We start from the raw sequence: 137,569 nt of genomic DNA, 5'->3' as shown, positions 1-137,569 counted from the left end.
TTTGTTAATTGTTTTTGTTTATTTTTTATATCATTTTAGTTGACTAATTTTCTAATTATTTAATTTAAAATTACTTATGTATTATTTTATAAATGAAGTAGTTTATTTGTATAAATAAAGTTGTGTATGTTTGGAAATATTTTTTTCCTATTATTGTTTTATTTGTATATATAATTTTAGTTGTGTATGTTTACTAATTATATATTTTGAAAGTAGTTGTTTTTTTTTTGTCTATAAATAATTTTTTTTATTTTATTATCAATAAAGTTGTTTATTTGATTATAAATGAAGTTGTTTAATTTTTTTTTAAAATTAAGTTGTGGATGTTTAGTAATGAATTATTTTTATATTAGTTGTATTTTTTTTTATAAATGAAGTTGTTTATTTTTTTTTAAAAAAATTAACTTGTGGATGTTTACTAAGTAATTTAGTTGTGTTTTTTTTAGAAATGAAGTTTCTTATTTTTTTTTAAATTAAGAGTTGGATGTTTACTAATTAATTTTTTTTACATTAGTTTTGTTTTTTTTATAAATGAAGTTTGTTTAATTTTTTTTTAAATTAAGTTGTGGATGTTTAGTAATGAATTATTTTTATATTAGTTGTGTTTTTTTTATAAATAATTGAAGTTGTTTATTTTTTTTAAAAAAAAATTAAGGTGTGGATGTTTACTAAGTAATTTAGTTGTGTTTTTTTTTTAGAAATGAAGTTTCTTATTTTTTTTTTAAATTAAGAGTTGGATGTTTACTAATTAATTTTTTTTACATTAGTTGTGTTTTTTTTTATAAATGAAGTTTGTTTAATTTTTTTTTAAAATTAAGTTGTGGATGTTTAGTAATGAATTATTTTTATATTAGTTGATTTTTTATAAAGAAAATTGTGTATATTTTGACCGAAAAAAAAACGTGTTCGACATGATTTACAGATCATGGCCAGAACACGAGGTTTAGGTCGTGCCATAGGTAGATTTGTAGGCAGAGATAGAGCTGCTGACGAGGATGCTGGCGATGTTCCCGAGAGGCGTAGGCCTACTGCCTCAGCCCGTAGGCTACGCGTTCATCAGATGACTACGGAGGGACGTGATATGGCTGAGGACGTCGCTGACATGACTGATGATGTCCCTGAGCAGCCTACGGAGGCACCTGAGATGCGTGCGGACGCACAGGGTGCTGATAGTGGTGAGGGGTCAGATGGTGATGATGCTGCAGAGGGATTCCCTGGTGGTCCACGTGACCCGTCAGTGCTCACATCATTTGCCGAGCATGTTGCACATGCCGTGTGGAGTGGACAGGTATTTTAATTTGTTAATTATTTGTCATTGTTTATTTATTTGTTTATGATTAATTTTTTTTTAATAATTGTATAATTTGTACTTCAAATCAGGAACGTCCTGATTTGAAGTTAGTGTCACATGGGAGGAAGCTGACATTGATTGGGAGGCCAGTGCCTGAGATTGAAGGCCTGGTGGCTGCCACAGGATTAAGTCCACTGATAGATTGTTCAGTTATTACTGGCGATCCTGGACTTATATCCGCATTTGTGGAGAGGTGGCACAGTGAGACTAGCACCTTCCACCTTCCAGTAGGAGAGTTGACGATCACATTGGATGATGTGTCGTCCATTCTACATTTGCCCATCACTGGCGCCTTGCACAGTTTCCACGCTCTTTCTACGGAGGAGGCCAGATTCTTGCTCACGGAGTTGCTGGAAGTGTCTGCGGAGGAGGCCAGAGCCGAGACAGCGCTCACACATGGAGCATATGTACGATTAGGATGGGTTCGTGACATTTATGAGACCAGATGTCAGGCCCGGCGGTGGATTGTCGCAGCTCGCGCTTATTTGCTGCACCTTGTCGGTTGCACTCTTTTTGCTAATAAGAGTGCAACATACGTGCATGTGGTCCACCTTGACGCTTTCCGGGACCTCGCTCATAGTGGTGGTTACGCTTGGGGGGTTGCCGCGCTGGTTCATATGTACGACCAGTTAGATGAGGCTTGTAGGACCACCACCAGACAGCTTGCGGGGTACTTGACGCTATTTCAGGTAAATTTTGTGTTTATTAATATGTTAGGTTCGATTATGATTTAAACATGTTTTTATGTTATGTTAACCTCAATTATTGTGTAGTGCTGGATCTATGAGCACTTCCCTAGTGTGCATCAGTGCGTGACTGACGACACATACCAGGAGACGTCCCCACGTGCTTCCCGGTGGTTGACGTCGAAGGCGCACATGAAGGGCATCACAGGAGCACCCTACAGGGCACGTTGTGATGGTTTGACCGTCACAGATGTGTCCTGGTTGCCGTACACGGAGCATCGGGGTGTTAGGGCGTTTCAGGAGATTTCATCGTTCCAGGGTCAGCTCAGATGGGGTCCTATGATCGTCGCAGTTCGACCGGAGAGGGTGGTACGCCAGTTCGGTTACATCCAGAGCATCCCTCCGCCGCCTGTTAGTGCACGATTGTCACAGGAGCAGATAGATGACAGGTGGATGGAGTTTGCGGATCACTTACTACCTGCGGGTCAGCCTTGTTTAGTGCCTGGGCAGGTATCTGCGGATTACATTGAGTGGTTTTTCCGCATATCTCACCCTTTCATGACACCGACCCAGGCAGCTGACCAGCAGAGGGATGCACCAGCTGCAGACCCTGAGGACTACATACAGCCGCCCAGCCCCCAGGTTCCAGTGGCATTTGACCCCCCTCCATATGTGGTAAGATTATTTGCGCGTTTAATGTTTTATGAGTTGTTGTTTATTTTGAATTTCATAATAAATGTTTTTACTGACTTTGACAGGATGATTACGAGGGATATGAGGCGATTGCACAGAGGTTGGAGCGTGTGCTCAACCTTAGGATAGTCACTGCAGGCACAGAGTTATATGACATTATGCAGGACTGCCTGACGATCGCGAGAGGGGGACCCAGTGCTGATGGGACGGTCAGGGCTCGTCAGAGACGCCGCACGGACCATTGATCATTGTATTTATATTGTTGTGTTGTAGTTGACATGAATATTTGTAATTATTACAGTTTTTGTTTAATATAGTTGGCGTGTTTTGCACAGTTTATTATTTTATAATATAGTTTGTTATTCCGATTGTTTGTGGTCCTTAAGCGAAGTTTACGGTTGTTTTAAATTTATTTTTAAAAAAAGGGAACCTAGAATCATGAGTTTTGTTTGTAAGAATTACATAAAAAATAAAAGTTTTTAAAATAATTAATAAATCAGGAAATAGTCCCGTTCCCCAGTTCTCATGTTTGGACGTCAAAGAATCCAAAAAAAATAGTCCCGTTCCCCAGTTCCGTCAACTAACACGTCAAAACAAAGCCTCAAAATCGAAAAAAATAGGAAATGAACCCTTTTTCCATGTTCAAGTACCCATGTTTGGGATTTTTTTGCGTGGGTGTGCCTGTGCCCTGAGACAATGGAGGGCGGCCATTTCTCATGTTTGGACGTCAAAGAATCCAAAAAAAATAGTCCCGTTCCCCAGTTCCGTCAACTAACACGTCAAAACAAAGCCTCAAAATCGAAAAAAATAGGAAATGAACCCTTTTTCCATGTTCAAGTACCCATGTTTGGGATTTTTTTGCGTGGGTGTGCCTGTGCCCTGAGACAATGGAGGGCGGCCATTTCTCATGTTTGGACGTCAAAGAATCCAAAAAAAATAGTCCCGTTCCCCAGTTCCGTCAACTAACACGTCAAAACAAAGCCTCAAAATCGAAAAAAATAGGAAATGAACCCTTTTTCCATGTTCAAGTAAATAATTACTGTAATAACCGAATTCATGATTGGCCTAAAGCAAGCAGAGCTAGCATGCACAGTTCCATTATAGGCTACATAACAGCATATTAGACCTAATCATCTTGCTTGTTTACAATGTGATAAACGGATTAATTAAAGGATCCTAAAAAAGATCAAATCTTCCAAATGCACAGAAGCTCCACGATCACAATCTTCAAAACCTATTCATTAAAGAAGCAAGAGAGTTCATTAAAGTTCAAACTTGGAATATTCTTATTCCCCTTGTATTCTTGTAACTCTCGCAAGCATACTCATCGTCACCATTAAAACGCATTCACGCATAGAAGGCGGCGCGCACATTCTCCAAGCAATTAATAGCCACCTTAAGTTACATACACTACTACATAAGTGCTATTTTACGACACGGTATCAGAGACGGTTGTATAAAACCGTTTTTGAAACGTCTATTCAAATACGATTTTTATAAAACCGCCCTGGTTTATGCCGCTTCGGATTTCAACTCTCCAACGCTTCGGATTTCACCACTTTTAATGCTTTGGGTTTCTGAACAACCAATTAAAAAGTGATAAGCGAAACATTTTTTCCCAATTCCAACTAAAAACTTTTTGTCCCTGTATTTATTATTATTTTAAAATAAAAATAATATAAACATAATTTTTTTAAAAAAATAAAGACATTCACCTTCCCTTTCTCTCTCACGACTCCCACCTACCACCACAAGCAAACCCACAACCCTTTCTCACTCACGTAACCTACCCTCTCTCCAACTCTGCATGCTCCAGCGGAGCCCAGGGGCACGCGTCGATTTCAGTGGCCGGAATCGCCGTTGTTGCTTGTTCTGGTTGCAGCCTTTGAATGAAAACCAGAACCGCAGCGTGTGGTAGTCCCCAAAGGTTTCGCTAGCACCTCCGACATCTTGAACTTGTCCTCGTGTTCGTGTCGGAGATTAAGATTTGGAATGGATCATCGAGATCCAGATCTGAACCATCTAAATCCAAATCGCCATCGAGATTTAGATCTAGAATAGTTCTTGCGTTTCAATCTGAAACAATTTTGCGATCTGTTTTCATTTGATTTCTTGAATCTGAGATTGTTTTTTTGTTTTCTTGACCACTAAACCCATTCTAGAATCTGAACCCTTTAAGTTTTTTTTTCTCATTTTTTCATGAAACTTTATGCATTCCACCTGTTTGTTGAAATTCCTGTGCCAATCATTTTCCTAACTAAGTTATTAGTTTTTTTCCTTTCTTTGTTTAAACATTATTTTCATTTCAATTAGGAAGAAAAGGTAATATCAATTTGGTATTATATTTCAATCGGAGCTTGTGGCTTTGGTGAATATGGAACGACGATGAATTGGTATGATGGAAAAGTCGCAGGGGTGTCTGATCTATGGAGGAATGGAGCTGGCTGTGGAACATGTTTAACTGTGTTGTCACGCTCAAACTGTAACACGCATGCATGTCATTATGTGTTGTCAATTATGACAATGATGTATGCTGTACGCGTAAATGATTTTTGTTGGACCAACAATTTCCTTGCTTAACCAAACGAGTAGTTGATAATATTAATTGGTTAGTGACGGGTTACAACGAATTATATCGCATAATGAATACAAATAAATAAACAATGAATGTTTAGTCTTCATTTAGGTCTACATAGTGTGTTTTGAATGACATCAAGCTTGTGTATTCCTGCATTCTACTAATATATGGAATTGCCCATTGCTTTGCCTGAGAATAACAATTGGTTGACCACAACAGCGCTGGGGGCGGCAACGGACAATGGTCTTTCAAATAAACCTGTTGTACATGAACAAACATTATATCATGCGCTGACCGTGCCAAACGAACAAGCGAAGTCATTGCATAATTGTTACACTAACTATATTCAATGTACCTGAACAAAATGATTTCCAAACACGTGACCGACACATATGATGCGGTGGCCAGAAGAGTCAGGTGGTGGTTGACTTCTAAGAGGGAAAAATGTCATGCTTTGTTGTTGGGACAACGATACAAGGATTACGTTATACCGTGAAGCAATCACATATCCCATGTCTGTTATATCCATCCACTTGTCCACACTAACCTGAATGAACCAAACATACACATGTAAGTAATTTAAACATTGTTATTAAAAAAAATTAACCTAAAAACATACCTTTGAAAATCCATCAACAAGTAGGGACAACTTTAATTGTTCAAATCTCTCTGTGCCACCGAAGAGGTTCATGTACTCATGCGACCACCTGCCAAGTTCTTTAAGCAATTCATTACGCACTAACGGCCACGAATCTTCCCCCATACCTAATAAAGCGCCAATGGACCGATATCCACAGTTACCGTCCGCTTTCACATCCACAACGTCACGAATGAAACCTTGAAAGAATGACGCAAATTGATCCAACATCGGGATGATCCTTGTTGGCTGACGCGGTTGAGAACATGATGCACTTCGTTTCACTGGAGAGTTGCTGCTTTGAACAGAATGAAAAGCATCAACATACTCCCAGTAAGACGGATCACGCTTTGTGGATGTTTGACTTCTTTTCATCGGTTTCTTCGGTGCACCTTTAGTGTTCACCTTTGATGGAGGAGGGCACATAGAGTTATGATCAGGGTATGCGATTTCTCGAAGTTTACTCTTCAGATTTACTTTGCCAGCCACATCAAGTTCATCAAACCTTTTAGATATGACCTCTATTTCTTCCTTGATGGTGACTTCCGTCTCACATAACCCTTGGTCTGAAAAGCAAAGTCTCCTCCAAAAAAGATGGACTGACTCCAATGGGATGCTGCTAGTAGTATACCTAGAAAGCTCACATGCACAAGGAAGCCCGTGCGTGCTTCTCATCACACAACCACAAGAAGAGAGATTGTTGCCGAGATAACGTAGACGGTCAATCTCAGAAGCAATCTGATTTAAAGCATCCCTCGAAACCATCCCAAGAAGCCTCTTGTATAAGGTTTTTTTATATACATGGCCAACCACATGCGTACTGGTTTCAAAGGATGCTTTAATTTCGACGTGTTGCAGCGTGATCATGTTGTTCATGGCATCCCAAACACTACATAGGTCTCCAACGCTATTTTGTAGTACTCTTTTGAGAGCCCAATGAGCTGATTCAACCCTACATTTAAAATACACAACAAACATGAAAATATACAACAATTAAATACCATTTAATATTAATCGTTACTAACAAATAAAATCAGTTGTTAATACCTGTTTGTTGTTGTGTTGCCTAGGTGCATGACCTTATTCGTCCATGCTGTAATAAATTTTTCCTTGTGGGGGATAATCCATGTGTCGTTAACATAGTCAACGAACATCGGCCAAGGCGAACAAGCAACTTGAAACTTCTGATATGACTCATGGAACTCGTATTCGGACGGACAATCAACCAAAGTACCCCAGTTATCCATTACATAGTCCCACGCATTTTTTTCCCCGATTAAAGATTTGCACTTCGCCTTCACATTCTTATCGATATGAAACCTGCACAACAAATTAGTAGACTCGGGAAACACAGTTTTCACTGCATTCATCAGTGCTAGGTCTCTGTCAGTGACAATAACAAGAGGGAGGCGATCGTGTCTTAAAAATAGGCCTCGAAATCGTTCCAAAGCCCATACAATATTATTAACACGCTCAGCCTCCAGATATGCAAACCCAGCAGAGAATGTCATCGCCGTTGGTGTCACTCCAACAAAGTCAAGTAGTGGGAGTCTGTACCTGTTTGTTTTGTAGGTACTGTCTATAAAAAACACCAGATGACATGCATTGCATAACTTTACTGCATCTGGGTGACACCAAAACAGATCACGCACCACAACTTCATCCTTCAATCTATGCCAATGAATGTATTGATCACGTTCGAGAAGCTTCATCAGATGCTGCATTTCGGTATCAGCTCCTCTTATTGAAGAACGATATGCACTTCTTGCATTGTAAATTTGCTTTATCGTGGTGTAACTGTCGGCATTGTGTTCCTTCAACGTTAGCAAGATGTTTTTCGGTTTCACCATCGACTTTGTCATATCAGCAATAATTTTCTTTTCTTCCTTAGTCAATCGCCCGGCGTATGGATGTCCAACTAAGGACTTCGCCAATTCATGATTATGAATCCCACAGATCAACTTCACCATCCAACCTTCCCCTCCACGCACTGGTTTCCCACGAAGCCTGAAGGGACAACCACATTTCCTACTCCCGGTGTCTTTTCTAACGAATTCTTTATTTCTACACTTGTACGTATCACTCCTTTCACACCCAATTAACACAAATGAACTTCTTCCTCTGCTACCGGTCTCTGTGTCAGATCTCATAATCACTGCAACAAATCCATTTTCATGGGCAACTGTTCGAGCCCATTGCAAAACATCATCTCGAGTAGCGAATACCTACAACGCAACCCTAACACATTAATTTTCGTACAAACCATCAATTCAACCAATGACTCAAATTATCTATGATTACCTGAGATGTATTAAAAGCATTTGAACAATCGACATGTCGTTCATTCACTCCACATTCTTCTTGATTATCATAATCATAATCCATATCAACTTCTTGTGACATCGCAAAGTCATACCTCCATTGATCTTCGTCCATCTTAAGGACATATGCATCATACACAAGTACATTCAAATTATCATATAACCACATCCAAAAATTTACTACACCTTAAATAACAAACATATTAATAGGACATATGCATCATACACGACTATATTAAAATTATCACTATATTCTAAATTTATAACTACATTATTTACTTAAACTAAACTTATCACTATAATAAACAACTAATAAAACATTTTTGTACCATTATACATTTAAGTTACCTAAATCATTTAATATTATACCATTATACCTAATTAAATCAATAATCCACAACATATATAAACCAGAAATAAAAAAAAATTATAAAACAGAAATATATATACCATTATAAAACAAAAAAAATTATAATCCACAATATATATCATTATACCTAATTAAACCAATAATTCATTATTAACTAACAGAAATATATATAAAACAGAAATTAAAAAAATTATAAAACAGAAATTAATAAATTAGTAATAATTTAACATTCCGGAAGAAGTTCTTCCGGAAGTTACGAAGGCCAATTCCGGAAGAAGTGCTTCCGGAAACTATTTCCGGAAGACCTTCTTCCGGAATTGGGCTTCTTAACTTCCGGAAGAAGGTCTTCCGGAAGTTACGAAGCCCAATTCCGGAAGAAGTGCTTCCGGAAGTAGTTTCCGGAAGAACTTCTTCCGGAATTGGGCTTCGTAACTTCCGGAAGACCTTCTTCTGGAAGTTAAGAAGCCCAATTCCGGAAGAAGGTCTTCCGGAAATAGTTTCCGGAAGCACTTCTTCCGGAATTGGCTTTCGTAACTTCCGGAAGACCTTCATCCGGAAGTGGTCATTCCGGACCTTCCTCCTTCTGTGCCTAAAATTTCTTCCGGATACATTTTTTACTGTTTTTCTTCTCTAAAAGCTAACCGGAAAACGAAATAAACGCGTACCTCCGACAAAATAGGAACAACAGCCACTAATAAAACTTCAAATACGGAACACGGGACCACCAAATCTTCAAATACTTCACTTCACTGGACCACCAACAGACTGCTGAAGGGACCACCACCGAAACAACAGCAAACGGAAGAAGAAACAAAGCAAACGGAAGAAGAAACAAAGCAAACGGAAGAAGAAAGAAAGAAAGCGCAGTAAAACACAGCCTGAAGACGTTAATTTAAAGAAATTTACACAAGGGCAAAATCGTCATTACATACGCATTAAAAAAAAAATAACTTCCGGAAGAAGCTTCTTCCGGAAGACACTGGAATTCTTCCGGAAGAAGCTTCTTCCGGAAACATTCCGGATGACGTTCTTCCGGAAATTGTCTGAGTTTTTCCGGAAGACACAAATTATTCTTCCGGAAGAAGGTTCTTCCGGAAACTTTCCGGAAAAATTATTTCCGGAAACTTTCCGGAAGACCCTTCTTCCGGAAGAATAATTGCTGAAGGGCAGTTTCGCCACTTCACTGTTTGCTGGGTGCCCCAGCAATAATGCTGGGTGCACGTAGCAACTCCCAAACACTTATATGGGAATTTCTTCCTGTAGCCTGTGTTTTCTCGTACACCCAACATTTTTTCATTTTTTTTCAAAATTATCCCTGTTAAATCCGTATGATTTATACTGATTGCGAATCTATATAAATCATATGAATTTAGTTTGAGTAATTTAGGAAAAAACAAAAAAATGTTGGATGTACAAGAAAAATGTTATATGTAGAAAGAAATTCCCCTCTTATACGTATATTGTATAGTTATATTAAATTTGAACTCGAACCCAAACCCGACCGTCTTTGGGACCAAATTTAAAACTGATGAGCTTGTGCCTAGGAATATGGCTTGACTTCTACAATATTATAAGTTTTTTTTATTATTATGTTTTAAGTTCTGTTAGTTTTTTGTGAGATCTCTGGAATTGCAATACCAATTTCTGAGTGACTGAATGCTATATGCCTTTATTTTTCATTTGGAAGTTAGTGCAAGACACAAAATATAGTGTAAGCTTGGACTAGATGAAGAAAAAAGAAAATGAAAAAATATATTTAACTATTTCATTTTTAATTTTTAAAATATTTATTTTAGAAATAAATTTAAAATTTAATAAATATTAAATAAGAAATTAACTGGTAAATAATGCGAAGTTGTTTTAAAACCAATGAATAAGAAAAGAATCAAACATACCATCTTTATAATACATTTTTCTCTTTCCCTGCAGGACTTCCTGCTATCCTTTTCTTATGCCTATTTTAATTGTGGGCATTTTCTTAGGGGGAAAATCCACCTCACCATCAATGATTTTAAAAAGCCAACATAATTAAGTAGTCTGGATTTGCACAGTGCTCCCAATGCCTCTGTAACTCTATTTTTCTTTGATAATGGAATTATATTTGTCAATTCGAATCTGGAAGGTCAGTTGAGCTCACCTTTTCTTTCCTTCAATCTTCCACTGATTTAATTCCGGTGAGGATACGTTTAAGTGTGTAACATCTTTAGTATACACAGATTATTGGTTTGCACAAAGGTTAAATGTGTATTTGGATTTGTAATTCTAAATTTGATTGGATTTCTTGTAAAATCAATAGCAATAAGGAATGCATAAGCATAACAAGTAATAAATTTGTTTGTCCCTCGATATCTTATTTCAAGTTTTATAACATTAGTTGGTGTTGCCGCATGTTTAACTTGGTGGACAAAGTTGATTTTTTGCAATATCTGTAAACTTGTACCGCAAGAAAATCTATGGGGACATAAACCTATATTATAATCATATGTGATCTAGTTAATAGCCCTTTTTCGAGATAAATGACAAAGAACAAATGCTAGGCTAGTTCAAGAGAGTACTCAAACTTTGAGTACATAACATTGCCGGAGAAGAGAACAACCGTTCAATTTTGAAAAGCGTTGCAACATTAGATGTAACATCGTATTTTTCATAGACTAATTTAAAAAGGATTATAGTTATAAATAAATAATATTTTAGAAAAATGATGAGATTTTTATAATTAAATAAATAAGGAGAAATAATTTTATTAATTAAAATAATAATTTGAGAGAAAATAAAAAGGGTATTTTATTTATTCATTTGATAGAAAATAAAATAGAGTTTGTTTTTATAAAATAATAAAAATAAATAAATAGAATAAATAATAGGTTGTGAGTACCTTAGGTATAAATAACAAAATGTTAGGTCAGTTTAGACTAACGATAACTTATCATCCTCTTCCTTTCAATTTCATTTTCTCCTCTCTTCCTCCCAAAATCCTCTCTTTTTTCGCATACCACCAAACTTGTCTAAGAAAAACGATGATCTCAGACTCATTCACCGTTGGATCATCGTGAAATTTGAGCACGAGGTTCGGAACTCATTTTTGAACATTCTCACCGTTGGAAAAAATTTCGAAATCATGTTCGAGCTGAGAGAAATACACTTCGCCTTGTAGCTTTTTCTTTTTTCGTAGAAACCCGAAACTGTCTCGTTAAAACTACAATCCCGGACTCGTTAACTATTGGATTGTCATGATATTTTGATGTGTTGTTCGAGATTCAATTCCGCACACCTTCACCGTTGGGATTTCTAAAAAAATGTCTGTGGAGGGAGAAATACGTATTGTACGAAGACAGTATAAAATGGAGGCTTCAATCTCTTCTCCTTCTCTCTAACGTTTGAGAACTCTATCAGAGCAATTAGAGGAAAAGCTTGAGAAATCATAGAAAATTGCTAGAGATGCTGCTATCACCCGTCGGAATACACACGTGAGCCTGCTTATAGGTAAGAGATGAGTTTATCGCAATTGGGATTAGAATGAACATGTGTAGAGATCCTTAGAGGATTAAATTGGTGTTTATTTTGGGATGTTTATTGAATTATAATTTTCCCTTGACTATTATAAATACAATATTGTATGTTCTATGTACCAATTGATGTTCTGATGAGAATTGATTGATAAACTTGAGCACTCTTGATGTTTTTAGGTTTTGACCTATGATTTTGATATAATTGTGTGAAATTATTTGAAAATCTTTTGTATGAATTGTTATATTGAGGATATGAAATGGTGATTCAAATTGTGAGTATGTGATAAATTAAACATGTGATGAATGGTGAAATATATGTATATTGAGATGCGTGTATTGAGTTGTAAGCTATGAACTGTATAATCACACAATTGTAATATCCTTTAAGGGCAATAAGTGTTGTGATGAAATCCACTGTGGGAACCCGACGAGTTAAAATGATTTTGAAAATAATTGATTAGTGATATGTATTGCATACTTCATAGGTAAAGTGTATATGATTCGGGGGATGTGATAACGTGTTAAATTGAGATTATATCATTGTGATTGAGATCGAATGTATGTGATAAATTGAGTATGTATGTGATTGAGATATATATGTGCATTGAGATGTTGTGTGTATTGAGTTGTGAACTATGAATTATACAATTGAACGACTATAAGTCCCTTTAAGGGCGACGAGTTAATGTTAAGTCCCTTTAAGGACGACGAGTTAATGCTAAGTCCTTTTAAGGACGACGAGTTAATGCTAAGACCCTTTAAGGGCGACGAGATAAACTATTTTGAGAACAATTGAAGAGTCGTGTGTTTTGTACAGTTCATAGATAGAGTCTGTGTGCTAAAATGTTTTCTGGGTTGGACTTGAATCAGGAGGGAAAGACCCTGACAGACTCTTCGGGGTGTAGGCCTTGGGGGTCACCCGGTTTGAGTACTCCTTTAAGCCTGTGCCGATCCCACATGGTTGGAGCATTCTCGCAAAACAGTGTGACTCTGACTAGTCTCCCTATGATTTTACTAAGTGAGAGTGACCTGACTTACTAGTGTGTGGTTTATCTTGTCATGTACTCTTAGGCGCCCGACGTGATTTTTCACTGACATGGTACCACATTGCATATAGGATTGAGTCTTAGTGTATTTGTTGCATAACGCTTGTGTATTGATCGATATGAATTGATTGACTTGGTGATATTGTGTTTTGATCCTTGAGTACGTGAATGTTGTGAAAATGAATGAGATATGTTGTGTTGTGATGTGATGTTGGACGACAAAATGATGAAATGACGTTAGCTATGTTTAAGTAAGTTTTATTTTGTTTATATGATATTTATACCTACATGTTATCTTGTTTCTCTCTATTAGTTAAGAATGTGATAACTCACTCCCTGTGTGTTATTTGTGTTTGGATCTTGTGATGATCTTGAACTTTGTGTTTATGGGAGCAGATGACTAGGTGGATTACTTTAAGGTATTTTGTGCTGAAGGACGTCGGGACACAATACTATGATAGGATGTGACATTGAGACATAAGTTTCTATATTAATTGCATGATGTTAGTCTATTTTATTTTACCTCACTGATTTAACAAAACATTTTATTAATTTTGACGGCCTTGTTTTGAGCTGAATATATTTTTAATAAATTTTATTTAGTAATAATGAAGTGAATGTGAATATTTTATCTATGTGTATTTGTTTATCATATATATATATATATATATATATATATATATATCGGGGCAGAGGATGTCACATTAGACACTAATAATCAACTGGAACAACAAAACACAATCCTTGTGGGTGTTAGACTATGGTGTGAGTTACTTATCCTATTGTTTTCTTTTGGGAGTGTTATGATGACCACCACTAAGAACTTGTGCTTATGGGGACATATCTGGTCCAGGGGTATATCATGATTCGGAATGGCCCTTAAATAGCATTTACCGAGTGTGCAGACACCGTGCTTCTAGTGTATCGTTTTTAGTTTATGTTCATGAGCTCAAATAATGATAAAGTGGAAAACGTATAAATAGAAAAAACTTTTTCCATCTACAATTAATGTGGTCTCCATTAAGATTTCATTTCAGTTTAATTTGTCAAAAGCTAGCTAATTCGGGCGTTTATTTGTTGCCACATACATTACATCACAATTCACAATCACTAAATGAAAAAAAGAAGAAGATGATTTCTCCATCATTCCAGGAATATGTTCAAGCCATTTGATGAGTGGCTATGAAGATAAATTGTAGAAATATTATTGGTGTTTTGGACAGAGACATGATTTCAAGAGGCTCATGAGTGGTGCTCAAAATGAACCAAGTTGAGTTGAACATTATTTGATTCAACTCAATTCGAATTTGTTGAATTTGTAACTTGATTTAAGTTTGGTATGAAATTTTATTTTTAAGTTGAACTTATTTTGATTTAAATTTGTGAACAACTCGATTTGATATAAAAAAGTATGATTACTTAAAAAAAACTCAAACAATCATGTACTGATAATATTTGTTTCACAAAGATGGACATGATATTTTTAAACTGGAATGTATAGCAGCATTTTTTGCCATTAAATATATAATTCTCCTTTGATGTGATGAAAGCTTTGACAGATGATGTTAGACAGGAAAATGATACTGGAGTTGAACTAAAAAAAGGCTGGGTGTGGGGGAGAGTCACACAGCAAAAGTAAAGGAATTATTGTACAGACACAATAAACAGTAAAGATTCTGAGTACATAGTCTACGTAACCAAATTTGATATTATTTAATTGTAAGTTATTATTTATAATAAATTTATTAATTTTTATAATATTTATCTTAAAATCGTATTAATAGTCATTTTTTATTTTAGCCTGTCAATATTAATTTATTAACCATTAATTTTTTTATTGATGGAGATTCAAATTTAAGATTTTTTTTCTTTTAATTATTAAATCAATCTTACAACTTCTGTAACTATTATTTAACTATTATGTTATTTCCATTGATTGACGATATAAAATATTTTACACTTTATCAGTAATTAGTCTCAAAGATTAATGTGTCTTATCACTATATAAATGCCAAATTATTATAAGATAAAACTCAGAATCTTTAAATGTTTTATTTGTTAATTCTTAATTAAAGTGGGACTTTCACCTTGATAATACTGTAGAATTATATCAAAACAAACTCATATTGATAGAAAAACCACACTAAAATCACGTGGAATTCTTCCATGCCACTTATTATCCCACCTTCTGGCTCAAAGCTAAGTTCGTGGTTATTAATAATCTCTTCCTCTCACTTCTGACTTCTCTTTCGTCTACGTCTCTATCCATCTATCTCTAATGTGACAGTAAAACAGGAAACGAGAGAATACAACTGAACTTGTAATCACAAAAGATTTTACCATTATTTTCAAAGTAGACTTCTATGTACAATATGTTTCCGCACTCACTAGACATTTCCCATTTGTTATGTCCCTACCGTACACATAATACAGCATTTAATTAGAAGAAGAAAGTACGTACGTACTGTGGCATTTTGATGATTTGATTTTGCTTTGCTATCAATTTTTTGGTTTGGTTGGCGAGGAGGAACCTCACAAGAGGAAACGTTCACCTTCCACCTTCCGAGAGAACACTTTGTAAAATACTAGGTAGATAAAATTCAACACCAAGAACCTAAATTTGAGCCCGTGGTTTTTTGTCACGCTTATAGATTTGATATCTTACCCTGAATTTTTCTTTCATAGACAATTAAATTCCCTTCACCAGATGTACTACTGCATGCGTGCTAATGCCCCTCTTCTTTCATTCCTACAGTTTGCAGTGCATTTGCCTCTATCTCGTTAAACCCAAAATCATGAATACCAAAGTCTTGACAGTCCAATAACCAAGCGCAATTTTCCTCCCAAGATGGTAACAAACTCATGTTATTGTTAGTGTTCTCTAGGTTAGGTGTTGTGTCCCATAATGCTTCCACAAGAGGAGTTTCATCCAGCCACATGCTGTTTAACAGAGAGTCATCACTGCAAATGCTTTCTAGCAAAAGTGAATCATCCCCAGAAGAATTTTCAGCTTGTGATGAACTTGAATTCTCCTCCGAGTTGAGAAGAACCCCATTAGTTTCCTTTACCTGATCATCAAGGTTATTTCCAGGTTGTGGCAAATGCTCTGCAGGGGAGGATGAACTATCCTGAGAAGATGCTGCAGCTTGTTTATTGAGAGGTTCGTGAGTAACTGGATCGATACCCATCTTAAGGAGTTTTTTCTTGATATGGGTGTTCCAGTGATTTTTAATCTCATTGTCCGTTCTTCCAGGTAACCTGGCAGCAATCTTGGACCACCTGAGACACCAACCAACCATATATATCAAAGACCATTATACACATAAGTTGATGTGGATGTCTTTCTTGGTCACAAAGACATGTACCAATCATATCAAACATGTAATAGCTTTAGGTAATACTAACATCTTCAACTGAATTATCATTCTTTATCTTGTAACTAACGATATTTTTTAGGCTTAAATAGATACATACTCAAATTTTATGTTTGATTTCTGATAAAAAAAAATTTTGAATTGATTGTCTGATAGTTGAAAACTTTTATTCTAGACTCCTATCGTCAGTCAAATGATGAGGTGTCTGTTTATTTCAAAAACCGTCAATGTTTATTTCAACATCAAATTAAAATTTTTGAAAGGTTAAAAAATTCACGTAAAAAATAAATAAAACTATTTTGAAAGAGATGGGAGAATACAAAAATTTTAAGAATAAACGATGAATCGAAATTTAAATCAAGAAATTAGGTCAGCATTTACCTTTCGTTTGAGCCCTTGCACGCAAGAGACAAGGGAGTTAAGATGGTTGATGACATCGTCGGGGGACAGGTCAGTGGAGGCGGGGAAGGTTCAGAGACTCCGTCAGTTGGGGAGGGTTCGATGACAGAGGCTACGTGGGGTTGGTTGTGGCGGCGATTGAGGTTCCGACGGCTTCGGTGACATCGAAGATGACAGCGAACATCGCCTTCTCGACGGCGCGGTGGTTGACATGGAGGGTTTTCTTGTAGTGCTCAAAAGGGACCCTGGGTCGCCAACGGCGACCACAACCTCCCTTTGCACCTTCCTTTCCTGCCTTGACCTTCAAGGCCCTGGCCCTCAAACACCCCCCCCCCCCCCTCTCGCCGTTTTCATTCCCAACTCCTCTTTCAGATTGGATTTTCCTTCGAGGAGTAAGGGTGGGGGTTGCATCATTGGCGTAGCATCAACGATTTCCAAATCTCGAAGGTCTCCACAAACCTCCCCCTCCAGTGTTTTCGCCCACGTTGGTGTTTCGATTGGGGTTTGTTAAGGTGAAGTGCGGGATTGTGACTTTGGAGGAGTGAAATAATGATTTGGGTGAAGGAAGGTGGCACACCAGTGTGTCAGTCTATTGATTAATTTTGGGAGATCTGTTCATTATAATTTAATAATACTAATTTTTAAATTATTTTTTTTTATGAGTTTTTAATTAATCCACTACAAAAGCATTCACTCTAAAGACATTCAAGAAAGATGATGAAACAAGAAAGGAATAGACCAAAGAGTTTATGAGAATAACTATGGGGATGTTTGCATGATAGGAGAAAGAAAAAGAAGAGGATGAAAAAGAGAAAAGGAAAAAAGAAAAATAAGAGAAAGAAAGAGATTTATTTTAAATTTAATTTTAAAATAAATACGATAATTTTTTAGTTGTGACAAATCACATTATTTTATATTTAACGAATATATTATCATTTAACTAAGGACAAAAATTTAAAACAAAATTTTTCAAATATCAAAAAATCGATTCAAATAAAAAACTTATAAAAAATCAAATACAAAATTTTGGTGTATATAAGGATAAAAAACATAAGCGTATTTTTTATTACTCTTCAACAAATATCAGTTCCCAATGATGTGGAGTAACATTTGAGCTTGAATGTAATTAGGCAGGTCAATGGAGTTCTGCCCTTTCAAATATATACATACCATTTGGTATGCATGTATGAAAAATTCACATACGCAAAGTAAATAGTGGATGAGAATTTGAGAACAGATAGGATACTCCTCCTATCTTGAAATTTATAAATATATGTTAATATATCTACTAGTAAACCAGACAAGTATTCAATTGCTTCAGCCTCAAGTAACCTTTGTTTCAAACATGGTTTTAAATGCGTTACCTTCTTCAACATTATTAATGTTTTAGACTTGAAGTCACATTATCTAAGGGCTAAGCTCCTTCCAATATAATTTTGGAAAGACCAAACTAACGAGCAGGGATCATTAATTGTTGAACATAGGATTAGGACGAACAAACCCACGGTAATTATTGTGTGAATACATGGTCTACAGCAGGCACGGACACTTACAAGTCCAAGATGTACTAAAATAATAAATAACAAAAAAAATCAGTTTTTCATACTTATAAAAACTGTGTTCATGAAAGAATTGTTCACAAAAAGAAGGCAATGCATGTAGCTAAGCTTGCGAAGAACAAAAAACCTGTTGCCAAGACGGGCATGGAGATCAATAACAAGTTGCTCCTCTGCCTCTGTGAGGAGCCCTCTCTTCAAGTCTGGGCGAAGATAATTCGTCCAACGAAGGCGACAACTCTTGCCACAGCGCCTGAGGCCAGCAAGCTTTGGCACGGCACGCCAACAGCACTGGCCATTGGTGAGAATGAATTTGATGAGCTTCTTGTCTTCCTCAGCAGTCCATGGACCTTTCTTCACCCCAAGTTTGTCACAGCAGGGTTGCCTTCCCATAGCACTAACACAAAACTGCAAAAGTCTTACCAACACTAGCTTGTAATGAGTAATGACCCAAAAAACCCCACACCCCACCCACCTTTATATAAAGCCCTCTCCTTTTCTTGCCTAAATTATTAATTACATATATATGCAATAAAATCATGCATCAAGAGAATTTTTTTAAAAAAGGGGGTATCAGGAGGCAGGGATAAACAGAAGAAGGTTGGGGGCTCCACCATGGGTTGTGAAAGGTACGTGGGAACTAATATGGGTTTTTCTGGTGTTTTTAGCTACACAAAATGTGTGACGCTGAAAGATGGGTGACCCAAAGGCAGAACTATATGTAAGCACCCCAAAGAAGTATAAAAATTTTATGTGCAAAATAATTATACTTTTTAAAATTTTCCATTACGAAATGTGCAAAATGCACTGCCCTGATTTCACTCTTACTCCACCATTTCGTCATCACCACGTTTACGTGACCACTTGGCTTTTCAGGTTATGGTACGGTGAGGGCGATTGCTATAAGTCCTGAAACTCTATTTCTTTGATGTGCTCCAAGAAAACTGATCCAACGCTGCAAAATCATCACATCAAATAGAGACAACTAGGTGTCCTTGATTCAAAAGAGCTCATAGACATTCCTGATATACAAGATTGGACAACGATCTCTAGAGATTCCAAAGCCATAACTTTGTAATTTTCTCCCTCTTTTCCACCTTGCAAGTTATAACTCCCACCTCGCTTGTGTCCATGAAACTGGCTGTCATTAATGCAAGTTGTGGAAATTTTACTGAGACAAACGTATGTGCGAAACCAATTGTGGAAAGAGTCCAATTTAGCCACGACTTTAGCACGTTTGGACTTTGGAAGGATGACTAAAGGTGCTCGAGAATAAATGGTTACGATTATTTTCACTAGTCATAACTACGAAGAGGATATTCTTGCAGATATGTTAAAAGGGGTTGATATTGACGCCCTAATGAGAAAGCATTGACGTATTTAGGTAATGTTCAGTTGCAGCATATGCTAGTTGAAGCAAAATGCAAAAGATAAGGAACCTGGTAAAATCTTAAATGGAATAATGCTGTATCAATACTTATTTTCTTTCAAGATTTCAAAGTTTGGGTCAAGTACTTGCATGTGCTCATATATTTGTTGTTTTGTTATTTTACAGGAATTAACCTTGTTTTAGTTGGATAAAACTATTATGAACCATAAAATTTTCTTTCAGAGTATTTATCATTAGATACCAAAAACTTGAATATGAAACTACTAATTAAGCTAAAATCACCTCATATTAATTAAACCACGTGTTCGTCGAACATAATACATATATAGCGGGTGCTTAAAGCATATTTGGGAATAAACAATCAAATGTGCATAGAGCCACGGACAACAGAGGAAGGAAAATGTGTTTCCAAAACTGAACCATGGAAGAGCAAAGCATTAGCAGATATGGTCAAGAAAAACATTCTCACTCAACCCTGGCACACTAGTGAACACTAGAGCACAAGGTTCCATATTATTTCATGAATAAAGAATTGATTCTTAAATGCTCAAATTAGTATTATGTAAAAGCCAAAGAACTATTAACATAATTAATGTATATAAGACGGTTAATTAATCATTATTAAATGTGGATTAGATTTTATTATATACTCAACATGTGTATTATTTTCACAAGCTAGATATGATCATTAGCTGGATATGTGTATAAAGCTCGATCACAATCTTGGTTTGATATCTTTGACACGGACTGGGCATGAACTTGTTGATTCTAATTAACGCGAATAAACAGGCCGTTGTGTTTCGTCTACCTACGCCTAATTATTTCTAGACCGTTCCATTATCAGATCAGCTTTGTCGCAGATTGGTTGATTGATTAAGCATTCGAATACGTTTCCTTTTTTTTATTTTTATTTTATGCAAGGGCAGGTCTAGAGTGTTTTCTAACCTTTACTTAACCATTAAAGAAAAGGAATCGCAAACAAGTAATTGGCATAATTATACATCGCGAACCATGCACACCAAGGAAAAAAGGTGATCAATAACTGACACCACGATAAATCCTAGCTAGTCAAGAGATATTTTTACATACACTTGGTATATCACTTCAAACCTGAGATATATATCAATGTTGTTAAAAGAGTTTAATTTCTAGTATAAATTTTTAGACTCTCAACCAATTAAAAATTGTGGTAAGTATAATTTTCAAGCTAATTATTATATATTAAAGTTAATAATCTTACTATATATATATATATATGATAATTTTTAACTGAATAATAATATAAAACCTTTTACAACATCAGTATATGCATTATTTATTCTTGTTAAAAATATTTGACTCAGATTTACGCCAGTTTGGGTACACTAAATGCAGACAAGAAATTCTTCCAAATAAAAAACATTTCCTTTTCTCGTGTGTTTATCAGAGTGCATGTATCCTTCCCGGGATGAAGATGTCAGAAGAATTCTTCCAAATAAGACTTTCTTTCGTAGGAGTAATCTTTTTCATGACAGAAATATTCACATTATAATGAGATTAACTCTTTGTCAATGCTCATATTATTTTGACTGATTATCGAAATAATGTTTTAAAATAATATTATAATCTTCGAAAACTAAAGATTTAGAGTATCAAGATAAAAAATAATTATTAACAGCAGAGATTAAAGATAAAAATGATCAATAACAAAGATTCAAGATCAAAATCATCAATGATAAAGATTTTGAAGAAGTTTACTGCAGTTATGAGAAATTAAATATCTTTGTCGATAAATATCAGACTTGTACTATGTAAGGATTGAAACTTATAAACATATGTCCATGATCACGGATCGACATGTTATTACAATTTTTCCAATCATTTCAATTTCAGCATTTTGATCGGTAGAGTAACTTTATCATTTTCTTTTATATTTGTTACACTTTTTTTTAAATCTTGATTTCCTTTCAATCTCAATTTCTTTTCAAAATTTGTTAATCTTTTAATTTTCTTTTATTTGCGTACTTTACTTACTTTCTTTCTCTACTTAATTTATTCTCATGATCAATCTTCAATATTAATAAAAAAAATGACACAATAACTCATGATAAAAGACCTATGAAAGATTAAAAAAAAACCCACCAAAGATAATACTTATTTCATTCCTCAAATATTTATGTGACTATATTTGTTGACAAAACATTTTCAAACTTTAACCGTTAACACTTTTATAACAATTTTTTTATATAGTAAATTCTAACTCAACGTTATTTAATAGAAATATTAAACACGAACAATTTGAATAAATCTCACAGGATAATGTATGCATTTCCTTATGATAAATCTGATAGTGATCGAGAGACTTTAAATATAACATTTATTAGATCACCCACACGGCACTTGTTGGGAGCAGTTACCAACCAAAAATTTCGGTCTCTTGACTTGCTTTAGTATTTGTGGGCATGGGTGGACCCTTCTTCCCCGTCTAAGCTTCACAATCACACTTTATTGCTTATATATGCAACATCATAAAGAAAGGGAAAAAAATGCATTCTTATGGGTTCAACTAATAGTGACGAAACCGTCAATGAAATTTGTGACTAAAATACTGTTGCAATAGTTTAAAGTCAAATTTGCCAACCCTTTTGGGGTTTGAGCAACAATGATTTTTTTATTTTGAACATAAATAATTAATTTATTAAAATTAAGATTGAATCATTTAAATAATATTTAGAATTTTATTTTTTATAACATAGAAATAATTTTTTATCAGACTTATTTTAAGTTAATTAAGATGATTTTTTTTATGAAGTGAAAAATGATTTTTCTCTTTAATTCTTTTTTTAACCCAATCAAACTTATTGTACTGCCTAATGTAATCATTGCACTTCATTGTACTACGATTTAATTATTTTTAAAAGAAACTAAATTTAGAGGAACTCGATCTTAGCCTATCCAAATTCGTATCCAATTTAGAGCGCTACGTGTCCAAAATCGTATTGACTTGCAAGGCACTACACGATACACCTGAGATATCAACAACCTGCTTCGTGATCTGTAGGAGCCATACACGTATAATTTTCGCATATTGAAGCAGACAAATAGAATAATGAAACTTCAATATCACTGTTGTACAACGTTACGAGGTTAAGGTATGTATTTCACACTTCATTGCGTATGTGTTGCCCTCATGATCCTCCAGCAAACCTTGTTAAGCTGATCAAATCAAGAAAAGAAAAAAAAAAAGTTCCTTACTTTAATCAATTAAATTATCGAGAAAATTAAGATAACATAAGTTACACGGATTATCACTGAGTACTCATTATGGAAGTTAGGTACAAAGACGTAGAGTGGTATGTATAAGCTAATTCATTGCTTGCAAGTTGGATCTGTCCGCACCCATTACTGTAGAGGTTGTGAGTTCATTATCAGATCGATTTTCCATCTTGACGGTTGCCCTGACATCCTCACGCCACTTCAACTTCGATTTTGTTCCTGCCTTTTGAATTTCCTTTCGAACACTACTAGTCTAAAATAGCTTTTCTGTTGCACGATCTATACATACTTTTATGATTCATAAAAGTCTCTTTAAAAACGCATGACAAATCTCGATATTTCTTGACAACAGTGTAGATGAAAGATACCTACAATATTCAGCTGCTTAAATTAGTATATGGGTTGCAGCAGGTGTGAAATAAAGAGAAGGGTAGAGTACTGTTCTCGTATTTGGAGGGTTGCCAGGGGAGTTCTTGCAAAATAAGAAAGTTATAGCTTTAAGTGGAAAAGTATTTGTTGAAAGAATAAAAGATAGGGTAAAATAACATTTTGGTCCTTTGTATTTTTTTAATTTTGATATTTTATGTTTTAAAAATTTTATTTTTAATCTTTTGAGTTTTTGAATGGATTCATTTTAATATTTCCTTTAGTTAACATCAACACTTTTAGTATTTTAAATTTTAAAATAATCAATTTTAACAATGTGGCAGTTAAAAATTATTACCAAGGGTAAATTAATTATTATGATTAATTTAAAGATCGTGACGGCTTTTAATTAGTTGTGATAGTTTTTTTTGTTAAATTTATTTTTTAATTATATACCGTCACAAAAACCAAACCGCTCCTTTTGCTAGTGAATCCAACAAAGCATTGACCTTTATAACACAATCGGCCAAAATTCAAGTAAGAAATAACAACAGCTTATTTTTTTCCAACTCAAATTTCATTTCCAGTTTATTCCTCAAGGTGTACGACCCAGCCCAATCCAACTCAACGACTGCAGGAGTACAAGAAGGAGAGAAGGAGCACAAGAAGGAAAAACGTTGTCAATTAAAAACTGACAAAAGAATTATTTTGTTAACATTCCTAAATATAAAAGACCAAATTAAGTATTTTTAAAACATAAAAGATTAAAATAAAATAAAAATTAATGAGTCAAAATAATATTTTAACCTAAAAGATTGGTACAACCGATGTTGAAGTTTCAACGCCGTCAGAAATAAACCATTAAACATCACTTTTACTAGAATTTCCTTCTTTTGTTTTTGTTGTAAAGGAGGGCTTAAAGGCCCAATAAGTATTTCCTTAAAGTCTAGCAAACCAATTGAATTATAAAGTTTTGAACACTTTCCAAAAAGAATAGTTCATGAATGTAGGAGAATCAATTAGCAAGCAATTACCAGTGTCAGCAGCTTTTTGTGTTATTTGGAAATCTACAAAAATTCCTATAAACAAGGAGCATTCCAAGAATTAATAGTGCTCGGTAGTGGCTCACAACCTACTAAGCACATTGTATGGTCATTAATTCTCGCGTATCATTCGGGTAATGAGAGAATAATGATTAATGTTACCATCTTATCAAAGAATTCTCATATTAGTATTATATTAGGGCTTACTATATCTGAAAGTAATTAATACATCAATTAGTGAGTAATGCATTCGTCACCAAGAGAAACGCTACACAATAACAATAGTAGTATTTGCTAATTGCTAATCACATGGACTGATTGTCATGACTCATGGAAAACTGATGTGACTAACTAAAAGTTATCAAACCACTAGTTGTTTAGTGCTAGTGCGTTGGTGCAACCTTGTCAGTACTGTGTCCTGTGCACGCTTGACATTTTTTTTTCTTTCATTTCGATTAGATTTCTGACAGCGTAATTGGTAGTCAGACTCAAAATTTCAACGGCCTAATTGGTGGTCAGACGACAAGTGCAATTCCAACACAAAGCATTTCAGACCACAAGGAATTTTGTAGCTCAAGTATGGCTAAACTATATCTATATGGGTGTTGGGAGGAAAATTTAAGGACAAGCTAAGAACTATGATCGAGTTCAATGTAAACTGATAAATCTTACATGATGTTACGAATCCACACTGTTAACATGATCCACTTATAATGTTAATTATTTTTTATCAATATGTATTACTTATAAATTTGTTAATGACAAATTATTTTAATTTAATTAGTGATCTCGATTTCATGTAATTGTGTTAAATTCTTTAAGAAAAAGTTTTTTCCATCTATAAGGATAAGACTTATTTATACTTGGCAACACTTTATTTCCATGTCTGTTTCAAGGTTTACAACTAAAACTTATTCTTGGGATTTTTTTATTATTATTCCCGAGGTGTGAGTATATTTTATTCCCATGAAAACAACTCAAATCTTACTAAATGAGTCGTGGGTAGTTTTGGATAGCGACCAGTACTGGGAGTGAAGGGAAAAAAATGTTTGCTGTTTGAATCATTTTTGTCTATGCAATCCTAAGAGTAAGTTTTCAATGCCTATACAACATAGGTATGATAAGTTTTTAAGATTATCATTCCAATAAATCTTATTCCAAAATAATAATAAAATTATTCTTCAAAACAAAAGCTTAGATTAATTTGCATTAGCTTACACATTACTGAACTGGAGCGGCAAAACCCTCTCCACCAGAAGCGATGAAATCCCTATATTAAATTATTAATATCGTAGACTTGGAGAATAGGGTGACATTACATTGCAAAGGCTTGAGTTTGAGTTTTGAGTTTGATGGCTAACCTAGACACACTAACATGAGAAGACACCATGAGATGACACCGCTTCAAACTGATTGTTCGTGTGAAAATTACTTTCTACGCAATGTTTCCAAGTCTTGTGTAATGTTATGTTATATGTTCACAAACCCAACAGTTTCCCATTAGGATACTGTCCTGTGCCAATCCTATGCAGCTTCTTGAGAAGCCTTATTTCCCTTCTAAAATCTTCTAAATTATGCTTATATTTCACAATTATCTTTAATGGCAATTAAAAGCCTACTTGTTTAAGAGTTTAGAGAAAGATAAAAAAAAATGTTCCATAAATAAGAATTTAATGATGATGCATTAATAATATAAAATAAATTCAATCAGAAATGATCGTTTATATAATTTTTAAAAACACACACACAATATTGCCCTATATCCCGTATAGTGTTGTATAATTGAATATGACTTTGGTTAAGATATGAAAATAATCGAATAAGGGTGTTTAAGATTAGCCCAAAACAAATATTGATATGACATCATGGACACTTCTAATAAGATTTTATTTGTGATCAAAATATTCGATAAACTTAATAAAGAGAATCCATTGGCGTACATCAAGTAAAAATCAAACCTTATGTGGAAGCAATGTTTTTCAAGATTATTTTGATGATGCCAAATACTCAAGTCAAGAATCAAAAGTTAAGCAAGTTTCAAGAATCAAAGAATCGTCCAATCAAAGCAAGTTTCAAGAATCAAATAGTCGTTCAATTAAGAATCAAGATTCAAGTAAAGAATCAAGAGAAGACTCAATTAAGATAAGTATTAAAAGAGTTTTTCAAAATATTGAATAACATAATTTTATTTAAGAGAATTTTTCAAAAAAAAAATCTTTTACCAAAAGTTTTACTCTCTCGTAATCGATTACTAGAAGGCAGTAATCGATTACTAGTAGCCAACATTCTTTTCAAACTGATTTACAAAGCAGTAATCGATTATCATGGACACGTAATCGATTACCAATGTTTTAAAGCGTTAGATTTCAAATTTCAAGAGTCACAACTTGTGATAAAACAGTTTCAAACTTGTGTAATCGATTACACAATATATGTAATCGATTACCAGTGTTTTTAAACGTTTTGATTTTCAAATTTAAACATGAAGAGTCACATCTGTTGATGTATAATCGATTACAGTATGATGGCAATCGATTACCAGTGACTTATTTTAAAAATTAAATTACCAAACGTCACAATTCTTAAAGTGACTTATTTTTGAAGATTTTTTCAAAAGTCACAACTTTCAAACTGACTAGTTTTCAAAAGAGTCACAATTTTTAAAGTGACTAATTTTGAAGAAATTGCCAAGAGTCACAAGCTTTAACTTGAGTCCTCAAATGACTATGGCACGAATTCTAGAGAGAGACTGATTCCTTTCATTCTAAAAGATTTCTTTCTTTCATTCAAAGCATTCTTCTAAGAGTTTTTGTTCAATACTTTTTTATTCAAGAAAAATTCATTGACAAAAAACTTGTGCTATTCTTCTTCTTTATTCCTTCTTCCTCTTGCCAAAAGATTCAAAAGACTAATCGTCTGAGAATTATTTTGATTCTTCCTTCTCCCTCTTGCCAAAAGATTCAAAAGACCAACCGCCTAAGAATTCTGTGTCTTAACACATTGGAGGGTACATCCTTTGTGGTATAAGTAAAGCGTACATCTACTTGGGTTAATACTGAAAACAAGAGAGAATACATCTCTTGTGGATCAGTTCAAGTGGAGGGTACATCCACTTGCTTGTAAAAGATTTTATAAGGCTATTGAAAATCTCAAGAACCGATGATTGTTTGAAAACTGGATATAAACACAGATTGTTGTCGAACCAGTATAAATTTTGTTTGAGAATTGGATATAGACCACTCGATCCAACATCTTACATATTCTTCACTTGTGTGATGTTTTGTTAAACTTTTGCAAAAAAAAAAAATTGATGTGCATACGCACACACGCTATTTTTTTAATTAGTGGCGATGGATTTTAAATATTTTAAACATTAATGCAATTATAATTTGTTTATAAAATAACTCAAATTTTTTACAAGTTTTACCTTTATTTCAATAATGATTTTATGAAGAAAATTATAGTTTATTTTAAAAATAATAATACTTAAATACATAAAATAAGATTTTATTAAATAAGTATTTTTTTTATCATTATACTATTAATCCAAAATATTTATAAACTTTATCATTTAGCAGTAAACCCAATTAGTCATCTTTAATAATTTTTTCATTGCCTAATTAAACCAAAAACATATATTTGAGACTGCATTATTCATAATCATTATCTTATTGTTACTTGAGCTAGTGCATTATTCATTAGCATTATCAACTGCTTGTACTTGATGGTTGACAGCTTCATGTCAAGTCGCAGCTTCACGTTAGGCCTTGGGGAAAGAAGTGGCACGTGTTGATGGCTAATTGAAATTAATCCAAACCATTAGATCAAAGTAAAAGAGGGTACGAAATTGATACTCTTAAATCTTGATCCTAAAATAATTAGATAACTTCCCCTTCAAAGTTATAATATATTTCATCATCTAATCTTACATCTATAATTTTCGGACTTAGATTCTCTATAACACAACAGCCCTTACAACAACATATTAGTCTTTCATAATTAAATATATAAATATATTTTTATACTCCTATTTTCAATAACCATTAGATTTAAATCCAATGGTCAAAATCACTGCTGCAACAATCCGCACATAATTTTCAGTGTAGCAGCTGTCCACCAATATTGAATATTGAAGGGGAACATCATCTATCTAATCTTTTATTTACTATTTTCTATTAAAAAAAGTATGAATAAAACCGAAAATTTATTGGATCGCATAAGATCTGATGAAATTTTAAATCAACCGATTGGATCAAACAAATTTTCTCTCCTTAACTGATGTAATCTAATCTACGAACACCTTTATCTATAATTATGGTGCTAGTAATTAAGTGCGTTCAAACCACTGCCAGTCATAAACCAGACTTCTACAGGAATCACTGGACAAAGCTAAGAAACTATTATTTCATTTTTCCTGAAATGCAAAAAATATCAACTTTAAACATTCAAATTCACTCGGGAAAATAACATTACATTGTTCACAAATAAACATGGCTACCAGCACGAGCTATAATAGGGCACCTAAGAAACAGGACTAACAAATGGTAAAAAGTTAAATAATTTCGTTAAAATTAAAAATGCAATAAACATTAAATACCCGATGCCAGAGGGCTGGAATGTTGAAGTCTCATATAACTTATAAGCATCTAAAAGTATTCACTTGGGACCACCTCCAAGTTTGGTCATCATTTTCGCAATTACAGGACCTACCTTTGGATTTGATTGGTGCTTGGCAAAATTAGCAGGGTTCTTCATAACTGCACAAAAAACAAAAATTAAAAAAAGGAGAAATTGGAATTAATGACCGGCAAATCAAATATTTTCTCCGCAACAATGAACTCTAAAATATGGGACAAAAGTAAAAACAAAAATGGGTATACATAACATATTTAGTGTAACTGGGTCATCATCAACTTCCTATCGAACTTGACGTTTCCTAATAGATCTTTTCAAATGGTCATTTATTCCTGAGCAGGTTATGGATATGGAAAAGTTCATTCTTTCGCATTTTATAAGCTATACTTCAAAACTGTCCCACTGCCCATTCAATTCCTCACAACCAGTAGCCAGGTCAATCAATTTCATTTAGTCTTATGCCCAAACAGGATAGGAACTACTAAATGTGTGAGACAGAGAGAGACCGAGCAGGGGATTTATATATTTCTCAGTCTTGTCATCTACAAGCGCATGGCATTGCAGTTTTAATTAAGTCAGAAGTTTATAAAATTTCAAGCTTTGACAACGTCAAATAGATTCTCAAATAGAGAAAAGTCCAAATTAACTAAAATACAAAAAGAATGGAACCAAACATTAGAACTGATAATTACCATCTTGAAGAGCAGCCATAACCTCCGGATCACTAAATGCCGCCATCAGTTCAGGGTCCTGAGAAATGTTATCAAGCAACATTTGATATCAAGACAAGAATAAGCATTGTGTGCATGTTCATTAGGAAGAGAGGAATTTTTTGTAATGATTTTTTCTCAAAAGCACACAAAAACATCCAAAGTCCAGATTTACTTACACTCAAGATTTTGCTAAAATCAATGTTTCCAGGCACCCCTCCAGGCATGCCACCAGCTCCTGGGAAGCCTCCCCCAGGCATACCCCCGGCCCCTGGGAAGCCTCCCGGCATACCCCCGGCCCCTGGGAAGCCCCCAGGCATGCCCCCGGCCCCTGGGAAGCCCCCAGGCATGCCACCAGGAAACCCACCAGGCATACCTCCAGGATTTCTACTGGAAGATGATTGCTCTTGCTTCTTGGCCTTCTCATAGGCAGCCTAAAAAAGTACACACAAATTAGCAACTAAATTACATGGGTATGACATTTTATGGCATGCTCTGTTTTAGCATATCTATATCATAATTGTGAACCTGAGCTTCAGCACGGCGCCGCTGCCTCTCACGCTCCTTTTTTTTATCCTCTCTTTCTTTGTGCAGCCTTTCATACTTCCGACGGTGTTCCTCAATCTTGTGAGCATTTGGTTCCACCTAGGCAATCCAATATTTACAATGAGACACCAAATGATATTTCAAGGTATATATTCTTATATGTTAACAGGTAAATCAATACATTTCAAGGAATCCATATCACTTATGAGGATAACATCACATACTGTAAAAAAACAACAGATTGCACTGGTTGTATGGACCACTACTAGTGGCTTAACTACGGTTTATCTGTGGAAGATAAATGAAATAAAGGGACAAGAAAGCAAACCTTTTTAAGTACAGCATTTATTTCCTCATCATAGTCTAACTTTGAAGCCACATGAAGATCCTTTGCAGCTTCTTCCCATTGACCAAGCATTGCTCGTGCTACGCCACGTGACTTGTATCCTTTAGCAGAATCAGGATTAATCTGGAAAAGGCAATACAAAATAAAAATCATTGCATACAGGAAGAAGGAAATGTTATTGAAACCAGTGTTGTTAAATGGTGGCACTATGGCAGGTTTTTTTGTCAACCGCCAAAGGCAATTCATGAAGGGAGGCCTGCTATGGCAGAGCACCATAGGCTGCAATGGCATGTTTATATGGCAGAATTTTAGCCTTCCACCATTGATAACACTGATTGAAACCCATAATCCCTCAATCCAGTTGTCATATGCACAAGCAGGGGCAGAACAAACAAAAAAGGCAGGACTGCTACACAATACAACTTTAGAAGGGGCCGATTTGACATTTATAGGAGTGACTGCTTAAAGAGTTATGTAACACAGGAAACATTAGGTTTTCAGACCCCCCTCCCCCCCAACCCCCACCCAAAAAAAACTAAGGCCCCAATTTAAAAAAATGCTTAGATACTATATATTTCCAAAATCATGCATTTCATAGGGGAAAACACTCCCCCAAAATGAGTTTTACTCAAGTGAGAAAGTGTGCATTTACCAATAATTTGATTGAAATGCATCAAGATCTTAACCCATTAAGTATTTTTGAATGGATATTGACTTACTTGCTCACATTTGAGACAAGTTTACTCTAGTGTCTTGTTCTTTCAGAGAATAATGCAACAAAAGCATTAAACACATACACTTTATTCACAGATCTATTTTAAGACAAGAAAGGATGTAATTCAGTTTGTCAGCCTATGCAACAGAGGGGAGAGAATATAACCTCCAAAGCAGCATTAGCATCACGGATCGCAGCATTGGGTTTCTTCATTTTGATGTAAACACTGGCTGTAAATGATTTATAAAATATTAATAATTAATCCTTATCTTGGTGATAAAAACAATGTAGAAAGAGAACAATTAAATCAAGTCATACCTCTAGTTCCATACATTATGGCAGAGGTAGGATTGAGTAAAATAGCTTCTGTTAAGTTCTCAATCGCCTCCTCCAACTTACCTGCATTACATAGTCAAATGATGTCCAATTACTGTTACGGTTTTAAACAATATCACCAGAAAGAATAGCATAAACCCTTGATAGATGTTTGAAATTGGAGTATTTTGGCTGAGTTTAGTGGGAGAGTTTGCAACTTAGGTTGTTCAAAAGTTGTAGCATATTTTGTTAATGGACAAAATTTATCCATTCTAAAGATCATGGACAGAGGTGAGTTAGACCAAACCACATAAAATTGTCTTATTATTTTTGTGTTTTCATTTCCTCCTCCTTGCATGTTTAGTGTGGATCCTCATCCACAAGTGGTATCAGAACCTGTGTTTGATTGAGGGAAGATAGTCATATGAGCATGAAGGAACAGAGGGTAATATCATCCAACGACACAATCAACACCTGCTTGTTATCTAGGGTGCCACATTCTAAGCTAGGGAAGAGTGTTTCCCCACACTACGGATGATTCTATGAAATTTGAAATGCTGCTCTTTGATTGGAAGAATAATTGCACAATGTGACAGTGCACAATACATGTTCTTTGAGTATTCGTGCATATAACCTGTTATAGAATTACCTAAACACTTTGAGAAGAGGTAGTATTTATTAGCTGGTAAGAAGTCACATAAACTTAAACTGAGGATATAAAGCATCAAACTCCATATGTTTAGCATTGATTTCAAAATGACAAATGACAAATAACAAAAGAAAGAATGCATCTAGCATTAGGGATGGTTCCAGACAACACAAATAATGTCAGTTACATCCTATGAACCAGACAGATATACAAGCTTCCTTGTACCAAATATATTATATACAAGAAAAAACTAAAAAACAATTATCCTTGAATCCAACAGGGTTCCTTCCTGCCTGCCTTACCATTTACAAGAGTTCACAACCCAAGCCATCCAAGAAAACCAAGGCACAACATTATCACCGTGCCAATCCAAAAATTGTAATATATCTTACTGCCGAGATTTTTTTTCCCATGCGTTCTACGGATCATTGACACAGATACATAAGACCACTCCTCTTATTGTTTTCATACTTCCTTTTTACTTGTGCATTGGTTGTGGATCAATCCACATCCCAGCAATTACCATGTAAAAACAAATAAATAAATCAAATAAATGCATCAGCATTATTCACTTTAGAATGAAATATTACCTTCAGAAATAGCATCCATGGCTTTAATTTTGGCCATCTGCGAAGCGTCGCGATTCTCTTCAGTGACCTCGACAGAGGGGTCTCCCATCTGAAACGTGACAGTCATTTGCCTTAATTAGAAGCCCAAATGCAACATAAACCAACTAAATTTTTATTATTTTCTTACAAACAGTAAAATAAAATAAAAACCTTCTGTGGAGGATCATCATCAGACTGACAGGTTTCACCCTCGAGCTCAACATCGGATTCAATTATTTCATCATCTTCTTCTTCTTCTTCTACCTTCTCTTGCTCCTCCGTAACATCTTCTATGTCCTCATCGCTCTCCACGCCCGTCTTCCGTACATAACACAAAACAACATAAATATATATTACGTAAAGATTCACACAACAACGCGCGAGTAGTGACAAGCAAGTATTTATAGAACATTATTAGGGTACCGATTCGGAATAAGCAGATTCAGGGAGTTTCGCCCCGAGACTGAAAAGAAGAATCAAAGAAAGTAAGTTACTAATAAGAAATGTGTGGTCTTGGAACGCAAATACGAGTGCTGATTGAATTTATTTAACCTTTCGAGATAGTCGCGGAAGAAGGAGAGTGAAGGATCGGAGAGGAGGGAAGGGTTGGACTTGCACTGTTCGATGAAATGCTTCAATTGATTGAGTTTGGATGCATCCATGTTTGTGTTTGTTCGGTGTGGCAGCGCGGCGCAGTGATGTTTTCTTCGGTGGTTTTTATGTTACACGACAGGGTCTAGACTTTTCGTGACGGATTGGGCTTCTAGTAGCTTCGGTTGGATATGTGTTTGGGGGATACTAATAATACTCTAGTTATTAATGCCCACCGTAGCTCAACTCTCCTTTTCGTATCCTAGGATTGTATTGGATTTGGCAAGATTCAACTGGATAGATTTTCTTTAAAAAAAAAAGTGAATAATATCTCAGCAAATTACACTATTTTTCTTATTTGATTTTAAAATTATTTATTTTTTTTAACAAAAAATATGTTCATCTCGTTTTAACCATCATAACGGAGTGGATACAACTAGGAATGCAATCAAAATCATAAGCACTAGCTTAAAATCTAGATATCCTTGCTAAAGAATGGACAACTGATTTGGTTGTAACGTACAAACGGAAACAATTATGAAAGATCTGTGTTTGGATAAAAAAATTTAAAATTTTAAAAAATTTTAAATTTTAAGAATTTTAAATTCTGAAAATTTTAAATGTTTTAATTTAAATTTCTTCATTTTTAAAATTTTGTGTTTAGATAAAAAATTAAATTTCTTCATTTTTAAAATTTTGTGTTTGGATAAAAAAATTGAATTTCTTCATTTTTGTGTTAAAAAAAAAAACTGTAACAACAGTTAGAAGTTAAAATAAAATGGTGTATTGATTATTGATTTCTAATAATTGAAAATAAAAAATAAAAGGTTATTTTCTTTTGAGGGATGAAATTAGATGTTTATGCTAAATGAATATATTTGCAGGTGGTCGAAAATTGTTGGAGGAATCCTAGCAAAGTAAAAAATTGAAGAAAAAAAAATGTTGGAGAATTAGAGAAAGTGACATACTTGTTGTTGAGAAGATTCTTGACAGCCACGACGGAAGCATCGTGCAGAACTCCTCTGTACACAACGGTGTAGCCTCTTTCCCTAATAACATTCCCTTCCGCAAACCCGCGCGTGGCGAGTTCCACTTCCCAAATGGTGTACCAGAGGCGGCCCCACCCTATATCGAGATCCTCCACCGACACTAGTTCGCTGTTTCGATGGTGCTGGACCCCACCAATTTCAACCTTGACCTCCGCCTCCTCCATCTTCTTCGGATCCGAGGCCTTGACCATGGTGATCTCCTTGGACACCAGAGGGATGCTCCCTGAGCTATGTTTCGCTGCCAGGTTCCGCTTCTTGCGGAAGTAGAGGAAGAAGATCAAAAGCAAAATGGTGAGAGAAGCTGTTTCACAAAAGAATTTCAAATTCTTTCCTAAAATGAAAGAATTTGAAATGCTAATGTTTAAGTTAATTAAAATTTCTCATCAAAATACTTAAATTTCAATTTCTTTTCAAATTTTTATCCAAACATCTTATTTAATTGAAAAGTAATTAAAATTCTTTAAAAATTGAATTACCCTATTAAATTTCTCCATCCAAACATACTCTAAAGGAAATCATCACATGTTTTTTGGAATTGCACCAAAATGGTCAATGAAAAACGTCTTGATGCCATGCAATTCATCATCACTTGCGTGCGGTCTGTTTCAAAAACTACATGATGTAACCTCAATTTTAATATTGAAAATGAAAGAAAACAATAATAATATTATTCAATAAGTCACTCATTTGTTACAAATGTTATATAAAATATGATTATATTTGCAAGACATTTAAATTAACTTTTAATTTTTTATATTAGTTAAAAAGTTTTTTATTGTTCAATAGATAATTTTTTTAGTTGTTTCTAATAATTTTTTAAAATATTAATTGAAGTACGTCTTTTAAAATACTAATTTTTAGTTATTTAAATTTTCTTTCATTTTATCTTTAATATATTTATCGAATTTTTTAATTATCTTTTTTAAATAAATCATTATTTTAATATTGTTCATTTTTCTATTATTTTATATTTTTTAATTAGTTAAATATTTAATTTTATCCGATACTTATAATTTAATAAGTTTTTTAATTATTAAGTGCAGTTAACTTTTCAATTTTTGGCTCATTTTGCCAAATATAACCTATATATATGTGTAGACATAAAAAACATAAAATAGGAAATAGAATTATGTAGTCAATGATGATATATTTGTTTTGATCCCATGAATCAATGTTGTGCATTTAATAAGGTTTTCTTCGAAAGATTTATAATCATTACATGATTCTTTGCTTGATTTGTTGTTGTAGTTAAGACATGATTCTTGTCACACACACCCCTGGCATTGATAGAGAACGAACGCCAAGTTTGGAACAAATAGTGGAAAAAGAGTCCTTTGGCAAAGTAGTTGGCAGGTAGCGAAGTCAGAGAGAATCGACGGTAACTTTTTCTCTGATGAAGTGATAGTGTTTGGTACGGGCATGGAAGACAAGGTTGTGAGACATGTGAATGGCCCTTTGATTGTCACAAAAAATTATTGGGCGACATTCAAGTTGGATGCCAAGGTCATGTAGTAAATATTGAAGCCATGTAAGTTATGAACCGGTGGTTGTTAAGGCTCAATATTCAGCTTCAACAGTTGAATGAGATACAGTAGGTTGTTTCTTTGAGGCCCGTGATATACAATGTGGTTGAAAAAAGATGCGAAAACCAGTGGTGCTTCTCCTAGTTGTAGGGCAACCTGCACAATCTGCATCACAAAAAGCATCAAGGTTAAGAGAACTTTGATTTAAATAACGAAGACCATGTGTTAATGTTCCTTTTATGTAACGCAAAATGCATGTAACAGCTAGGAAGTCTTTCGGGTTGGATTTTGAAAATGTTGACACACAAGGTTGACGGCATGAGTGAGATCGGGTCGGGTGAAGGTGAGATATGGGAAAGATCCACATAAATGACGATATTCAGTAGGGTCAACGGGCTTGTCATCATCCGGAAGTTGGATAGGCTTTGGAGAAATGGGAGTGTTGATTTTAAGGCATCAAGCATATGTGAGTGTACTTTGTTTGGGAAAGGGTGATACCACCAGAAAAGTGTTTGACTTCAATGCCAAGGAAATAATGGAGTTGTCCTAAATCTTTCAGAGAAAAATTCTTGTTAAGTTGTCCAGTAAGATGAGAAATGAAGGAAGAAGTATTGTGAGTGAGGATGATGTAATCTACATAGACAAGTAAAAGAGAAAAGTTAATGCCATTATACTACAAATAAAACAAAGAGAAATAAGGCAAGTAGGCACCTTTTCAAAGCATGCACGTGGAGCTTGTTTAAGCCCATAGAGAGATTTATGAAGTTGGCACACATGATTAGGGAGTTGTGGATGAGCAAAACCTATAGGTTTTATAAGCAATTCTGTAGATTTTAGGTTCTTCAAAAGGGCATCATGGGATGTAGATAGGTTAGCGAGAGAAGGGCAAACATATATAGTCTTTTATTGGGTATGATGGAGGTCATGTCTCTCGAGTATGTCGTGTTGGTGGTGGGACGGGTTGGGAAATAACGTCATTAGGTGATGAAGGGATATATTGTTTAGGTTTGGATTGGGTATGGATGTAGAGGTTGGGGAAGAGGGGACTGAAGTAGGTGTGCGTTTCATCCATAGGGTCTTCAGCAATAGAGACAACCTTCATTCTGTTAGATAACCATTCATCAAATTAATTTAGGAAATGTAGTGATAGAAGAGTCATAAGAGGATGTAATCATTGGAATCTTTTGTAAATAAGGAAAATGATTTTCACTAAAAATAACATGTCGTGAAATATATATGCACGCCAAGTGTGTGGATCTAAACATTGATATCCTTTGTGAAGAGGACTATATCCTATAAAAACACAAGGAGTGGTTTTTCTAGAAAATTTATGTACTGCAGGATTTAAATAGGGAAAAAATTGACAACCAAAAATTCGTATACCAGAATATTTAGGATTCTTATCGAAAAGTTTAAAGTATGGAGTTTCCTTACCCGTAGAGGAGAGCGGGAATCGATTTATAAGGTAAATAGCAGTTAAAAAGCATCAACCTGAAATTTTAAAGGAACATTAGCATGAAAAGTAAAGTGAATCATGTTTCAACACTATGTTGATGTTTGCGCCCCGCAAGACCATTTTGTTCTGGTGTGTGACGACACAATATTTGATTAGACACCGCAATGAGCAAGGTGATTGGAGAATTCATTTGAAGTGAATTCACCACCACCATCAAATTGAAACACCTTAATTTTCCTGTCAAAAAATTCTCAACAAGAGCTTCAAACTGAAGAAAGCATGTATAGAAATCAGATTTATTTTTTAAGGGATATAACTGTGTAACGATTAAAGTCGTAAAAAAATGACATAATATTTACAGTTTTGAGAAGAGAGAGTAGGAGTTGGCCCCCATAAATTGCTACGGATTTTTTCTAAAGGAAATCTTCAAAGGGCATAGCATTTAAAGGAGAAATGAAAAAAATAATAATAATATTATTCAATCAAGTCACTCAGTTGTTACAAAGGTTACATAGAGTATATGTATACACATATACCAACAGTCAAAAGCATAAAATAGGAAATAGAATTATGTAGTTAATGATAATATATTTGGTTTGATCCCATGAATCAATGTTGCATTTAATAAGATTTTCTTCTAAAGGTTTATAATCATTCCATTCCATGATTCTTTGCTTGATTTGTTATGGCAGTTAAGGCATGATTCTTGTCAATCAATACCCAATTGATAGCAATGAAGATAGCTAATACAACAACACCATAGATACCAATTTCCTTAAATATTGATGATTAATGTTGCACTTGAAGAAACCAGATTGCGGCTTTGTCCATCTGAGAACATGCTGACTTGAATTATCATGTACAATGGAGTAATTTGTGGTCTGAAATGACCTTTCTGAACGTTCTCCCATATCTTTTCATTCCAACGTCGCCATAAACATCAAAATAAAGTAATAGCTTCATTTTTTTTAGGAACATTCAACTGCCATATTGAGTTCTAATCATGACTCATGAAAATCAACATCATCAACCATATTTTCCATGATGTGGTAATTATTAGCCTTATCTCTCATTTCAGTTAAAGTAGTTATAATTATTTTAGTTGCCTTAGTTATCATAGTTGTCATTTAGTTTGTTATAAACTAACTTTTGTATATAATCTGTATTCATGATTGAATTAAGTAATGAGAAACATTCTTTTTATCTTTTTCTTTGAGCTTCTTTTTTTTCTATCTTAGAATATGTTGTATCATGAGTTTTACATGGTATCAGAGCTCTTCAATTGAAGAGTTCTGCTACACACTCTCTTTGTTCTTCCCCGATACAAGCATTGTTTCAATTCTCCCATGGCTTCACCCAATCCTTCAGCACTAGAGGATTCACTCAATCCTCATAGTCCATATTATGTGCATCTGAGTGAGAATTCATCAATCTCGCTTGTTTCTCCTCTTCTTGATCCCACAAATTATAACTCATGGTGAAGATCAATGTCTACTGCACTCAGTGCAAAAATTAAGCTGGAGTTTATCGATGGTTTTTTGTTGCAACTAGTGTCTAATCATGTTCGTCATACTGCATGGAAATGTTCCAACAATATGGTGGTTTCGTGGTTGATACATTTGGTATCACCTTCAATCAGACAGAGTATACTGGATAATGTCGTTGATATTTGGAGAGATCTGAAATCAAGATATTCACAAGGTGATTTGTTGAAAGTCTCATAATTACAACAGGAAGTTGCTTCCGTCAAATAAGGTGATGTCTCTGTTACATAATACTATACGAAATTAAGAGTAATATGGAATGAATTAGAATCATATAGACCAAATCCAATATGTAGTTGTGGTAAAAAATGTCCATGTGATGCTCTTGTAATTGTGAAACAAAGGAAGGTACAAGATCAAGTTATATAGTTTTTAAGAGGATTGAATGATCAATACAATAATGCCAAGTCCAATATACTTATGATGGATCCTCTTCCCTCAATTAATAAGGTTTTCTCATATGCTACTCAACAAGAAAGACAACTCAATGGGACTATTAATATGAATAATCTCAGCTTGATTAATGCTACTAGTGTTTCTCATTCTAGAAATCCGTGTTGCTATTGTGGGAAGAATGGACACACTGTTGAAGATTATTGAAAAAATATTGGCTATCCAAATAATTTTTCATCGAATAGAGGAAGAGGAGGCTGAACTTTTCATGGTAATGGTAGAGGCTCAAATGCTTACAGAAGCAGCAAAGTGTGCAATTATTGTGGTTTCACTGACCACACTGAGACAGAGTGCTTCAAGAAACATGGATATCCACCAAGACATCGTTTACATAAGGCGCCTGGTGCTAATATCAATAACACAGCTACAGAAACAACGAATAATGAGAATTCAACAATAAAAACTACATTTCAGGAAGGACAAAATTCAGAAATGAAATTGACATCACAACAATATCAAGCTGTAATGAGTTTGCTGCAACAGACATCTACTACTGGATCTTCTTCTTCTACACAGACAACCCATATCAATCAACTTGGTATAGTTCCTAAAATTGATTTTGTTAGGAAGTGTTTTACCTATAGTTTGCCCCATAAACAATGATTCTGATCTCAATACTTGGCTCCTTGACTCGAGGGCTACTGATCACATTGCATCTTCCCTTGATTTATATAGTAAGTGTAAACAAATTTCTCTCATCATTGTTAGCCTCCCTAATGGAGAACAATTGATTGCTAGATACTCTGGGATTGTGCACATTTCAGAATTTCTTGTTCTGACTGATGTGTTGTATTTATCTAATTTCAATTTCAATTTGATCTCCATTTCCAAATTGACTAATTCCATGCACTATCAGCTTGTATTCTTGGCTAATAAATGTTCGATATAGGAAATCTCCACCAAGAAGATGATTGGTACAGTTGATGTTGAAACTGGTATGTATAAACTCAAGTCAACCTCTAGCCATCACAACAATACATTCCTTGTTATACTCAATCCCTCTAATTATGTCGATCAATTCTTGTAGTAAAATACTCATTGATATATGGCACTGCAGATTAGGACACTTATCCAATGAAAGGATGTTAGCCATGAAACAATATTATCCCATTTAAATTTTGTTAGAGATTATTTGTGATGCTTGTCACAAAGCTAAACAAAAGAAATTGATTTTTCCCGTCATCAGTTCTCATTCTTTTTCTCCCTTTGCTTTAATACATGTTGATATTTGGGGTCCCTGTTCAACCACTTCTATACATGGTCATAAATATTTTCTTACTATTGTTGATGATCATACTAGATTTGTTTGGGTTTTGCCAATGTCTTCTAAAGCTGAAACTCAATCTCTTTTACAAGGTTTTGTTAAATTCGTTGAAAGGAAATTTGATACAAACGTTAAAGCTATTTGCTCGGATAATGTTGCCAAATTTATCATGAGTCATTTCTTTCAAGCCATTGGTATTATTCATCAAACAACCTGTGTTGAAACTCCCCAAAAAATGGGATTGTCGAAAGAAAACATCAACATTTACTTAACGTAACTCCAGCCCTTTTGTTTCAATGTAACCTTCCAAACATTTTTTTGTCCTATGCTTTACTTCATGCTGCTACTTTGATAAACATCATTCCTACACATTTTCTGAAAAATGAGTCTCCATATCAAAAACTTTATTCTACATTATATAATGTTGATTTACTTCGACTTTTTGGCTGTTTATGTTACACTATCACTCTCAGTGCTAATAGAAAAAAGCTGGATCTTAGAGCCTTACCTTCTATGTTTCGGGGATTTAAATCCCACAAGAAAGGTTACATTGTGTATAATCTCCATACATGAACCATTGAAGTGTCTCAAAATGTCATTTTTTATGAGAACTGCTTTCCCTTCTCAACTCTCAACATTACTGACCCAACCACCCTTGCTCACCCTTCCATCACTACCCATAATCCACAAGCCTTTTCTTCTCCTATAGATTCCCCTTCTCCTACACCTTTACCTCCTCAACCTGAACCTATATTTGTTGACCAACCATATACTGAAACCACCTTCTTTGAACATTCCCTTCGTAGGTCTGATAGAGTTCGAACCAGACCCATCAAATACAATGACTATCAAACCAATTTCACTAATAATCCAGGCACCAAACATCCTATTTCCTCCGTGATTTCCTATAATAAGCTCTCTTCCCATTATCACAGCTTTATTCTTAATGTCTCCACTAATTTTGAGCCTAAGTCTTATACTGAAGCTTGTAAACATGATTCATGGGTTCGAGCTATGCATGATGAAATTTTTGCTTTAGAAAGGAATCATACATGGGTGCTTACTGATTTACCTCAGAATAAAAATGTGATTGGTTGCAAATGGGTGTACAAGATCAAACATAATGTGAATGGCTCTATTGAACGGTATAAGGCTCGCTTGGTTACTAAGGGCTATACCCAAATTGAAGGCTAGGACTATTTAGATACTTTTTCTCTAGTAGCCAAAATTACTAAAGTTCGGCTTTTGTTGGCACTCGCTGCTTTGAATAAGTGGTTTATCAGACAGCTTAATGTCAATAATGCAAACTTCATTGTGATCTTAATGAAGAGGTGTATATGGTTCTACCTCCAGGTATGAAATCTATTAAACCTAGTCAAGTTTGTAAGTTACAAAGATCTCTCTATGGGTTGAAACAGGCCACTCGTCAATGGTATGCTCGATTATCTACTTTTCTTGTGGGTCATGGCTTTAAACAGTCTACTGCTGACTATTCTCTCTTCACTTTGAAAAGAAAAAATTCATTCACTGCATTATTGGTCTACGTTGATGATATTGTTCTGAGTGGGAATGATCTCTCTGTTATTTCTCATATTACAAAATTATTGGATGACAAGTTTAAGATCAAAGACTTTGGTAATTTGAGGTATTTTTCTTGGATTTGAAGTTGCTTTGAAGTTGCTCATGGAACCTCTGGTATTAACATTTGTCAAAGAAAGTATGCTTTGGATCTTCTCACTGATACTGATATGTTAAATTCCAAGCTTGTTTCTACTCCTTTTGATTACTGCACCAGGCTGCATCAATCCTCTGGATCATTGCTTTCTGATTCACAGATTTCTTCATATAGATGCTTAATTGGCAGGTTAATATACCTTACAAATACCAGACCTAATATCACCTTTGTCGTTCAACACTTGAGTCAGTTCATTGCTTTTCCCACTATTGCTCATTACATGACTCTTTATCGTATTCTTCGATACATTAAAGCTACTCCTGGTTTGGTTATTTTCTTTCCTTCAACCAGTTAGCTTCAGCTCAAAGTCTTTAGCAATTCTGATTGAGCTGGATGTATTGATACTAGGAAATCCATTACTGGTTTTTCTATTTATCTTAGTTCATCACTTATATCATGAAAATCTAAGAAGCAAGCCACAGTCTCGAGAAGTTCTTCTGAAGCTGAATATCGTGCCCTTGCTACTGTAACTTATGAAATTCAATGGCTTACATATTTGCTTCATGACTTTGGTATTATTCATAAGCCTGCTTTGGTGTTATGTGACAATAAATCGACTCTCCACATTGCAGCTAATCCTATCTTCTATGAAAGAACTAAGCATATTGAGGTTGATTGTCACTTAGTTCGTGATAAGCTGCTTTCGGGTCTGATCAAGCTCTTGCCTTTTGCTTCAACACAACAACTTACTGATGTTTACACAAAAGCTTTAACTCCTAGTGCTTTTCATTTTATCTGTTCCAAGCAAGGTATGAATGATATTCATTCCCCAGCTTGAGGGGGGATATTAGCCTTCTCTCTCATTTCAGTTAGAGTAGTTATAATTGTTTTAGTTGTCTTAGATGTCATAGTTGTCAGTTAATTTGTTATAAACTAACTCTTGTATATAATTTGTATTCATGATTGAATTAAGTAATGAGAAACATTCATTTCGTCTTCTTCTTCGAGCTTCTTTTCTCTCTATCTTAGAATATGTTGTGTCATGAGTTTTACAATACTAGGTTGATTTCACAATGAAGTTGTCATCCTTGATAAAAGCTTCAAAATGACCTTATCCTCAGTATTTTGCAAACATAGGGGCATAAATATTATACGTTGGGCATCAATGTCATAAAAAATCTCATGAATAAAAACAAAATTTCATTTACCATTTGAGGGATCAATCAAACCTTAGCCATTAAATTTTCCAACCTCAAAATTAAAATAGTTTGTATATAGGGGGAAGAATCAGGTGTCCTAAGCCATGGATCTTTCCATACACTGATCAATTTACGATCACCCAATCTCCATATGATGTCCTCTTTAACCTCACCCGTGGAGAGAAGATGTTATGCCAAATGAGAACATAGAAAATCATCCTTTGGAAGATATTTAGGTGAAACAATAACATCATGATTAGAAATAAATTTTTAATCTTGTTTTCCTAGTATGGCTAAAAACATAAATATGTTAGAAGCCCATACCTCTATATTCTTTCCTCATAGCCAATCGATCTCAATTGAGGCAGTTTATCCCCTTGCCTGAGATTTTTATAAATCCATACCAAAAAGAGTTCAACATTCTTTGAATTTCCTCTTGAAGAGTTTATGGAAGCATAAAAGTGTTCATGCAATAAGAAGGAATTACTTGAGCAACTAACTTAATAAAGACTTTTCTTTCAAGTTTTGAGAGATGTCTTCTAGACCAGTGTTGTATCTTCCTCCAAATTTTATCCATCGGATAATTAAAAATGGTTTTCTTCTTTCGACCTAACATAGAGGTCATACCAAGATACTTCTCAGTTTCAAGACATTCAATGACTCCCAAACATTACAAATTAATATGTTGTCTTTGATAGGTTGAGTGGTATTCCTGTTGAAGAAAATCTAGATTTCTAAAAATTGACAGAAAGGCTAGAAGAACCCTCAAGTACATTAGGGATATCATGCAAATATATATGTGTATAGATAAAAAAATTTACTATAAAAGTGAGATTTTTTTAAGTAGGAAACTTTGTATACTTTGGTTGAAAATACTTTTTGTACTTGCATTTGAGGTCCATTTGAGAAACTTTAGTGAGTTTTTTGGTTCCAATAGAAAGTTGATTGAGTTGTTTAAACTTTAAAGTAAGAAATATGATGTAATATTATAAAAAAGTGTAAAATATTATTATTAAAAATCTAGTAGAGAAACTTTAGTGGATTTTTGCATTGGAGATATTCTAATACAAAGATATCAGTTTGGATCCCCCACCCCTATACCACACCAAAAGCTCCCAATCTACATGTATTTATAATGATGAAATATAGGGACGGATTTACATAAGACTGGGGGCCTCCCCTACATTTTTTGGTTTTTTCTATTATATATTACATATACATGAACTTATCTATATAGCCTAGATTGGTTTTTGAAATCCTACCGTGCAGTTTGGATTTTTGAAATGAGTAATGATATACAAATATTTTATTATTTTAAATATCTTTCTAATATCTCTTATTTTCTTCGTCTCTTTCTTCCTATTACATTTTACCTATATTTTTTCTGTCTCTAGATGTCAAATAACACATTGAATATTCATGTAACATTTTTGTTTCGAAATCCTATATATGCTCTGTGCATAAACAAGGTCTTTATAATCTTAAAATTCTGGTAGTTAAATTTTAAGTATTATTTATTTATTTTATATTTTTTTTAGACAAAATATTCTATCACCATTTTATATATAGCTTTTGGAGAAACATTAAGGTCACACTCTCTAACCTATTCTTTTGAATATATTTTTTTCTTGGGTTAAAATTTATTTGAAATTATAAAATTTAATGGGTCTCATATAGTATTTAATGATCATCTCTTCTGACTCTATAGTTTTCAACACATTTTAACTAATAAGAGAGTGTATGAAGAAATGTGTTAACAATTATGTTATTAGCACTTCCCATAGTTTTTTGTTGTGCATATATTTATATTTTTTCTTGTTTTAATAAAATACTATTTAAGTAATATAAATTTTTAGTGGTCTTTTCCTATTATAACCCCTTCTTGTTATTTTAAAAACTATAAATGATTGCATTTGTTCACATGATTTTATTAGTTTTCCCTTTAATTTGAATTGATTATAATTTATTTGAAAATTAATGTTTATTTATTAATATTTGTAAATGGGATAAACTCAAAAAAAATATTTAAGAGATTGATAGCTTGAATTATGGAATACATCACCAAATATTTTATTCTTATTACTATTTTTTATATTCTTTATGTCTTTCCTAAATAATATTTAGAATATTTAATGTAGCTACCTATGCAAGACTTGAATTCATTGATTAATATAAAATTGAATATTTCATTGATATATTTATTGAATAAATTTTAGAATATTTTATTGACATATTTAATGAATAAAATTGAATATTGCCCCGCTACACTCTCCAATTACATGCAAATCAAATTGAGAGGATCCAGCGGTTGAAAAAAATTGTGGCATTTTTTTTTCATATTTTGTGGCATTTTAAAATTCAAATTAAAATTGATAGGTTCGTATATTTAAATCTACGATCGAATTAAAAAGTAAAAGATTTTAATTTTATGAAAATAAAAAAAATTATTCACAATTTTGTGTGGACTAAATCTTAATATTTTAATATTTATAAGAATGAAAAATATTTTTTAACCTAAATTGAATGCCCACATATATATGAACATGCACACGCGCATACAGTCATACACATTACCCAGAACATTTAATTTTAAGGAGTGGCAATAATAAATATTAACCATACACATATATATTACTGAGAACAGTTAGTTTACGAAAAATAGCAATAATAAATATGAACCATTAATTTTATTTAAATTAGTTAATATTAAAAGATAATTTTATATAACTATTCTAAATAATTATGCCATCAATAATTAAATTTTAATCTTCATCATCTTTTATATATATGATTAGTCTAGATTATTCTTACATTTTTAAAATGAAATTGTTTTTATGATACATGCCCCCTCACACATACATAGAAAGTGATTAAACAACCCACAACTACTACTAAACAACATTAAGATTTAAGATCACATAGAGGAACAAAACAAAAAAATAATTATAGGGGACAGAAAACTATCATGATAAGTAAAAAATTTGATGTTCATGGTAAGTGAAATTAAGATTAACTAATTTCTAATAATTGCTAAAAATTTAGCAGAATGAAAATAAAATATCATATATTCAATAAAAAGTAAATATAATTATTTTGAGGCAGAGAAAACACATACAAACAAACCATAAAAACAATATTGAAAATTAATCTAATAAGTTAAGATAAAGTAATGATAATAGAAGTTCAAAAAGACAACTATTTGAAAATAAGAAAACATAATCTTTACGAATAAGGAGTAAAAAGATAAATAATCTAATACTATCAGGATCAACATCATGTAACTTTTACAACAATTATATCATTTTTAAAACTTAATATAAAATATGAATTTTATTAATTCATCAGTTGAATTATATCTACATATAACTAAAATTGTCTATATAAAATTTTATCAAAATTGAACAACAGCAAAAAAAATAATCAAATGATTTATATTTCAATATATTTTGAAATGTTTATATTACGTTGATTTTAATCTATATGAATAAGATAAATCAGATAACAAATTATATTGGATGGATTAATATAAAATTCTGTATATGTGAACTATATAATAGAAATTTTTTAATCCAAAGGTGAATCTTAAGAAAACATTATTAAGTTGAAACTTATAAAATAATATAATAGTTGTAAAAAATATACCGGTATAATTTAATCTCTCATATAATATTATTCTATTATATATATATATATGGAAAAGTATAAGAGTAAATACATAAAATAAATACTTTTTTTAGACCGAGGAAAATTAGGAGTTAAGACCAAATATCGGGGGGAGAGGGCAAAAGTTTTTCTAGAACAAGCTGCTAAGCAATTTTCAACTTTTTATGGGGGTCAGTTGCCCCTTGGAGGAACATGTAGTTTCGTCTTAAATCACAGAACTTTTTCTGAAGCTAGCACATAACAAACAACTTGAGGAAATTGAGGCCATTTCATGACTTAAAACCTTACATTTTTCACAATTATCGTTTTAATGTGCTTAGAAAAATTAATAAGATATTAACGGTTGTGTTAGTCCTCTAGGAAGACAAAACAACAGTTAGAGAATAATATAGCATGAAATATATCAGATATGGGAAATTAGTGAATAGATATAGAAAATGTGTATCTATTATTGAGAAACGGTAGAATGACAAGAATTTTTTTTTCACTTGGGTTTGCTCTTTACTGCTGAACTCCAAGACCCAGTTCAACTGATAAAATTCTTCCAATTATTCCGGGTGCACCATATCTTCCTTTATAAATTATACTAATATAGTATATCTTTTAGACCCTCTCTCTTCATTAAGCGGGGCTTTAACATCATTTCAACTCCATTACGCAAGTTCTATGTAAGAGATAAATTTTCATACATAATCTGTACAAAATATCTATTATTAAATTAATTAAAAATTATGCTAAGAAAAAATATTCATGGATATCTAATGTGTCATTAAACATACGGTGAGTAAGAGATAAAAAAGAGAAGAATATAAATATTATAGGTATTATAATATAATATAAAAAAAGAATAGAGATACATAAAAGTTATAGGTGCTAATTACTAAATATTTAAAATGTATCATTATTCTTATCTGAAATGTAACTTTTAAAGTATCCATCATGACGATGTAGAATCGAAGGAGTGTAAAATAATCTTTTACTACTATTTAATTGTTTCTGCACTTTTTAAATTTCTTTCTATGTGAACTGTGAAGAGTTGTTAGATTTTGGAAATTTTAATAGTCATCATTCCTGATGTAGAGCTTCTGCGAGCTATGAAGAAATATAAAGAAAAAAAAATCAAACAAATTAACCAAGAGGCACGGGCATATATATATTTGTTATATTCGTAGAGGCACAAGCATATATAAGCAATAAGAAATTATTCCCTTGTCTGTCTTCTAGGTTTGGAAGGGTTGCTTCTAAATAATCATTTCACCAATAAATTTACATGCACAAAATAATTTTAAAATAGAGAAATATTTACTCACGTACTCCTTATTATGAATAAATTTATGCAAGTCCTATTGAATACAGACTACGGAGTAAGCCTATTTTATCCATGTGAACTACACAATAAAAAGTGAACAACAAGAGTACAAGACCATCAATGATGAACTGAGTTTTGAACAAAAAAAATCTTGAAAGACTATTTAAGAAAAAAAGAAACAGCTATTTCCCACAAGGTAGAGCTATGTCGCTCATGCCCGTTTACAAATTACAGAATATAAATGGTTGTACTTGCACAGCTCCAATTAAATTAAAGGTCAACGACGTAAAAATAAATGGAATCACAGTTCACGACTTATATAACCAATTAACCATATAAAAAAAAGAACCAATTATATTCCATCAGTAACATTATTAACTAAAAAAAATAATGACTTCTAACATGCATATGCGGCGTTGATACATTTATTTCCTTATTATATATATATATTGATATTGTGATTATGTTCAAAGCACACCGAACTAAAGAAGCTTTGCTTCCATTTCCGTCGAGCAGAAAGCTTCTGCTGAACATGGATGCTTTCCTTTTCATTGTTTTCACTTTCGTGTTGAGCTTCCAAACTCATTTTGCTCAAGGAAGTGAACTACCTCGTACCACAAGCAGTTCAAAAACATATATTATCCATGTGAAGGGGCCACAGGATAAGTCACTAGATCAAACAGAAGATTTGGAGAGCTGGTACCATTCATTCATGCCACCTACTATTATGAGCTCTGAGGAACAGCCTCGAATGATTTATTCATACCTCAATGTGATGAGTGGTTTTGCTGCAAGACTCACTGAAGAAGAGTTGATAGCTGTGGAAAAAAAGGATGGCTTCATTTCTGCTCGTCCCGAAAGGATACTGCATCGCCAAACCACAAATACCCCACAATTTTTGGGGCTGCAGAAACAAACGGGATTGTGGAAAGAATCAAACTTTGGAAAGGGGATAATAATTGGGGTGTTGGATACTGGAATCACGCCTGGTCATCCTTCATTTAGCGATGCAGGAATGTCCCCGCCACCACCGAAATGGAAAGGGAGATGCGAAATTAATGTGACAGCTTGCAACAACAAACTAATTGGAGTAAGGACTTTCAACCACGTCGCGAAGTTGATTAAAGGAGCAGAGGCAGCCATTGACGATTTTGGACATGGGACTCACACAGCAAGCACAGCTGCTGGTGCTTTTGTTGATCATGCAGAAGTACTAGGAAATGCTGAAGGCACAGCATCAGGGATTGCCCCTTATGCTCACCTGGCAATTTACAGGGTATGCTCTAAAGTCTGTCGAGAGAGTGATATATTGGCTGCATTGGATGCAGCTGTGGAGGATGGAGTAGATGTATTATCAATATCCCTCGGCTCGAAAAGGGCAAAGCCTTTTTTCGATCATGGCATTGCTATAGGCACATTTGCAGCAATGCAGAAGGGAATTTTTGTAAGTTGTGCTGCAGGAAACGATGGCCCTCTCCCTGGTTCCGTAATTAACGGAGCGCCTTGGATCCTCACAGTTGGAGCAAGCAATATCAACAGAAGCATTGCAGCAACAGCAAAGCTAGGAAACGGGCAAGAATTTGATGGTGAATCTATTTTCCAGCCTTCTGATTTTTCTCCAACATTGCTACCCTTGGCATATGCTGGAATGAATGGCAAACAAGAAGATGCATTTTGTGGTAATGGATCCTTGAACGATATTGATTTCAGAGGCAAGGTTGTTTTGTGTGAGAAAGGAGGAGGCATAGAAAAAATTGCCAAAGGAAAGGAAGTAAAGAGAGCTGGTGGTGCAGCCATGATTCTCATGAACGATGAAAAGAGTGGCTTTAGTCTCAATATTGATGTACATGTTCTTCCCACAACACATGTAAGCTATGATGCTGGACTTAAGATTAAAGCCTATATATACTCCACCGCAACACCTACAGCTACCATTTTATTCAAGGGAACTATAATTGGAAACTCCTTAGCTCCTGTTGTTACATCCTTCTCTGGAAGAGGTCCCAGCTTGCCAAGTCCTGGTATTTTGAAACCAGACATCATAGGACCAGGCTTGAACATCCTAGCTGCCTGGCCATTCCCCCTGAATAACAATACTGCTTCAAAATCCACTTTCAACATTATGTCTGGCACATCAATGTCATGCCCACATCTTAGTGGCGTAGCTGCTTTGCTCAAAAGCTCTCATCCTCACTGGTCACCAGCTGCCATAAAATCTGCCATAATGACTTCTGCAGACATAATCAGTCATGAACGGAAACACATTGTTGGTGAAACACTTCAACCTGCAGATGTCTTTGCCACAGGTTCAGGTTACGTGAATCCATCAAGAGCAAATGATCCTGGGTTAGTTTATGATATCAAGCCTGATGATTATATACCTTATCTGTGTGGTTTAGGCTATAAGGATACAGAAGTTGAGATCATTGCAGGTAGAACAATTAAGTGCTCTGAGACTTCAAGCATTCGCGAAGGAGAGCTCAATTATCCCTCATTTTCTGTTGTGCTTGATTCCCCGCAGACATTCACAAGGACTGTGACAAATGTGGGTGAGGCTAACTCATCTTATGTTGTCACGGTTAGTGCACCAGATGGGGTTGATGTGAAGGTCCAACCAAATAAACTTTACTTTTCAGAAGCAAACCAGAAAGAGACATATTCAGTGACATTCAGCCGTATAGAGTTGGATGATGAAACTGTGAAATATGTTCAAGGATTTTTACAATGGGTCTCTGCCAAACACACTGTAAGGAGCCCTATCTCGATCAGCTTTGTATAAGACAACAACGTTGTTAGTAATAACAAGGACAATCAGCACACCTAGCAGCACATAGGCCATTTCAGCAACCTCACGTAGGTCATAACAGAATTAGTTTATGTTATGCAATAGTCCAATTCTGTTAGGCTAATATTCTCACTAGCAGACAAACAATTATATGCATAAATAAGCACTAAGTGAATGGAAATGACAGAGAAGAATTATGAGATACTTGTTAGTGTAGTTTACCATAGCTAGCTTAGTTCGTATTCGTAACAAACGTCTTGCCAGCTACAACTGGTATTAAGTGGCATGTCAATCATACCACAACATTTTGTTTTCTATTTTCATTCCATCAATGCATAAGGAAAATTTAAACTAGATCTCCAAAAGATTTTGAAATCTTCCTTTCAAGTCCGGTCATGAATGTGAGAAATGAAATAGAAAAATAAAATCTCTTTATAGGTCAAATTTGTCAGCCAACCAAACAATGAATATCTTGTTCAGAATATGCGATCAAACAACTGTGAACACGGAAAGAATGATGCGACATTAAAAAAGAAAAAATTACAAGGATGTTAAATAACCATGCTTAATAGGAAATGTGGATAGGTGTCAGATATTTCATCAAACTAAAACTTTCCAAGTGGCCAAATATACAATACTTACGAACTAATTGATCAATTGTGTGAATCATCAGTTTTAAAGATGATTATACTCTCATGTTAAGTACTTACTAGTTACTACTCAGACATAGTTTATATATATATATATATATATATATATATATATATATATATATATATATAGGAGTTTCCTATCAGATTCTGAATTTGTATTAAGGATTTCTGAGTTAAAAGGCAGTACAAGAAAAGATGAAGGGCGTAGCCCTCCCCAACCAAATCAGAATAACTACTCTAGACTCCAATTACCAAGATATTCTCTACATGACCCTACATTAATATACTATTCCCTCACATATAACAGAATCAATTATACTTTCTCTGTCCATAACTAACTCTCCTCCCCTTCCCCATTTCCCGCCTGTGTAACTCTAAGATGGCCTGGATCTTTGACCTTAAGAGGCCTGCTATCAATTTTCGAGCACACAGATTGATCAACCCCAAAAGCAGTTTATCAAAATGGCCACTATACCAAAGATTATAAAGATACTAGAAAAAATGATTTATATTTTGTACTATACTCATAAAATGCTTTTAAAAGAACAACCAAAATAAAAAGATATATTCATAATCAACAATCAAAACTGTTGGTAGTTAATTAGATGATAGTTGATAGTTGATAGTTTTAGGGAATTGTTTTAGAAAGAAGGCTATGTCATTGATTTCTTGGATTGATCAATTACAACATACCAATTGCTTATTTATAGGCTCAAGTCACCAACCTTTCAATGGTGGTGAATGTTTCTACATTACTTTAGGTCTTTCTGAAGTTTTCATGATAGATTAGTATCATGATAGTTCTAGATTCTTCTATCTTATACATACACTTATAGTTCTAAATTGTTCTATCATATTCATACACATTATAATTCTAGATTGTTCTACCATATTCATATACACTATAGTTCTAGATTGTTCTACCATATTCTATAGTTCTAGGATATTCTACTATTTTCATACATATTATATTTAAGAATATTCTAGAAATTTGTAGCAATTTCAACACTCCTCCTTGATGCAAATTTCTGTGACTCCGAGCATAGCTCGTAATTCTTCAAATCTTGGTCTTGGCAAAGCCTTCGTGAATATGTCTGCAATTTGATCTTCTGTTCTGCAGTAGTCGAGTTTGATCTCTTTAGTTGCTTCAGCTTCTCTGATAAAGTGATACTTGATTGTTATGTATTTTGTTCTGCTGTGATGAACTGGATTCTTCGCCATTGCAATTGCTGATTTGTTGTCGCAGTTGATTTTAGTAGGCTCATCTTGTTTTTCTCCATGTCTTCAAGTATCCTACAAAGCCATATAGCTTGACTCGTTGCTTCAGTAGCTGCCACGTACTCTGCTTCTGCTGTTGATTGTGCTACTGTAGCTTGCTTCTTCGATGCCCAAGAGAACATTCCTGATCCTAGTGAGAAAGCATAGCCAGAGGTACTCTTCATGTCATCTGTTGAACATGCCCAATCACTGTCGGTGTAGCCAAGTAATTCTGAGTTGGTTTCGGTAGTATACCATATACCGAACTCTTTTGTTCCTTGTAGATACCTCAAAATTCTTTTTCCTGCTCCAAAGTGTATTTGACTTGGGCTTTGCATGAATCTTGATAGAAGACTTGTAGCATACATTATGTCAGGCCGTGTAGCTGTCAAATATAGGAGGCTTCCAATTAGACTTCGGTATTTGGATGCATCAGCTTCTAGTGCTCCATCATTCTTCTGTAGTTTCTCATTTGTTATGAGTGGAGTAGCAACAGGTTTGCAACCATACATCTTGAATTTCTTAAGTAAGCCTTCTGTGTATTTCTTTTGCGAGATGAATATCCCTTCATTTCTCTGACTTACCTCTATGCCGAGGAAGTAACTCATCAAACCAAGGTCGGTCATCTCAAAGTTCTTCATCATGTCTTCTTTAAACTCCATCTTCATCTTAGTATTGTTTCTCGTGTAGATAAGATCATCTACATATAGAGAGAGTAAGAGAGTGTACTGACCTTGAGACTTGATGTAAAGTGTAGGCTCACTCTTGCTCCTCCTGAATCCTCGATCCATGAAATACTGATCGATTCTGCTATACCATGCTCGAGGTGCTTGCTTCAAACCATAAAGTGCTTTTCTTAGTTTTAACACTTTGTTTTCTTTGCCTTCAGACACGAATCCTTGTGGCTGCTCCACATAGATCTCTTCTTCAAGTACGCCGTTAAGGAAGGCGGATTTGACATCTAGTTGATTGATACTCCATCTTTTTTGTGACGCAAGAGCTATTAGAGCTCTTATGGTATCAAGATGAGCTACTGGTGCAAATGTCTCATTGTAGTCAATTTCGGGTTGCTATGAGTAACTCTTAGTTACTAGCCTCGCCTTGTGTTTCTGTATGGTGCCATCAGGGTTGAGCTTTGTCTTATAGACCCACTTAACCCCAATGATATCTTTTCCATGGGGACGATTTACTAACTCCCATGTGTTGTTTTTCTCGATCATCTGTATCTCTTCTTCCATTGCCTTGACCCATACTTCCTGCTTTGACGCTTCTTCAAAGCTTCCAGGTTCAAGTATGGCCAAGTTACAGGTTTCATATATGTCCACCAAAGATCTTACTCATCTTGGAGTAGACTCTGATGATGATAGTTCTTGATCTTGTTGTTGTGGTGAAGGTGAAGATGGTTCACCTGGGTCTTCTTCCTCAGCTTCTTCTTGAGGTAGTTGAGCGGGTATAAGAGCGTACTCATCAACTTCAACATCTCGACTGATGACGAGTTTCTTAGTTTGCAAGTTATAGACACGGTAGCCCTTAGAGATATTGCTATACCCAAGGAAGATACCTTGTATAGTCTTGTCTTCAAGCTTGTGCCTCTTCACGTCTGAAATATGAATGTAGCATATAGATCTAAAGACCCTTAGGTGCTTTGCTGATGGCTTCTTCCCGTTCCAAGCTTCAATTGGAGTCTTGTCTTTTACAGCTTAGTTGGACATTTGTTGAGTATGTAAACAGCAGTGTAGACTGCTTCAGCCCAAAATGTGTTAGGCAGTCCCTTCTCCTTGAGCATCGATCTAGCCATCTCCATAACTATGCGATTCTTTCTCTCGGATACTCCATTTTGTTGAGGAGAATATGCGACTGTAAGTTGTCGCTCAATGCCTTCATCCTCATAAAATCTTTCAAACTCGCGAGAGGTGTACTCTTTGCCGCGATCACTTCTTATTCCACTTTGATTTTCAGCAAGGGCCTTGAACTTTTTGAATACTCCAAAGACTTCTGATTTTTCTTTTAGAAAATATACCCATGTTATTCTAGAGAAGTCATCAATGAAGAGTATGAAGTACCTGTTGTTCCCATGTGATGGCGTCCTCATTGGTCCACAAACGTCCGTATGTATCAGCTCCAATAGATCTTTCGCTCTCCATGCTCCGCTTGTTGAGAAAGGAAATCGGTGTTGCTTACCAAGGAGACATCCTTCACACACTTCATTGTTCTCCTTTATGCTTGGAAGATCTCTCATCATGTTCTTCTCATGTAACAACTTCAAGGAATGTGTGTTGAAGTGGCCAAATCTTCGATGCCATAGCCATGAATCATCAACTTGTACCTTCATGGCAATGTTTGTTGCATATTTTAAATTTAGAGGGAAGCTTCTATTGCTCTTATTCATCTTTACTTGGTCTATCTCAGACCTTTTATTTTTGTTGTCTAAGATTTTGCATACACCTCCTTCAAAGTGAAGTGTTTAGCCTCTCTCCATCATTTGGCCAATGCTTAGAAGATTTTCTTTTAGGCTGGGAACTAGTAAGACATCATGGATGAGTAGCGTACCTTTATCTGTCTCCACCATGACAGTGCCTTTGCCTTTTGATTCAACCACACTTCCATTTCCCAGTCGAACTTTGACTTTGACAGACTCATCAATACTTTTGAAAATAGTCTCATCCTTGGCCATGTGATTGCTACATCCACTATCCAAGTACTAGCTTCCTCCCTTTTCTTTTATTGAGTCTTGAGTGGCGTAGAACATACATTGTTCTTGATCATGCTCCTCTGCGATATTGGCTTGATGCCTATTTTTGTTGCGACAATTTTGCTCTACATGCCCGAACTTCTTGCAATGGTTGCATTGTGGCATATTACGGAACCAACAATTTTTCTCTGCATGGCCTTGCCTTTTGCATATATTGCATGGAGGATTTTTATCTATTTTGTTCTTAAGGAAATTCCTAGAACCTTCTCTTCTTCTGGAAGTTTCTCCATAATTTTTCTTTCCTCTATTTTCTTTGTTTTGGGGCTGAAATTTAAACGTTGACTAGAAGACATTTTCAATTGTATCTTCTTTATGCCTATACAGTCTTTGCTCATATGCTTCAAGAGAGCCCACAAGTTCTGTCTCTGATAGAGTGGACAGATCTTTGGTTTCCTCAATCGTTGTCACAATTGGGTCAAACTTTTGGGGCATAGTAATTAGAATTTTCTCAACAATTTTCTTGCCAAGAATATCTTCCCCAAAAGCTCTCATTTGATTAACTATTTCATTAACTTTAGAATAGTAATCTTTAATTGTCTCAGACTCCTTCATCTTCAATAGTTCAAAATCTCTTCTTAGAGATTGAAGTTTAACGGCACGTACCTTAACACTCCCTTGAAACTCCTCCTGCAATGTGTTCCACGCTTCTTTGGCAGTCTTAGCTCCCATAATTCTTGGAAAAATTGGATCAGTCACCGCTTGTTGCAAGGTGAACAATGCCTTTGAATTTTTCTGTTTATTTTTCTTCAACTCTTTTTCTTGAGATGCATTAAGAGTTGAAGTATCCGCGGGAATGGTGAAGCCTTCTTCTATTATGTCCCATAAATCTTGAGATGAAAAATATGTTTCCATTTTAACACGCTAGAAATCATAATTTTCACCATGGAAGATAGGGACATAAATAGTTGACGATTGAGTAGTATTATCCATAGCTTAGAAAAAAATATTATTGGAGTGGGTTAATAGTACAAAGGAAATTTTTGAAGTAGTTGGGAGGATTTTGGAATGGTAGGTAGGTAATGTAACTACGCCCAATGTATGACCGAACGTAGCTCTGATACCACTGTTGGTAGTTAATTAGATGATAGTTGATAGTTGATAGTTGATAGTTTTAGGGAATTGTTTTAGAAAGAAGGCTATGTCATTGATTTCTTGGATTGATCAATTACAACATACCAATTGCCTATTTATAGGCTCAAGTCACCAACCTTTCAATGGTGGTGAATGTTTCTACATTACTTTAGGTTTTTCTAGAGTTTTCATGATAGATTAGTATCATGATAGTTCTAGATTCTTCTATCTTATACATACACTTATAGTTCTAGATTGTTCTACCATATTCATACACACTATAGTTTTAGATTGTTCTATCATATTCATACATATTATATTTAAGAATATTCTAGAAATTTGTAGCAATTTCAACAAAAACAAAATACTCAAATACACGTTCACCATTAATTTAAACTACGATTAACAATAAAAAAATCAAAATCAAAATCAATTTGTCTTACCTTGCCATTCTGCAGTCTTGATCATTCAATTTTAGTTTACAAACAAGATACCTTGAAGGCAGCCTCACCAATCCCAAATCCTTGTCCTTCACCAATTCTCACTGCTAACATTAGCCTTAAGCAAGAGGGCAACAAAGGTTTATAGATGGGGATAGAAGTTGGTATTGTTATAGCTGCAAGTTTCCTTATTTTACGGTTGATTTTGTATTTTAATGTGGAAGAAGGCTAAGGAGGAAAAAAAATTCGAAAATCCACTTTTTGATCTGAGCATGGATGAAGAATTCTAAAAGGACATTAATTGGACCGGAGAACGAATGTTTTGCTCTTGAGTAAATTACACTTGCACTCATTGTGTTTTTGTTAAATTGTACCCGATACTCCTTTTTTTGTTACATTACTTTATATTTTCTTCTATTAATGTTGTTAACTAACATCAATTGAAATATATGAGCACACAAAATTGTCCTAACATTTTGTTAAATAGTCAATGACAAATTAATAATTGATCCTGTGGATGGACCTTTCTTAAGGCAATAAAAAAATTTCCTTTAATATTTGACTCTTACTTCATTATTGCTAACACTTGAAGAAGATGAAGTTCTTGATTCAGACATTATATCAAACACCTAGTTATAAAAAATAAATATTTCAAAGAAACGAGTTATAAACACAAACACAAAAGCAAAACACTAAAATTTGAAATAAAAGACCATATTCAATGAATAGGCATTGTTGGGAACACATCTAGCAAAAACGTAGCAATCAAACGACCCAACACGCATCAAAATAATTGAACTAAGAAGAAGAAGAAGAAGGATGTTAACACATGCATACCAACAAAAAGTTGAATTCACGTCCAATTAGAAAAAAAAAAAAAGGAAAGAGTGCTAAAATATTTTCAGGTTAAAAATGATGTGTCTTGTATGGAGTTAAGAGGAATAAGATGACATTATTTTAGATATAAATTTTCATTAAAAATCATGTGACCAATATGTGTCTATTTTTTGTTAAATTATTAAACGGTGTTAAGGAGGGAGGAGTCTGAGTGTAATGAGAACTAAACAATTAAGGGGTTTTTTGTAGGGTGCAAAAAATGAAGATTATCGGATGCAATTTGAAACAAATGTGGTGAGTGTGAATGTAATTTACTTTTTTACTACTTTAGCGATTGGGCATTTGCTCTAGGGCGCCTTCCTTCTCAAACTATTGGGTGTAAAGTGTTTTTTTAATTAAAAATAAATAATATATATATTATAGAATTAAGATTTTTACATTATTATCAATTAATTAAAAATTGTTTTAGATATGACTTTAAGATAATTAATATAAAATTTTATAAGTTGATCGTATAATTTGTTAGTTTTTTAAATTAAAAAAGATCAAATTAGTTTTAAAATTAGGAAAAAATAAGAAAATTTCTAGACTAATAACTGTGATAAATCACTTTTTGAGTGATATTTTGTATAATCTTTTATACCATTTTGCATGCATTTTATTGAGAAAAGTAAAACTCATGTTTGAACACTAATTTTATATTACAGAAGCACAACCACTCAATTGAGTGAAAAAGTTAAAAAATATACAAATTTATGAAGATTCGAAGACTCTACACTTGATCATGATTGTGATACATTAACCAAGGCTATGATAATTATCACAACCATAATAAAGTGGTAACAACCCTCCAAAACAACGTCAAGATCCGACAATAGTTGTGGTCAACTCATGAGGAGCATGGTCAACCAAAACGAATCAATTCAGAAGGGTCGTAGTCAACTCATGTGGATTATGGTAAACAAAGAGGGTCATAATCAATCCATAATGACCCAAGGCTTGAGTGTCACTATTGACCACGATTGTAGTGTGCCTTTTCATGCAACTATCTTTTGGAATAAGCTACATATAGAGGTCTCTATCTCTGTAAAAATTCATTTTAGATTTTTATTCTTATCCTTTTACAAATTAGAGGGGATCTTGAGGGCTTTTGAAAGCTGAAGAACATGAACAACATTGCTAGGACAAATCGTGGTAATCTTTCCTACCTGTTAGTATGTTTATGTTTACTTTTTATAGGATTTGCTAATTTTGCTCTCCTAGTCCCCCTAGTTTGGAGGTTATGACATAATTACCCATTTGTACTCATTTCCTTATTCTTAATGGAATTCCTCATTGTTTTATGATAATTAATTTTCTTCCTTATTTTAATGTTTATTGGAACCGGGCATTCTAATACTCAATTGATTGCATAGTAGTGACCATCTACATGTAATTGGTAGATATAAGTAGAGATTGCATGATCAAATTGTTTGGGTAATCTCCGATAGATTAGTTAATCTTTAATTAATCATTCCTAGAATTGATTTTTTCATTTGACTTAAATTGATAGATCCATGATCATTACGATATTGATTTAAGGCGAAGATGCCTTGACCTTAATCATAGGCTTTAGTTGATTTTGGGAATCGGTACTTAACTAGGGAAGAAATTTCATTAGGATTAGGATTGGGGGAAAATTAGTACTAGTAAGTCATAACCATCGTCATTCTTATCATCACTTAAACCTCTCTTTATATTCATTTAGTTGCTTTCTTAAAAAGACCAAAACCATAAAAATATTTAAATTCTTTTTTTAATTACCTATATTGTTTTTTTAATAAACTTAACTATTTGAGAATACAACTGGTCTTTTAGGTTCTGTTGTCCATGGCTCATATTTTATGGATTGGACAAATTTATGGCCCACACAAAATGATAGAGTAGAGCGTAAAGGCTACCTGTTGTTGGGTTACAAAGTGGGTTGGGGGTGCGAGTAAAGCTCGCGGTATGTGTAATATTATATGTTGTGATGTAACCCTATTGTTTATGAATAAGAAATAGAAACAATCGCTCTACTCTTGAGGATGTAGGCATACTTGTCGAACCTCGTTAAATCTCTTGTGTTTGCATATGTGTGTGTGATTTCTCTCATATCTTTTAGAATGTCGGTTGTTATTGTTTATGAATATTATATGTTGTGATGTAACCATATTGTTTATGAATAAGAAATAGAAACAATCACTCTACTCTCGAGGATGCACGCATATCTATCGAACCTCGTTAAATCTCTTGTGTTTGCATATGTATGTGTGATTTCTCTCATACCCTTTAGAATATCGATTGTTATTGCTAACAACTGGTATCAGATGACGCTTAACTTTGGGGCCAAATTCAGAGTGGGGAAGTTTGATGGAATTAAGAATTTTGAATTGTAGCAAAGGCGAGTTAAGGATTTGTTGGAACAACAAGGTCTTCTGAAGGCACTGCGCAAATCACAACCTAATAATACAAAGACTTTGGGTTGTAAGGAATTGCAAGAAAGGGTTGTGGCAATCATACGCTTGTGTTTGGCAAATGAGGTTCTCTATCATGTGATGGAGTTGAAGTCTCCAGGGGAGGTATGAAAGAAATTGGAGAGTCAATACATGTTGAAATTGTGGCAAACAAACTATATCTAAAGCAAAAATTGTATGGGCTAAAGATGCATGAGGGTTCAAATCTCCAACAACACGTGAATGCCTTTAATCAGATGATCAATGATCTGGAAAGGCATGATGTAAAGGTGGAGGACGAGGATAAGGCATATATTCTGATATTTTCTTTGCCTTATTCTTATGAACATTTGGTGGCAACCTTAACGTACACGAAAGACTCAATCAGTCTGGAGGTGATATAGGTTGCACTTATGTCTCACTCTCAACGGAGATAGAATGCAGTGTGGATTTTGCAAGGCGATGGTCTATATGTGAAGAGGAAATGAGAATGTTAAAGGACACAAGGCAAGGGTTCTAGTGGTAGACAGAGGGAAAAGGTCAAGTCTAGAGAACACAAAAAACAATGGAGTGCTACAAATGCAACTTGAAGGGGCATTTCAAGAGGGATTAGCCAGAGTTGAAGAAATCTAGTGAAGGGACATCTCGCTCAGCATATGTGGCAAAGACTAATGATTCATACTACTACATTGAAGGAGATGTCTATTACAATGGGGGAGATGTTCTTTTTGGTTCATCCAGTTAGTTGACAAATGCATAAATTCTTGATTCTGGATGTTCTTATTATAATGGGGGAGATGTTCTCTTTGGTTCACGCTTTGTCGTTACCCATATAGACAATTTTGGTAATGTTTATATGGGTAACGACAAAGCATGTATTGTTGTGGAATAGGACATGTACAAATTGATATGGATGATGATGGAGTGAAAATGTTATGTGACGTTTGACATATCCTTGAATTAAGGAAGAATTTGATCTCGCTTGGTACCTTACAGGCCAATGTTTTCAGTTACAAAACTAATGGAGATCGAGATACTCTCGGAGTGTGTAAGGGGGTGTAGATTGTGATGAAAGCACAACGGACTGTAGGAAACATTTACAGATTGTTGGGGAGCACAGTTATAGGCCGAGTTGCATTTGTTGAGTCTGATAATGATGTTACTAAATTTTGGCACTTGCGTTTAGGTCATCTTAGTGATCATGGGATGACAAATCTTCATAAGCGAGGACTTTTGAAAGGAGTTCAGAGTTGCAAGTTAGACTTGTGTGAGAACTATGTGCTTGGGAAACATATCTGAGTACAATTTAAAGCTGTAAAACATACCACCAAGGGCATTATAGATTATGTGCATACTAATGTGTGGGGTCCTACTAGAGATTCTTCCTTGGGTGGTTCTCACTATTTTGAGACATTCATTGATATTTTTCTCGCAAGGTTTGGGTGTACTTCATAAAATAGAAATATGAAGTCTTTGAAAAGTTCAAATTGTGGAAGGCTTAGGTGGAGAACCAGACAAACAGAAAGATCAGGACATCAGGTACTTGAGGTCTGATAATTATACGGAATGCACAGACTCATGGTTCTAGAAATTTTGTGAGGAACATGGCATTAAGAGACATTTCTTAGTGTAGAAAACACCACAACATAATGGTGATGTAGAGAGAATGAATAGGTCCCTTATTGAAAGGGCCCAAAGTCTAAGGTTGCAGGCTGACTGTATGCTTGGTCTGTGATGCTAGTTGGCAAGTGCATCGAGTCACGCAAGTAATATAAAACAGTAAGAACCGAGTATTGTATCCACAGGAAATTTGTTTCACTCAGAAAATGTATATTCAATGAGCAAACATTTTGTGTAAATCAAAAGCAAAGTAAATATCAAGTTGGGTTTTTGTGTGGAAATCTAGTTAACTATAAACTAAATATCTATGGTTTAAGAAGTAAAAACAGTCAAGTAAAAAGCGTTGTGTTGTTCTACTGAATCTACCTTGATGTTGCTATATATTTTTCTCTATTTAATGTTATCTTAGTGTTTTTATGTTGAGAAATTACCCAAACCAAGATCCCTCGAGTGAATGGGCCTAACTCTCTTTAAACCTCGTCCTTGATCCCTCAACAAACTCAGCCTAAAAGAGTTGCATTAAGTCTACTAGATCACTGCACTCCGTTCCTAGACATGCAGTTTTCTAGCTTGCTCTATCAAGTTCTAAGGCTTTAAAGCACTTTTCAATGCTAAAAATCCTAACTATACATACAAATGGGTGATCAAGTCACAAGCATGTAAAAATAAGCATGGATAGAAGCAATGAACACATAAAAACAACATTAAATAGATAGTGAAAGAATATTACATCAAAGGTTCAGCAGAAATCCCCAACCAAGAGATTTAGCCTTCCATTATACGTAATGAGCTTTCAATACAAAGGATAGATTTTGAGGGAAGAAAATGGCTAAGAATGGTTGAGGATGTCTCCTTCAACCTCTACAACCCTAATCTCACTCCTCTAACCTAGACTCTCTTGGTGGCTTCGTTTATGTCACTCTAGCTTCTCCCTTGGCTCTATTTTTCGACTCCTCTCTCTAGTTTTCACTAACTTCAGTGTTTTAAAGACTCATTGACGTTTCAGATTCTGAAGACTTGCTTAGCGAGATTGGCTTGCTAAGTGAGAGTAAGTGAATTTTGGCTTAGCGAGCTGGGCGCGAGAAAAGATAAACAACTCGCTGGGTGAGCACATCTATGACTGGTCCTTTTATAGGGTTTCCGACATGCTAAGCGAGCTGTGTGCCTCGCTTAGCGGATGCCACTCGCTAAGTACATATGTCTCGCTTGGCGAGACACCTACTGCTTGAACCTTCTCTTCTTTTAGCCTGAAATTGAAGTGGTTTCAACATTAATTCACAAAATGAGAGTATCTACTATATAAAATCAAACTAAACATGAAAATATGTACAATTCCTACAAAAAGAACCATAAATTAGGGGAAAGAGACTAATTTCATGTAACTATTTAATACAAAAGTTAGCCATAAATAACGATTAACACTGACCTTTCTAAAGGCCTTTGAGCACAAGCGATGAATATGGCATGCTACCTACTCGATTGATCACCACGAGCATCATTGGATGAGAAAGTTGCAAAGGAAGTTTGGGCAAGTAACCCAGTTGATTTTAATAATTTGAGAATATTTGGATGTCATGCTTTATGCATATAACTAGTGATGAGAGATCTAAACTTGATCCAAAGTCAAAAAAGTGTTTTTCATAGGTTATTCCAAAGGTGTGAAGGGATTCAAGTTTTGAGATTCAGTTTCAAAGAAAATGGTGATCAGTAGGGATACAATATTTGATTAGCAGTCCATGTTGCTAGAGATAGTTGATACAACTATGCCAGTGTTTGATGGAGCTTCCCCTATCTCCATGGAGGTTTAGGTGGACCTGCAACACCTGTCGGTGATTCTTGAGAGGGTAGAACTATGCAATCCAAGACCTGAGGTGACACTGACACTTGAGCATAGACCTGTGAGTCTAAGTGGACCGAATTAGGAGTACAATCTTGTCAAAAATAGAGATCGTCGCATCATTAAACACTATGTCCATTATGGGTTTGAAGAGTTGGCTTCTTTTGCACTTCTAACTAGTGTTGGAAATCCTTCTACCTTTCAAGAGGCTATGAACAACCGGGAGAAAGATAGATGGATGGGTGTTATGGTGGAGGAGATGGAGTCTTTACAGAAGAATCAAATATAGGAGCTAGTTGAGCTTCCTATGGGCAAGAAAGTCATAGGGTGCAAATGGGTGTACTAGAAGAAACCTTCAATATCAGAAAAAGAATGAGAAAAATTTAAGGCTCGCCTAGTAATAAAGGGATATGCACAACAAAAGTGGATTGATTAGGATGAGATTTTCTTCCAAGTCATAAGACACATTTCTATCAAGACGCTGTTAACTTACACTTATTTATTTTAAAAAATTAGTAAACCTTAGTTATACTTTGAGTGTATTTTTAAAAAATGAATAGTTATAGCTTACAAACTTACTCTTTCTAAAAAAAATAGGTGAATATAAATTAGTAAACTTACACACATTTATTAATATACACTCACTTATTTTTCAAGAGTAAATTAGAAAGGTACACTTTAAGTGTATTTTAAGATAAACATATACTCCTGCTAAAAAAAATATGTATAAATTAAAAAATCCATATATATATATATATATATATATATATATATATAATATAACAAAAATATAAATATACATTACTTTTTCATTTTCAGTGACTAATTTTTAATCTTAATATTTCACGTATATCGTTAGGAGTTATTATTTTTTGACTTTCTTAAAATGAGATTGTTATTATTATGTCCCATCACTCATCAATGCTGATTAAAACAACCCAAAACTACTAAAAACAACATTTAACGAGAGAAATTTATGCCATTGCAGTTGCATGACTTAAAACCTTACATTTAAGCACAACTCCCAGTTTTAGTGTGCGTAAAAAAAGTTAATGAGATAGTAAGGGCTGTGTTAGTGCTCTAAGAAGACAAAACAACACAGAGAATATGCCTGAAAACATATTAACGAGAGAAAGGAAACAAGAGAATAAATAGAGAAATGTGCATTATTGTTAAGAAACGGTAGAATTATAAGGAGAATGCTTTTCCACGCGGGTTTTCTCTTCACTGTTGCGTTCCAAGACTCGGTTCAACTGATAGTTCTCCCAATTAATCCTCTTTACAATATGTCTTCCTTTTTAACTGCCCCTTTAATCCTCTATTCTAGATCCTCTCTTCATTAATTAAGCTGGGGTTTAACAGGCTATCGTACAAGTGACTCTTTATTTTTCTATCAATTTGAATGTGAAGCCGTAATTGATGTTTGCACTTCTCTCTTCTATAACTCAACAGAGGAGGTTTATATATGGTAATGAAGATAATAATAACAACAGTGACCTCTTTGGTATTAAGAGCTGAATACGCTAATTGACAAGCCACATATAATATTATTAGCATAATCATACATATGGTGCAAGTTTAATGACCCTTATGTTTAAAATTAAATATTTGCTATATACTCAAAGATAATATGGTGAAGATAATATGTTGCCGGTCGAGGCCTAGCCTTGTTTTGATCTGTCTTCTCACAAAAAAACAACAATCTTACTGTACATGACAATGCATAATTGAACAGTAGTGTATAAAAATCTTTATATATTATCACTTCATTCTAACTAAACTATTTCCACATTTTTTTAAATTTCTTTCTACTTGAAGGGTTGTTAGATTTTGGAAACTGTAATCGCCACTATTCCTGCTGCAGAGCTCTAGAAAGATCAGAAAAATCAAATAAATTATTAATGTTCTTGTTGTAGAACTTCGGTGTGGAATGTTTAACTAGTATATCGCATAGGCCAGTGAAATGAGTTTTGAACAAAAAGAAACCCTTGAAAGGTTATTTAATTTAGAAGGAGGGAAAACAGCTATTTAACATAATGTAGAGCTATGCCGCTCATGCCCGCCTTACACATTACTAATGGTTGCACTTGCACAATACCAATTAATAGTCAACGATGCAGAATAAATAGAATCACAGTACACGGCATATATAACCATGCCGGCCAAGCTCATTACATGCCATCAGTAACACGTTACTCACTAAATGTTATCAGGTCCTCACATGCATATGCCGGCCTTGTACAATCTGTTGAGACTGTACAACATCTAGCTTCCTTATATATATTGATATTGTTGGTGTTTTTAAAGCACAACAAACCAAAGAATCTTTGCCTTTCATTCTTCTTCACCCTCCAGCAGAAAGCTTCTGCTGAACATGGATTCTTTCTTTTTCATTGCTTTCACTTTTGTGTTGAGCTTCCACATTCATTTTGCTCATGGAAATGAACTGAATTCTGCCACAAGCAGTTCAAAAACATATATTATCCATGTGACGGGGCCACAGGGTAAGACACTTGCTCAATCCGAAGATTTAGAGAGCTGGTATCGTTCATTCATGCCACCTACTATTATGAGCTCTGAGGAACAGCCACGAATGATTTATTCATACCGGAATGTGATGAGTGGTTTTGCTGCAAGACTCACTGAAGAAGAGCTGAGATCAGTGCAAAAGAAGAATGGCTTTATTTCTGCGCATCCCGAAAGGATGCTGCATCGTCAAACCACACATACCCCACAATTTTTGGGGTTGCAGCAAGACATGGGATTTTGGAAGGAATCAAACTTCGGAAAGGGAGTAATTGTTGGGGTGGTGGACTCTGGAATCGAGCCTGATCATCCTTCATTCAGTGATGCAGGAATGCCACCACCACCACTCAAATGGAAAGGGAGATGCGAACTTAATGCAACATTTTGTAACAACAAACTAATTGGAGCAAGATCTTTCAACCTGGCTGCGACGGCAATGAAAGGAGCAGATTCACCAATTGATGAGGATGGACATGGGACGCACACATCAAGCACAGCTGCCGGTGCTTTTGTTGATCATGCAGAAGTACTAGGAAATGCCAAAGGAACAGCAGCTGGGATTGCCCCTTACGCTCACCTGGCAATGTACAGAGTATGCTTTGGAGAAGACTGCGCTGAGAGTGATATATTGGCGGCATTGGATGCAGCTGTGGAGGATGGCGTGGATGTAATATCAATATCCCTCGGCCTAAGTGAGCCACCTCCATTTTTCAATGATAGCATTGCAATAGGTGCATTTGCAGCAATGCAGAAGGGAATCTTTGTAAGTTGTGCAGCAGGAAACTCTGGCCCTTTCCATGGCTCCTTAGTTAACGGAGCCCCTTGGGTCCTCACAGTTGGAGCAAGCAATATTGACAGAAGCATTGCAGCAACAGCGAAGCTGGGAAATGGGCAAGAATTTGATGGGGAATCTGTTTTCCAGCCTTCTGATTTTTCTCCAACATTGCTACCCTTGGCATATGCTGGAAAGAATGGCAAACAAGAAGCTGCATTTTGTGCTAATGGGTCCTTGAATGATTGTGATTTCAGAGGCAAGGTTGTTTTGTGTGAGAGAGGAGGAGGTATAGGAAGAATTGCCAAAGGAGAGGAAGTAAAAAGAGTAGGTGGTGCAGCCATGATTCTCATGAATGATGAAAGCAATGGCTTCAGTGTCTTAGCTGATGTGCATGTTCTACCTGCAACACATTTAAGCTACGATTCTGGACTGAAGATTAAAGCCTATATAAATTCCACTGCAATACCTACAGCCACCATTTTATTCAAGGGAACTATAATTGGAAACTCCTTAGCTCCTGCTGTTACATCCTTCTCTTCAAGAGGTCCCAACTTGCCAAGTCCTGGTATTTTGAAACCAGACATCATAGGACCAGGCGTGAACATCCTAGCTGCCTGGCCATTCCCCCTGAATAACGATACTGATTCAAAATCCACTTTCAACATTATGTCTGGCACATCAATGTCATGCCCACATCTTAGTGGCGTAGCTGCTTTGCTCAAAAGCTCTCATCCTCACTGGTCACCAGCTGCCATAAAATCTGCCATAATGACTTCTGCAGACATAATCAATTTTGAACACAAACTCATTGTTGATGAAACACTTTACCCTGCAGATGTCTTTGCCACAGGTTCTGGTCATGTGAATCCATCAAGAGCAAATGATCCCGGATTAGTTTATGATATTCAACCTGATGATTATATACCTTATCTGTGTGGTCTAGGCTATGGTGATACTGAAGTTGGGATCATTGCACACAAAACAATTACGTGCTCTGAGACTTCAAGCATTCCCGAAGGAGAGCTCAACTATCCCTCATTTTCTGTTGTGCTTGGTTCCCCACAGACATTCACAAGGACTGTGACAAATGTGGGTGAGGCCAACTCATCTTATGTTGTCATGGTTATGGCACCAGAAGGGGTTGAAGTGAAGGTCCGACCAAATAACCTTACCTTTTCAGAAGCAAACCAGAAAGAGACATATTCAGTGTCCTTCAGCCGCATAGAGTCTGGTAATGAAACTGCCGAATATGCTCAAGGATTTTTACAATGGGTCTCTGCCAAACACACTGTAAGGAGCCCTATCTTGGTCGACTTTGTATAAGACAATAATGTTACACCAAGCAATACTACAATGGGACCAGTGTTATGGTCAGAGGCACAATAGGCGTTAAGTGGCAAATCTCAACTGTACCACAGCATTTTCTATTCCATTTTCATTCCACCTATGCAATATGGAAAATTTGAATTAGATCTCCAAAAGAGTTTGAATGTTCATTTTAAGTTCAGTCATGAATGTGAAAAATGAAATAGAAAAATAAATTCTCTTTATAGATAAAAAAAAAGTGTCAGCCAACCAAAGAATGAAACATTATTTTGTTAAGAATATGAATGAAATATTAGTTAACTTATGAACAGATGATACAACATTAATAAATTAAAAAAATACTAGGGAGTTAAATAACCATGCTTAATAGAAAATGCAATTATGGGCCAGATATTTCTTTCAACTGAAACTTTCCAAGTAGCAGCCAATTATACAAGACTAACTAGCTAATTGACAAATTTATGTAGATCATCAATTATAAAGATGTTTACACTCATTTGAAGTACTTAGACATAGTTTTCAAGCATAGATTGATCAACCCCAAACTTTAGCAAAACGGCCCCTATTCAAAGATTATAGATACAAGATAAATTATTTATATTTTATGCTATAAACATAAATGCTTTAAAAAAGAATACCCAAAATTAAAATATATTCATAATTGACAATCAAAAGTCATAGTCTAATATTCACCATTAATTTAGGCTATGATTAACAACTATGAAAACTGATCATTGGGACACTGCATATTATATATATATATATAAATCAACATTTCAAAAATTTAAATTGATTATTAAGATTTATATATTCACCTTCTAAAACAAAGTTGTTAAAATTTATAATTTTCATATGATAATGAAGCTTACAAAAAGAATACAAAGCGGACTCATTTCACAATGCAATATTTACAAAAAAAAAATCCCACAATAAGAATCAGTGTCTGATAAGTGTCCAGCCAGGAGTAGGTGTTGGCTCATTCTCTTGGCCCGTGTCCAAGCCATGTTGGAGAGGTGTCTGACCCCAAAAAATGATTTTGTAGTTGCAACACCATGGAGGGCTTCCTAACATGAGTTCAAGGAGTATTCGACAAGAGTCATGTCCGAGTAGTGTCCAACACACCAAAATAGGAATGAAGTTTAAAAATAAAGGAAGATGTTGAAATTTATAGACAAAACTGAGCTGCAACAATAAAGTGTGAAGAATACACTACCCAACATTAAAAAAACAAAGATATTTGAGACATGTCGTGGTTAAGTTGCAGCAGACCAGCAGTTCACAGAGGCTCTGTCCATCACTCCTCTGCCTTGTGAACTGGAAATCAGGCTCATTTTCATGCAATGTATCATCAATCTCAGCAACTGAAGCTGTTTCCCCTTGTCTCTGAATTGGCATTACATCAGATGTGGACAGCATAGCCCCATCTTCCCTTTTGGGTTTGCCAGTTTGTCCAAGACAGATTGCACTGCTTCCATGATTTCACTTTTCATGTCATCACCCCCATCGGATTATTTGCCATAAACTATCAGATATCTGGCTCATTACTTTATCACTGGTCACAAAACAAACAAATCAAAATAAAACTGCCACAATAAGTACACATAGAGACACGACACACCTTAAAAACGCAATTTAGAATTACATAATAGCTAAAGGAGGGGGTAACTCACCCAACTTCTTCATGTATAGCATCAGAAAGTTGTCTAGGTTTCATATTTTCTGCTCCGGCACGATTGAGTGCCACTGACTGCTTCACAAATGAGGCAATATGTTGTCCTAACTCTTCCTGTGATAAATTATTGAATTCAGTATTAGTGACACGCAACCTTATGTTAGTTATGAAATTAAGAAAAACTCAAGGTCGGGCCACTAAACGAAGCTCTAAAAATTCGCCACATTGTTACAGTGTTACTGACAATTACAAATCACAATCAACATGAATAATTTAATATGGTGTTGAAAGTAATGGACAGCCATGAAAAGTGTGATTAACTAATTTTTTCTATCAATTCATTTGATATAAAAACCTAAAATTAAAAGAATGGGAATTAAGAAACGGGGAATCAGGAGGAAATACACGAGGAATAATTGAATATATTTTGATAAAGATTATTACATTATCAATTGAATAATCGGAATTTGAATATTCGTTAATAAATTTTAATAATAAAAAATATATTATATATTATATTTTATAATTATTAGTATTAAAAAAAATGGCTCATATCATTTCACGAAGAATGATGCCATCAATACAAGGTAAAAAATAATAAATTTCAGGACTATTTGTGGTTAGCCTAGCTTGAGCAACCAGATCATTAGCTTGTCTCCTAACAAACTTGACATGAAAAGTTTGGATTATTGGATAGAATATATCTACAGCCTCTTGTGATCATGGAGTCCTCCTCGGAACGTGAATGTTGTCAGTTGCAGTCAGATTCAAATATAACATGCGACATGTCTAATTTCTCTCCCCTTCTAAAACTGGAATGATGATGGGGCCTGAATCATCTCTTCAAATGATGATGGCATCAGCTTTAAGACCATCCCAAAGGTTTTCATTCTGACCTTTCATGATCAAGAGGATTGTCTCTGAAGCTGTCAAATTTAAAAGCTAGTTCAAATTATTTTGATTATTGTGGTTGGTCCTAGATTTGGCATGTGTCTTAAAAACTCAACGATATGGAGGATGACTTGTTTTTTCTATTTTTTTCCATCATAAATTTAATATTCATCAAAATATTTTTATAAGAAATGTTCGTATTAGGAGCAAAAGTGTTGTAACAAGAATGAATTATGATTATAAGATGTTGGTAAAAAGAAAACCTAAAGTTTGAATGCAAGTGCAGGTAAAGTGTGTTGCATAATAAATTGTGTAACAAAGCAGTTAAAGTGTGTAGCATAACACAAGAAAGTTAAAATTCGTAGCAAATTAAAACATTATTGATTATCGATATTAGTAATGATTCTATGATTACCTTAATTAAAACATATACGTGTTCATCATAATAAATTCAATTATTCTAAAAAAGAATATATATTTATTTTAATTACCTTAATTTCTACATTTATATATTTTTAATAAATAAAAAAATTAAATAAAAATTTCAAAGATATTTTGATGAAAAAATAATTAATATGGCATTGCCACATATTTTTTATAAAATAAAATAATGAAAATAAATATAAAGCATGACCGTAAATTTTATTATTATTTATAAATTATTATTTTGATCATTATAATACATATTTACGGTAAATTATTATAAAATAATGATAAAATCATAAATTTAATATATTAGTTACCATATTATATAAAATCAAAATAAATTTAAAACTTAATTATTTAACTGATTAATATAACCAAAATATATACTTATGGGAATCACATTAATCGTCATAATTAAATATAATAATATATCTTTATGAATTAAAAAACAGAAAAATTAAGGTATTAAAGTAAGAAAAAAATGAATATGATGATGTCAGGTGATAAAATCTTTTTTTATTATATATAGTAACTGAATAGTACTTGTGCGATCTACAGGTAAATATGAAAGGAGATTTTTTAGATTTTATAAAAAATTATATTAACAATTTTATTAATTTCCTAAATTTTTGTAAATCAATTCAAATGTTTAACATATGTCACTTATTTATTAATAAGAAACAATAGAAGATAAATGAATCTGAATACTCTTACAACTATAAATTTAATTTTGGTAATATTGAAAAAAAAAATTGTATAAACAAATGGACTACATAAAAAAATCCAAATTATTTTTTTTATCAAAATAACCCAGGTTATTCCATTAATATCATTTTTATGAAAATATACAATTTTACATCCAGTATAAAAAAATATTGAAAACAAAATTAAGTAAATGAATGAAAGAAATGTAAATCTCATAACACATACTTAAATGATTAAAAATCAACATAATATTATATTCACGTTAATTTTTGTTAAATTTGATCATACATCACATTCATTATTTGATAAAAACTATTTCTAAGAAAAATAATTTTAACAATTTTTATATAGTGAAAGTTAGTAAATATGAATTTAATTATTTAATTTCAAATATTCTTAATTTCAATTAAACATTTATAACATCTTTTAGAAATTTATAACAATTTTTAAATAATTAAAGTCACTTAATTTGAAATTACTAATCTACACACAACTATTCTTAGTTTTAAAAATGTATTTATAGTATTTTTAAAATTTTAGGAAAGCATTTATAATGATTTTAAGATAATTGAAATTATTAATTTAAATTCTAACTACTCTCAATTTCAAGGAACCTGTCATAGCATTTTATAAAGTTTCGAATTTTAAAAAAATATTTTTATAATCATGATAAATAATTAAAGTAAGTAAATATTAAATTATTAATTTAACCTGTAATATTTTTAATTTAAAGAAGATATTAATAAAAAATTAAATAATGAAAATTATGAAATTTATGAAATTCAATTTAATTGTTTAATCTTAATAATTTTAGTTTCAAGAGGGAATTTTTAAGAATTTAAATTTTAGAAAAGCATTTACAAAGTTTCAAATAAGCATTTATATAATATAATAATAATAAATTAAATAATTAAATGTAATTTAAAATTTTCTGCTTGGTTTCTTTAATTATCATAAATGCACATTTAATTTTTGTTACTATTTTTATTTACATAAATGATTATATCAATATAATTGGCATGAATCAAAAATATTCTCCTTCCTTTTTATCATAATTTTAAACTTAAAAAAAAGTGGATCATCCTTTTACCAGAGCGTAACACACGTGTACTAACAAGTACAATTAATATTTGTGTTTTATATAATATATTGATTGAATAATTGATGCTACTTTATCCAAATCTTATTTTTATGTGTGATGGTTTGTGAAGCTTTTCAATGATCTGAAAGCATTGTATAAAGATTGAAAAAATAAGGTTTAATTCTTTTGAGTTTTTATTTTTTTACCAAATTTTTAATTAGGCTTCTAAGTTTTTATTCTTTTCATTTAGTCAAAGAACTTTTTTTTTAATTAAGTATTTTTGTCTAATTGTCATTATAGAAAATTAACCACGAGTTATAGTGGACTGGTGCGTTTTTAGAGTGTGTTGTAAATACAACAAAGTTAATTGTGATAGATTCCATAGTGTTTACATCACCTTCAAATCTTTCAACAACAATTTGGTATGAGTTGGGTCTTTTTTCTTTTTTTTTATCAAAGGGAGCCCAAGGCATTACGTATTACCCATAGTTGGGAGAAAATCCCAACAAAATTTTGTCATAGAAGTGGCATGCATCCCACAGGAGGGGAACCAAAAATCATACTAGGTTGAACAAGATTATGAGCCCGATGGGCCATCCAGTCAACAACCATGTTTGCCTAGCGATGCATATGTGAAATCTTCACAGTCCAGTCCCTAAACATAGTCTCAATCCCCTGCAAAACATTACAATTAAACAAATTGACATCTTCCAAATAGTCGTTTTCAATCTAGACACAAAGATGCCTCAAACTCCAAGCATGCTCCAAAGCTGCCAAGATCGCCCAAACCTTAGAGGACAACACCAAGCAACCCCTAAGCTTCTTGAAAAAGTCGGACAACTAGGCTCTTGAAGAGTCTCAAAGAACCCCTCCACAACCCGTTGAAAGACCACCATTAAGCATAAACACGTCTACATTATATACTTCACCTACCCACTAGGTGGAGGTCTCCACTTGAGGAGAGAAGTAGGGGTGGGTAAGCGGACTGATGCACCCCACATAAGGTCCATCTGCATAAATCCGCATTGACAGCGAACTGGACCAGTTTGCTCCACTTTTTACATGAACCAAATAAATAAACTTAGTTTTGTTAGAAATCGCAACAGGGTCCCACTCCTTCTCATTAAAAACACAATTATTTTGAGCTTGCCAAATCGACTAAATAGTAACCTCCGAATAGGGTTTTCCAGTGAGGAGGACCCCTTTCAAGGTTCTTTGCAATCCATTGATGCAGTGACCCCAAAAAGAAACCCTAAAGCATACTAGGAAACTCGAGTAGAAGATCTTGCCTCACATGCCTAGACTGCCCACAGTCCCTTAAGAGATGCAAATCCATTTCAGGCTCCTCAAAACAGATAGGACAAGTATCATAATCTAAAATCCCACAAAGACATCTCTTAACATTTGTTTTAAGGTCGTTATGCATAATGAGTCACAACAAGAACTTAACTCAACGAGGACCTCTCCACTTTCAAATGCACTTCCACCATGCTGAGTTTAAACTAGATCATGTCTCAAACACTGTCCCAGACAGCACCTAGAAAGCAGATTTAATAGAGAACTGCCTGTTAGGGCTAGGGCCCCAGGAAGGAGAATCTTTCCCATCGTCAGGCCCCTCTTGGATTTCATATCAAACCCACTGTGGAAGATACTGCATAAAGCGTATTGGGCTGAGTTAAGATCTCCCAAGCCACAATATGCCAACCCATACTAGTCTCATGATCAATCCAAATGAAATGCCTCTGCAGCCTCTCCACTTCAATGCAAATATACTTAGGAATCAAAATAGATTGCATATAGGAATCACCTAAATAACAAACTGAGCTAAGGTCACCCTCCTAGCAAAGGCCAAGGAGTTTGCCTTCCAGGAAACAAGTCTATAGGATTTGTCTAGGATATAAAAGTACTTATCCTTAATTTTCCTTGAATGCAGAAGGGTCACCCTAAGTATTTTTCCATGTCACTCGTAGTGCAAAAACAGACCAAATTGAAACTATTGCTCAAAAATAAAATCAAGATTCTGAGTTAAGTTCCAAAATGAGTAAATAAAACATAACTTTATCTTTAAAAAAAATTGATGATATATATATACTCTTCAAAATTAGTTAGTATTGATACCACATTTTTTGTGGGCCATCCTTGAAAACCGTGGCGAGCTTAAAGCCAACGCAACACAATAAGGGGCCCACGGAAGATTTTTAGGGGACACGTCATGAGAGACATGTAAGAAACGAACGTAGTAAGCGATATGATGAGGTTGTCAATTAGTGAAACAACGAATGAAGAGAAGGAAGGAGAATAAGCCGTTGCAATTCCCTCCACACGTTCCAGTTACCTTATCTACCACCTCAGCCTTTTCTCTTCACTCTTCCTTTCCCTCCAAACAAACAAAAGCAACCATTACCACCACCACCTTGAACTTTCCCAGTTACACTACCACCACTTTGATTCCAAATAACCACCATCACCATGTTCACGGCTAGTAAACTAGCCTTCACATTAACACCACCTCGTCCATGCACTGCACCCTTGACACCAATCTCTTCAGCTTCTGGTGTTCACCTCATTCAGTTCAATGGCAGGCACTTATGCCTCCGCCAAAGGCTGTTTCTACTTTCTCCTATGGCCACTGCAGATCAACAAGGTCTTAACAATAACATCATATCTCTAAAAGAATCATCTTCGTTGGCCAACTTCTAACAAAAGCTCCTCTCTTTGTCAACTTGTTTTTTTTTTCTTTTTTCTTTTTCCTTTCAGGGAAAGTTGAAGAATTTGAAGATGATTCAAATACTGTTGATAGTAAAATTCTCCCATATTGTAGCATAGACAAAAAAGAGAAGAAATCAATTGGTGAACTTGAGCAGGAATTCCTCCAAGCACTGCAAGTATGCCACCCCCCCCCCCCCCCCCCCACCAGAAGTTTTAAATTTTTTCTGATGTCTTAATAGACTTATATATGTTACGTGTGATCAACTGATGATCATGCAGAAAACAGAAATTAACTTTTTGTGTATGTGAATTTTAATTTTTTTGAGGTTTTGTTTTTTCTATTCAACAGGCATTCTATTATGAGGGAAAGGCTATCATGTCAAATGAAGAGTTTGATAATCTCAAGGAAGAACTCATGTGGGAAGGAAGCAGCGTTGTCATGCTAAGTATGAGGCAACTTCACTCTCAGTAGCTGCAGCTGTTGTTGTCATTGAATTTGTGTTAACGCGGGTGTATTTATCTTTTTTAAGTCTTTGTTGGTTGATTGTACAGGTTCTGATGAGCAAAAATTCCTGGAAGCTTCGATGGCTTATGTGTCTGGAAAACCAATTATGAGTGACAAAGAGTTTGATGAGTTGAAACTGAGGCTAAAGGTTTGCTATTTTCTTTTCATCAATGAAAATTTGAAAGTCGTTTTGTAGCAGATGGTGCATCTTTGAACATGTGTAAATAGATCATCATCTCACTAATAATTGAAGGGAAAAAAAGAGGTAAAGATATATCTTCTAGACTAAATCAATGGTTAAAAACTTTGAGTAGATACTATAACACTATTCTGTTTTTGTTTGCACCAAGAATACCCCCAACGGATAATCGGAGACTAATTCATTTCAAGGCATAAAGATCACTGAAATACATTTTGCCTCTTCCAACAAAGTCTTCTCATACACATGACTAGAAATTGAATCCTTGGTAACATGCTTAAGGAATCTAACTATCTATCAATTGTGTTGGACCTGGGTTGCCTTAACACGTGTTTACCTAAAAGGACAACTGGTACTACAGTTCATGAATTTTTTTACCACATGGGTTTCATTTTGGAAAGCTTACATATGAAATGAAATAACACTCCTAGTTGTTGTATTGATCACTGAAATTGGAATTGCTTTAGTAGCTGAATATCTCCCTCCTTCTGGTATTATTTACTGATCTCGTAACTGTTTTCCAGATAGAAGGGAGTGAAATTGTAGCTGAGGGTCCAAGGTGCAGCCTTCGTAGTAGAAAGGTGAGTGTTAATTTTCAATCTATTCTTTGATTTCAGTTTTACTTGTCAGTTGTAGACTTACAGTTTTATGTGTAGTTGTTCTTTGATTAAATCATTCTTGCAATTATTATTTAGAGGAAGGAGTAGGTAATTTTTCTTGTTTCATTATAAAGAGATTTGTTTTTGAATTAAATCTGATCAATCCCTTGAAGAACTGATCAATCAAATATAAGATCTGTTGTATCACGAAGTACTGACAAGAGATATAGGATGATCTTTACTTGTCAAATCAAATGCTTCTTAGTCATTAGAATTCAGCTTAAGGATTTTATCAAATCATTTGGGATTCATGAATACTTGGATCTGCTCTTTTTAATCTATATTCTTTACTAATTACAGTCAATTTATAGGTTTACAGTGACCTATCTGTTGATTATTTAAAGATGTTGCTGCTGAACGTCCCGGCTACTGTGATTGCATTAGGATTGTAAGTAGTTCTCCTTTCTCTCCTTTCCCTAAATTTTTATTGAGTCAATAGGTTCATATTCTGTCTGCTCCCACATATTTTATAATTTTCATATCAGTATCCACTTTTACTTTTTATTATTTGTCTTTCTTATAAAAGTTTTTTCATCCTAAACGATAGATTGAAGTTACTGTTTGCATATGATTTGTCTTGACTTTTTTGCCTTTAATTTTAATTCTTTTCCTGCTCATTCATTAGGTTCTTCTTCCTTGATGATCTGACTGGATTTGAGATCACATATCTACTAGAGGTATGTTCCCCTCATTTTATCATGCATCTAGCATAGCAAACTGATCGTTTGGATGCAGTTTGATTCCTGAATGTCATAGCATCTGATAGTAATTTTACATTTTTATGGTCCTTTCCTTTCATTATGTTCCATTCCCTTAATTTCAGGATGCTGTTTAAGTGTATATTATTTGATTGTTTATATCTTCAAGTTAGAAAAAAGATGGTTTAAAATGTAGAGTGAACTTTAGAGTGCAAAGTGGAAAACAGATCACCTTGTAACAATTCATAGATTTGTAAAATCTTATTCGATTTTCTCATCAGTGGTTGCCATCTTGCACTTCACTGGCTAAAGTCTAAGCTGGTGGTACACTTTAGAGGATCCAAACTCTCTGTAGTCAAACAAAAAAGAGATTAACTAAGATCTGAAGAGGTACAATGTAATGTGTTGGCTTGATATTGTAACTAAGATTACCAACTGACCATATTCCTCTTTATAAGTACCTTGCCTGGCCACCAACCCTGAAAAACTCGGCATAACTAGTTTGAAATTTGGATCGTCAATGAAACAAGCTTCTTCTATGAGAAATCAGAGATGAGGGGTAACTGAAAACCAAAGCTAACATGATGAGATTGATTCTTCACATCACATAGAAATGAAATAGTTTCTTAAACATTAAAGAATATTATTACAATTAATGCAATTATAACAGATGTTATGAATTGTTGAGTGCAGCTGCCGGAGCCTTTTAGTTTCATTTTCACTTGGTTTGCTGCTGTTCCCCTCATTGTGTGGATAGCTCTGTCACTAACAAATGCCATTGTAAAAGACTTTGTGATTTTAAAGGTATAAATTTTACTAGCAGAGTCTCTTGCAGGTTATACTTAGCTGCTACATATTACTGACATAATTAATTTCTAAAGGGTCCTTGTCCGAACTGCGGTACTGAAAATACCTCTTTCTTTGGGACTATACTCTCAATTTCAAATGGTGGTTCCACCAACACTGTCAAATGCTCCAAGTAAGTTTAAAAATACTGCTTAATAATTAACCATTGTCGCTTCACATGATTCACATTCTCATCACCAAATTGATATTTAATTTATGATATGACATTAATTTAACAATCAAATGCAACTTTTTGACTCAGCTGTGGAACTGCAATGGAATATGATTCAACTACAAGATTGATTACGTTACCGGAAGGAAGTAACGCCTGAGTTGAGGTACATTCCTACGTATACCACCCTTGAACCTCTCTTCTAACTCTATCATTGTGCATATTTTCTGCATATGTAGCACAATAATGTTTAATTTTGTTTTGTATCTAGTTATAAATCCTAGAAGTGAGTTTTTTTTTAAGAGATTTGTTGCTTTGAAGAAATGCAATTGAATGGTGACCTTTCTTTTCATTTTTATATTTACATTTTCCTCTATAATTCAACCTATTCTTCACTGTACATGTCTAGGTAAAGCTTGTCATAGGGATGAGTCTAGACTTCTACTATGTCCATATTCCTCATTAATTTTCATTCCTCCATTACTCACTAGTCACTATATATACCTGACAAGCCTTCATGTGTTTATATGTTTGTGCACTAACTGATTTTGAAAGTTTCTTCATCCCTTGAGAAATTCTAAACTGGATTGACTCTGCAACGTTTAGCATTAAATCTGTTCTATCTCTAATGGGTGCCAAGTGCCGAACTTTATTATAATTAGTGATCCATTATGATGACTTTAACTGTGCAAGGCAATCTATAATGACACCCAGATCATTTACATATTAAATTTGTGTCTACATACAGGTATGCCTGAAAATCATATTTATTGTTCCAGCAATGGGAGATCATTAATAGCAGTTCTTGTGAGAGTGACAAATTTATCATTTAGCAAATTGTGATGTTCTTCCACAAATGATCTTGAAGTCATATGTAATCACTATCACACACAATTGGTGTCATCTCAATTTATGTGTCACCATCCTACTTGTAAGTATATGGGCTTTGTATACTTGTAAGTAATATGGACTTTGTATAGCATACACTGGATTGCCTCTACTTGAAGAGTTGAGTTATGAGGGTGCTTAACACCATCGATGAGTCTAACCTAGAATAACGTGTTTTTATTGCACACTTTTGCAAAATTTTCTTTCTATTGCCTAGGCCAGATCCTATGAACACCAACAACAATAAGGAAAATTGAGAATATTTAAATAATTAAAGCTAACTGACAATAGTATTTCATGCATTCAATTTTGGTCCTTTGAGCTTTACAGAAAATGAATAGACACGCGATCAATGTTTTGAAAATTAGTTCGGACCTACTAATTGAAATAATAACAATTGTTCAAGATCACTTAATAATTTCTCCTAGAGTTGATGAAAAATTCAGAACGACCTGTATGCATGGTCCAATTGAATAATAATAAAAAATAAAACTTTTCTATTTAAAATTCACACACTTTTCTATTACTTCTTAGAGGAGAAAAATAATAAAAGAATAAAGAAATATGTTTACTAAAAGTAGCACTTTACTTCCAAATGAGTGGAATGAGAATTAGTTGAATGTTAATTAAATAGAAGCTTCAAATACTTTTTAGTTATACCAAAAATTAAATACGTCTACAAGATAGCCGAAAGATCAAGAAATTTGCGTCTAGAAATAGCATTACAAGTTGCAATTATAAGAATTTTAAAAAGAAAAATAATTCTTAGAAATCTTTGTCGCTCCACTTCAATCTATGAATCTAAGTTGATATTTTGATTATCAACCAAAAGTGAAATTTATAGAATTATGATTGTCGAGAAAATTTATAAAATGTGTTTGAGTAATTGCTACTCAAATTTCTTAAGAATAACGTATTTATCATTAATTTTTTTTAAAAAAACTTAATTATTTTACACTCAATTAACATGGGAAAGATTTATTCCACATGCGAAAGTAGAAAAAAATATTTTTACTTATTCATTAATTAGTATTCTTAAACATATTTTATTTTTGAAAATATTTTTTATTTTTTCTAAGAAATATGATAAACATGGATATCTCATATATACGTAATACGTGAATGTTTAAACATTTATTCATGTTTGTTTTTGGGAACCAGCTGTTACTCATGTTACCCTACAAGTGTAAAATGTGTTGCATTTTCTAATGACAGTAATTGTAATCATATATATTATATGTCCATGATAAATTAATCTTCTTTTATATTGTAAATTTGCTACATTGAACGATAAAACTACCAATTTGTACTAGAGGCCATCATATTTCCGAGCCTAGCTAGATTAGGTGAATTTGATTGTGCTCTAATAATTTCAAACTATTTCTATTTACTCCATCATTTTTTATAATATTTTTTATGCAACTCGAGAGAACTTTGATTCCAATCAAACTTTACGAATATTGCAAAATTACGTTAACTTAATTTGTATGAGAGATTTTTTTTTATCATATAGGGATGGAAGACAAGTACTAGAAGATGTACAATAACTCACTTATTTTACTCAACCAATTGAATTAGATTCCTTTAATATCATATATGTGTTTAAAGAATCAAATGATTGAACACAAGTGATTAATAAAATGTTCTCAAAATTGGATCGGTCATCGAATAGGTGAAAATACTTGTTTAAGGATCAATAGTTCAATCCAGATCAAACTAATTATAATAAAATAATTTTTTAATTTTTTAATATAATATTCTAGTAAGATTGAATAAAAAATAATATAATATGTGTAAATTGATAATAATAAAAAGTAAACTTAACTTTAAAATGTCATAAATCATAATATTTCTTCTTCTTTTTTAAATCAAAACGGCTTTATTTTGAAAGGTTTTAAAAAAAATAATTTTAAGCGAAACCAATGAAATCGGTTAATCCACCGGGTTTTATCGATTTTTGACCGGTTTAGCAGTTTTGAACCGGTTTAAGGGCGCACTGATTTTTAGGGAGTGTTGGACTAGACACCTTATCGGTTCTCGATCAAAGTGGCTAGTCAGGTTCGGGTTTCAAAACCATAGGTTAATGTACTGAAATTAAGATTGAATCGTTCGAATAATATCCAAGTTTAATCCTTAGCAGAAATAATTGGTCGAACTTTATTTATCTTTCTACCGAACTTTGGATTAATCATAATCCCTTTCTTATGATGAATGGAAAGGTTAAAAACCAATGTGTTTAAAGTTAATCTTTCTTTATTTTCGTTGTAAAATTATGTCAACTTAATTAGTATTATAGATGTGTCAGACGCGTAAAAAAAACTACTACATATTTAATAAAAGAAGACGGAGGAACCAAAATAAACAATAGTTAAAAGAATTAATTTGTGCAATTAGAATCTAAAGTTCAAAATTACATAATTATGATAGATTAACCTGGAATGCAATTAAGCCTTAATTGTTTTAATACATGAACAATTGAGTACTACGTGGAGGTTGAAGACTTAAAACGTTCCTACTAACATCGGATGTACTTATTGGTTAACCACCACTTGAGGTTGATGTCCTACTGTATGACTGCTTATCAGACGGAGTTATTGTATAACCAGACCTTAATCGTTAAGGTACCGTTGCATTGCTGCTGAAATCACATGGAGTAATTGTATAACCATCATCCAACGCCAAAACACTTATTTATTGCGGCCATAGCCTGAGTGTGGACTTGTTGGATAGGCTACAACAGTTACTTCGCATATGAACTTAGCAACTAACGACCCTTAAGCTGAAGGGATTATTATTATGAAAATGAATAATTTTTGTAATTTCTGCTTGTGGTGGATGAAATGAAGGACATGCAAGACCTAGCTCGGAAACATGTCCGCACGTTTTCATATAATGATGTAATATTCCTGGATCAATTCCTACATCATTGGCATGCAATATTATTTGAAGTCATTAAAAAAAGAAAGAACAAATGAGTAATAATGTTTGACTTAAGAGATTAAGAGATGTTATCTGCGTGGGGATCACGAAGACAAATTTCTTTCAATGAGCGACGTGCTATTGGAATTGGTCCATTGGACGTTATATATATAAGGATACGTGTGTAGGCACCCCTTAGCATAAATTCTTCGGTAGAGAAAACAACGCAATCCAAAAATTAAACAATGGCTGCGACTCTTCAACATTGTAGCTTCTTGTTGATTACATTTACATGGATAATGTTCATAATCATCGGAAAGCCAGCAATAGTAGTGGGCACATTTCAACCTAGTCAATGGACACTATCCCATGCCACATTTTATGGTGATGAGTCTGCTTCTGCCACTATGGGTATGTTATCACAATTAATATTCCTTAATAATAAATCATTCAACAGTTAGTGTAAGTAAATGCCTATATCAATAATCAAAGTTATGTCACTAATTAGCACTAACCATCTTGCATAAACCAATGTCGCTTTGTATTAACATGTCTTTGTACTTAATTAATTGAAGGAGGAGCATGTGGGTACGGAAATTTGTTCATAAACGGTTACGGTAAAGACACAGCAGCTTTGAGCTCGACATTGTTCAACAACGGTTATGCATGTGGAACATGTTATCAGATACAGTGTGTTCAATCGAGTGCATGCTATTCCAATGTGCTTTACACTACAGTGACTGCCACGAATCTTGCCCTCCTAATTGGGCTGAGGCCTCTGATGACGGAGGCTGGTGCAACCCACCTCGTACTCATTTTGAGGCTGATGCTAGGTGCACCAGCATTATTGCTGGTGCATCCAGCACTTAAAGAGAAAAGACTAAAATATCTCTGATTCATAAGTCTTTTACGGATCAAATGCTTAATATCAACATACGAATCAACTTAATTTATATTAATCTTACGGATCAACTCGATCCATACAATTTACGGATCACTCTCACGCACACCTAGCACAAATGTGAAGAAAGTGTACTAGCAATAATGTTGGATGCACCTAGCATCAGTCTCATCTTCACATGTCCAAGCCCGCTTTCATGAAAATTGCTCAGTGGCAAGCTGGAATCATTCCTGTTATGTACCGCAGGTAGGTAATTTAAGAAAGTTTATTTTCTCAGTAAACTACTATTTTAGTCCTTAAAATTGTGGGAGACTAATAGTTTTTTAAATTAAAAAAAATTTCATTTTTTTAATTGAAATCTGTTTGCTTATTAGTCCTTGTCATTAATTCAGTTAAAGACTAAAATATAATAAATTTATATAATTTACGGATTATAATGATAATAAGTTGTATACATCAACAACTCTATATATACTAGCAATAGTAATCGAAATTTAAATAGAGCAAACAACGAACACAGGTTTAGCAAGCGTCACGTCTTGAGAACAGAGTGACTATTTTTATTATATTGATAAACAAATAGGGTTATATCAATATATTTAAAATAAAGTTATGATACAGATTTACAGTATCATATTTGTACCGTATCTGTTCGTCCATAAAATATAAGCAATGCACAACCAGAACTAAAATAAAAATAATTTCAATTTTAGAAATTTATAGACATTTTTCTAATTTTAAAGACTATTAATAGTAATTTACTCTTATGTTCCTTAATGAAAAAGAACAGAATAACATAACATGCAAATTCTTTCTAGCTCTTTTTTTAATCATTGTGCTACTTTAAGAATTTGATCAATCATTGTCTAGAAAGTTGAATATTGGAAACTTTACACTACAAAAAGTGGTGTGCAAATAGTAAATATCATTATATCAAATCCCCTTTATTCTTGATTATCATATTAGTGTTAAACAATGTTTGAGAGTACCTTGGGTTAGGAGTGGGGGGCTACGATTCTCTTTCCAAGGAAATGGGTATTGGTTATTGGTGTACGTAATGAATGTGGGAGGTGGAGGAGACATTGCTAACATGTGGGTGAAGGGGAGTGGAACAGAATGGATTAGCATGAGTCACAATTGGGGGGCTTCTTACCAGGCATTTGCAACATTGGGTGGCCAAGTACTTTCCTTTTAAGGTTACTTCCTACGCAACCAAAGAGACTATTATAGCATGGAATGTTGCTCCTACCCACTGGGGCGTAGGAATAACTTATTCATCCAATGTCAACTTCAATTAAAGTACTACATCACCTCATGACTCATGTTCCTTTTCATTTACTTATTTAATTCCATTGTATTTTTATTTGTTGTGAGGAATGTTCCATAAATGAAGCAAATGATGATCATTGTCAAGAGACTTCCTACTTTTGTTAGTTTAACAAATTATGCTGAAATGTACACCCAATTGGCACTTGGCACAATCGGTTGTCATTCAACCTTTCCATTGGTTAAATATAGATTCTATTTAGAATCATACAAAATTGAAAGTAATTTAACTTATTCATAAACATATATGCTGTATGGCTGTACTAAACAAGCAACACTCCATATATTTTGTTTAGTTTTCACGTCTTACTTGTTGACTGGTACTTTCTTTTTCTGATCTTACATAAAAGATTTTTTTATTTCTTTTGAGCAAACGTCATTTGATATTAATTACTTTTGGTATTCAACTCGCAATAATTTACGGCCAAATTAAACAATGGGCAAAACTTAAGAGTTTAGAATGATACTATTTAATTAAAATTAAAGTTTCACCTTAATAATTTGACCTTATGGTTAATATGTGAGTTAATTACCAAAGTTATGGTATTACTGTGTTAGTTATGATTGCAAATTTGCATTGCTGATGGTGGTGCAACAATTATTATTTGTGTTGGTGGTGAAGGAAAGGTTTGGTCAATGCTGGTCATGACTAGTGACGGACTTATATGTAAGTGAGGGTGTGTACTTGTATCCCTTTATTTTTTAAAATTCATTAAATTTATAAATAAAATTTTATATTTTTATATTTTATTTTATTTATATAAATGAACCCATTGATTTTATTTTTTATAATTTGCGCTCATTAACTTAGGATCTTGAATCTGACCATGACATTTGCTATACCACCATGACACTCTGTATAGTGGAGTTATATATGACTAAGTAAGAAGTACGTCATAACTTTGTGTGTAAAATTAGTTTTATTTATTTATTTATCTATTTATTATTTATTTATTTTAAAAACACCACGTGAACATTTTGGACATTCTAATTAACCTATTATGATAAGTTATGTTAAGTTCCAAACTAGAAGTAATTATTGAAGACCAAAGTAAGTTTAAGGAATTAATTTGACACGGAATCAAAAGTTAAGTAACCAAATTATACATAATTAAGAAGTTAGAAGACTAAAATAAATATAAATTAAAGTTAAAAGACAAAAATGTTAATTTTGTGGATTAATTATTGTTTTCTATTGTCGGCGTCAATTAATATTGTTAACTTGTTCATATATAATAATCAAGAAAAACTTTTATATCCACTGAGCGACAAGAGGCATTCCATGCCTCTTTGTATCTTTTAAAATAATAAAAATAAAATAAATGAGAAAAATAATGGAAATTAAGTAATAGCACAAGTGGTTTGTGAAATACAATTAAAGGGTGTAGGTGGTTTGGAGAGTGTGCTTATTAGAGGTTATATAACAGTTATTGAGTAGTTTTGAGAGTACACCAAAACCTCATATCTTTTCTTTTCTTTTATAGAAAAAACCTCATATCCTCTTTATATATAATTATAAATTTTTCAAATTTAAGAGATATATTTACTTAAAGCAATCAACACTTCATAACGTGCATCAAATTAAAAAGAAATCCTTCAAAAAAAAATCCATAATAGTGACATTGAAATTTAAACTTATAATTTTATATAATCTATCTTAATCCCTCGTCACTCACCCGACATCACTAAGTCAATGATAATGAGTTATTATGTTTATTTTGTCTTAAGCATTTGTTTTATAAGGAGAAAAGGATTTTAATTAATTTAGAGTTTGATCCAAAGATAAATAAAATCTGATAAAAAATTATTTTTGTCAAGATCAAATTCGGATACTATATAAATAATTAAACTTTAACTTGAACACATTAATCACTTATATCTAATCACTAGATTTATTATGTTTATATTAAAACCTAATTGGTTATTGTTTTTTATGTATATACAAACACAGTCTTCCATTTGTAATTTTTTCTTCTATTTTTAGATAAATTTAATTTAAATTATCATAAGCTTAAATTTTATAACATTAAAAAATATATTTTTATAATTATTTTCTCAAAAATCTATTTTTTTATAATAATGTGATGATACTTTATTAAATGTTTGGGTGAAATTTTTTATACTGATGAAATTTAAATGCAGACAAAATGCAGTCTACTAATTTTCTTCTTGTGAAAGATAATATAATAGTTGCTAATGAATGATAGAGGCAGAATAAATTTATTCTGTTTTTCATTTTTTTTAAAAGGGAAAAAAATCAGATTTGTAAAAAAAAAAAAAATTCTTACTACCATGCATGCTAATTGAAAGATCCAATCTGACCTTGAAAAAAACAAAAAAAAAAAAGATCTAAATCTGATTTATTTTCTAGTATGTAAATACAAAATAGAGACACTATCTGTTTTAAATCTTGGAAGGTACATAGGCTGGACATTGTTGTTTTCTTACCAGACACTAGGCAGCTTGGGCAGGACTTCAGCAATGGCTCCAAACCGTCATGCCATTTTATTGTTCAATATTTTATATTTCTTATCTCAATACCACACATACTTTGCTGCCTACTACGAAAAAATAGCAAGACTGTTTTCCATTTATAAAAATGATGCAGTAGTTGTCATATTATAAGGGTAATGGAATATATTTATTCAGAAGAATTAATACCATAGCTTAACAGCCTTAACCGTCACTCTTTTCCATTTTTTTTATTATAATTTGAATGCTTTCTTATAAACATAAAAAATAAAAATACTAGATTAGATTGGATTATTAAAACTTTCATTAATTCCTCCGGCTTAAAACAAGAAAAGAAAGATTGCTTACTAAATGTGCCATATATGATATATCAATCTGTTTTTTTTTTTCCACATTCCTCATTATTGCACATTTCACGTCATATATGTATCTATCAAAATTCTTATTTTGCTATACTACGATTTAAATAGCAAGACATATTTCAATAAATTTAGACCAAACTAATAAATCCCATGTGAGAGAAGTAATGCGTGCACAAATTTTAATATTCTTTAAGTTTTGCGTATACTGGATTACTTGTGAACATATTAATGACAATAGTTTTGACATAAACCGTGCTATGATGGTTGGGTATGAACTATATTTTTTTTAAAAAAATATATCACTTTCATAACATTTATTTATTTTTTAAGAAAATAATATCCTCTCATTTATTAATCTATGGAGGTCCCCCCTCCCATGTATATAGCCATCAACATGTTATATGATTTTTTTTTTCTTATCAATATTCATTTGACACTTTTTTTAATTCTCTCTTTTCCATACTTTTTTTGTTCTCTCCCTCGATTAAAAATGATTTTTTACCATATTGAACATAGTTTCTTTGTCTTATTAAGGATTTTTTTAATACTATAAATTAAACAACTTAACCAAATATAATTGTTATATCAGAACTAGAATTAGAGATAACCATGAATGTAATTTGTAAACTCAATCAATTCAACCTGCTCTCTCTCATGCTCTCTTTTAATTTCAATTCCTTATTAATATTATTTAAAAACACACACACATATATATATATATATATGCATATTATGAAATTTTATTATGTTCTTTTAAAATTATTTAAAAATTTAAATATAATTAGTTTTTAATAACTTGATAATCAACCCAATTCAATCAAACTAAAATTTGATTAAATTAGTCTGAATGTAATTATTATTATTTTGACACTCAATCAGTCAATCTAGTCAAATTTTCATCTGTTTAAATTTAATTTTAAATCAAATTTCACTCACGTCAACCTGACCCATGATCATTCATTTTTTTTAGGTTACCCATGATCATTCATAATAAAAACTCATTATTGCATTTAAGTTGTGCATTTCTACGTAAAGGTTTTATGTCGATGCACACGCGAAATAACCAACTTACAAATCAAAAAAGGGTGAAGTGGATAATTAAAATTTAAGGATCTATTTAATTAAAATTAAAAAGTAAATACGTAGTTATTAAAAAAAATTAATTGTGTGATATATATTTTTTTCTTCAAGTTTTTAATTGTTTTTTCAAGAGTACTTTTCTATAAATAAATAAAAAATACTCAAAGTAGCCTGCTCTGAAACTCTGTTAGTAAGAAGGTCTTGCTCTTTATTTATCGCATGATATTTCTTCCACCAAAAAAAAAAAATGTTATTAACCGGAGGTAAATTTGCATGATGCGTGCAGTGAGCTCCTTCCAGTTCATGTAAATAACGTTGTTTAACCACTACGAAGATCGGGAAGAATTACAGTAAATAATAATATTTTTTTCAATTTTATATCATTACTGAATTATGTGTTAGTATTTATTGCTATCATTTTTTTTTGCAATATGGGTATAAAGTATAAACACAAGCAATATACATACATATTTATTTATTAAATAAAATAACTAACAGCTAATACAAAACGCCTAAATACTCATATTGAAATCAACGTCATGAAATATAAAAATATGAAAACCAAAGGAAGAGCTGTTGGCTATATATGATTAAATATATAAGAAACTTTCTAATTCTTTTGAAATTTACTAGTTAGTATTTAAATATAAATATTTTTATATTTATGTTTTAGTCAACAAAAGTGAAAAGAAAAGGAAACTAAAAGAAGCCTATTTAAATGACATCTTAATATCTCATCCAAGGTGATCCTTACACACAAGCAATCTGAAATTAAACTAAAACCAAAATTATTATTATTATTATTAAAAAAAAAGAGATATTCCCATGCTAAAAGCAATAAGGCATAATCTTAATCTTACACAAAAGTATGCACTCAGAGTAAATTTTACAATTATTAAGAATCTAAGATTTTTATTTAAGATAAATCGAAGAGTGGCCCCGGTAAATTAATACAATTTTTTTATAATAACAAGAAAACAAATTTCTTATATGAAAAACAAGAAAGCAAAATGATACTGCCATGACACGTTTGGTACAAATTTTCAAAAAAAATATTTCCAAAATATTATGATTTTCAGAAATCATTTTTAATTTACATTTTCACAAAAATATTTTCTTTGAGGGGGTGAGAATCATATTTTTTAAGTTTATTTTTTTTACTAATAAAAATATCATGTTATTTTTATTAAATTATTTAACTTAATAAATAACTAAAGTTACTGAAAAAATATCATTGATTCTTTAATTTTAAAAAAAACTTATTTAACGTAACAATTATTTTTTTAAATTGAGTGAGTGTGATATTCTTTCCTTGCATTGCATGTAAAAAGCGCATATATAAGAAGAGTCGAAGAGAGTTATTCGGTCAGCTGGTGGAGCCAGAGTGAGCACGATAAGCAAGGCTTCCATCGCCATTTATATATATTAAAACTTCAAATAAAGTAAAACAAACAGAAAAAACAGCTGCAACTTTTTTACAGGGTTTTTTTCCCGGGAAAATAATAACAGCCTCTGCCGCAGTTCGTTCGTTCTTTCTCAGATCTCACCACCGGAACCGCCATGGAGGACTCGTCCGGCCACCTGAATATTCCTCCGGCCGCCGCGGCGGCGACTCTCCGGCACGTTGACCGCATGATCAACTCCAACCACTACACCTCGCCTTCCAGAACAATCTACTCCGACCGCTTCATTCCCAGCAGATCTGCCTCGAAATTCGCGCTCTTCGACATCGCCTGGCCTCCCGGGGGCGGCGACGACAGCTCCAGCGCCTACACCACGCTCCTCCGCACCGCGCTCTTCGGCCCCGACATCGAGCCGCCGCACTCGCCGGCGATGACTCTCCCCAGCCGGAATATCTTCCGTTACAAAACCGAGACGCGCCAGTCCATGCACTCGCACTCGCCGTTCTTGTGCGACGATTCGGTCCCCGGCGTTGTCCACGGCCCGGTCAAGGCTCCGAGGAAGGTTCCGAGGTCGCCTTTTAAGGTAAATTTAACTTAATTTGGTTAAATTTTTCTTATTTTTTTCAGTTTATGGAGATTGTGATGTGAGAGTGTGTTGCGTGGTAGGTTCTGGATGCGCCTGCGCTGCAAGATGATTTTTACCTGAATCTTGTGGATTGGTCTTCGCATAATGTGTTGGCTGTTGGTCTGGGAAACTGTGTTTATCTCTGGAATGCTTGTAGCAGCAAGGTGAGTTTTTTCGTTTTTTATTATTTGATTTGAGGAATGTAATGCATAGGATTAATTTGGAACTTTAATTCCTCTGTGGTAGTGATGTGAGTTAGCTGGTGTCGTGTTTATGCGAATTGAGAGATTCGTCTTTTGTAATTTGTTCTGTCTTGATGTGATTGTGCAGGTTACTAAATTATGTGACTTGGGGATTGATGACCTCGTTTGTTCGGTTGGCTGGGCTCAGCGTGGTACACACCTTGCTGTTGGAACTAGCAATGGTAAAGTTCAGGTAAGAGTTTACGGATTCATATGATGGGCATGTTTTTAAATTGTGGTTGCGGTTTCTGTTTTCTTGTGATCCTGGTACTGCAAAAAATGCGGCTGTAATTGTGGATGTGATGTTGTCATGTAGACCCTACAAGCCTTGACGTGTTATGGCCGCAATTGTGGTTGTGAATCGTTTTTTAAAAGCTTTAGTCATGGCAATTGATTTGTGTAGGAATGCAATCACGTTTGATCACCTTCAGCCTAGTGATGCTCTTTAACCATTCAGCGTCGTCGATGTGGGGGATCAATAGCTGTTGTTGATGCTGAAGCCCTAATGCATTTTGTAAGCTCTAAGCTTGTTTTCGCAAAGACGATGAAAGAAACATGGCAAAAAGAAGTGAGCATTGGGGTAAAGTGTCAAGACGACGATGCGGTCCTTCGTTTTGGTTGGAGAGAAAAAATAATAGAAAGTAACTAATAAGAACTTGCTAGAGTAGAGGGGAAACAATTGAAGATAGCTTTCGAGGGTAGTCAATTAGTTGCTAGACTTCCAGTAGGTGACCTGAGCCTTTCTAGAGGACAGAGTGCGTGTGTGGACTATTAGCTTTAAAGTGACAAGTATCAAATTGTGTGCCACACTGCCACTAACAGTTTATCTGTCTAGATTATACAGAATTGAATGCAAATGATTTTATTAGTCATTACTGAAGGCAATATCATGGAAAATATTCTGATGATTTTTTCATTAATAACATGGTTCATCTTTGAAAAATAATTGGAATATAGATATGTTTGTTTGGGATTAGTTAGAATAAAAAATAAGGATTTTCTGTACTGCTTTTCCATATTATCAATTATTTTATTTCATTTTTATTGATGATGCCTAAAATTGGAAGGTTAGAAAATTTCAGTGATATCTTTTTGTTCCCCTTCCTTTCAATCACTTTGCTAAAAAGCTTTCTTGGGGAACAAATCACTCCCTTTGCTTTCTTTTTATGAAGCAGAGACACTTAAATACCTTATAAATGTTTTAGCTCATAGGCATATTTGGGTATATTTAATACATTTAATGATGTTTTCATGTTTGGATATGCAATTATGTTTATTGATATAATTTTTTAATATGTTTATGCCGTTCCTAAATCTTGTATTGTAGACCTTGTCGTGTTGTGTTGTGTCGTATTCTGTACTGTCTTGTTTCATTGTCAACGTGGGTTGTTCTTGTGTCGGTGAATCATTTAAGGTGTGTTTGAATACACATTGAACGGCCATTCAACATAAAAGCTTCAAATTTTTATGACTTAAATATCAATTTGGTCCTTTTATTTATTTGGAATGTTCAATTAGGTCCCTTTATTTTTTAAAGGACCCGATTGAAATTTTCAAAAATAGAAGGACCTAATTGAAATTCTAAATAAATGAAGGAACCAAATTGATAATTAAGCCAATTTTTACAGTCACATTTGGTGCTTGGGAGTATGTGAAATCCTGTTCAATGGAGGCCAAAACATTTATACAAACACACACTTACTAAATGGGTTAATTTAGTTTTTGGTTCTATCATATATTGATATAGCTCACAGACATCTCATGTATTAGACTTTTAATATAGAAACTTAGTTTGCTTGCTTGATTGAATCTTAAAACACCAGTTCTGTAGTCCATAATCCTTTACCCTCAAGGGTGAGTAAATGGCAAGAATTTGTTCTTGATTGAGCTAAATTTGGGCGGGGTAGATATTGGTTGCTCAGTTTCCTTTTAAGTTAGATATCTAGTGCATCACTTCTACCTTAAACATTTTCCTTGAGATCAGCTTTCCTTAGAAAAATTGGTGTCAAGTTGATCTCTGCTTAACTGTTTCACATGATCAAGATATGCCTTTTTTCTCCATTGCATCCCTGAAACTTGCTAGTTCAGTTACCTAGCCACCAATTATGTTCTGTTACTAAGCCACCAATTAACCTATGCGTGGGTCTGATTATTATACATGTAGATTTGGGATGCATCTCGATGCAAGAAGATAAGATCTATGGAGGGTCATCGGTTACGGGTTGGGACCTTGGCTTGGAGTTCATCTCTTTTGTCTTCTGGCGGCAGGGATAAGAATATTTATCAAAGAGATATCCGTGCACAAGAAGATTTTGTCAGTAAATTGTCAGGGCACAAATCAGAGGTCAGGCTTGTTTTTATTTCCTTCAGTTTCGTCTTGTCTAACCAAACTACTATTCAAGGTATTCAGCAAGATTTTGATTTTCCTTTTTGGTTTTTCAAAGGTTTGTGGACTGAAGTGGTCTTATGATAACCGTGAGTTGGCATCTGGAGGAAATGACAACAGAGTATGCAAGTGCTAACTTAATCATTCTTCTGAACTATCCAACTGCACTATAATTCTTTAGTTTTCCTGCATAAGTACTAATAATTTATTTCTTGTGTTTGCAGTTGTTTGTTTGGAATCAACACTCAACTCAGCCTGTCCTGAAGTACTGTGAGCATACAGCAGCTGTTAAAGCTATTGCATGGTCTCCTCATCTTCACGGACTTCTTGCATCTGGGGGAGGAACTGCAGACCGATGCATACGTTTCTGGAATACAACCACAAACTCACATTTAAGCTGCATGGACACGGGAAGTCAGGTAAAAATACTTGTGCAACCTGTTTATACTTCATATCAAATTCACTACATTTTAATAATTGCTCTAATACAAGAGTGGTTATTTGTTGGTACTACAAAGATTAGTTGCTAAAATATGTGTTCCTTCTGTTGAAGGGTAATTTTGATAACTCATTTAAATTGCTGAACCAAAATCTACAAAATGGAAAATGAAAAGAATAAAATTAGCACTTGAAAAATGATTCAAAATACACTGTTGAAAAAAGATATAGATGTTCAAGAAAGGATTAGAAAAGGGCATGGTACAGCAACATTGGACCTCAAGATGGACATTACTCTCTGTTATTGCAATGAGTATGGTTAATGTTGAACGATAAGACTTGATGTCTTAAAGCCCAAAAACACAGAATTATCTCAAATACATCATAGTAGCTGAATAATTAGCTACGACAGATCCACAACAAATAGCAAATAGGTTATGGTAACTGACAAGTTATAACATTCACTATTTGCAATAAACCATCTCTCTTAAAAGCTTAGGCTACAAGTTGAAGGTGTATGAATTAATAGTTCTTTAGTCTTTTACTATTCTAAAGTTGTAAAAATTACCTAAATAATGCTAGATTAAATGTCATTTTAGTTGATCATTCATAGCTGTGTAAGTTTGATACTTTAAGTTTCTTGCAATTTATAAGTTGTTTTAAGAACTTGTGGCATTTGCCCCTTCACATACTGAGAGAATGACTAAAGAGCCTTTCTGCTCTGCCTTTTCTCTTTCTTAACACAAAATGATGTTCAACCTTCATATACGGCAGGTTTGCAATCTTGTCTGGTCCAAAAATGTCAATGAACTAGTAAGCACGCATGGCTATTCCCAGAACCAGATAATTGTTTGGAGATACCCCTCCATGTCAAAGGTACACTATATCTACTGTGATAAGCCGAATCTCTTTTATTTTTACTTAATTTTAACATGTCTTACCATCATTTTTGGTCCTTCGATTCAGTTGGCCACTCTTACGGGTCATACCTACAGAGTTCTTTATCTTGCCATTTCTCCGGATGGACAGGTATTTCAGTTCTTTTACCTATTCATCTTTATATATTACTGTGTCTATGTCTATGTTTAAGAAAATGATTTCTTTCCGTTTTATCATATGTACTATGTTTCTGGTTGTGATGAGTTATACTGTTTCAGACTATTGTAACTGGAGCTGGTGATGAAACACTTAGGTTCTGGAACGTATTCCCTTCCCCTAAATCACAGGTAAATTATTCAATGAAAGATGGATAAAAAATTTGTGCTGTGGACAGCCCTGCTGCTTATTTACATTTGTGAATATATTATGTTTCATCGTACTTGGAACTGTGTCCCTCTTCCTATGAATATGACTGGAGATACATTAAATTCACTTTAAATAGTTTTATAACTGAGCAGCACCTTTGGTTTCTTGTCCTTTTTTTTTCTTCCTTTGAGAAAGATTTTTAAATCTCAAGTTGTTTTGCTTTTATGAAAATGACTTGTGTGTCATTCCTTGTTTTTATTTATGGATTTTATGTTAGTGCCATGAAAGAGGCTGAGTATACAAGAGAAATATTATTTTTGTGCATGAAAAATGCTTGGCATATCCTATACACATGGGATTAAAAAATGATCTAACCAATAATATACCTACTAATTGCCACAAATTTGAATAACAATTATCATGCCAATCCTTTTTAATTCATCAGTTATATATTTTGGTTAAATACTTAAATATATAGATGGTTAATCAACTAGTTACCCCTACCAACCTCAGTAAAGTGATTTTTAGTGATTAAATCAGTTTGATGGTTAATCTCATCTAATGATGGGAATGGATCCTTTAATGTTAAATTTTTGCATGAGTGTTTGTAAAAAATTGTGTCTATCTCTCTCTTCTTAAATTTACACAAATTTTAATATGACCTCACATTTAATTTCTATGAAGAGAGAGACAATTTCCACATGATATGATCAAGTGAAAATTTAACATGAGAGAATCCGCTCCCTTTATCTTATTGTTTACTGTATGTGTTAATGATTGACAAACTGAACGTGACCATTGATGCAGAATACTGATAGTGAAATCGGAGCATCATCTTTTGGAAGAACAATTATTAGGTGATTGCTCCTGGCATTTTGATTCAATCAATGTGGCATATTTCAAAGTTTGGGTTGCTGTGCAGAAAGAGCAGAAAGAAATATCAGAGTAGAGAGCACCATGGTGAAAAAACTTATCATGTGAAAAAATAACATAACAATGGCATGCTTTACCGATTAGAGAGCATTGCAGGGAGCTAAGAAAGTTACATGATGGCTGCCAAAGACGTAGACATTCATGCGATTCGTGTGGAGTCTCATTTCTTATTTACAACAAGGTCATTTTATTTTATTGTCCGTCGGAGATTTATACATGTTAATGGAGTTGTAGCTCTCCTTCGATTCTTTTCTTTTTTACAATAGTTCTCTCCGATGTTATATATTCAAGATGAGTATACAGAGAACATCCTTAGCAAGCTTGTATCATCTGTTGTATATAATTATTAATTTTTTAGGAGTTTTGATACTTTCCTCCATTTATTAACCCTGTCGCTTTTACTTCTGATTGTGGGGAAGGAGAAGATAAGGGAAGGAAAAACATTGGTTTTAAAAAATATATATATTGCCAAGGATGAGGAGATTTACCCACACTAGAGGGTTTGCGTTCTGAAAAGAAGATGAAAATGTCAAAATTGATTGTCAAGTAATCTTTATTTATTTTTATTTTTTTAAAAAAAGGCAGATGAAAAGATTTTATTAGAACACATCACTATCCTTCTCAAAAAGTGTTTAAAAGATACTACAAAATAGTTCATAAGGACAGTAGCGATTTTACTAATATAATTGACAATTCTAATATAACCACTACAAAACCCAAAAAAGTCCATCCTTCAAACATATTGCTGAAATATGCGGTACGTAACCACCAGAGACACAACTGAATCCAGCAGCAGTTCACATATATCACCCCACCTTACTCCTCTCAAGTAATAGGCTTCTTGTTCTTGAATGGAGGAACAATGGTCTTGAATGGATAGAGAACCTTGGAGTTGGAACTTTAAAGCACTAAAAAATGCAGGAAAAATGGGGAGATGGGCTGTGGATTTCCAGATCAATTAGGGGAGTGTTTTGGAGGCATAAAGTGAAAATGAGGGAGAATAGAAGTGTAAACAATTTAACACTTAGTTTAGGCTTCCTTCCTTTCCTCTTTTTGGATTCTAGTAAGAGGTTTAGGAACACATTATTTTTAACCACTTTTTTTTATTGGTTAAAGTTTATTTAAAATTATAAAATCATCAGAGAAATTAAATAAAATATGAAATATATAAAATTTTATGACTTTTAATAAATTTTAATCAATAAAAAAAAGTATATTTCAAAAAATATATTCTTAGTATTTCTCTTCTCATCAATAGCATGGTCCAGTTCAATAATTTGGAAATTTTCGTTTCTCATGATGTATGTAAGAGATTGTAAGAAGGGAAAACATTATCGTTTTGGTGAAAGTTTTCAAAATGAATATTGAAGTTTCTTATGGTTCAATGACATGAAAGGACTAATTAGTCATGAAACATGGATGGGAATCAGTCTTGTGTATTTTTTCTCATTCGAAAAAGTTTGTCATAAAGCACACATTTGACACTTGATGAAATAATATTATTTTCATCTGCAATATCAAAAAAATAATATAAAATTTTACAAAATCTTAATTATAATTAATAATGATTAATCATAATAATTTATATAAAATATTTGGCTGTATACTCATAGAAAATAGTAGAAGCTTTTACCGTCTATTTTACATCATTGACTAGTTTTCATTGAATTAATTGTGTTGAAACTTTAATAGAAATTCATAAAAAATCATTTAATTAAATTTTATAGTTTTCACTTGTAATTTTCATAAATCAAGTTAAACAAATATTATTGGAAATCATGTGGTGTTGCATTCTTCGATTTAGTAAAACTCAAGTGCTACTAAATGACAAGCTAGCATAGAAAATAATAATGGAAGAAATTATGGATTTTAGGATTCATAATTTACTACGAGTGTAGATTTATATAGCTTTTTCTTTACATGTTTTGATGTATTAAATTGATAAAGTATTAGTATATTATAGTATTAGGATTTTGTATATTAAGTATATTTACTTTTATGAATGACTAATTAGACCTGTTCACCTGCTAGTCCGGTACATGGTAGATTAGGCTCTAGTTTAGTGGGCATAGGTCAGACAGCCCAATTTGTCACCTTTAGTCACAACCCAGACTCTCGTTAAGCCATTAGAATGATCTTAGTGATGAAAAAAGATTAAACATAGATATACACTTCTCATAAAGAGAGTTTGATCATATTCAGTGTGGAACATAGATGAAATAGGGCTTGAATTAATTTGATGTGCTATCTTAGCAGCCTAGCTTAGGTGAATTGTTTTGAGTATACTTGAGCTGTATATATCAAAACGACGTGATATTAATACCAAAATTTCACAACAAAATTATCTACAATTTTCATGAAGAAATTAAAAACTAGTTTAGCCTGTCAATGCCTGACAAACAAAAAATTATGCTTAGTAGAGATAACGTCTAAAAGATTGAGACCCAACACCAATAAGACTCGCACTTAGAACCAACACATCCTTATTTTCAAAATGGGTTGCAAAAGTGGTGCCTACTACCTTCTTGCAGTCCAAATGATCCAAAGTTGGTTTCTATTCATGTTCTTGTAGCTAGATCGTGCCTTTAGGAAAGAAGACCTAATCTAAGAGCATTCAAGTGTAAAACGTAATATATCTCTCTAGGTCAAACTTTGGGATTTATATATGAATGTATCACAACTGATCGATTCAATATTTTCACAAGAGTATATTGTAGGTAACCTTATCTTTTGCTTCGAAATCCTTGAACACGTATTGCAAGCGGTTAAGGTTGCTTACACAATCCCATAATCTTAAGTGTGTAAACATGAAGAGATTAAATTCAAGAGAATGGTTGTTCATCATACGATTAAGGGGGTTGAAGGAGTACATAGACTCGAGTGTGTAAGCACGAAGAGACTAAATTCAAGGAAATGGTCGTTCATCATAGAACTGAGTGGGAGCAAAGGAATACACAATCTCGCAGTCTCAAGTGTGTAAGTATGCATAGACTAAGTTCAAGAAAATGATTGTCCATCATACGATCGAGAGAACTGAAGGGATACACCATCTCATAGTCTCGAATGCGTAAGAATAAAGGAACTAAATTCAAGAAAATGATTGTCCGTCATACGACCAAAGGGATTAAAGGGGTACGATTCAGAAAAAAAAAAAAAGGTTATTAAGTTATTCTATTTTGATTTTTCCTATGACTATAGAAGTAAAATAGATGTTGAAGATTTATCATCTACCTTTGAAGTTTGAAGAATTGACAAGGACCATTCTTGAATATTCATGGATATCTCTTCATCTTTCATGGTTTTTCTTTTTATCATTATGATTTTCTAAATTTCTTAGGATTAGGTTAGGATGAACCTTAACTTGAATCTTCTATAAAAATCCCATTTCTTTTTATGTGATTTTAGTTGTTGAATTTTTTCTTAATATTTTTCCTGACTAATCTTCTAGAATTTTTTGTAATTTAAATTTGCAATTGGAAAATTGAGTTTTTAATTGTTCCAATTCAACAACCATATAATTCTTGCAGCTAATAATAAGGTTAGATTGTTTGCATTTCGTAATTTCCTAAACCTACAACTTATCATCAAAGTTTCGGTAAAGAATCCTAAAGTATATAATTTATAAAGTGATATTATGCTCACTTCTACCAAACTAATGAACATAATTAAGGCTTACTAGATTAAGATAATAATCCATGCATCGGTCACAGTCTAAATTAAGTCATGATCACATTGTTGTAGTGCTAACAAAAACACAGGCAAATATCATAATATGTATTTACATTGAATTCAATTTCATTTTTTTTTCTAACGCTGAATACTTACACACGACGACAGTCCAATTTAATTGCCAAAAGTTCTCCCTGCATACTAAATGAGAAAAATAATTCAGCTCCAATCATTTTAGGTTTGCGACATAAGAAGCTCTTGACTAACTCTTAAGAGACCACGTGATTGAGCTCATGCATGAGCGCACGTTCACATGGGACCCATTTGAGTATGCGCATACATCTTTCAGTGGGCCCAAACATTCTACCTTGTTGAATTTTGAATTATTTGCGTGAAAGTAAACCCAAACCAATGCTTCATGCAACTCTGGGTAGTCCTTAAACAAGTTTTTATCACCGTGAATGAAGGCATTCAATACCTATATATATATATATATATATATATATATGCAATGAAATATAGTTACAGTCATTAAATTGGATAGTGAGAGAGATTATTCAAATTCATGATAAGAAAAGTTGCTTACTATCTAACAGAAAATGGCCATTTTCTGTTAGAAATTTTCCCATTAATTTTCCTCCAATGTGCCACCACTTCATCCCTTTGTAATTTGTTGTACCACCCTTGCAACTGTACGTGTTTTACAAAAAGAATTTGTTTGTTAAATATATTTTATTAACTGCGTATTTATTTTAATTTATCGTGTAAAGAATTGTTTTTTATCAAGAAATGTAAAAATATCATTCTTTTATTTTAAAGTAATAGACCAAATGAGTAAAATTAGTGCTCTATTTATAAAAAAAAACTATTGAATAACTTTGTATTTTTATATAATAAATATTTTTAATAAAAATTCTATTTTCACTTTTTTCATTGTGCATTACAAACATTAGAAAAATCCTTTATAAAATCAATCTTTTAATACCACGTTGGAGTATCCATTGCACTCTATTTTAAATGTTAAAGTGAATTTCCTATTTTTTGTTTACAGACAAATGTGAATAATTAAAATGTTATGTTAACCAAAGATTCTAATTATCACTTTCTCATCATTCTAATTCTGACCCTTTTCAAGTATCAAATCATCTTATGACCGGGTAAGAATAAATTAACTTGCTCACTATTCCAATATTTGGTAGGGGAGGAAAGAAAATCCGAAAAAAAAAACTTTTGAAATTTAATTGAAGAAAAAGTAAAAGAATTTTTTTCAAAATTTTTTTTTTCTGGAATTCAATTTTTTTTATTTTTTTAAACAAAATGATATTATTATTTGCATTTTTTTTCTTCCACTTTCACTCCTTTCATCTCATTTTAAATTTTAATTTTTATACTAGAAAATTGTATATTTTAATTTCTATCTTTAACACTAATTGTGATGTGATGTGACCAATCACATTGCAAAATCACAACAAAACCTTGCTGACGATAATGGCTGTAAAAAAAATCCACACCTTCATTTTGTGATGGTTTTTTGTGATGGTTTTAACCCGCTAAAAATTATGACAATTTGACATAGCAAGATTAACGACAATTTTTCAGTCATGTGACTATTAATGTTAATAATATGAACAAAACTTAACTTTTGAACACGTAATTCACATTAGATTTTATTATTATATATTTATTTTCTATTTTATTTCCTTATTACATCAGTTATCATATATGTATTAAATATCTGTCATTTGCTCATTTTCCATCCACATGTTAGCGTTGTGCCAGCCTGTGGTAGTAACCATTTGCACAAGCTATGTCAGTACGCACGAGCCACAGTCCCACCCAGTGACCCAGGCACGCACGCACCCATCATTTTTGGCATACACAATCCCAACCTCATATTTTCAAATTCATGACACATTATTATTATTATTATTATTTAAAAATAATCCTTAAAACATTAATTGAGAAATTAAAAAAATTATTATCAAAATCATAAAAGAATATAAAAATCATGAACACAAATTTTCACCTTTAAATAAAAATATTTTTACTTTAAATTTTTAACCAATATATATTCTTATTGGTATTTATCATATTTTAAAGTTAAAAAGTAAAGTAGCCCACGCCATACTCGTATCAGAATTTGTTTGGAACTGTGGTTATCATTCTTATTTTTATCATTAATTTAGCATGCGACGAGTAATGAACGGTGAACATTATTACTATTGTTGCATCATTAATTTATATTATTATTTAATAAAAGGAACAAAAAAAATAGAAAAACTAAGATAAAAAAATCTTTAAAAGACTAAAACATTAAAAAAAAACCTTATTTTATAGGGATTTAAGCCTTTATTTTATATAACTAAAATTCATAAAAATAAATATTTTTAAATAAAATAATGCATTATAGTTAAAATTTATTTTGATTTAAAAATAAAAGGTGATAAATTTAACATAATAGAAAATAAATAATATTAAATACACGTATAAAATAAAAATGAAAGTAGTTTGATATAATTGAAAGAAAAAAAAATCATTGATTAGTTGCAAACTACACATGTGATTTTTAATAGCTTATTTTTTTCGTTTAATATTTAATAAAAGTGTTCTAAATTTTTTTAACATCATTTAAAAAATGTCATCAAATATAATTAAATGTTACTGATATGTTTTATCACATTTGATTAAATGTTGTGCTTCATGTGGCTAGAAGTTTGAACTTGGAAAATTTATTAATAACATTTATTTATATTTGGTGAAATTCTTTTTTAAATGCTGTAAAAGGTTTTAATAATATTTTTATTAAATGATAGGAAAAAAAATATGATTAAAAATCGCACGTGCGACAGACTCTTTTTCAAAATCTGAAAAACAATGCAATCCAAAATCAGAATAAATTGGACTTGATCTTATTAAGTTGAATATAAAATCAAACTGATTAAGTATTAAGGAACGATTAGAGTGATTTAAATCAAATATATTTCTTCTTCTTTAAACTTGATGAAATTTGATCCACCACCTTTCAACTATCCAAGTGTTATCTCTTTCTAACGATCATAAGTCATAACATCATTCACCAACTCAAAACAAAGCATTGAAGAAATACCTGAGTTTTGTTTATGGTCTGCGAGATGGAGAGGGTGATTTTAGAGGTAATGTCACAATGGGTTAGCGTGTAAGTTCTTGGAAGATATGAGGGGTGTTTCTTTTGGTCCACTCCTAAGAATAAAACCTTCAGCTTCGACGCATCAAATATCACTACTAGAAAAATTGGATTTTAAGTCGGTTCTTATGCCCATGTCACGACGGTTTTCAACCGTCGTTAATGCCAACGTCGTAAAATGTGTAAGCTATTTTACGACGGTTATGGGACCGTCGTTGTAAGGTTTCAATACTACGACGGTTATATATAACCGTCTTAGAATGCGCCAAATATTACAACGTTTCTTCGATAACCGTCTTAAAGTGCACAGATAATTTTGGGTTATAAAGACGGTTGTGATGACCGTCTTAGTAGGTGCCCATCGTCTACATTTTTAAGACGGTTTTGATGACCGTCTTTGTTGTTATGCCCATTTACGACGGTCTTTGTGACCGTCTTAGATGGTATGTCAAGACTGCATACGAAGACGTTTTAGGGGAAACGTCTTTGTATGTTATGTCAATTTACGACGGTTATGGAAACCGACTTTGTAGTTCTACATTATGTTGTAATTTTACGACGTTTTCGGGAACCGTCTTTGTATGTATAATTTTTTTTTATTTCGTTTTATTGATGCATTTTTTTTACATTGATCTCTGGTACCTATAAATTATATCAGACCATGCAAATTAAATAATAGCATCAAATGAAATCTGAACAATAGCATCAAATGACATAATTGTAGCCAACAATTGTAGTCATGCAAATTGAATACCTTTTTTTGAATTAATGATCCTCTAATGTATCCAACATACAAATGTACTTGTACATAATACAAATCAAATTTAGCAACTGCTTTTCCTAAAAGATAAAAAGTAAGTTGCCCATTTCTGTCGAACTGATGTGATGGCCTCCACGTCTAACGATGAGCCATCAGAGAACCACTACAAAATTAACATTAGATAAAATTATTAGTAACTTAACAAATATTAACCAAAGTTACAATTGTAACTCCATGCATTATGTTTACCTTGTGCCAGTCATCCTTCAAACCGGCAGTCACGATGCACCACATCCAGTGCATGACATAATATCCGCACTCAAACCCTCCGCTTTGCACATTAGTCTACATATAACATTTTTAATGGTTACTTAACATTCAACACTTAAAGATGTGCAAACGGTTCATTACAAACAAGTATTGATTACCTTGGGTTCAACCCACCGAGGTGCACCTTGATTAGACATGCCTTCAAAAGAACTGGTTATTGTCTTCATTGCACTAGTTAAAGAAAATAGCATATATATGACAACCATTTTTGCTGTATATGTAACAACAATTACCAACTAAATGATGCCATGATTTGTATATTTGAATAGAACCTGTTAATTGCGCCTTTGATGCTAATATCAGGCTTCTTCCTCAGAGAACAAAACCAAACGACCGTGTTTTCCCTTGGGTGGAGAACAAATAGTTGCCAATGTGCCCTGAATTGGACAATTATAATAACAAAATTGTACAACAAAAAAAAAAATTAAATTCAAAGAACAACTGAACTTACTGATTCAAGTAAGCTCCTAAATACAACTGCCTTTGTGATTCCTTGACCCATGTTTCAATGTATTGTTGGCATTGTTGCCGTCTTTCCTTAGCATTTTGTATAGATTGAGGCTCCAACAAACCATATAGTGACTGATCAGCTTTGCTTCTACCGCACTCATTCATAAATCTATTTCGAAGACAAATCATGATTATTTTAAATGTTTGAATGTAAAAATATTGGTTATCAGGTAATCAAACATAAAGGTTGTAGGAAAATGACTTACATGGTCCACAATTGTAGTATCGCTATGTTTAAACACTTGTCACCTGATATTATTTCCGCTAGATCTGCATGTGTGATGTAAAATTTTGCCCCAATCTCAGGAAGTCCAAATTGGTTCGCCTCCCACGGCACTTCCACTGGATTCTGGTACACATAAAACAATATCTTCATCAACTCTCCCAATGGATCGGATTCACCTGCAAGCTTTGCATCACTACTATGTTCAACTGGCTTCCGCACATTAAGGTCAGAATCCTAAGTGGTACAAAAAAATAAGTATTAAATTTAATCAACAACTTAACAAATATTACAAGTGTGTATTCAAATGACAATTTGGCAGGGGGATTATTATATTACTTACATAAGATAAAGGTTTCACTAGATGTCTGGGCCATCCAATGAATGAGTTCATGGCGTCCCTGACATACTGAATCTCTGAAGTGGGTAACGGGACAATGGCTTCACCATCGTATACAGTGTCAACACACACCCTTACTACATCATCTCCATAAGCAACAGTTTGTATCATGCCACCTACTCCAAAGACCTTTCCCCCTGCCACCAGCTGTGTACTGTCACCACAAACAATGTAGAAGCCCATACTACATGTATCAAATGTAGACCGCTCGTTACCAACAACATTATTAGCAGCTTCAGCACAACTTTCTTTCGTGCTAACACGTGCAACAAATACGTCAGGGTTAGACGGTCTTGGGGGAGCTGACTGTTGCGTATGAATTTGGGATAATTCACTCTTGATCGCATCCAACTCCATTTTCATCTTGTCCATACGATCTTTGTTCTCGTCTTCTACCTCTTTCTTCACCTCTTGCTTTATAGTTTGTATGATTTCAACCAATCTTTCGGCGGTGATCGCAGGCGAAGAACTGTGGGACCCACAGGAAGCATGTCCAAAGTAGCTGGTTATGGTCACACCATGTCCACCGACACGAACACGTCCAGGATGCTCTGGACGACCAATGGCAGTGTTTAGGATGTCTTGACGACCATGTGGGACAAAAGCTCCCTGTTTAGCTTGTCCTTGTAATTCATCCTATGACATTGACAACAAATTCACTTGTGGTTATGGTTACAAATTACAATTTATAATTGTGGCATATATTAGACTTACAATTTTGTCTGCGATTTCTTGAGCTGCTGCAGATGTCATTTGTCCAAATTTGTTTGTCCTAGCCTTTTTCCACTTCTCATGTCTCGCAATAGGGGATGGAGGGTCGACGACCATATCTGCATTTTGACTATTGTCACCTTCATTCAGTCTTGACTTGGTTTTCTCGGCCATTAATTTTTTTTCAAGCACATCGTAGCCTCCACGAGAGAGTACATGGGGAGATTCATTGAATTTTTGAATTTCCTGTGCTTTTTTGCGTATTCCCTGTCAGCATTTTCAAATACAACTCAAACATGTTTGACATTAACAACTAAATTACGTAACTAAAATGTTATGTAAAAAGATTGAAATTTAAACCTTCCAAGTAGGGGTCTGTCGAGTCTTTGCAAATTCTTCCCATGTATTTCGATCAATACCATACTTAGCAGATGGATCCTTGTTTTGTTCATCGTCATTCTCAGCATATACATATCTGGTCGTCAGGGAGGACTTAAATTGCCTCCATCTGGTCCCAACGGTGGACATAACCTTCTTCTTCGCAGTTAAACCTTCAGGTATGTCAAATTTGGCCTAAAATAATAAATAGACAAAGTTAAATTTGTAAGAAATAAACTTATAAGCAATAAACTGAGAAAAGATATACACAATAATTTAAATCCTATGCATAATTTACATTTACATTTATAAACAACAGGAAATTAAAAGAAAACTAATTATATTTAATCCCTATACACACAGCCAGCAAATTTACACTTTAACATGCATAAAACCAAATGTGTTTACAATATACTTACATCAAGGCTTTTATAGTGTGTGTGGGTGGTGGTTTAAGTCAAGCTTCCCCGTTTTTTGATTTCATAATTATGGCTTAAATTATCATCCTGAAGGGTAATTCATTTTATTTTTGTATGTGGGATCTATTACACTTCATTTTATGCTTCCAGCAATACTGTTTTACTGCGCCCTTGCCCGCTTTCCATTTCATGGTGACTGGATGCTTGACTGGCAAGGATAACTTAAGAAGAAAATTTGCACAGTCATTCTTTCTTGCTCCACAAGACAATGGCTATTTTGTTCTGAATGATGTTTTTAGGTATGTAGAAGACCATGAACCATCAGAACTGCCTCCAGTTACTGGAGATGGTGATGCAGCTGCTGTTACAGTAACACCAGAAACAGGCAAGATTATAATTCAAAATTTTTTTATCTTCTCTTTCAAAATTTATTCAGGAGTTGGATTCATGTTGTTCTCCTTCTTTACAGAACCCAGTCATTTTGCTAATTCTTCTGCACCAGACCCCACAAATTCTCATGTGAACAAAGGTCAAACTGTTGCTGAGAATGCTTATGAGCCATCTAATCATCATGAGAGACACATACCTATTGAGAATGTCGACAATGTAGAACCACATTTTCAGTCAAATGGTAATGATGATTCTCAGGCCACAGAATTGGCTTCTTCAGCTCAAGAGAAGAAGTCTTATGCATCTATTGTGAGTATTGCTAGAAACCTTTCACTTACAAGCACTGTTGTTATTAAGTTTTCGAAGCTTATTAGATTTGTTGTAGGTGAAAGTCCAAAAAGAGGGTTTAGTTGCAACTAAAGTGTATGTGCAAACTAATACACTAAAGTCAGGGCCTAACAAAACTGAGAACAAGGTAGTTGAGTCAGTAGAATCTACTGAAGTGTCTGAAGCAGCTTTGGATAGTGTTAACAACCCTGAAAGTAGTGATGCTCATGAGGAAGGTACATGTTCTTTGTTTCAATTTTCACATATGTCATGCTTTGGTATTGTGTTTCAAAGTCAGGAGAAAATGAATTTTAAAGCAATATATCATTTTATTTTTGTAAGTCATTAAGTTGGCTGCTTGTAACTCAGCCAAATATTTTTCTTAAACATATTTGTGCTTCTAATAAACAAATTCTTCTAACAGTTGAGGGGCACTCCATTTACATTCGAAATTTGCCTTTAAATGTGACGGCTGCTCAGTTGGAACTGGAGTTTAAGAAATTTGGGCCCATCAAGCCAGGAGGCATCCAAGTCAGAAATAATAAGGTGATTATCAGGTCAACAATGCATTCAAATTACCCTTTTGCTTTTTATTCAGTCCTAATGAAGTTTTGTTTAAAGAATGAGACACATACCACACCAAAAACCAGAGCAACTACTAATAACAACCATTTATGGGTCAAAGAGGCAATTTATATGGTCACCATAAGAACCTAAATGAAAAAAAAAATAATAAGTATGTCCAATGTTACAAGTGAGATTGAGACAGAATAAACCTAAGTTAAGAGGCAAGATTCCCATAATTTATGTCTAACAGATCAAACAAAAACGACTGTCCATGTAATTATGCCATAAAAAAACAGTACAAACATGTTCTAAAATCTAGACAACCAGAACTCCTATTCTGACATCTAAATCAATAAGTACAACCTCTCATACTTCTATCTGCATATCAATCCAATTCATGTTTACTCATCCCATTGAGCAGAACAATCTAATTCATAAAACATCTTCACAAATATTTTCAGTTGCTAGTATCCAAGGATTTAAATTACAGTTGCAATCACAGTCATGGTTACTGAAATTTCAGGCAAATGTGGCTAATACAGCCACAAAACCTTCCAGAACTACAAACCACAGTTATGGATCCCAAATTCAAAGCCATTGTAGTTTCATAAACAGCATGCAGATTCTGGGACACATATAGTTACCAGTTTAGCGTACTTACCAAAATGTCATCCCATACAAGAAATTTTAGAGTTTCTGGGACATCCTTCCAAGTTGTATGAACGATAGGGATTTTCTCCCGTGCCACTACCCCCAAGTAACTATGAAATTTTTCTTTATGAGGACCAGATCCTCTACCAGTAGAAGGGTTGACGTGGACAGTTGGTCGTGGTTGATCTAAGCTTTTGGCAGTCAACCTTCGCATCCTGGTAGTTTGTCTAGTCTTCTTTTTTGTGGTTTCCGTAGGAGAATCTGCTGGTGGAGGGGACCTCGGGGGTGTTGCCATGCCTGCATAGAAATACGGAAATAAATTAAGCCAACTAAATTACCACAACATAAATGCATCAAATGGTAATGAAATACAAATAATAAGAAATTTAAAATGACAATGGATAAGGTAAACAAAATGGTGTTATATACCACATTCAAGTAGATGTATTTTCCCATAAACCTTCGTCATGATCGATACGATTCGCATATACATCATCCTCCTCATTTTCATCATTTACGGGAGGCATTTCTGTGGAGAAGGTCGGCATGTCATTAACATCAAGGGTTGAAGCATCAATATCGGGAGATATACCAATTGTTTTCCCCTGAAGAACAACTGACCATCTTGAGTCGTTGGGATCTTCAACATAGAACACCTGTCTTGCTTGTGCTGCCAGGATGAATGGCTCGTCCTTATAACCAATCCTTTGAAGGTCAACCAAAGTAAACCCCATTTTGTCTTGTCGGACACCTGCATTTCCATTAACCACTCTTCCTTTTTACTGTTAGAATCTAAGTAAAAGAAAAACCTCATTATTTGGTCTCTCTCTCTCTCTCTTTGTCAAAGTCTTAAACAAGAGATTACTGCCTTTGACAAAGCATGTCTTGCTTTAACATCACTTTGGATTATAGTATATTATGCCTTGTATTAATAGTGTGCTTCAAATTAAAAGTTTAAGCCTCTATGGTTTTATTAGTTCAGAAATGAAATCCCTTTTAATATGAATTCTCAGGAAAGGAGAAAGGTGCTATTGTACTGGAAATGAAGGACAGAGGACATTGCTCAGAGAAGAAAATTGATTGGAACAGAAGGCTTCAGAAGCAGCTTATATTAGATGATCTCCGCGTTCGTTCAATGCAAAACAGGATTCGAAGAGTAGCCTCCACCCATAATGTAGAAGCTTCACAAACCCAAATTCCATTATCTTCTGGTATAAACTTGCAAACCTTAAACTACATAGTGACAATGGGATTGGGTAGCAAGAATATGACTGTGATAATTGACACTAGAAGCGACTTGACATGGGTCCAATGTGAGCCTTGCATGTCATGTTATAATCAACAAGGACCAATATTCAAACCTTCTACCTCCTCTTCCTATCAATCAGTTTCATGCAATTCATCAACCTGCCAATCTCTTCAATTTGCCACAGGAAACACAGGAGCCTGTGGAAGTAGTAATCCATCAACTTGTAACTATGTGGTTAACTATGGTGATGGATCTTACACTAATGGTGACCTAGGTGTTGAAGCACTTAGTTTTGGAGGTGTTTCAGTGAGTGATTTTGTATTTGGTTGTGGTAGGAACAACAAAGGTCTATTTGGAGGAGTCTCTGGCCTTATGGGGTTGGGAAGAAGTTACCTCTCATTGGTATCTCAAACTAATGCCACATTTGGAGGAGTTTTCTCATACTGCTTACCAACAACAGAAGCTGGTTCTTCTGGGTCATTAGTTATGGGTAATGAGTTTTCTCAGATTTCTCAGAAGAAAAAAAATTCATATGGCTCTAGATATTTTTGAACTTTCAAGACATGCAATGGAATGAACTGTCCGTGTCATATCTATCAGAAGATAAATGCATTATGCATCAAAATTGGGTTCTGCTTAACTTAGAAGCATATGCTCTTTTGTCAATATGCAATGGAATTAGTGGTCTGTGGACAATTGAAGATAATTTTATATAGGGCAACAAATTTTTGTGACATCAAAGTATGCAATATACTAAGTAAAAAAATACACACCTTAGGAATAAGAAACAGCATATAAAATCTCCTGCATATTTCCTATGTTGTCTGGAATAGGACCCTTGAAGCTACAACCAACAAGAATTCTGTTGACAAACGAGAAAACATCTGGTTTGTTAGGATTTTTTTATCAAAACTAATTCAGATTTGAGTTAGTAGCAATCTATTCTGCATTACAAGGTTGCCAGCTTCTTCAATTCCCCAATGGATTCTGGAAGTGGTCCAGTCAAGTCCTTGTTGTAAGATAGATCCCTATAAGAGAAAAATCGGTAGTTACTTAAAGCAGAAAAAGAAAAATCAAGAATTAAAAAAGAGATCAAATCATAAAAACTGCTTTCTCTCTGAGCTTAGTTTAGACAGATAATTAATGGAATTAATATTATTGGTTCAAGTACATTGTCCACACGAAGTGTTTGTCATCAGATGTTTGTGCTATGTCACAGGAGTTTCTGCCAAACATCCCTTTCTGCATTGTCAGATTTCTAAGCAGTGGTGAGTGGAAGTAGGTTCTTTGGGTTCGTAGCAAGTATTAGACATTTTTCTGTGCCTTATGTTTGGGTACTGGTAGAAAGAAGGTTAGATGTTATGGAGTAATGCTCCTTTTGCATGCAAAAGATGCATTTGGATAGAATGAAATGCAACATATGCTGATTTTATTACATGGATTCTGAGGATTCCTGATCCTTGTTTTCTGTATCCCTATTTTTTAAAAATAAATTCTTGATAAATAATAAAATACGTAAAAACCATGGAAATAATATACAAGTCTTAAGCCATTTCCCAAGTGTTAGTTTAACACTAATACTTTCTGGATGCATCATGCAAATCCCAGTGGCAAATTGTCCTCGCTTGAGGTATATGACACACACTCATGGCTTGATCATTGCCTTCTGGTCACAGTTAATAGGATGGAAACTGAGCAGTGTTTGACATCCTCCAGGTGTGACTTAAATTTGATATGGTACAAGCACATACTCAAAATAAAATACTTACAAAGTCTCTAATTCAGATAGTGATCCAATATCTCCAGAAAGCTGACCAGCCAAACCGGTGCTTGATAATGTTCTGAAATACTAGCAATCAAGTTAATATCTCAAAAACAAATTCTGGAGAATGAAACAACAACCGAGCGTATCAGGTAAGAGACGCTACATTGATGTAATGTGTGAATTCTTGCACTTGATTCCAACCCAATCATCACAAGGATCTGAACCCACCCAATTAGGAGGGGTGTTCTCCCAGGTATTTATAAGAGACAAAAATGTGGTCACTGCCAAAGAATACAATTCAGTCACTGAGATCTTATGCAGAGTTGTATAACTTTTGATTGCTCTGAAGATGAGCAGAAGAAATAATTAATACTGACAAACTTTTTCTAAAACATGCAAGACACAAATTTGGTTTATCTTAACTTACTAAAGCAGGTCCAGTGCTTCTGGTTTTGAACTTACTAAAGCTTAGTTCTACGAACTATAAACATTTAATAAATGAGCATTATAACAAACATGGCATTCACATGTAAAGAAAAGGATCAAACACATAGGATATAGCTAGAAAACTAAACTCACAATCTCCATCAGCTGTTTCTCCTTCTGCAACCATGGACAACTGAAGATAGTTTCAAATAGGGCAACAAACTTTGTAGCATCAAAATATGCTATACACTAAGTAGAAAAATACAACTTAGGAATAAGGAACAACATATAAAAGCTCTGGAACTGGTTGATTTATGAAAGTGATTTGATAACATCTATACCCGTACTCCTTCCCAAGTAAATAATAAAAGTATTATTGCTAGTACTTATGAAAAGTTTAACAAAGGAACTGGGTAGTTGTCATTATAGAGGATCCAAATTTCTCTCTCAACATCAAAAAATTAATGAGAATGGCAATGACACACTAGAATAACCAAGAGAGGAGCGTCAAATATTGATAGTCCTTTACAATAATTTATCAAGCATGAAATTAAACAGAAAATCCAACAGGAGAATTCCTTGTGCTTAAAAATTATCTAAACAAGAAAATTTCTAAAGTACTGGTCCTATTGAGGGTCCACAAATGACTTGAAATTTCGAAACTAACAAACTAGGGAGGGCATTGTGACTAATTGGACACCCATCTATATTCTATGGCCATAAGGGAAAAATTCAGAGCATTCATGCATATCACTGAGAAGTAATCACTTAACTTAACTGTTTGTTTCAATTTTCCACCAATAAACCCGTGTTATCACTTATCAGTATAAAAGCCGAGGACGTGTGAATTTATTAAGAACAAATTACGGTTCTAAAGAGGGGGAATATGCGGAGGTTAAAGCCAAACATGCATTGCTAGAACTGAGGCCAATGCTTGTCATTTCAAAACCCAGAAAGAAACCAGATCCAAATGATGCTCCTACGTTAATCAAAATAAAAAAATGCAGAGCAGAGAAATTGTATGAGCCAGGAAGAGATAAAGCAAGCACTATTCAGAAATGCAGGTTATGGTGAGGCTTCTGTGCAAAATGTTCCCTAATTTCTGAGAAAGAAGAACATTTAGGGGCAAGTGGTAAGGAGAAAGAACAACTCACCAATGACGACGACGTTGGGGTGATACTCCGGCGAAAGGCGGCGACGGAGCTGAGGCTACGGTTCCACGGCGGCGGCGGGGGAGGTTCTTTGAACCTTTAAAAGGTTCACTTTGCAGCTGAAAGAAAGTGTTCAGCGGCGGCGGGGGAGGTTCTTCGAAAGGGCGCCTCACTTTGCTGACAGCTTAGAAGATTAGGGTAAGCAACAAGACAACTTAGAGTTTCGAAAGGTAAGCAACAGGACAGCAAGAGGTTCGAAGACTAGGGTGAAAGGGCAAAGAGGAGGAAGAGCGAAAGGGTTACAAGAGAGGGTTAGAGAGACTTCAGCGCGAAAGGGGAAAGAGGAGGAAGCGCGAAAGGATTTATTAACCCAAATATATTAAGACGGTTTTCATATTAAACCCGTCGTAAGTTTAATTGTAAAAGCACATTCTAAGGCGGTTTTAATAACCGTCTTAGATTTAATATCGTAAAATCCTATTATTATTCAGATAATTACAAAAAAGCCACCGCACATCTTTTTAAGGCGGTTCCCCAATAACCGTCGTAGAGTCTGTGTCATAAAATGTCATTTTTCTAGTAGTGTATGGCTGGCCCGAACAACCTTGCAACCTGATCCAACCAAAACCAATGTACGTAACGTAACAAAAACAAAAAGAACATCATTAACTATATATTTTTCATTCGGATCACAACCCACACCTGACACCTCCACTCTCTGCCCCTACAACATTAATTAATTTACTTCTAACTTATGAAGCACGACACTCCAGTCTCTTATCGTGTTTAGTGTCCGACACGCGTCCGTGTCAGTATTCGACAACGACACAACACCCGTACTACATTTTATATTTTGGACATTACAGGTGTCCACGTATTCGTGTCTATGTCGTGTCTAATGTCCGTGTTGGTGCTTCATAGCTTCTAACTTCTAAACATATGAAGAAGAAAAAATGACATACGTACAGGCATTACTGCTCGGTTAATTTTATTCCTGAGTGGTGTTCTTCTGTGTGTAAATGGATAGGCTTGGTGCCCCGAATGAGGCTTAAGCTTAGAAGGAAGGAAAGCAGTAGTTAGTGTAGCCATTTATCCTTCAAGAGTACTCTCTAGTTCAAAGATGAACTTGGTTTGAAGAACCCAATCAAGAGGCTTCACTTTATGTTGTTTTGTACTTGCCTCGACTGTTTCTTCTTACACACCATTGCATAGTGGAAAAATAGAGATTTTAAGAGAAGTAATGAGGGGAAAAAAATAAAGATAAAATATGATAATTATGTAAAACAATTTAAAGAGAAAGGTAGGAAGAAGAAAAAGTGAGACGAAAGAAAATTTGAATTGAATGTATATGTCCCAGCTGATAATTTAATTAATGTTATTCTTTAATAAAAATAATTGAATTTTATCTCATTAATTCGTGTTGACATTTGATAAAAAAAAAAAGTCTTAATTGTTCAAATTTTATGAAGTGTCAAACGACGTTTGAAGAAATAATACGAAAACAGTACGAAAAAGATAATAGAGAAGTCACATCCCCCAATATATATATATATATATATATTACTAATTATGTATTCTATATTTGTTTATAATATGAAAGAAAAACTCAAATTATTCAATAACTACCATTTTAAGTTATATAGTTCGTTTTTATAATATTATTTTTTTTATTTCTTTGTCCGTTCATTTATTTATTACACATATTTTCGTGTGCCTCTCCGTGGTCTCGCGTAAAAAAAAAAAAATCTTTTCTTTCTCTCCCATCCATTTCCCTCTACCAAACATTATGTTGGTAATAAAACTTATTTTATTGTAGATGTCAAAGTGATATCAGTTGGTAATTAATAAACATCACATAGATAAAATATCAATATTTATAGACATTCCCGAATTTCAAACAATTAGGTGATACTTTTTTTTTATTTTTTTCTTTCTATCAAATTATATTATTTATCATTTATATTTCTTTCTTTTTCTTTCTCAAAAAGTATCATATAATACATGAGTGTGTATGTATATTTGTTCATAAAACATTTACATAACTGAATTTAACATATATTAAATACATCATCTATTCAAGCATCATAAATTGTAAACGTATAGCCAACTATGTACAAACCAAAACCTGCCAAAGTAGTGATGAAATCGTTGAGTCTTATCTCGACAATATATTCCCAAACCATATACGTACACAAACTAATCAAAGCCGCAAAACATTATCATCATGCACCGACCTTTACCCTCGGTAGTAAGAATTAGGAAGAATAAACTATGATATAATGGTCATTAATTTGTGATAAAGAGAAAAATAGATGGTACCATTACCCTACATTGGTCCACACTACTACTATCACTGCATACCGCTACATTCATAACCTTTCTTGTCACCATTGTTGTTGTCGTCCATTTTGTGCAATTGTGCTTACTTTCCAAGGAGCACGAGAAAGTCCAACACCATATTTTTTCACAAAAGGTGGGAAAACATTTGATATTGGCCTTCCTCACAATCCTTCTGAAGCGAGGTGTTTGAGTCACATTAGAGGGTAACAAACCCATCCACCAACAAGAATAGGGAAGGAGTGAAGAGGAACAACAATAACCAGAGGTAGATGCAAATCAGGCCTCCTTGAAGTCAATGTAGATAATGAGAAACATGGTAGTGACTAGTGATGGCAATATCAACTAATATGTCTCTCTAGGTACAGGAATGGACATAGTCATCATGTCCAACACGATCGAGACCTCTAGCCTTAGGCTAACTTTCACAGGATTTGACAACCAAAAAGTAGCATTGTCTAAATAAGACCTGAGAAAGTTCAATGACAACTCCTTGTGTTCGCAAGAACTTTGAACTTTTTCTAAAGTTAATCAAACATTTCAAGAGTGTTAAAAACACAATCCTATATAACAAAACCATACACATGATTAAGAATGAAAATAATCATAGTTACTCACAATGTCCCTATGCGTGTGAAGGTGATAAAAGGCTTTAGGTGATTAATTCAACAAATTTGGATTTTTTGTTGTGAAGTTAGAGGATAGGGGATCACAGGGAGTGGCTTGCATGTGATATGACACTTCGAAAAGGCTTTGCGGGGAGGAGTGGCGCAACCTTGGAATGGAAAGCGTGGTGGCGGTTAAGAAAAAGAAACGGTTGCATAAATGGAAAGAAAGAGAATAAGAACAAGAAGAATTATGAATTTATGGTATTGTGTTTTGAGTGGAAAAAATAACGTACGCCAGATCAAATTTTAACAATAAAGAATAGAAATGGTAATGTTTAGGAACCAATTTAAGTGAAGTTGAAGTGAGCAAAAACTTCAATTATGCAAAGTTTAATTTTAGGGTTCCATAGGAAAAATAACAACTCAATTATTTGGCTATGAATTGAATTGCCTCGTTTGATGCCAGACAATCATATTTTGTTCTACACAGTCGAAATCACTTCACAATTTTTTACACAAGGTTAATTATAATTATTAATCACTAATCATATTAATCTTTTTCAAATATTTGACTATTTGATCACACAAATAAGTAAATACTTTATTGTGTATTTCAAGCATATATAGTCTAAGTTTGCTTATAAAAATATAAGTTCCAGTTGAATTAATTGAAACTTACACATGCAGAAATTTTGATTAATTAATTTTCATATTTTAATTAATATTTTTACTTGTAAAGAATGTAAATCAAGCTGGTAAAATAAGAATTAGGAAAAACAGAAAACAAAAACATGCGTTACCCCATATTTCATCACGTAAGAAATGCTACTGTGGCCCAAAGAAGAGCCATACAAATATGAACCCTTGGTCCTCGTGTATGGCTCTCTAATTAATTTTCACATAATTTAATTCCTCAAACACTAAATGAACTCTCTAATTAATTTTCACATAATTTAATTCCTCAAACACTAAAATGAACATCAAAGTACCTGAAAATTCTCCACCGAGAAGTTTGGGCTTGTACAGACAATTGAAGATTTTACTTGGATATTTCTTCCTCATGGACTCAAACACGTACACACACACCAAGACACGGTTAAAGCCTAAAACATAACATACGGGAACAGGATTGTCCATAGGGATGACCGCACGAAATCCATGATTAATGGGAATCCAAAAAAAGTTAATGTGGGGACAAAAAAACATTTTTAATTCTTTTTTAAACTATATGTCTATTTTTTTTAATGAAATATAGGTTTACATTTCAAGTTTACATACAATTTTGAGATACTTATTTTGCTTAATATGTAACATAATTTGATCCTTCATTTGAAAATAAAGATATTTTATTCTCCTATTTTAAGTTTATGTTTCATTTTTTTATTTTGTTTTAATTGAAACATAAACATAACATATTCATTTAAGCTACTATTAAAAAATGACTTAATTAATTAAAATATAAAAGAAAATAAAAGAAATAAATATAAGAAAAATTGAGCATATGTTCAAAATTATGAATTTTTTAATAAAAGAAGATTAAATATCTCTATTTCAAAATAGGAGGATGGAAATTAAGGATTTTGTACAATAGGAGAATCAAATTATATTTAACCTATATTTTATACTACTATAAAAAAAGATTTTCTATATTTGTTTTTTAATATTTTTTATGATAATTTTAATCATTTTTTAATCTATTGTTGTGAAAAATATTTACTTTCCACAACAGTTTTTAAATTATCTTAAAAACTTGATTTCTACATTTGTTGACATAAAAATCATCTTAAAATATCTTTTTTTTATTTTAAAAATTTAAAATAAATAAAAATTTCCAGACAATTTTTTTAAAAATCATCTTAAAAAATAAACTTTCTAAAACGATTTTTTTAAAAATCATTTCTGAAAATCATATGAAATTATATACATTTTAAGACGATTTTTTTAAAACCGATATTTTTTTAATGTTTATTTATCACGTAATTAAAAGTTGTTAATTTTTATAATAATTATTTTAAAGAATGAAAATAGAATTTAATTAAAATATTCTACCAATAAATATGATTTTTTTAAATAATTATTATTTTAAAAAAATCATATTTAAAATCTAGGGACTAAAACCAATTTTGACAAATCTTAATGGATGTAAAACACATTGTAGCCTATGCTCATTCACTAAATATTTCCTTCCCTTCTTTTTAATAATAGATTCTAAGAGGTAAAATCCAAACTTCAAATCAATCCAACTAAATACTTACAATCCTACATTCTAAGAGACAACCAATATAACAAGCCAGAAGAAAATACTAACAACGCTAAGAGGAGAACATAATTTCACCAGACAAACTAGACCCTACAGTTAATCCTTGTCGAGAGAAGCAAATCAGTTTTGGAAGTCAGATTGTAATTTAATGATGAAGGTAACTTGAAACTAAACAATTTCAAGAACCACCACCCACATCTGCTACTGGATGATCATCTTGTACTTGGCGAACAAACTGCCCTTTCACCCGAAGGCACTGATCTGCCAATCTCTTCCGGCTTTGATATCGCACCTGTGCAAGAAATTTGAATAATGAGCATTTGAAAGAATCTTCCAAATATGTATGTCTAAGCAACTAAGACAAGAAACTAACCAGATTCAAGATGGTGAGATTATAAAAATATGCCACAGGACTTTCCAAATTGACTAAAACCACTGATTGCATTAATCATAAATCAATGAACTTCGGCAACCTATGCTTCTGTATACACCACTCTGACAAGCATCAGGAGAGTCATGCTTCTGTATACACAACAATATATCTGGTGTCAATTGTTTTAGTCCATCTGATATCACTATTTAGTCAGCTTTTAACGCCATTAGTCCAACATGTAGAACAACATAAGCAAAAATAAGAAAGACACTAGAAAGAACATGTATAAAACAAATTATAGAAACCAAAGATAAACTTCATTTTGCTGAATACCACGCTTGGCTAAAATAAATACAACAAAACAAAGGACAATTTTTCCCTTTCAATTTATAGTTTAAAGTTTAAATCAAATGTTTCTTCATATGTAAAATAATATTAATATTAATTAACTATAATCATAATTTTATTATAATAGTCTAAAACTATATGAAAAAAAATTAATATATGTCAACTTAATATTATAGACCTGAGGGCGAGTCCTGGTGCAGCGGTAAAGTTGTGCCTTGGTGACCTGTTGGTCATGGGTTCGAATCCGGAAACAGCCTCTTTGCATATGCAAGGGTACGGCTGCGTACAACATCCCTCCCCCATACCTTCGCATAGCGAAGAGCCTCTGGGCAATGGGGTACGAAGTTTTTTTTTTGTCAACTTAATATTATAATTACAAGCCACGTTAGTACATACATAACCAATGTCATTCATGCGGATGCAATGTTCACATCAAGTCTCAATATAAAGGTAAACTTGGCTCCAACAACATAATATGTAATTTACTTAGACCAAGTCAGGTTTAAGGAGGAAGATAATTCACGTGAGCCACATGCTACAAATCAATCATGGATAATAACCGAACTATTTGCACATTTGATGTCCCAATGCAATTTTACTACAATATCATCGTATAGTCTCTTCAACATTATGCACATGAAAGTTTAAATAGAAAGCTGGAAATTAGGAAGGCCAATAAGGATTCAAAGCTCACCACCTCCCTGCATAAAAGAATCTGCAGCTCAGTTTCGGGAAGGAAGAAAATTCCCTTGCATATTAATTTCTTACAAAGGTGAATCCTGTCAAGAATATTTGATATTACTCAACAAGGTCTCCCTTCAATAATCATAGGTTGTAATTCATCCAACTACAAAATATGAGAAGTCAAAATCAACTAGAATGTATATTAACAATTCTCAGCTCCTTCACATGATCTTGTATGCATGGGTTTACAAAATATCAGACAAAATGTGTAATCCTGACTCACTTCCAAATCTTAATTAATTGTAGAGAGAGACTGTGCAATGATATATCCAGAATCTGCTTCATATAGTCAAGGTAGCATAAGTAGGACAACAACTAGACTAACTGGTGCAATTAAGACAACAATCAGTTTATCACATTCACATCAGTATCAGTTTTTCCTTGAAAACCTCATAAGAATGTGGATAATACCTTGATGAAGCTACTGCAGCAAACCACTCACACTACATCACATTGAGGTATAGTCATGAAGTTTAACACAAGCAAAATCTGAAACAGCTAAATAGGTCACTCAAAAACAACTTGGAAGGAATAGTCTACCAAAGAATCTATACAACCTAATTGTGGACGGGATTAGCCATAAGGCCATCCTATTGGTATACTAAACAAGACTATAGAAATAAAAGCAACTTCTAACCATTGGAAAAATTCTTAAGAAACAGAGCACAAAATCCATGTAGTCCTAAACACAAAATATTTAGTGTTGTATTTACCTATCAAAAGAAACATTCAATCGAGGTATTATCTTTTCAGTAATTCTTTTTAACAAATTTTGCAGGATTTATTATCTTTTCAAGAATTCTAATTTTATTTCCTGAACTTCACCGATTACTGTAGCAACTCTGCTCTATGTATGTTCAAATTCATAGTATGCTGGGAATTCTAAATACTATTCCTATCCTGGGTTAATCAATGAAGACTGAAGAGGTAACAATTGAAGCACTATCTAATTACAGAAAGCAAAATAAAATTAAAAGATAAATAGAATATTTCCATGTAGTTGGATTGAGCTTCCAGTATAACACCCCCAAATCTGCAAAATTCACCAGAAACGTCACAATGAAGTAAAATTAGAGAGGGAGAGAGATGAGATGAGCTCACCTGCTAATTGGTCCAATGAAACTGATTCGTTGGGATTGCGACGGTGAGGAAGCCTTGGATTTTCATTGCTATCGTCCATCAACCATGCCTCAACGAAACGGTCACGTTCGGAGTAGAAAGAGGAATTAGGGTTTTAATTAGAGAGTGTGAAAAGGAAGAGTCTCATTCTAATAGGTTTTAGGTTAGGGCGATAGAGTCTCTCGTATTCGAGCATCATGTGTTCGAGGTCGTCGTCGTTGGTGACGGAGATGAGAGCGTCGAGGTCTTCGCCGGCGAGCTTGGAGAGGAAGGCGGGGAACATAACAGAGCGGTCGACGGCGAGGATCGTGGTGTCGCCGACGACGTAGGAGAGCTGATTGTCGTGGGTGCGGGGCTGGATCTTGCAGGACAAATTCCTCTTTAAGGGAATCATACGGATTTCGTTTGAATCATATCCTCTTTATACGGATCATTTTACATCAATAAAATTACCCTATTTTAATTCTTTACATTCAATATGCCCAACAGGTAAAATCATCTTTAAAGTTCAATCTAAGATGATTTTCACCAAAATTGTTTTAAATTTGAGTGTTTTTAGAATGGTTTTATAAAGTTATCTTTAACGCGTTTACTTGTCTACGAACGGCAATTTTTTAAAAACAGTTGTGGTAGAAGTATCATTCTTCTGTGTTTTCTATCCTTTAAATTTGGATTATTTTTGCATTTTGTCTCCAAAATTTAATTTATATATTTTACAATAGGAGGGTCTAAAAATCATTTTTTTAAAATTAGGAGACTAAAAAAAATAAAACCTAAGAAACCAAAAGTGACAATAGACTAAATTTAAAGGACTGAAAATATTTTTAAACTTTATAATAGGCTTTTATATATATATATATATATATATATATATATATATATATATTAACAAGACAAAAATGAAAATTGATAATTAAGATTTATTTCAAGACAAATAGATGTATCAAAAACACGCAAAAGGAGAGAAAAATAGGTGAACTAGAAAAGAAAAACAAGGCGCAGCGACGAACAAAGGAACCATGAATGTGAAGCCAGCGAGACAATGGTGAATGAAAAATAACCAGTGACACCGGCGTACTCGAGAATGTGAAGGGATGGTGTCGTGCAAAAGGGATAAACCGCATACGTAAATAAAAGAGAAGAAGATAGAACGTTATATGGAAGAAGTTATCAAAATAGGCTAGTTTTAAACATAAATTTTTAAAATCTCTTTTTGGCTGATTTTTAGGAATTTTGATTAAAAAAATAGAGAAGTGTCTGTTGGGTGTCTAGAGAAGTGTTCACTGCATATTCAACTGTTTGAAGAAATATATGTGATGTGTCTAAGCGCTAAAAAGAAAAGAAAAATAGGCACTACAAAAACGTGTCTAACACAGTATTCACCTGTTGTCTAGGGAGTGTGATATCATAAATGTGTCTAACATGTGGACACGACATTCATCAGAAGCATCCGTGCAGATGCTTCCAAGTTGATAAGTGTCAAACATTTAGACAAGACATCAAAGAGTATTCATTTCAACAGCCATGACAATGTCTTTCTTGTTTTGATAGCCCTTAATTAGGTGAATATAAGACATTTCTTCTTCTTTTAACAACAATAAACAAGATTTCCACTTTTAGCTACAACATAAGCAAATGAAACAAGTCTGAAAGTAAGGGATGTTGTGAAGGTTCTAGTTTTGGAGTCTTTAAGCAAATTTGTGTTCAATCAAACATCAACCAAACACTTTTTATTTTTATTTTTTGCATTAATTTTTTGATTCCCGTCCGGAGTAGTTGCGAGTTTTTAATTTTTGATTTTCAAATGTAATTTTTTAAATAAAACGTGTTTGGTAAAAATGGAGTTGAATTAATTTTTAACTCAATTTCAAAACAGTTTTACATTTATATATAGAAACTAAGAAAAAAAATTGTGAATATGACTTTATTTTTAAAAATCATATTCTAACCACCATCACCCTTGTCACCCCCATTTCTCTCACCATTGTCACCACCGCCACTACTGCTCCACCACCACCATTCCACTACAACAACTACCACCACACCTCGTCATTGCCTCCTCTACCACCACCATTGTTGTCACCACCACTTTGGTGTCTTAATAGTTGTTGTCGTTGTCACTACCACTATTTCATCCCACCACCATTGTCGCTGCAACTACCACCATTTATCGCTACTACCACCATCATTCTATCATCTTCATCGTCGTTGTCACCGTTGTTGCCACTATTTCATCCCCCTATTACCCATAATTTTAAAAACAAAGTGGTGATTAACCCAATCAAGGCATTAGATCACTAGGCCAATGGTTGAATCAATGGGTCACTAATTGAACCACATGATTCGGTCTTTATTAAAAAATTAAAACTTTATACCTGACCTTAACTGACCTACATAATCCAGCGTGTTTTCTCCCTTGGGCATGATCCGACCTGGGTTAATAGGTCACCAGTTTAACTGCAAACCCAACAAGATCGTACAATTGCACCAGATTCAATGCATGGTCGATATGATAGACAACTTGACCTGAACAGACCACCGGGTTGTGGTCAAACTAGTTTGATTGGCCAAATTAGTTTGGATTTTAAAACACAGCATCACTATTCCACTGCTACTACTGTCACCATCATTGATGCAACTATTTCACCCCACCACCATGGTCATCACCACCGACATCATCACTATCACCACCACCATTATCATCATCATTGTCACTCTCACTACACTACCTCTGCGACTGTTATTATTTCATAATAAAACAAGATAAGATAAAATAGTTAACTGATTTTATTTATCTTCAATTTATAATATCTTTCTAAAAACTATAAACAAAGAATAAACAAAAACTCAAACCTGATTTTGATTTCTAAAAATTTTAAAATTAAAAACAAGAAATCACCCCGAAGGGAACCTTAATTGTTTCATTTCAACATGGCAGAGACTAGACACAACCTTGTAACCAAATAAAAAAAATTCCAAACTGATATATATAGTACTCTAACGAACAGTTTTGAAATAATGACTGTTGTACATAAATTATTTAAGTAGGCGTTCACAACCGCCGTTGTGATTTGGGGTACAACAAGAATTACATATCTTAATAAGACATGAATATAACAGTCTGCAAGGAAGCTAGCAGCGTTTGTATGGGCATTAGTAATTTTTAATCTTTAGATTACGCTATGTATGCATGAGCACTATATGTTGTAGGTTTCAACTTTAACGGCATTCTTCTCTCAGGTCTTCCTATGAATAACTCCGTCTCCACCTCTTCTCCCTCCTTTTTTGTGGCGAATTCGACATCCTGATCACTCAAACAACGTTGTCGTTCAATCCGGTACTACAACAATGAAATGATGTTGGGAATATTTAGCTTTGAACCAAGATGGAAGAGTATAAAAAAAAGTGACTTGATCTTTTTAATTAAATAGATTTTTAGCTTATGATAGGAGTTACTTAGAAATATTTTTTGCATTAATTTGATACTTCATGTGAAACTTTCAGAACATGTTGAGGATTAGAGTTTTGACGGGAACGAGATGACAATTTTTTTTTAAAATGAAGACAATTATATAACTTTTATAAGATAAATAAGACTAATACAATAAATTTATAGTAATTTATTATTTTATTTCTTTTATTTTTAAAAATAGTCAAATTATTAGAGAATATTATTATTTAAATTTCCCATTCCTTCTACAAAACTTTACTCGTCTAAAGAAAATAAAACTTCAGTCTGAAACTTAATGAATCGCACGCTTAAGTTGAAATAAAAGAGGTGCACAATCTGGTTTAGGAATGGAAAGAACGAAGAATGATAATAACCTGCTCACGTAAGCGTTTATTTACTTCGAGTAAGCACTTTTCCTGAAGTCAGCCAAAGGACATGGTAATTTTAATTAATGAAGCAATATAAAACAAATTAATTAAAGAAAATATGCGTTCAATCATAAATAAAACTTTACCTCTTCTTTTAGCTTCTCGATTCGCTTCCTGAACAATTGATTCTGAATCACAGGCAGTACCAAGTTCTTCAATGTTAGGAGTCTTGATTATTGATTTAGAGAGTTGCTATGTTAATTATAATTAGGAGTCTTACTTATCAAAGATCCTTATGTCATAATAATTAGTTGTTTTGTAGTGTTAGATGCTCTGCTCGTTACATAGAGGAATTGATTTAAGGGAAAATTAGTTCAGATCTGTCCAAGGCTATGGAACTCAAAAAAATCTTCATCTTATTGAGGAAAGTGAACATTCAATAGCCGGTTGGTTCAACAATACAATCAATAAGAGCTTTAGGATGTGGTAAATAGCATTCAATTTTGAAGATGCCTGGTTAGGCAGGTCTCCCCTGAGTTGAAAAGAATTGTATCCTAGACTTTTTTTGGTTAGAGAAATGTTAGTAATTCATGGTTTAATATACTTTTTTGAATATATTCTTCATTATTGATTAAATTTATTAAAAATTACAAAATTTGATAAGTTTTATTTTTTATTTAATATACCCTTTCTAATAAAATGTGAATTGAAAAGATGCTAGAGACTGAGTTGTTAGTACTCTTCTTTCTCCTATCTAGGAGTAAGAGGAATTGATGTTAGATCCTAAGCATGGTGATCAAGGTGAAATCCTACATTAAATATAAATGAAAAAATTGAATAGTGTATAAATAAATATTCATAAATCCAAACCTTGTGAGTCATGATTCATTTGTGAGAATCTCTTCGTGTTTACTACAACCGTTTTTTTGTTGTTAGAGGTATGGGCTATCTTCTCCCTTGATTAGGATGTGAATCTACATTGATGTCTATTATACTATGAATGATTAAATTGGTGTCTAAAATCTTAGGAGACTTTTTGCATATATATATTTGGAAGACTAATTTGATTATTTTATATGTAAACGTGCACACACGCATTTATGAATATCTTTCTTTAGTTTTCCCTTTAAAGCCAATTGATTTCAACCTTCATAAACAAAAAAAATCTTGTACCACTTGTCTTTGTCCAATAAAAACATTGGAAAATTGTGCGATTGAAGAGTACCTTTGTTGCCCTAATTTTGTCCAGGCTGCGTTCGAGCTGGTTCTCTAGCTGTTGTAACTCGTCAATACTGCATTTATCCAATTCATCTCCCAAAAGCTTTCTACATGATGAAAGAATCTCCAAAGTTGAGAATAGTCAATTATGTGTTTTTCTAATGCCAAATCAGAATGAAACTAGTGAAAGTTGGTTCCGAAAACCTTCTTGAATCTTCTAGATGCTCGATCTTCTTTGCCATGCTCATATCAACTTCCTTCAGATGCTGCATGTAAACAAAGAATGTACGACACAAATATGATTTCCCGCTCATTCACTCACCAATATAAGCTATCATACTATGTGTTTGATGAACCAAACGTGATTCTAGCGTTACTTTTTCTTCCCTTTCGCTGCGTTTTAAATATTCTTAGATGAAAATAAAAAGCTAGAGTATAAGATTTGTTAAACCCTTGCTGGATAATCATATTCATGCCACAATACAGAAGGATTGAGTCTAGATGAAAATCCAGAAGCATCATGAGAATAAACTGAAAGGGGAAAAAATGGAACAATTTAAGTCGATATTTGGTATTCAACCCATAAATGTTGTTTCTTACGTGTCCAAACTCCAAAGGGCTTTGGCTAAAAGATAACCTTATTAAAGAATTCTTCAACTTATTTGTGCTTGTTTTCTAACCCAGTCGTGTTTCACAGAAGGGCTTCAGACTAAGGTAGTCAGCTATAACTTGGGTCAAAATATCCAGGCATATATGTTGGTAAAGTACTGCTTATAACATAATTGATGTATATCTTGATTGTGTTTAAGGTGGAAATCAAAAGCACAGTCAATTTACTTTATAAGGAATATCAGCATGCAACTTCCATTTACGGTATATTTCATGACAGACACAACTAAAAACTGTAGGAGGCTGGTTACACAAACATCAAAAGCAGTCCCAAAATATATATATATATATATATATATATATATATATATATATAGCAATGTTCAAAGTGCATTAGTTGCTGCATTTGACAGCAACCATATGCGTATCCATCTATCGAAGTTTAATTTAGATTTTTCGTGACACCATAAATTAACTTCTTGAAGATGCATTTGTTTCTAGAAAGGTCAAAAATAGAGAACATGCATGATGTTTGGATTGACAATGTTAGCATTCAACATTTCTTCCCTCGCCTATATTAAGTACTAGTATTTTGCTACTAAAAAATTATATAATTAATTCCAACGATACCATTGACATCTATTCTATTAAAAACATCAAATTATATATATATATATATATAGATAAGGAGAGCTAACCTGTGTATTTTCATGGATTCCTTTGTTGCTGACACCCAGGTCCTCGATCTTCCTTTGATAGCGTTCAACTGTTTTGTTTATACTGGAGCATCTCCAATAGACAACGAATTAAAAGTTTCTTAGGCACCTCTGATTTGATACGATAGCATGACAGAATACTTGAAGGGTGAATAATCATTGAAGTGAACTAGTGAAGCACATTTCACAAGAAAATAGTATCCACATGTGAAATTATTTTGGTCCAAGGGAAAAAATTGTGACATTTAACATGTCGATATGAATAATGAAAATATTCAATATACAACTCTTTTTCTACACTTTCTTTTTGTTCTATTTTTAATCGTACAACTTATTACATCTATTTTTTTTTCTTCATCTATTCTTAATTAATTTTATTTTCGTCTTCTTTCTATTCCAAAAGAGTTTATCCTACCCTCCATTAAAGAAAAACTAATGAACACCATTTTTTTTATTTTTTTATTGTACTTAATTTCACATTTTAAAGTTTTGACTATTAATTGATATAGAATTATTTCAACATATTAAATGATCTTGGGTTCAAGCCTAGAGTATACCATTAACATAAATACTGGCGGAGAATTATCATCCATAGAAATACTATTAATTAAATTCAAACAAAATTATCTTCCTTAAAAAATACATTTAGACTAAATAAAATTTCATGAATTTGATTTCCCAATTTTTTCATGAATTTAATTCATTACTATATAAATTGTGCATTAACTTATAAACTAAAATTACACCATTAAAATAGTAGACCATCAAATTGTAAAGAAAACGGACAAAATTTACAACATGGTAATATTAGATAGATCAAAAAGAAAAACCAATGCCTTAGGTATCTATAACGACAGTCCACACCTCAAGGCTCAAACAAACATTTGACAGACATAAAAGGCAAAAACCCCAGTATATTGGCAGAAAGGTTTTCAATAAATATTAGTATAATTGGGGGGATCAAAAGCAAAACTATGCAATTAAACCACAAAATTTTGTTTAACACATGCCACTAACAAGGATAACTTTTACCAATACGTTATACTCGCGCCTGAGGAAAAGGAGAAACAATTCTTTTTTAAAAAAGAGAAACATATCTGAATATAGTAATTTCTGGTAAATCAAGGTTCAGCTCTTATTTTGATGTTTATCTAAATTTAAGATTCCAAGATCGTTGTATCATACTCAAACCTATCCTACGATTAAAAAACTAATTGTTCTGAGAGAAATACTATCTTCATTTTAAATTATTTATTATTCATAATATAGGTATCTTAAGAACTATTAATCCCATAAATTATATATTATACTAAAATAATATTTTTACTGAAATATCCTTATATAATAATGACTGAAAGTTAAAAAATAAACATTTTAGTGTGATATTTTTAAATAGGCTATTTTCAACAAGTAATGCTTTTATTATTTGAAGTAGCAGGTTTTTTGTTTTTTGACTGCTGATCACTCTGCTTTTGAGAGGCTCTATGACAAATGGTCAAGTGGCATATTTATAACGCACCCCCTCCCCCCGGTTTTTTCTTAAGGTGTGCATGGCAATAAAGTTGTATTGTAATGAAGCTGGATTCGTGGTGAGCTCCATAGTAGTTAACTAGTTAATTATATATAACACGTGAAGTATCTAAAGTAAATAGATAAATTAGGTTGTCTTGAAAATTAAGAGTGTGTTTGATGTAGATTGAAACACATCATAAGTAAAATAACCCAATATACAGTTCAGTGATAGTAAACTGCTATTCTGTTTATTGCTTAGTAATCTTTTATATCAGTTATTAATGTTTAGTAACCTATGCATTATACAAACAATTTTGATGATGAATATGGGATTATGCTAGCATATATATAAGTCTGATTGGGTTTTTTTTTTATTAAGGCTAATGAGATTTAGCCAATTAAATAGATTTCTTTTTCTTGAATCAGAGTATTCTCCGACCAATAGCTAGAAACTAATCTCTTAATGTGCTAATTAGACCCATTTAAGAAGCTAACATTTTTTTAAAAAAATATTATTTCATACACACAATTATCATATGTTGAAAGAATAAAATTATTTATCAATTATATCACACCATATTACTAATAAATATTTATTATAATACAAAATTTAGCCGCTTTAACAGGATATACTTGTGTTATTGGCATTTTTTATCAAATATAAACTAAATACTTTTATACCAGGTAGTACTTTATGTTTTAGAAAGAGGGGGTGAGTAATCATATATGAACTCTACTCATTCTTTCTTAATATCTCATTAACATTTATCATTTTATTTTATTTTTATTTCAAAAAAATCTTCTTATTAATTACATGTCCCATGTATTATACTCATACTTCTCTCTCCTTTACCTCATGATCTATTTGGTTGGAAGAAAATAATAATAATTTAAATTAAACAAATGAAAAAAAAATTAAAATTATGTTTCTAAAAGTCAGTTTTTTTCTTTATTTTCTTTCCACTTTCTATCTCATCAAACAAACAAAAATACTTTGTTATCTGAATTTTTTTCCTCTATTTCCTTTCTTTTGAGTCTATTTTTTTTTTCCTTTCGAGTTGCTGTCCAACCAAACATAGGATCAATCTTTGTGTTAAGTCAAATAGATAAGTGGTGAGGACAACTTAATTACTTCAATTAAGTTTATCTTCGAGGGGGAAATGTACCAAAATAACCTTTTGACAAAAAAAAAACTGACACGTGTGGCTAAGTTACCCTTAATCAAGGTTAATACCAGACTATCCCTTTCACTGCACCTTTCTTAATTAGAATTGAGGCCTTTGACAATCCGTTAAACTTATCTTCTTCCATCATTAACCCTTTTGTAAGTGTGATGATAGTTATATAACTCTTCCTTTTTAGACAGCTTACGCACCTCATACCGTATACAACCATCGATTATGTTATCTAACATCTAGTTTATTAATTTATTTTCCAGTTTCAAAATTCACATTCAATGTGCATAGAACAATGAATTTCTCTCTTATAGTATCTTCCTTAATTAAACCAGGAAGAATTAATAGGCTAGCCATTTAAAGGATCCATTAAAACTGCGATATTTATAGAATCGATAATAATTAATCTTAATTAAGAAGATCAAATATCGCCAACGACAAGAGGCTGAGCTCCATGGTACGAGCCTAGCAAAAACTATAGCTTGTAGCCATCATATTCGGCACTAGCTACTTTATTGCTAGATATGATTAATATGAGTACGATTTTGCCAGAAAAGGATTAATCGAACATTGAAATAGCACACACACTAATCAAGTAAGTACTTAAACAAGTAGAAAAACAAGTTAGTGAGTAACATATACCTTGAACTGGAGAACTCATAAAGCCTCCCTCTGGTAGAGAAGATGATGAGTGCGACTTCAGCATCACACAGCACCGAAAGCTCAAAGGCCTTCTTGAGCAACCCGTTCCTTCTCTTGGAGAACGTTACTTGCCTACTCGTCTCATTTTCTATGCGCTTCATCTGAGTTTTCCCCCTCACCATTTTTCTTCTTTGTCTTGGCAAAGAACAACGATGATGTATATATAGCTTCTCTGGATTCTTCTTCTTGAAGATCTGAACTGAAACAAACGGAAAACGAGATCTAGTTATCCAAGGATTAGAACACAGGTTCCAAAAATAGAAATCAAACAAACCTGACAAAAAAATTAATCTGAAAGAAGCAAACAATGGAATCTTTTGTGCCCTCAAGGAAGTGTTTGCAGGCTCAATCACAGAAACCCTAACACAATTTTCTCGAGAAAAAGGAAAACAGAAGAGAGAGAAAGAGAATGTGGGTGACTAATTGATGGATTGCTGGTTCCACCTATATGACCTAGCTTCCTCTTAGGTCTATTCCCTGTAGCTGTATTATTTATATATATTATGCACACTTAAGCTATGCTCAGCTACTTATTAATAATATTAATAATAATAATGGAGTATAGTATATATCCCAAGCAAAATATTCTTGCAAATACAGATAATAAAGGTGGTGAAACTTGAAAGGGTGGAGGACCTAGAAAAGAACCGAATCATAATTTTTCTTTTTTGGGTAACCCCGAGAAAAATGAAATTGGGCCTTTCCCAATCTGAGAAAACTGGGAATAAATGCTGCCAATGCACGTGAATCCACACTATTCGGCCACTTCTAAAAAAGAATGAAGCTTGTTTGCTCGTTGGAGGCACAAAACCCTCAGTGCTATCGTGTATTCTGAAGACACGTGGCGTAGACACCGACAACCCATGGCTCCGGTGACATTTACACGGACAGGCTCATTGCTGCCATGGTAAACAGCAAACAAACCTGTCGGTTGCCACTTAATTGCCAGTTACTTTCGGACAAACAGTCACAAAGGAATGCAAGTGCAATGGGAAAGAAAAGTACTTAGTTATATATTTTTATTAAGAATTTAATTTTTTTTAAATTACATTATCTCTTGAGACTTAATTTGAATTATCAGTAATATTTCATCTGTCCTATAATAATTATTGTGTAAAAAATTATTTTAAAATTATTATTATTTTATCTTTTTAATATAATATTAATTATTATTTTTCACTTATATCTCCTATAACATTACTAATATGAATAACAAAACTTTAAAATAAATTAATGATAATAAAATTTATTTTATAAAACTATTATTTTTTTAAATTTTATTTATTAATTTTTCTTGTTCTATATAAAATAATATAGGATAACAATTATAATAGAATGAAAAAATTACCTCTCATTATTTAGTGTAATATATAAGGTGGTATATTAGTGTAATATTTTTCAACATTAAAAAGAGTTAGTGTAATATATATATGGGAAGGTTAGTATAACATTTAAACATTTAGGGAATTAAATTAATTGAAAAAAAGTAATGGAGTATAATTTGATTTTTTTTATAAATATGATTTATTGTGAATATTAAAATTTCAATATACTAAGAAGTTATAAATGTGATTTATTTTAAAAAAATTGAGCTCACGATTTGATATCACATTTTTTAAATGTGATTTATTTTAATATATTTTAAGAAAATATTAACAAATATACTCTTATTTATATCACATTTTATTTTTTATTTCACACACACATATATCTTTTTTATTTTTTATACAAATAAATAAGTGAAAAAAGACTATCTTTGTTTCATTTATTTTATTTTCCTATTTCATAAAAAAACTATCTTTTTATTTTTTTTCTTTATTTTTCTTTTCTTTCATTTTTTATCTAAACCAAACATGCACTAAAGTAATCAAGAGTGAAAAATATCATCAATATGTTTTACGGTAATTTTGAATACATTTTTTTATATAATTTGAAATATTTTTAGTTTATTTTATTAATTTTTATCCTAAAAATAATTAATAAATATTTTTTATTTTTAAAAACAGATATTAACAGATAGTTTTATTAAAAATTGCAATAAAAATATACGGATAACATTCATTACTCTGATAGTGATTGTGTTTTTAATTTTTTTAACTAATGACTTTCCAAATTCCAATGCTTGTTAAATTCTAAATTTTAATTAAGGATAATAGTTATCATATATACACTTTGTCTTTTATCTCACCTCCTTTTTTTTCTTTCTATTTCTCTTTATCTATTATTTCCACCAATCTACCTCAAAATGAGTGGATGAATATCAATACTCTTTAATTTGGGTATCTATTTGGTAAATAAGGGAGAAATATAGTTTATAAAAATAAAAAAAGGATAAGTGAACATGGATAAAAATAAAGTGAAAATTAAAAGTATTTGTTTAATAAAATAAAGAGAGAGAAAAAAAGATGATTAAAAATAATATAATAGATCTTACTATTTTTAAAACTATTTTCACCTTATTAACTTCTCCTCTTCCCATCATTTGAAATTACTTTCATCCATCATATCATTTTTTATCCATTGCGTCGAATAAGATTTATTTAGAAGAAAAAATTATATTTGATTTTTTAAAAGATTTTTTGAATCAACAATAAAAGTAAAATTAATTTTTGATCCAATAAAATAAAATAAAACATTTGTATTTCTAATTCATATAAAGAATTAATGACAAAAATAAAAAATATATATATATTAAAAGGGTGGAGAGTATATAAATATCTTTTCACATGAAACATTTGGACTTTTCGTACTACTTAATTAGCAATTTGTGGCCAATAAGACATTTGCCAGCACATGAAGTGGGATCATCTACATGTGTCACGTGTCACCAGTACTCGTTCTGGAGCAGAATTAAGAATTTATTATTTTAAGATTGTATTTTTTTTGTTGTTGTTAACAGCCAGATTGTATTATTAGTTTGTGGGAACCACATTCAGTTCTTAAGTCATTTAAAAAGTGTAAAAATATATTAGGCTGTGTTTAAAGTGTAAAAATATATTAGGCTGTGTTTAAAGTGTAAAAATAGATCAGCCGTTTGACAACAGTTTATAATCTAATCTACAGACTAGGTTGGATCTTTTTAGAAATTAAATAAGATTAAATTTTTAATAAAGTTTTTTTTAGTTAAATATCAGATCTTAAGTCATTTAAAAAGTCTTTTAGGTTTATCAAATTGACCTATTAAAAAAATTATTCACTATTAACCTATTTAATGAATTTGACCCTGATTAATTATGAGTGAAGTGAAACTTTTTAAATAATGTAACAATACATAATTGAATATTGGTAGATTACTTTATATTGATAACATATCAAAACCAAATTATTCACTATCTAAACATGTTTTTACTGCATTCACTGTCTAAACATAGAATTTAACTTTAATTATTTCAACATAAGTATATGCTAAATTTAACTCAAGATTTAATATATAATTTTTTTTAGTAATTTTACATTTAAAAGTAATTGTTATCAAATTATTCAAAGATTCTCAAATACATATTAGTTTAATTAAACACCAAATTTGATAAAATTAGCACATAGATCAATTAACACAAATTATTCAAGCTTACTTAATGATTTGAAGTTTAAATTCTAAATATATAATTATGTTAAATACTTAAAAAAAAATTACAAAAGATGCATGTGGTCTCTAAAAATCATCAAATTTGGTAAAAAAAAAAAAATAACTTAATAAATAAGTCGAGTTCATCTAAAAAAAATATAAACTGTAATTCACGTTACATTGATTTAGGTTTTCTAACCAGGCAGCTTATTTTGAAGTATATTTTTTTTTATCAATACGAGATTACAACTTGTAGTCCCAGAGTCACAAACATTGCCATCTTGTTGTATGCATCTTTTTCCAATTGCCACAACCTGCTACTGCTTGTAACCTTTTACGAGAATTGAGGAATACATGTATATACAGCATACATTTTATTAATGGAACTAATCTCCAGATTTTGATCCTTTTAATCTCTCCCAGCTTTTCAATGAAAAGAAGCAGAGAAATTGGTCCCCTCGCCTTTTTTTCTTTGTCTTGGGAGGATGGCCCAGTAGGGTACCATTGAACAAAATCCTATGAGAAACCGTAAACACTATACATATATTTATTAATTGTTGATTTTTCAGTGTTGTGGACATATGAGAGAACACATTAGCACAAAGAGAAGCTAACTTTTATTTTATACTATAAAAAATTGGACTCCGTAACACTGTTCACGCTCGTTATTACCTTCTTTGGAATTCTTATATTTGTAAGCAAGATGTGTGAAAATACTTTTATTTTATTTTAGTCTAGAACAATATTTCATATTTTAATCTGCATGTCAAGCCTTTCTCTTTTTGTTGTTAACTTTGAAATTTTGCTGCCAATACCACTTTGGGCTCTTGGCTCTTCCTCAACCATTTGGGCCAAGTAAGATTCTATTTTTCTAGATTTGGGGCCGGTCAGCTTCTTCATCCCCGCTTTCCAAACTTGTGGCCCACTTGGACTGCGCCGACAGTATATCAGCCCACAAAATTTTAGTTTACCTCGACGCATTAACATTTCTTCTTTTTTTTTTTTTCAAAGGTATTAAAAAGCAAACATTTCTTTGGTAAATTAAAATAGACTTAGATATATTTTGACTTTAGAATAAATTAAAAAAAATATTTTGGATTCTTAATTAAAATAATTAAGGTTGATCTTAATAAAACAAAAATTTTATTTTATATATATATATATATCTTTTGAGTCCTTAAAATATTTAAATCTCTTGTTGTTAGTTAAATATCAAATATAAACAAAAATTTGGATCCATAAAAATATTTAACAATCAAGTGATTAATCATATAGAATTGATTCTAATACGAAATGTAAAAAATATTCTTCCAGGAATAACATATTTTATATGAAATTAAAACACCAATTAAAATATTTAATTCTTGAAGAAATAAAATAAAAAAAAACTCGAAATCGCCTAGCACGATTTCTTAGAATCAAGATGCTAAATCCTCCTCGGCCTATTCTCAGGCTTCATTTTCTAGGTTATTAATGAGACAAATCATAGAGTGAGCAATTGAAAGTTATGATGGTAAAATAAATTTAGTCATATCATTTATTTATCTTAGACGCTTCTCATCATGATTTTAGCATTTAGACCTACAGATTTCCCATATAAGTTAATATTAGATGTTCAAATTTCATTACCAAGTAATCATAATATTAAAGAACTTTAAGTATCACGTAAGAAATCACAATATTAACTTACAGCTTAACAAAATCTATAGAAAAAAATCTAACAAAGTTTATCATATAAGTTCTTCAATACAAAATAATTTTTAAATTGTGGTTAGTCTTTTCTCATTTTTCATACATATATATTCTTATTTCATCATATGATATAACTAATGTGAGATATATAAGACAAAGATGATATACAATAGTGTTTTTTTTAAAGAGAGAGAGAGAGAGAAGAAAAGCAAAGAAAACGTGGTTTCCTTCCTTCCAAATGCATCTCAAGATAATGGCAGTACGTAAGCTCCAAATACTAAATTTGATAACAAGAGCACTGAAAATTAGGTACCAGAATAATTAGTTAATTAAATAAATAGAAGATCATGAAAAATTGAAAAGCACCAACAAGTGAGATGAAACACTGACAGCTCAACTATCTAAAAAACCATCAAACTACATATCATTATCTTCTTTATCCTATTTTATTAATGGTGTGCAGTGGTGCATCTTATATGGTTAAGATCTCTTTTCTTTTTATATAATTTTGTTAGAGCGTATTCTTTGGAACTGGAAGCATTGCTGGGTGCGGATGTTTAAAATATTTTTATATTCAAGTCGCGCTAAACCTCTGTGTTTTATTTTTGGTGCAACTAACTATCAATAAATTATGTGGTCATCAAGTTTATCCTCAATAGATTCATAGCTCACCCATAATATAGATACTTAATGCTAAACCTAATCTTTAAAGTTTATTGATTA

General features: G+C 33.2%; 11 protein-coding genes, 2 long non-coding RNA genes and 2 pseudogenes across 20 annotated transcripts; 7 read left to right on the top strand and 8 right to left on the bottom strand.

Annotated features, from left to right (window-relative positions):
* Positions 1-15,504: 15,504 nt before the first annotated feature.
* Positions 15,505-18,994, bottom strand: LOC114412092 (protein ODORANT1-like). Its single transcript, XM_028375870.1, has 2 exons — positions 18,651-18,994; positions 15,505-16,470 (listed from the first exon to the last, which is right to left on the bottom strand). Exons 1-2 carry the CDS (start codon positions 18,911-18,913, stop codon positions 15,918-15,920), a joined length of 816 nt encoding a protein of 271 aa, XP_028231671.1. The 5' UTR covers positions 18,914-18,994; the 3' UTR covers positions 15,505-15,917.
* Positions 18,995-28,954: 9,960 nt separating this feature from the next.
* On the bottom strand, positions 28,955-33,899 carry LOC114412091 (FAM10 family protein At4g22670-like). The gene is made up of 11 exons (XM_028375869.1): positions 33,651-33,899; positions 33,522-33,561; positions 33,270-33,416; positions 33,081-33,168; positions 31,845-31,925; positions 31,692-31,756; positions 30,794-30,934; positions 30,448-30,564; positions 30,099-30,353; positions 29,902-29,959; positions 28,955-29,331 (listed from the first exon to the last, which is right to left on the bottom strand). Exons 1-11 carry the CDS (start codon positions 33,758-33,760, stop codon positions 29,231-29,233), a joined length of 1,203 nt encoding a protein of 400 aa, XP_028231670.1. The 5' UTR covers positions 33,761-33,899; the 3' UTR covers positions 28,955-29,230.
* Positions 33,900-35,878: 1,979 nt separating this feature from the next.
* LOC114411443 lies at positions 35,879-38,061 on the bottom strand. The gene is made up of 3 exons (XR_003666438.1): positions 37,696-38,061; positions 36,973-37,364; positions 35,879-36,426 (listed from the first exon to the last, which is right to left on the bottom strand). It is a non-coding gene; the product is annotated as an uncharacterized LOC114411443 (long non-coding RNA).
* Positions 38,062-49,277: 11,216 nt separating this feature from the next.
* On the top strand, positions 49,278-51,963 carry LOC114412090 (subtilisin-like protease SBT1.2). Its single transcript, XM_028375868.1, has one exon. It carries the CDS (start codon positions 49,288-49,290, stop codon positions 51,601-51,603), a length of 2,316 nt encoding a protein of 771 aa, XP_028231669.1. The 5' UTR covers positions 49,278-49,287; the 3' UTR covers positions 51,604-51,963.
* Positions 51,964-66,785: 14,822 nt separating this feature from the next.
* On the top strand, positions 66,786-69,332 carry LOC114412089 (subtilisin-like protease SBT1.2). The gene has a single exon (XM_028375866.1). It carries the CDS (start codon positions 66,925-66,927, stop codon positions 69,172-69,174), a length of 2,250 nt encoding a protein of 749 aa, XP_028231667.1. The 5' UTR covers positions 66,786-66,924; the 3' UTR covers positions 69,175-69,332.
* Positions 69,333-70,386: 1,054 nt separating this feature from the next.
* Positions 70,387-76,423, bottom strand: LOC114413812 (annotated as a pseudogene).
* LOC114412088 (PGR5-like protein 1A, chloroplastic) lies at positions 76,247-80,813 on the top strand. The gene is made up of 11 exons (XM_028375865.1): positions 76,247-76,596; positions 76,710-76,837; positions 77,011-77,107; positions 77,214-77,314; positions 77,890-77,946; positions 78,336-78,412; positions 78,650-78,701; positions 79,416-79,526; positions 79,604-79,701; positions 79,831-79,906; positions 80,489-80,813. Exons 1-10 carry the CDS (start codon positions 76,422-76,424, stop codon positions 79,898-79,900), a joined length of 966 nt encoding a protein of 321 aa, XP_028231666.1. The 5' UTR covers positions 76,247-76,421; the 3' UTR covers positions 79,901-79,906; positions 80,489-80,813.
* A 2,979-nt stretch (positions 80,814-83,792) lies between these two features.
* Positions 83,793-85,787, top strand: LOC114411603 (annotated as a pseudogene).
* A 5,277-nt stretch (positions 85,788-91,064) lies between these two features.
* LOC114412087 (protein FIZZY-RELATED 2-like) lies at positions 91,065-97,417 on the top strand. The gene is made up of 10 exons (XM_028375864.1): positions 91,065-91,674; positions 91,758-91,880; positions 92,047-92,151; positions 94,123-94,302; positions 94,403-94,465; positions 94,569-94,763; positions 95,557-95,658; positions 95,749-95,811; positions 95,940-96,008; positions 96,835-97,417. The coding sequence occupies exons 1-10, from the start codon at positions 91,249-91,251 to the stop codon at positions 96,886-96,888; spliced, it is 1,380 nt and encodes a 459-aa protein (XP_028231665.1). The 5' UTR covers positions 91,065-91,248; the 3' UTR covers positions 96,889-97,417.
* Positions 97,418-104,586: 7,169 nt separating this feature from the next.
* LOC114412086 lies at positions 104,587-106,032 on the bottom strand. Its single transcript, XM_028375863.1, has 7 exons — positions 105,959-106,032; positions 105,599-105,852; positions 105,334-105,501; positions 105,155-105,259; positions 104,981-105,053; positions 104,802-104,897; positions 104,587-104,715 (listed from the first exon to the last, which is right to left on the bottom strand). The coding sequence occupies exons 1-7, from the start codon at positions 106,007-106,009 to the stop codon at positions 104,617-104,619; spliced, it is 846 nt and encodes a 281-aa protein (XP_028231664.1). The 5' UTR covers positions 106,010-106,032; the 3' UTR covers positions 104,587-104,616.
* A 1,680-nt stretch (positions 106,033-107,712) lies between these two features.
* LOC114413811 (putative G3BP-like protein) lies at positions 107,713-108,957 on the top strand. The gene is made up of 4 exons (XM_028378340.1): positions 107,713-108,222; positions 108,299-108,476; positions 108,665-108,786; positions 108,862-108,957. Exons 1-4 carry the CDS (start codon positions 107,713-107,715, stop codon positions 108,955-108,957), a joined length of 906 nt encoding a protein of 301 aa, XP_028234141.1.
* Positions 108,958-110,231: 1,274 nt separating this feature from the next.
* LOC114413810 (aspartyl protease family protein At5g10770-like) lies at positions 110,232-111,259 on the top strand. Its single transcript, XM_028378339.1, has one exon. It carries the CDS (start codon positions 110,501-110,503, stop codon positions 111,257-111,259), a length of 759 nt encoding a protein of 252 aa, XP_028234140.1. The 5' UTR covers positions 110,232-110,500.
* A 207-nt stretch (positions 111,260-111,466) lies between these two features.
* LOC114413809 (probable leucine-rich repeat receptor-like protein kinase At5g49770) lies at positions 111,467-113,085 on the bottom strand. Its single transcript, XM_028378338.1, has 5 exons — positions 113,052-113,085; positions 112,636-112,753; positions 112,477-112,548; positions 111,661-111,735; positions 111,467-111,569 (listed from the first exon to the last, which is right to left on the bottom strand). Exons 1-5 carry the CDS (start codon positions 113,083-113,085, stop codon positions 111,482-111,484), a joined length of 387 nt encoding a protein of 128 aa, XP_028234139.1. The 3' UTR covers positions 111,467-111,481.
* Positions 113,086-119,131: 6,046 nt separating this feature from the next.
* Positions 119,132-122,384, bottom strand: LOC114412085. 5 transcript variants are annotated; one of them, XR_003666584.1, is made up of 5 exons: positions 121,821-122,384; positions 120,670-121,752; positions 120,154-120,300; positions 119,628-119,776; positions 119,132-119,546 (listed from the first exon to the last, which is right to left on the bottom strand). It is a non-coding gene; the product is annotated as an uncharacterized LOC114412085 (long non-coding RNA). The 5 variants fall into 5 exon arrangements; XR_003666585.1 differs by lacking the exon at positions 120,154-120,300 and having other exon boundaries at positions 121,821-122,383; XR_003666583.1 differs by lacking the exon at positions 120,154-120,300 and having other exon boundaries at positions 119,628-119,841; positions 120,673-121,752; positions 121,821-122,383.
* Positions 122,385-124,794: 2,410 nt separating this feature from the next.
* LOC114412084 (agamous-like MADS-box protein AGL19) lies at positions 124,795-132,143 on the bottom strand. Of its 4 annotated transcripts, none has more exons than XM_028375860.1 (8): positions 131,864-132,143; positions 131,530-131,788; positions 128,183-128,264; positions 127,080-127,141; positions 126,883-126,982; positions 125,804-125,845; positions 125,664-125,705; positions 124,795-125,178 (listed from the first exon to the last, which is right to left on the bottom strand). In XM_028375860.1, the coding sequence occupies exons 2-8, from the start codon at positions 131,709-131,711 to the stop codon at positions 125,014-125,016; spliced, it is 675 nt and encodes a 224-aa protein (XP_028231661.1). In that variant the 5' UTR covers positions 131,712-131,788; positions 131,864-132,143; the 3' UTR covers positions 124,795-125,013. The 4 variants fall into 4 exon arrangements, with proteins under 4 accessions (XP_028231661.1, XP_028231662.1, XP_028231659.1 ...); XM_028375861.1 differs by having other exon boundaries at positions 131,530-131,783; XM_028375858.1 differs by having other exon boundaries at positions 128,183-128,273; positions 131,864-132,141.
* Between the last annotated feature and the right edge of the window lie 5,426 nt (positions 132,144-137,569).

The sequence above is a fragment of the Glycine soja genome, chromosome 5, assembly GCF_004193775.1.
Source record: "Glycine soja cultivar W05 chromosome 5, ASM419377v2, whole genome shotgun sequence".
NCBI lineage: Eukaryota > Viridiplantae > Streptophyta > Magnoliopsida > Fabales > Fabaceae > Glycine > Glycine soja.
The sequence above is the reverse complement of the archived record's forward strand: the minus strand, read 5'-3'. Positions and strand labels throughout refer to the sequence as shown.

What these genes read in the sequence shown, in the direction of transcription:
- LOC114412091 (XM_028375869.1), bottom strand. Translation starts at nt 33,760, where the DNA reads ATGGATGCATCCAAACTCAATCAATTGAAGCATTTCATCGAACAGTGC. An exon ending in TAAATGCTGTACTTAAAAAG is followed by an intron (nt 30,565 to 30,793) that starts GTTTGCTTTCTT and finishes TGGATTGCCTAG; the next exon opens with GTGGAACCAAATGCTCACAA. An exon ending in TATGGCTGCTCTTCAAGATG is followed by an intron (nt 29,332 to 29,901) that starts GTAATTATCAGT and finishes TTTTTTGTGCAG; the next exon opens with TTATGAAGAACCCTGCTAAT.
- LOC114412087 (XM_028375864.1), top strand. Translation starts at nt 91,249, where the DNA reads ATGGAGGACTCGTCCGGCCACCTGAATATTCCTCCGGCCGCCGCGGCG. An exon ending in TTCCGAGGTCGCCTTTTAAG is followed by an intron (nt 91,675 to 91,757) that starts GTAAATTTAACT and finishes GTTGCGTGGTAG; the next exon opens with GTTCTGGATGCGCCTGCGCT. An exon ending in TCCCTTCCCCTAAATCACAG is followed by an intron (nt 96,009 to 96,834) that starts GTAAATTATTCA and finishes CCATTGATGCAG; the next exon opens with AATACTGATAGTGAAATCGG.
- LOC114412086 (XM_028375863.1), bottom strand. Translation starts at nt 106,009, where the DNA reads ATGAACTCATTCATTGGATGGCCCAGACATCTAGTGAAACCTTTATCT. An exon ending in ATCAAAGGCGCAATTAACAG is followed by an intron (nt 105,054 to 105,154) that starts GTTCTATTCAAA and finishes TTCTTTAACTAG; the next exon opens with TGCAATGAAGACAATAACCA. An exon ending in CTCGGTGGGTTGAACCCAAG is followed by an intron (nt 104,898 to 104,980) that starts GTAATCAATACT and finishes TGTTATATGTAG; the next exon opens with ACTAATGTGCAAAGCGGAGG.
- LOC114413811 (XM_028378340.1), top strand. Translation starts at nt 107,713, where the DNA reads ATGGTGACTGGATGCTTGACTGGCAAGGATAACTTAAGAAGAAAATTT. An exon ending in TAGTGATGCTCATGAGGAAG is followed by an intron (nt 108,477 to 108,664) that starts GTACATGTTCTT and finishes TTCTTCTAACAG; the next exon opens with TTGAGGGGCACTCCATTTAC. An exon ending in TCCAAGTCAGAAATAATAAG is followed by an intron (nt 108,787 to 108,861) that starts GTGATTATCAGG and finishes TTTTGTTTAAAG; the next exon opens with AATGAGACACATACCACACC.
- LOC114412088 (XM_028375865.1), top strand. Translation starts at nt 76,422, where the DNA reads ATGTTCACGGCTAGTAAACTAGCCTTCACATTAACACCACCTCGTCCA. An exon ending in GGCCACTGCAGATCAACAAG is followed by an intron (nt 76,597 to 76,709) that starts GTCTTAACAATA and finishes TTTTCCTTTCAG; the next exon opens with GGAAAGTTGAAGAATTTGAA. An exon ending in AGTTGAAACTGAGGCTAAAG is followed by an intron (nt 77,315 to 77,889) that starts GTTTGCTATTTT and finishes ACTGTTTTCCAG; the next exon opens with ATAGAAGGGAGTGAAATTGT.
- LOC114412092 (XM_028375870.1), bottom strand. Translation starts at nt 18,913, where the DNA reads ATGGGAAGGCAACCCTGCTGTGACAAACTTGGGGTGAAGAAAGGTCCA. An exon ending in CATGCCCGTCTTGGCAACAG is followed by an intron (nt 16,471 to 18,650) that starts GTTTTTTGTTCT and finishes TTGGTGTCTCAG; the next exon opens with GTGGTCCAAGATTGCTGCCA.
- LOC114412084 (XM_028375858.1), bottom strand. Translation starts at nt 131,711, where the DNA reads ATGGTGAGGGGGAAAACTCAGATGAAGCGCATAGAAAATGAGACGAGT. An exon ending in TATGAGTTCTCCAGTTCAAG is followed by an intron (nt 128,274 to 131,529) that starts GTATATGTTACT and finishes TGTCTATTGGAG; the next exon opens with ATGCTCCAGTATAAACAAAA. An exon ending in ACAAAATTAGGGCAACAAAG is followed by an intron (nt 125,846 to 126,882) that starts GTACTCTTCAAT and finishes CCTGTGATTCAG; the next exon opens with AATCAATTGTTCAGGAAGCG.
- LOC114412090 (XM_028375868.1), top strand. Translation starts at nt 49,288, where the DNA reads ATGTTCAAAGCACACCGAACTAAAGAAGCTTTGCTTCCATTTCCGTCG.
- LOC114413810 (XM_028378339.1), top strand. Translation starts at nt 110,501, where the DNA reads ATGAAGGACAGAGGACATTGCTCAGAGAAGAAAATTGATTGGAACAGA.
- LOC114413809 (XM_028378338.1), bottom strand. Translation starts at nt 113,085, where the DNA reads ATGGTTGCAGAAGGAGAAACAGCTGATGGAGATT. An exon ending in AATTCACACATTACATCAAT is followed by an intron (nt 112,549 to 112,635) that starts GTAGCGTCTCTT and finishes CTAGTATTTCAG; the next exon opens with AACATTATCAAGCACCGGTT. An exon ending in TTGAAGAAGCTGGCAACCTT is followed by an intron (nt 111,570 to 111,660) that starts GTAATGCAGAAT and finishes GTTTGTCAACAG; the next exon opens with AATTCTTGTTGGTTGTAGCT.
- LOC114412089 (XM_028375866.1), top strand. Translation starts at nt 66,925, where the DNA reads ATGGATTCTTTCTTTTTCATTGCTTTCACTTTTGTGTTGAGCTTCCAC.